Genomic DNA, 144179 nt, shown 5'->3' on the forward strand with positions numbered 1-144179 from the left:
CCCTGCCTCCTCCAACCTTACCATGGACACCTGCTCTCCAGATGTGTCAGACGGGGATAACTCCAGCCCTTACGGAGAGATGGGTACCTTCCTGCTGTTCCCAGGCTCCTACAGTGATGATGGAGAGATGGAGGAAGAGGAGAGTATGATCCCAGCCTCTCTGCTTAACTTCCCCCTCCACACCAGTCTCCTCTTTCAGGCAGACTCCATGGAGATCACTCTCTTCCCCACAGAGGAGGGGAATGAGGGAGGAGAGGGAAACGACAGGAACGATGTGGATGCGTACGCGGCCGGAGAGGAGGAGGGGGACGTGGAGGATGATGATGAAGATGATGAGGAAGAAGTGGAGGCTAAGGTAGAGATAGAGGAGGCTAAAGTAGAAATAGTGATAGAGGAAGAGGTGGATGAAGAGGAGGGTGAGGATGTTGAGGATGAGGAGGAGGAGGGTGAGGGTAAGGCTGTAAATGACCCAGCTGAAGAGGACAACTCGGCCTCCTTCCTTCATTCACTGTCAGAAACTTCCATCAACGAAGGGCTGGATGAGTCCTTCTGTTTCCATGACGACACTGACGACTCACTAGACTCCGCCTCTTATAATGGCGAAGAGGATGAGCGACTGTACAGCACAGAGAGACATGCTGAACCACCCACAGGACCACCCACAGGACCACCCACAGGATCACCCACAGAACCACACCAAGCCAAACCTCAGCCTAAAACCAGACCAGAGGCCTACAGCACTGAACTGTCCCAGTCCCAGAGCAGACTTAGCCTAATCAATCCCCCAGGTGACAAAGAGCCCCGGCCTGAGGATCCTCCAGGACCTAGACCACCACAACCTGCACTTGCACCTGCCCAACCTGCGGAATCAGCCCACCCCGAGTCCTCCAACAGCAGTAGTGGGAGTGAAATGGAGATCTCCTCAGAGTCCTCTGACCCTCCTGTCCCCGCTCCTTCTCAGGAGAGCCCTTATGTCTCTACCCTTACCCCTAAACTTTCTACAACCCCTTACCGTGCCTTCACTACCCCAAAGACTACTCCTGCTACCGTGTCAACCCCTAAAACCAAGCCTGAATCTCTCTCTAACCCCAACACTAACCGTGCTCCTGCCCCTAATGCTAAATCTGCTACTGTTTGTACCACTAACACTAACCCTGCTACAGCCTCAACCCCACAAAATAATTATGCTACTTCCTCAACCTTCAAAACTAACTCTGCTACCGTATGTACTCCTGAAATGAACCCTGCTATGGTCTCTACCCCTAACACTAACAGTGCTCCTGCCCCTAACGGTAAATCTGCTACGGCCTGTACCACTAACACTAACCCTGCTACAGCCTCAACCCCCAAAACTACCCCAGGTACATGCTCTACCCCAAACCCCGCTGCTACTCCTAAAACTAACCCTGCTGCTACTCCTAACACTAACCCTGCTGCTACTCCTAACACTAACCCTGCTGCTACTCCTAGCACTAACCCTGCTGCTACTCCTAACACTAACCCTGCTGCTACTCCTAACACTAACCCTGCTGCTCCTCCTAACACTAAGCCTGCTGCTACTCCTAACACTAAGCCTGCTGCTACTCCTAAAACGAACACTGCTGCTACTCCTAACACTAACCCTGCTGCTACAATTGAGGAGACAGCGTCCCACAGCAATCCTGTCATCCTGGCAACCCAGCCATCCCATAACAGCCCTGTGACCCTGGCAACAGGAGCAGGGCAAGCCAAAGCAGTTGCAGAGGAAGTACAGGCTGGTACGGTGAGAGAGGAGGACAAAAGGAGCAGTGCAAAGAGAGAGAAAGACAAACAGAGCGGTGGGGAGAGAGGGAAGGACAAACAGAGCGGTGGAGATAGAGAGAAGGACAAACAGAGCAGTGGAGATAGAGAGAAGGACAAACAGAGCGGTGGGGAGAGAGGGAAGGACAAACAGAGCGGTGGAGATAGAGAGAAGGACAAACAGAGCAGTGTGGAAAGAGGGAAGAACAAACAGAGCGGTTGGGAGAGAGGAAAGGACAAACAGAGCGGTGGGGAGAGAGGGAAGGACAAACAGAGCGGTGGAGATAGAGAGAAGGACAAACAGAGCAGTGTGGAAAGAGGGAAGAACAAACAGAGCGGTTGGGAGAGAGGAAAGGACAAACAGAGCGGTGGGGAGAGAGGGAAGGACAAACAGAGCGGTGGGGAGAGAGAGAATAATGAACAGAGCACAGAGACTTCAGACGAGGACCACACAGAGCAGACAGACAGAGACTCGTTCAAACTACTCATTAAGCCACGCCCCTCTAAGTCAGACACACCCCGGCCTAAACAGAAGACCTCTGAGCCCCGTAAGCCGCTCCCACGTGTGTTTGGGGTGGCAGCAGCTTCAGTCCGGTCCAAACCGCTTCTGGTGTCAGTGCTGGAACTGGACCAGAAGAACGCGAACAGCAGCGCTGAAGGTGTGGGCTCCCATCAGGTCCTTGAAGGGACCACTGCCACCAACGACCTGAACAAGGGGGTCCCTCTGCTCACATGCCCGAAAGAGCCTAACCCCAGCAACATCCCTGTCTCCTCCTGCCCTGAGAGCTCACCTGACCTGGCTGACAACCTGTCCCTGACCCCTGACATCTGCCCATGTGACCCAGCCCAGGAGAACCTGAGGGAGAACACCCTGAGCACTGAGGACGGGGGCCCTGGGGCCCTGGGCTCCCCTCACACACCCCTGGCTGTCTCTCCCAAGAGGGAGAACTCAGAGACAGATGCAGGGGGGAGGAGGGGGGATGGGGGCTTGAGGGCTGATAGGAGGGGGTTAGGAGCAGAGTCCGGGTCCTGGGGGGCAGGGGAGGCCCTATCTCTCTCTCTGGGGCAGGGCTGTGGGTTGGAGGCACAGAGCCTATTACTGTATGAGGTGGAGGGACATACGATTGGACAGACAATTGGACAGAAGATTGGACAGACACTCTCCGGGCTGCCCAATGTCGGCACAGATGAGGATGAGGTGGGTGATATAATGGGGGACGAAGAAGACAACAACAGCCTGTGTGGTCGGCCAGACAAGATGGCAGATGTCGAGCTTGTGGGAGAGGGAGTGCCAGAGTCCAACCTGTCCAGCTGGAGGTCCATCGAGGAGATATCAGAGGCAGGGGGAGGAGAGGACGGAAGCTCCCAATTCCCAGAGGATGATGTCAGCAACCTGCAGAGTCACCCGGAAAACAAGGAGGAGCAGGAAAACAACAACAATGTCTCAGTGTTCCTATCCTCTGGAATGCCAACCTGTATGACTCTGAATGCCCTGTCAGAGGACGTGAGACACCAGAGCCAGAGTGTGTGTCTGAGGGCTTCTCTCTCAAACATACCACTCACAGAGGTGAGATCACAGGCTGCTGCAGCCTCCGATAGGCCATCAACATCAACTGACAGCTCAACACACCAATCAGACATAAGACAACCTTCCTTGTCCATGGAAAGCCCTGGGCGTGTCTCACCACCAGGAGGTAAACCACAGACTGTCTCAGACCAGAGCCCTGGTTCAGTAGAGGCAGCCATTTCCAGACCCAACAGTAACACAGATATTAACCCAGCAGTCAAACAGGCAGACCCAGCTCTGTCTCTGCTGGGTGGGGCATTTGGATCCTTCAGCCATAAAATCAGACCAAGCAACCCCAAGTCAGGCAGACTGTCCCAAGAAACTTCCCGATCACTGAAGAAAGACACAGTAGAGAATGTCCAAGTCTCCCAAGAAACTTCTCTCTCAGTGGGCAAAGACACAGTAGAGAAGGTCCAAATTTCCCAAGAAATTTCCCCATCAGTGAGCAAAGACACAGTAGAGAAGGTCCAAGTCTCCAAAGAATCTTCCTTATCAGTGGGCAATGACACAGTAGAGAAGGTCCAAGTTTCCCAAGAATCTTCCATATCAGTGGGAAAAGACACAGTAAAGAAGGTCCAAGTTTCCCAAAATGTTTTCCAATCAGTGGGCAAAGACACAGTAGAGAAGGTCCAAGTTTTTCACGAAACGTCCCCATCAATGAGCAAAGACATAGTAGAGAATGTCCAAGTCTTCCAAGAAACTTCCCTATCAGTGGGCAAAGACACAGTAGAGAAGGTCCAAGTTTCCAAAGAAACTTCCCCATCAGTGGGCAAAGACACCGTGGAGAAGGTCAAAGTATTCCAAGAATCTGCCCTATCAGTGGGCAAAGACCCAGTAGAGAAGGTGCAAGTTTCCCAAGAGACTTCCCCGTCAGTGAGCAAAGACACAGTAGAGAAGGTGCAAGTTTCCCAAGAGACTTCCCCGTCAGTGAGCAAAGACACAGTAAAGAAGGTCAAATTTCCCCAAGAAACATCCCCATCAGTGGGCAAAGACACCGTGGAGAAGGTCAAAGTTTCCCAAGATACTTTCCCATCAGTGAGCAAAGACACAGTAGAGAAGGTCCAAGTCTCCCAAGAATCTTCCCTATCAGTGGGCAAAGACACAGTAGAGAAAGTCCAAGTTTCCCAAGAAACTTCCCCATCAATAGGCAAAGACACAGTAGAGAAGGTCCAAGTTTCCCAAAAAACATCCCCATCAGTGGGCAAAGACACGGTAGAGAAGGTCCAAGTTTTCAAAGAAACTTTCCCATCAGTGAGACAAGACACATTAGAGAAGGTCCAAGTCTCCAAAGAATCTTCCCTGTCAGTTGGCAAAGACACAGTAGAGAAAGTCCAAGTTTCCCAAGAAACTTCCCCATCAATGGGCAAATACACAGTAGAGAAGGTCCACCTTTCCCAAGAAACGTCCCCATCAGTGGGCAAAGACACGATAGAGAAGGTCCAAGATTTCCAAGAAACTTTCCCATCAGTGAGAAAATACACATTAGAGAAGGTCCAAGTCTCCAAAGAATCTTCCCTGTCAGTTGGCAAAGACACCGTAGAGAAAGTCCACGTTTTCCAAGAAACTTCCCCATCAATGGGCAAATACACAGTAGAGAAGGTCCAAGTTTCACAAGAAACTTCCGCATCAGTGAGAAAAGACACAGTAGAGAAGGTCCAAGTTTCCCAAGAAACTTCCCAATCAGTGAGTGATGATACAGTAGAGAAAGTCCAAGTTTCCCAAGAATTTTCCCCATCAGTGAGCAAAGACACAGTAGAGAAGGTCCAAGTTTTCCAAGAATCTTCCCTATCAGTGGGTAAAGACACGGTAGAAAGTGTGAAAAAACTCTGTTCCCAGCCTCAGCCAGAGGAGACAGAGCCACAGACGGTGAGCCAAAAAGAAGGCGGTGGCGGTCAGAAGACTGACAGGCACATTGACCAACCAAAGACGACTGGGGCCTTAGAAGAACAGGAGAGCAGTGTTTGTATCTCAGGGGAAAGAGAGGTGGAGGAGATTGCAGAGGAGAGATTCTCTCCAACAGAGAGTGTTCCAGAACCTGCACAGCGTCAGACACCCGAGGGAGAGCTGAGCACAGAGAAAGCCATCACTCCTCCTCAGCCAGGGAAGAGAGGGAAGCAGAGCAGAGACAGACCCAGTCAGCCGCGCAGACAATCTCAGTCAGGCTCTGGGTCTGCTGATCACCCACAGGAACCAGCTCTCACTGCCAAGACCCTAGAAGACACCTCCCCACCAGGGAAGCAAAAGAATAAGAACATGAGGGGACAAAAATCTGCTGCAGATACCAGACAGAGGACACCTGTGAAGGGCAAACCTGAGGCAGAGTCCGAGAGGAGAGGGGAAAACAGAAACGTCTCCAGATCCCCGACTCCCCCTAGTCCTACCAACCTCTGCCCTATCTCTCCTGCTCTCCTACTCAACCAGGAAGTGAACATGGAAGTGCACCAGGAAATGCTTGACAACAGGCCGCTGCCTGGTTGCCAGACAGAAAGCAGGAAGGACATAAACGATAACAATGTGGGGAGTGGCCATGCCTCCCCTACAGAACAGAATAGATCTTCTTCTCCTCCACCTCTTCCCTCCTCCTCTCCTCCCCATCTCTCCCCCTCTCCTCTCTCCTCCTCTCCTCCCCCCAGTACCTTCACAGTGCAGCCAGATGAGGACCTCCCCACCCCCATACAGGAGTCCCAACCTCTCCTCACCACAGTCCAGCCTGTCACCCCACTCCTAGAGATCCAGCCTCAATCAACCAATCTTCAGGCAGCCTCCGCAACCCTTTCTACTACCCCTATCGCCCTTCCTAAGCATCCCCCTATACCCACTGAAAGTGTCCGTATGTCCCCTACCCCCTACTCATTCTCATCTCCACCCACGTCAGCCCTGCCCTCGACCCCCAGGGTTACCCAGCCCACCCAGGAGTCTTTGCCACGACTGGAGGCTCCAACCACAGTGCCTGTCCTAGACATCCGCTGCCTAGCCCAGCCCCAACCAAACCTCCTCACCAAGCCCAACAGACAGATCAAGCCAGTTCAGTCACAAAGCCCACAGGACAGAGGTGAGTTGCACTCAGGACAGATAGGGGTGTGGGGTGATTTGATTTTCTCTTTTGGGTAATCAAGTATCAGTGAATCATGAATCAGTCCAACCTGTGTGAACTTGGATTTTGTTGCAGATGGGATGGACACAGACAGTGATGATGATGACACTGCTGTTCCTCTACGACGTCACATGACTCAGCCCAGGGGGATTGTTGGAAACCCTTCTCATAAAGAGTCTGGCTCCTCCAATCAGCGAGAGATACTGCTTCACTCCTCCCGCCAACCAACTGAGAGACAGATAGACTGTCCAATCAGACACAAGGATTCACAGGAGCTGGAACTGTCCTTCAAATACAACTGTACGTATTCTGCAAATCCATATCTCTCCATCTCTGTCTGTTTCCTTGAGATAGTGATTCTGAGAAGTGACTCAACCTATGACCTTCCTCACACACACAGATGTCTCTGAGTATGTCTAGTGGCCCTGCTATGGTCCTGATGAAGGTTCTAGGAAGGCTTCTCAATAATACCCCGTCGACCACAGAACACTGCTGCAGCTACTGAATAATGGAGGAGAAATACTCAGAGAGAGGATCATTTTATCCAGGAGGAATATTGTTATTGCACATCTTTCAATAGAGCTTATTTTAGGGCAACCGTCGGTCAACCTGAAACCACTGGTTCAATCTAGCTAGAACTGACCTCCCTGTAGATGATAGTACATAGAATCATGGATGGGGATTTATGTGTACTGTATGTGTGGTAGCACTGCAGCATAATGAACAATGCTACATGCATTGAATCGCAGTAGTACAGAATGTAATTATACGTCATAACCTGCATGTTCCATAGCATATAGATGAAATGCCATTATTATTTAATGAGGTGATCTATTTCTCCTCTGAGATCGGGGATTAGGTTAGCCATAGAGCTTTATGATGGACTGTCCCATTACCAGTGCTAACGAGCTACACCATATCCTCATCATCTATATCTCAGTCATTAGTTACCATAGCAATGAGGATGTGATGCAGTACTCTGAGAGTAACAGTGTGTGTGTTCCACAGTGGGCTCCTGCAATGAGTCGGAGAGTGAGGGATCAGTGCCAGAGTTGGAAGAACCAGTGCCACTGAGATCCTCAGAACCCCAGGTGAATCTACCGTGTGTGGGCAGAGAACACTCTAGAAGTCCCCTTACCTCCAAGGGTGGAAACCTTGCTTTCACTGTGTGTTATGTAACAACATATTGATGTCATTACCTTTAGGTAGAGTGGTAAGAAGGATGCGTGTTGTGGGGTCTGTATTTTCTGAATGGGTCGCAGCTTCAGAGATCTTTTCCATATTATCAGTCTGGATATGGGTAAACTACTGTAGAATGTTCTCAGGTTTGATGTGTTGAATTGATTTTGTTGTTCTCCTTCTCTCTCTCAGCCCATCTCTCCTGCTGATGATGGGATTAACAGACCTAAGCAGAGCCGCAGTGAGAAGAAGGCCCGCAAGGCGAGATGTGAACACAGCTGCTCCATGCGGCAGTCTCAGCTAATCAAACACAGAGCAAATGTGTGTGTATTCTGTGTGTTTGGCCGCGTCATGGTGTAACAAGTGTGTGTGTGTTTAGGCCATGGGTAAGCTGGGCTTGCGGCCGGTCCACGGTGTGACCAGGATCACTATAAGGAAGTCGAAGAGCATCTTGTTTGTCATCAGCAGACCTGACGTCTTCAAGAGCCCCGCGTCAGACATCTACATCGTGTTTGGAGAGGCCAAGGTGACATCCTAACCTTCTCTCACTCTCTCTCGCTCTCTCTAACCTCTCTCTCTTTATCCCCCTCTCTTTTCTCTCATCTACATTGTGTTCAGAGGCCAAGGTGACCTCTCTCTTCCTATTTCCTTCCTAGATAGAGGACCTGTCTCAACAGGTGCACAAGGCAGCGGCAGAGAAGTTTAAGGTCCCGGTGGAGCCCTCCCCACTGGTGCCCCCTGCACCACCCAGCCTCACCATCAAGGAGGAGAGCGAGGAAGAGGAGGTATGGAAATGCATGCTCACTCATTATGTCAAGGAAAAACGCCAATCTTTACGCTATTCTTACCCTTTCATGTACAGTAGTTCTTTTAGATCTTAATATGAAACCATTCTGTCTAGTGTTGTTATATTTCAGTCATTTCTACTGCAGTGGTGGAAAAAGTACCCAACTGTCATGAGAAAAATAAAGATACCTTAATAGAAAATGACTCAAGTTAAAGTGAGTCACACAGGAACATCCTGTATTTGGTTTTAAATATACTAAAGTAAATGTAAATGCTCAAATATACTTAAGTATAAATCCTTTCAATTTAGTTATATTAGGCATAACACACAGCATGCTTGCCAGGGGCACCCTTCCAACACTCAGACATAATTTACAAACAAAGTACGTGTTTAGTGAGTCCCCCAGATCAGAGGCAGTAGGGATGACCGGGACGTTATCTTGATAAGTATGTGAATTAGACAATTTTCCTGTCCTGCTAAGCATTCAAAATCTAACAAGTATTTTTGGGTCTCAAGGAAAATGTATGGAGTAAAACGTACATAATTTTCTTTAGGAATGTAGTGAAGTAAAAGTTGTCAAAAATATAAATAGTTCAAGTCACATACAGATAAAAAAACAACTTAAGTAACAATACTTGAAAATACTACTTAAGTACTTTACTGTAGTTAGCCTGATGGCTATTTAAAAACATTTTACTAGGCAAGTCAGTTAAAATAAGAACAAATTCTTATTTTCAATGACGGCCGAAGAACAGCGGGTTAACTGCCTTGTTCAGGGGCAAAACGACAGATTTGTACCTTGTCAGCTTGGGGATTCGATCTTGCTACCTTCCGGTTACTAGTCCAAAGCTCTAACCACTAGGCTACTTGCCACCCCAATGCTACAGTTTTTTTTTTTTTTTTTTTTTTTTGTTCATGTTCAGAAGTGTTCCATAGTGCAACTGACTTTGACCTCTGTCTGTCAGGTGGACGAGGGAGGTTTGGAGCAGAGGGATATAGAGCTGGTGATGGCCCAGGCTAACGTGTCCCGTTCCAAAGCTGCCCACGCCCTCAGACACAACACCAATGACATCGTTAACGCTATCATGGTGAGGGATTTATGAAGGAAGGAATCTGTTGTAACACACTATGTCCACTTTGGGCCTACATTTGCTGTTATGACCTACTGATTGCAACAGTCCTTCTTCCAACAGATCTTGAAAAAAAAAAAAAGCTTAACTATGTTCTTCACGCATCCAACCCCAAGTAATTCTCCCTCTCTTTCTTCTCTCCCACAGGAGCTGACCATGTGAGAGGACCCCCCCCCCAAAAAGCATAAATGCCAGTGTCACATCTGTATCGCTGCTATGTTGCATTCTCCTTACCTGCTAATAAACAGTCTGTTATAACCACACTAGTGGGCGATACTGTTAACCACCCTTATACTGCACGTAGTGAAAATGGGGCATTTTACAGACAGTCGCTTTTATTACATTAAAACAAACAGAATACAAAACATAGTCAAACAAGTGCTCAGTTCAGAAAACAGGTCAGTTTAAATCATGCTCACAATGAATAAAACACATACAGTACCATTGAAAAGTTTGGACACCTACTCATTCCAGTGTTTTTCTTTATTTTCTACATTGTAGAATAATAGTGAAGACATCAAAACTATGAAAATACATATGGAATCATGTAACCAAAAAAGTGTTATACAAATCAAAATATATTTTACATTTAAGATTCTCTTTGCCTTGATGACAGTTTTGCACACTCTTGGCATTCTCTCAAACAGCTTCATGAGGTAGTCACTTGGAATGCATTTCAATTAGCAGGTGTGCCTTAAAAGTTCATTTTGTGGAATTTCTTTCCTTCTTAATGCGTTTGAGCCAATCAGTTGTATTGTGACAAGGTAGGGGTGGTATACAAAAAGATAACCCTATTTGGTAAAAGACCAAGTCCATATTATGGCAAGAACAGCTCAAATAAGCAAAGAGAAACAGTCCATCATTACTTTAAGACATGAAGGTCAGTCAATCAGAAATATTTCAAGAACTTTGAAAGTTTCTTCAAGTGCAGTCGCAAAATTCATCAAGGGCTATGATGAAACTGGCTCTCATGAGGACTGCCACAGGAAAGGAAGACCCAGAGTTACCTCTGCTGCAGAGGATAAGTTCATTAGAGTTATCAGCCTCAGAAATCACAGCCCAAATAAATACTTCACAGAGCTCAAGACACATCAACATCAACTGTTTAGAGGAGACTGCGTGTGAATCAGGCCTTCATGGTCAAATTGCTGCAAAGAAACCACTACTAAAAAGAGCACCAATAAGAAGAGACTTGCTTGGGCCAAGAAACATGAGCAATGGACATGAGACTGGTGGAAATCTGTCCTTTGGTCTGATGAATCCAAATTTTAGATTTTTGGTTCCAACCGCCGTGTCTTTGTGAGACACAGAATAGGTGTAAGGATGATCTCTGCATGTGTAGTTCCCACCGTAAAGCTTGGAGGAGGTGTGATGGTGCTTTGCTGGTGACACTGTCAGTGATTTATTTAGAATGCAAAGCACACTTAACCAGCATGGCTACCACAGCATTCTGCCGCGAAACACCTTCCGATCTGGTTTGCGCTTAGTGAGACTCAATTTTTTCCCCACAGGACAATGACTCAACACACCTCGAGGCTGTGTAAGGGCTATTTGAGCAAGGAGAGTGATGGAGTGCTGCATCAGATGACCTGGCCTCCACAATCACTCGACCTCAACCCAATTGAGATGGTTTGGGATGAGTTGAACCGCAGAGTGAAGGAAAAGCAGCCAACAAGTGCTCAGCATATGTGAGAACTCCTTCAAGACAGTTGGAAAAGTATTCCTGGTGAAGCTGGTTGAGAGAATGCCAAGAGTGTAAAGGCGTCAAGGCAAAGGGTGGCTACTTTGAAGAATCTAACATATAATCAAGTTGTTTAATTATAATTTTTTTGGTTACTACGTGATTCCATATGTGTTATTTCATAGTTGGGAGGTCTTCACTATTATTACACAATGTAGAAAATAGTAAAATAAAGAAAAACCCTTGAATGAGTAGGTGTCCAAACCTGACTGGTACTATTTTTTTTTAAACCAGAAATTATTTTACTATGTGTAAAATCCCTACCCCCACTAACGATGGAATGAGTAGGTCGAAACCCAGTTGGGTGGCTGGTACACCTCCGGAAGGCACAGCTGGCATGGTTTGGTCAATGGTGTGCCTATATTTTTGTTCATTCATTTGTTAAGTCACAGTGGTTCACACACACACACACACACACACACACACACACACACACACACACACACACACACACACACACACACACACACACACACACACACACACACACACACACACACACACACACACACACACACACACACACACACACACACACACACACACACACACACACACACACACACACGTCAAGGTCACAAGTCAAAGTGCAAATGTCTTTTGGATGGGTCAGTATGTTCCTTAGTCCTTGGGCGGCAGGACGTTGTTGTCAAAGTGTCCCTGGTTGGTGATGTTCCCTGCTGGAAAGTACCTGGCTACCACGAATGACGAGCCATCTGGCGCACTGGCCTTCCCCACACCCAGCTTCTTACTGCCCTTCCACACCATTGCTGTGAAATGACCTGGTTAGAGAGAGAGAGAGAGAGAGAGAGAGACAAGCTAAACACCTTCACCGAAGGAAGCCCTCTGCAGCACTGCTCTTCTAAATATTTACAGCTACAGAGCCCTATATTCATCTCCTCCCCCCCTCTATCATCCCCTCCATATACACTCTTTCCCCTCTATTGCACACTCCCATCTCTCCCCCTCCGTCTTTCCTCCTTTATCTGTCAGCAGCACATGAGTTGATAGGAGTGATCCTGACGCTGCAGGGTCGGTCACACTGAGCAGGAGGCTTCAGGAAGAGAACAGGAAGGACAGAAAAGACTGGGAATGCTATAAAGAACTGTGATTTTCCACAGGAAGCAGTGTTCCATGCATGTTTGTGAGCAGAGTCACAGAACTACACAGTCACAGAATGAGAATGTCACATTTATAGAACAAAGACCACACAGTCCAACACTGCCTGGGTGAACACAACACTGTGGCATGCAGCATCACACAAGTCAGAGTGTGTGTCTGTGTGCATGCTTGTGTCTCACCTGTGCCAGAGGAGAAGCCGGGGCGGTTGAAGTTGTATTGTTTGACCTCGTCATACCAGCGGTCAGCCACATCCTTCCCTATACACAGAGAGGACAAAGGTTACAGGTTATCACATAACATTATACTTGTTTGTTGCCTTTGTCACCATTGTTTAACAGAAACTCGGGCCAAAACCCCCAGAGTTCCAGCAGAGATGACAGCGGCAAGGAAATATTATCCAAGATGGCAGCTGTCCAAGGCAACAGTGCTAACCGTATAAAAGCTGCCAAAGCTTTAGGTGGGTCAGAAGAACACGGAGAGGTTTGAGATCCAGAGTTTCAGAGGAGTAGTCCAGAGAGAGATGAACTGAGCTTGACCCAGTGACAGTATGTATCCATAGGAGACTGTTTATGAATCACAGCAGACTGTCAGGTCAGTGCACAGACATAGTTGTGCTCTGAGTCATGGTCTTGTTGCTGAAACACTCCGAACACAGAGCAGGGAAATGGACCCCAGCTGTTCCTGCCTGGGCCGCCACTGGACAGGATAGTCTATAGTTTAGACCTAACTAAACCCTACAGAGACTCTGGATCGCTCTCTTTAATGGATCGCTCTCTTTAATGTTACTATCTGTACCGTACACAGTGAATAATGTATCTGTCTCCATTTACATAACTAAACATATGCAGGCTATGTCAATGTTTGGTTATAGCATTAGGAGTCATCGTGTTACAGTGTGTGTACCTGGCTGGTCATAGGAGGCCCAGGCCAGGTTCTCGCCACAGCTCCCCTTACTGGACTCAACACTGTGCTTCAGGATCCGTGTGCTGGCCAGAGACTCAGCATACCTACAGGGTGGAGATAGTTGTGGTAATAGTTAGATAAAGACAGCTAAAAGATGGGTGGGGTTAGGTGAAGTGGAAGGAAGTAAGGGTGTGGTTGGCCATGTCTCTGATAAAGGTGGTAGGTGGAGGAGAAAGATAAGTGTGTGTGTGTGGGTTGGGGGGGCCCCGATGTCTGGGTGACCCACCTAGTGGCATCGCTACTCAGCTTGCTGCTCAGCTTCAGAGGGGGTGTCTGGTGCTTCCTACGATACTCATTATGACTCCGCAACACTTCCTCCGAAAACTGCTTAGAAGCTGAGAGAGAGAGAGAAACACATAAAACAAGATGCCATGAAAAAACTGAAGGTAAATGTCTATTGTTTCCCTTGTTTTCACTGTAATATACAATCAAACGTTCAAATCATTAATACAACTCAATAAAACGATAGGCTGCAGATAATCAGACAGTAACTTAGGCAGTAGTAAATCTCCAGTAAGCCCCATACATATGGCTGTTCCCAAGGCTTGAGTCTATAATACTAGACAGACAGTACCAGGGTATGTATGAATGGGGGACACATCCACCCTCTCCCCAGCCTGGTGCCAATCACAGCCATACTCACACATCTCCATTCTCTCTGGCATTCACACAATGAGGCGATTCTCTCACACACACACACACACACACACACACACACACACACACACACACACACACTTTGCAGATGTAGCGGAATACAGTCTGTTACAGCCTTGTGAATAATCAGTGGTTGCAGTCCTTAAGGCTGGATCCTTGACCCAGACTTAGCTTATTCCTAAACTAAATACCACTTTCAATGGAGGATAATGTGGTTCTGGAAACTGGCACCGAAAATGTTCTGTCAATCGATCTCTCTCACACACACACACCTTGCACATAGGGAATTCCCCTACTGGCACAGCTATTCCTGATACTCTCACCACCCCTTTCTCCCTGTTGCATGATAACAGCCCATTGTCACAAATTGAGACCTAATCCTCTTTTGTAATCACACACACACACACACACACACACACACACACACACACACACACACACACACACACACACACACACACACACACACACACACACACACACACACACACACACACACACACTTTGATAAACATTTTCCACTTTCACACAGTCATATTCCAGTACAATTAAATCTCATGTAGTCTTACCTGATTTGCCCATGACACAGAAACTCTCTCTTGTTCCCTTTGTCTCAGTCCGCTCTCTGACGGTCTGAAACAGCTGCTATAACTTTGTTTCTGTCCCTCTCTCCCTCTCCCTTTCTGTATTCCTATTTTTCTCCGTAGCCTTTGTTCCTCTCGCTCACACTTCTCCCTCTAGTAAACTAGTCTTTCTCAAAACTTCTGCTTCTGTCCTCTCTCACTCTTAAACACCCTGCCTTTTCCTTGGCCACACACACATTATCCTCCCTCTCCCCTTATCCCTCTGTAACACACAGGCTCCCTCTCTCTGTGTAACTGAAAGGGGAGACCCAGCATGGCTGTTCTGATGACATCATCTCTATGAGACACATGCCCTTTTATGGCCTGAGATTCCTGCTTTCTGCTTGAAATGTGAGCTGGACATTATACCCTAACTAAATTAAGAGCAGTTTAACTGTTTAGAAGCACTTTTACACAGTTTTACTACGGTGAGCCTATGTGGCATCAATATTAGTCAGAAAAATGTATTCTAGTGTCCAAATTGACTACAAAGTGTAAATAGTAGGATCATTCTGGTCATAAAGTCAGTCTCGTCCAAAACTGAGATTTTCGAGAACATTTAATTTAAAAAAAGGAAGGGTACCATAACAATTTTCCTTGGGTTGGGTTTATTTCAATCCTGCCCACAGCTGGCAGCACCCAAGTAATCATCAATTCGATGTGCAGCTGCATGTGACCCGATTGTAATACCCTTAGGCTAGGGTATAGTTAGAGACCATCAATAAAATTACACAATGTACATGTGACAATATTAAAATATTTAAATAGCTCCAAATTTCAATGACTTAAAAACCTCAAACCAACTATAAACTGTAAACTCATATACAAATATTGAAAGCAGTTAATGAGACAACTAAAAGGTGTGCCTTTAATGTAAATATTGTCCTAGTTACATTGTGTAATTTATAGACGGTCCCTCACTAGCCCTGGAGATAGGCTATCCAAAGTCTAACTCTGTCACTTGGGCACAACAGCCGGCTGAAGATAATTGGCAAAAGAAGTGGCCTAGGTGACTTCAAGACATGGTTAGGCTGTTTTATGTTATCTCGAAGGGTGTATGACTAACTGTTTTGTCAGAGTGAATATACAAACCCTTGTCACGTGCGAACACACACACAAGAAAAACCCACATTAAAGTCTCGTTTGATTTCCGTCATGGCTGCTGCATTTCTTAATGTTCAAGCAACAAACAAAAAACAATGCCAAATGAGTAACTTCAGCCCCTCTTTAAGTGTACATTTCCTCAGAAGATTACTTCCCTAAAGACTTGCTCCAGGACACAGTAAGCTATTCTACCTTCCAAGAGCAAATAAGGTGTCAAGATTCCAAAGCCTGAACTCTCTCAGGAGAATCAGTTTGACACAGAGGCCTGGTCATTTGTTTTGGTGGCTTGATCAGAGTAGTGGGACTGAAAAGGAATAAGAAAACAATCAAACTTTACTCTGTGTGGCGACAGTTCGGCAACGCTGTGCTGTGACTGGGTCAGAGATGGTAGGAGATCGATATGGAGAAGAAAGTGAAGCAAGTATGGAGCATAGCGGTAAAAATAAAAGGGAGAAGAAAAAAAAAGAAAGTGGGAGAGAAAGAGAGTAGGAGTTTGAAGGGGAGCGATAGGTCGATGGAGGCAGAGATGAAGAAGAAAAGGAAGTTTGAGGAGAGAAACATAGTTTCCAAAGCCAGCGGCAGTTCGGAGGTCGAGTGTGCCGAGAAGGAAGGGCAAGCTAAGTCGCGAGGGGATCATGAGTCTGATAAGGCTGACGGCTGTGATAAAAGAGTTGATTGGGGAAGTTGTCAATGCTAACGTGTTAAGAGTGGAAGCCTTTTCTGTTCACATCATTTTTAGGATGATGCTTTTGTGGCGATGTTGGTGCGGTCTCTTGCTCCATTCGTATTTGGGAACCCATTGATGACATCATGGCAAAGAAACCCCTCTTGAAAAATGACTGCAGGAAAAATGACTTTAGGCTGTATGGATTAGTATTGTAGCAAATGCACTGATGTTGTCAAATTATATGATATAGGCTGGTAGGTAGGTAAGTCCAGCCGGCCAGTTAGGTAGGTCTGGCCAGTAAGGTAGGTCTGGCCAGTAAGGTAGGTCCGGCCAGCCAGGTAGGTAGGTCGGCTGGACCTCCCTACCTTGCCAGACCTAGGTTCAGCTGACTGGCCAGGTTGCTAGGTAGGTCCGGTCATGTAGGTAGGTCTGGCCAATTAGGTAGGTCTGGCCGGCCAGGTAAGTATGTCCGGCCGGCCGGCAAGCCAGGTAGGTAGGTCGGCTGGACCTACCTACCTGGCCAGACTTATCTACCAGATTAGGTAGGTAGTTCCGGCAGGCCAGGTAGGTTCAGCCAACTGACCAGGTAGGTCCGGATGAAACAGGAATTTATTGAGCTGATCAGCAACCTAAAAGGCTCTGAAAAGCATTCAATTATCTCCTGTCCCTTGCCATCACTGGGTCGCGGCTGCGAAAGTTTTAGCAGGCTCTTAGCACTTTAAATCTGGCTTAAAGTCTACTGCCATTCTGTTGGTGTAACCTTTGCTGACAATTTCAACACTTGTTGGAAACAAAAGATGCTCTACAGGGACGATGGACCCAAACCATCTAGGCACCTGGACCCTTTTCATATTTCAAGGCTGCGTTGAAATGAGAGACAGACCAAGCCCTGCTCAGGTAATACCTCCCGTCCTCTCTAAGCGCTATCGTCATACTGTTGTCTATGTCTGCCAGGGGTGTTGTCAGTTGTAATTTTGTACCCATTGACTCCACTCTTAGATCTGCTATTGTTAGCTCAAAAGAGGAACCTGCTGTGGCCTGCTCACCCAATGCTTTTAGTTCAAGTGTGAATTCCGTAAACCTGAATACCCCCTGGTTTTCAAATCACGTAGATGGTTTGGGCTATGCACCATCATTGGTTACACTGAGAGTTCCTCATATTGACATTGGTTGCGGCCTCAGGCCCTATGGTGCTAACCTTGGCAAAGTCATTCCAATTTCTTATTGTTCCTCTGTTACTAACAGGGATAGACCAAATGGTGCAGTTCTATGAAATCTTTTAGCCATACCAACTATATCAACCATCAGACAGGGCGTGCAACCGCCTATTGAACATAGCTTGTTTGAGCTGGAGTTTCCATGTGACTTTAAAAATCGTAAAGGACTTGGGTTGATGCATCTGAACATTAGGAGCTTACTTCCTAAACTAGATTACATCAATATCTGAGCTATGCAGACAAATCCGGATATTCTGGTATGGACTGAAACTTGGAACTCTGGGGACATTCTGGACTCTGATATTAAAGCCATAGGCCACAAATAAAAGCAGGCTCAGCTACACTCATAGACTGCATAAAAAATAACTGACATGGCTCATACTGCATTAAACAAAATGTGTTACAATAGTAATAATAGTAGCACAGTAGTTAGTGTAAAAAAAAAAGTCAGATGCTTGTTTTTTATGTCTTTCCCATTAGATGGCAGTGTTGGCACAGACATGAAGAGTGGAACATGGAACCTAAACTGAAGAAGGAGGTACACGAGGATTGTGGACGCATGTTGAGTTTAATTCGAAAGAGTTAGACCACATCCCATACCAACACTTAGATGGGCTGCATCTCCTCTTCTCCAGCCTTCTTCTGCACTCATTTGAAACTGCACTGGTGACCTGTTCTGTGTAGGAAATGAGTCGGGTTAAAACAATGCATACAAAAATAATTATTGTGCAATTTATATTATTTATATTGGCTACATTTAGATTTGTCTTTCATAATTTGGCATTAGTGCATAAGCCTTAGCTTTAGGGCCTAACTTTATACGTGCCAAATAGCCTCCACGCCACATGCTTTTGTGAACTGGCAGAACAATTCCACTGAGGCAAAAAGTAAAATGTTTAATTCAATAAGAGAAAATCTGCAAAATGGAGAGTTTAAAATAAAGAGAAGGGAGGGCCAGAAAAGTAATGTTTAGGAAAGATTTGGGGAATTAGTTAAAGAGGATGATAGCAGTGCCTATGTGTGATGACTGTGAGGCTCTACACTAATTTGACAGAGACAAGATATGGACATCAAATAGACCTATGCCATGTCAAGGAAAGGGTAGCCTACTCTTTAGATGGCTTAAATGAAATTTTGACACTGACTATCGGTCTATAACCTTTCACATGTTTCCAAGCCGAACTGAAACATATTGGGTCGTTTTCACAGCTTTCTATTTCCTAACAACTGGTCAAACTGATGTCATTAGGACATTTGGCACAGAAAATCTTTCCTATTTTTCTTCCCTGTTCCTAAACGTATTTTCCCGTGAAAGCAGAGATGACACTGAAAACGTTACCGATGTCAACTAGTTTGAAGCATTCATTCTATAATTTATGACATTAGTCTGGTCAGCAAAACTTTATTTTGTCTTCTAGGGCAACATACATTACATGACCAAAGTATATGGGCACCTGTTTGTCAAACATCTCATTCCAAAATCATGGGCATTAATATGGAGTTGGTCCCTTACTTTGCTGCTATAACAGCCTCCACTCTTCTGGGAAGGCTTTCCACTAGATGTTGGAACATTGCTGTGGGGACTCACTAATTGTGGCTGAACAGAAGCGAGGTCGTACACTGATGTTGGGTGATTAGGCCTGCCTCGCAGTCTGCGTTCCAATTCATCCCAAAGGTGTTTGACGGGGTTGAGGTCAGGGCTCTGTGCAGGCCAGTCAAGTTTTTCCACACCGATCTCGACAAACCATTTCTGTATGGAACTTGTTTTGTGCACGGGGGCATTGTCATGCTGAAATAGGAAAGGGCCTTCCCTGAACTGTTGCTACAAAGTTGGAAGCACAGAATCGTCTCAAATGCCATTGTATGCTGTAGCGTTAATATTTCCCTTCACTGGAACTAAGGGGCCTAGCCCGAACCATGAAAAACAGCCCCATACCATTATTCCTCCTCTACCAAACTTTACAGTTAGCATTATGCATTGGGGCAGGTAGCGTTCTCCTGGCTTCCGCCAAACGCTGATTCGTCCGTCGGACTGCCAGATGGTGGAGCGTAATTCAATACTCGGAAGAACGCATTTCCATACCTCCAGAATCCAATGACGGCAAGCTTTACACCCCTCCAGCCTACACTTGGCATTGCGTATGGTGATCTTAGGCTTGTGTGCAATTGCTCGGCCATGGAAACACATTTCATGAAACTCCCAACGAACAGTTATGGTGCTGACATTGCATCCAGAGGCAGTTTGGATCTCGGTAGTGTTTTTACACCCTACGCGCTTCAGCACTTTTTTAATGATCAATTAGCTTTTTAAAATGATAAACTTGGATTAGCTAACACAACGTGCCATTGGAACACAGGAGTAATGGTTGCTGATAATGGGCCTCTGTACGCCTATGTAGATATTCCATTAAAAGTCAGCCGTTTCCAGCTACAATAGTCATTTACAACATTAACAATGTCTACACTATATTTCGGATCAATTTGATGTCATTTTAAAAGACAAAAAATGTGCTTTTCTTTCAAAAACAACCCCCAGAACCATCCTCACATACTTTGTGCCCCCGCTGGGTTTTGGCGTGTGTGTGTGTGTGTAAGTGATCTGATTTATAGAGAGAAGCTCTTTCAGAGGGCAGTGGAGACGTTGATCCATGCAGATATAATATCTCTGCTGTCAAAAAGGTTGGCACTGCTACCTGTGAATTGTGGCAGTCGGTCTCTCTCTGTCTCTCTGTGTCTGTTCCAACCATTTATATCCCTCATCCCTATATATATCTCTCTCCCCCCTCTCTATCGATCTATCTTTCCTCTCTTTTTCTCTGTCTCTGTCTTCACCTTCCCCCTCTCTATCGTCCACTCTCTAGCTCCCTCTATTATTCTATCTCTCCTCTTTCTATCTCTCTATCTCTCTACACTTTCTTTCTGTCTCTCCCTCAGGAGATAATATGATATCTGTGATGAGAAGCATTTCCTTGCTTTAACGATTCGATAACGACCCCCTCCCATCAATCCTTCACAACGTTGTCCTCTCCACTCTGTTCTCCTGTCATGTGTGTCTCAGGCCGTTAACATTGATGGCACATTACGGAGTTAACTACGGAGATATCAAAAGTGCTCAAAATGTGAAATAACTTGGAAAGTGCATGCAAGTGCACTTAAGTGCATATAAGTACCTATAAGTTGCTATAATTGTATTCCAGCAGTCGGAAGAGGAGGTTGAGGACTTTTTAATAACTGTTGCAGTTCAATCTCATCCTCATTCGAAAGTCTTGTGTGTGTGTGTGTGTGTGTGTGTGTGTGTGTGTGTGGGGAGACTGAGACGGTATTAAAGAGACCTTATTACCAGGAATTAAATTATCAGCAGCAGGAGGAGGAGGAGGAGGAGGGAGTTTATTTTCGCCCAATAAATTCCCAGTGTTCTGTATCAGAACCCTACAATTCAGTAAGAATTAGCTGGCATTTGTGATGTCATCAGATAGAACCACAGAGAATGTTCCACAGAGGATAGAAGTATTTAGTCAGTACATCTAGCATGTTTAATAGGAGTCTAGCACCTGTCAATCAAATTAAATAGAATTCTCACAATAAGAGATGTCGTTTCCCCAAATGCCATAAATCTGATCACCCTGTTGCAGGAGAACTTTCCTTTCCTAAAATGTGCAGTGTATTTGAGGTTTAAAAAGGCTTCTGAACTGTGTAGTTTCCACTTAGAAATGTCAGACTTGATTTTCTCTAATCCACATACAATCATTTCCATGATAATTATAATCCACATAACAATTCACATTTCCTGTTGCTGCAGGATTATTTTAGTGCTGTATCAAACTGGCACAAATTAAGATCCTACATCTGTATCTAAAGGTGAGATAGGGAGGGAGGGAAGTGATAGAAAAAGCAAGAGTGAGATTCTGAGGCAGAGAGAAAGAAACGGGGAGAGGGAGAGAGCAAGACGATGATGATGGTTTGTCTGGGGGGAGATGGCTGACTCCTGGCTGACTCTAATCAGCAGAAATGTAATGTCTTAACAGGCCAGTGCAGTTACACACACACACACACACACACACACACACACACACACACACACACACACACACACACACACACACACACACACACACACACACAGTTTTAAAAGGCCGTAGCAGTCAATAAAGTTCCTAATGTGCTTTAAGAAATTAAGCCTTTGGAGAGGAGCAGAGTGCATGTTGGATATTAACCCCAGGCAGTAACCTGCTCTATCAACACTCTAATTAAATTACCCTCTCTCTCGCTCTCTCTCTCTCACACACACACACACACACACACACACACACACACACACACACACACACACACACACACACACACACACACACACACACACACACACACACACACAAACTCTTCAAAAGGGGGATGAAATTAGTAAGGTAAGGGAGTAAGTAAGATAAGTCAGATGATGACAGTAGGCGTCTGTGCCAGTGGTCTATAGACGTCTATATTTATTGACCTTAGCTGTTTCTTATTGATTTATGTATTATGTTTTGATATCCTGTTTCAGAGCACAATCTCTCACTGGTCGCTGCATGCCTCAATATGAATCCCGAGTTGATATTTTCTTTGTAGAGATTGGCTTTTTAATGGAATATGTCACCCATCTGTGGGGCTTTCTGGCCTTCTTTATTTCTTTCTTTTTTGCCTCATTTCAATATTCAAAAGGCACTCGCACATTAGAGCTATCTTTGTTGCTGGTGATGGTAACGATTGAATAAGATGAATTCAATCAATTGCAGAAGAAGGAAACCGCTCAGAATGTTTGCGCTGTATTTTAAGGACAGGTGTTGTTTGTGTCCAACACTGTATCAGAGGTGTCAAGCTGTTTCTCTTGCAGACATTGTAATTGGATATTGACACAAAACCACTCCTGTCCCTAAAATATAGCAGACACATTTGAACCAACAGTGCCGTTTCCATTACCTGATGAAATTGGGACATCTGTCTAGACTCTCTTACTCTGAAACTCCCGAAGTCAATTCAGGCTACCATATTCAACAGAGGGTGTGTGTGTGTTTGCCATGCTGAGGTGCACTCTTATAGTGAGACAGGAGACTGTCTGGGAGAATGCTGGACTGGGGAGAGCAGTTAGCAGCACATCAGCAGCTGTCACACACGCACACACACAAAAACACACAAACAAACACACAATGCAGCCGTCAAGCGCTGACAAATGGAGAGACAGGGCCAGATAACTCCCATTCAACACACACACACACACACACACACACACGAGTCCATCCCATATCCTATTCGAGCTATCCCTCTTTCTTTGTCCTCCTGTATTAAGCTGTCAGTGTCAGTGTCCGTGTCAGATCCACTTCACAGAGATAAGGAGTTTGTTTGTGGGCACGTGCGTGCTTGTGTTTGTGTTGGTTTTGGTTCATACCACCCACTCCTCTATCTAGGAATCTCTTCCATAGACAGACAGCTATACATCTTATTGTCTTTCTTTGTGAGAAACGTTGACTGATTTGTTTTATAAAAGGCCATAGTGTATCATGAATGTAGTCACAGCCTAACACCTTGCCTTATAATCAGAGGTGTCATGCCCATAGCGGGCACAGGGTTTTTCCTGTTTAATATTTTGTTTTTAATAAATTGTTGTTAATATTGTATCTCTGTAATACTACTAGCCACCTAGCAATTTTATGAAGTTGGCTATAGCTAGTCCAGATTGGTTCCCAATCTCATAACTAGCTACCAAGAAAGTTATTTCAGACTATCAATCAAGTTAGAGTAGCTAGCTTGTCTAACTATCTTAGCTGGCATGGCTGCTGGCAAGGTTGGTAGACTTTAGAAAAGCAAACAATTACTAAACGTACTGGAAAAGACACACATTCCTTTCAATCTTTTACCCAGATTTTAACAGAGATGCAAAGAAACATATTAAATTTCTTAAAAACACCAGTCAGGAGGATACAGAGAGCTCCAGAGGTTTGCTTAGTACCCCTCCAGACCACCCCCCAGTCATCTTCACATACTTTGTACCCCCTCAGATTTTGGGGGTGCATGATGCCTCTGCTTATAATGATGTATTATCCATGATATACAGTGCTGTTATTTGCCCTCTTTCTAATTTTCTCTACTTTTGCATATTTTTTATACTGAATGTTATCAGATCAAAACCTAATGAGATGGGTCTCATTATGTCTGGCGAAAAACCAAACGCTGCATATCACAGTAAGAACCTCATACCAACAATCAAGCATGGTGGTGGTAGTGTGATGGTTTGAGGATGCTTTGCTGCCTCAGGTCCTGGATGACTTGCCTTAATAGAAGGAACCATGAATTGTGCTGTGTATCAGAGAAATCTACAGGAGAATGTCAGGCCATCTGTCTGGGAGCTGAAGCTGAAGTGCAGCTGGTTCACACAGCAAGAAAATGATCAAAAACACACAATCAAGTCTACATGGTTAAAAAGCAACACATTTGAAGTTTGGGAAAGGCCTAGTCAAAGTCCAGACCTAATCCCAATGGAGATGATGTGGAAGGACTTGAAACGAGCAGTTCATGCTTGAAAACCCACAAATGTTGCTGAGCTAAAGCAGTTCTGCATTCAAGAGTGGGCCAAAATTCCCCCACAGCGATGTGAGAGACTGATCAACAACTACAGGAGGTATTTGGTTGCAGTCATTGGAGCTAATGGAGGCACAAACCGTTATTGAGTGTAAGGGGGCAATTACTTTTTCACACAAGGGAATTGGGTGTTGCATAAATTTGTTAAATAAAATACGTTTTTTTTTGTTGTTATTTGTAAACTCTGGTTCCCTTTATCTAATATTAGGTTTTGGTTGAAGATCTGATAACATTCAGTATCAAAAATATGAAAAAATAGAGAAAATCAGAATGGGGGCACATACTTTTTCACGGCGCTGTACCACATTCTCAAACACATTATGGCTTAAACTCTGAACAGAGACAAAGTTTATAGTTTACCGTAATAATAAAAAGGTCTGGAGAGCAGATGGAACAAGAGGAGAAATGGGAGTATGTGTTTTCTTGTGTCAACTGGGCAGCTCAATGCTGAAACTTAATCATCACACACAAACAAACACACACATGCACACGCACATTGCACACACTCATACACAAGCAAATGCACACACACACACACAGCAAATGCACAGAGAACACACACATGCACACACTCACTCATTCACATACAAAAGCACATTCAAATAGACACACTCACTCATATAGGCTTATACATATACCAGAGATACACACACACACACACACACACACACACACACACACACACACACACACACACACACACACACACACACACACACACACACACACACACACACACAGAGAATGACTTAATGAAGAATAACTTTGTTCTGCATTCTCCCTCTCTTCTCCTCCAGTCATGGATCATGGGAGGTCAGGGAGACAAAACATAGTCTAATATAGAAGGAGAATGCAGGACCACAGCCTTGGGGAGTGAGAAACAGCAGGTGTGTGTGTGTGTGTGTGTGTGTGTGTGTGTGTGTGTGTGTGTGTGTGTGTGTGTGTGTGTGTGTGTGTGTGTGTGTGTGTGTGTGATGGGGAGAGAGGGACTGAGAGAAAATGAGATTGGTGAAATGAATAGTGCACTTTCTTTCCCCAAATGAAAGTGGCTCTCATATTTGGGGGAAAAGTGATGGGGTGTGAAGAAAATCCATCTGAAGGAGGGAGGGATGCCAGTATCCCTGATGAAATGACAAAGGCTCACAAACAGAAAACGAATCAGGGAGAAAAGCAGACAAACAGATTGTCTAGAAAGCCAAGGGCTCCCCATGAGACTGTTAGAAACTTCACTGAAACTTTACTGTGAGACTTTACATGGAGAAACTTTACTCATCGTTACATGCAATGTACTTAATTAAAGTGGAATGGACAGTGTTTTAACTATTTTGCAGATATGAAACAAACAATCATAATATACGTCAAAAATATCAAACTCCTAGTCAAAGAGTTTGAAACTCCCAAACTCCCATGTCACAACATGTTATGATGCTGGGTGTAAATTAAAGTGTTACCGTTGGCAGAATAGATGGATGCAGTTCAATACAGCATGATTAATATAATTAATCAATACATTTCTTGGTAGTCCAAAAAATCTTGCTATCAAGTTGTAAATCACAGCTGGCCTGGTACACTGTTTGCTTCTTCTACCCATTCAGGATGCACTGTTTCAGTTTCAATGACTCAATATTTTGAACAGAAATGGATGACTAACTAAGGCTGGGAATGTCAACAAGTCAGTCATGATCACAAGTCAGTCATAACATGACTAATAGGCTAGCACACTTGTGTCAAACACAATGTCTGTGGGCCGAATAGGACACACAAATGAGTATAAATGAGTCAACAGTTGCGTTATCTACTTTATAAAATTACAGCTTGATGCGCTCGCATCGGTGAATTCAACTTCAATTATTTTCGTGTGTCCCATTTACAGTAAGGTGACCAGATTTCTGAAATTAAAACCGGGGACATTTCCAGCTCGGCAAGTCAATATATCATTAAAATATCCAATGTTATTATCTATGAAATATAAAAGGGGGACAATTCCGGGTTCATGTATTTAGTCTAACAGGCACACTGTGATAGAGAAAACAACTATATTACAAAAACACTACAGACAAGACAGAACTGTCCGATCTGAACAACCATTCAGTGGTCCTGGTAGTCTGGGTAGAACTGATCTGAACAGCCATTCAGTGGTCCTACTAGTCTGGGTAGAACTGATCTGAACAACCATTCAGTGGTCCTGGTAGTCTGGGTAGAACTGATCTGAACAGCCATTCAGTGGTCCTACTAGTCTGGGTAGAATAAGAGCAGAAGAGAACATGAGCAAAACTGAAAAAACAGACAATAGTATATGTGAAATACTTAACAACATAATAAAGAAGTAAGATGATGATGAGGTTGGTACCTACATTGTATACTTATACCAACATAATCTGTATATTTCTCAGAAGAATGTATCTTCTTCAGGATTGCTCTGTCTTTAGCCAGCTTCTCCATGAACTCCTGGCAGGGAGGTTGAAGTTTGTCTTCACAATAAGCATGGCCTTGATGGTAGGAACAGTGAACCTATTTCTTGCTGCTGTCCATAGATCATTAATTTGGGAGAACACTCTCCCGACTGGTGCATTACTTCCAGGTAAGCACATGACAACAGATGTCATTCTCTTTGAAGTGAGTAACCACCATGCTCCATCTCTGACTAAGCGGTGTCTCAGATGTTTTCCATTCCTCAAGCGATCCCCCCTTTAGGAACTCTTGCAGGCCAGTAACCTCGTCAAACAATGCATCCTCATTGATGGTCACATTAGGGCATTTTTCCTGCAGTGTGCCTGCTGCCTTCTGGATCTCTTCATGCTGAGGTTGCCTTTTTAAAAGGAGACAATGTAAATATTTTAGATGATCTGTGTGCTTTCCCCAATGCTTGCAAGTAGTTCACAGCCGTAGTGAAGAATGATTGGGATGTTTTGAGAAAGCTCTCTTTAGACATGGCTCCATTTTCCTCCAGCTCTCTCAGAAGTCCTCTGACCAAAACTGGAACGAAGTTGTCATCACGTCTTGCAGTCAATTTTGCCTCAATGTTTCTCAGAATTGCAGCGGACTCCACAGCACAGTGGTCCTGGCCTTCAAGCATCTTGATCGTGTCACTGAATACAGTCAAGTCTCCATGGACAAAGGCCCGCCAAAGTTCAGTCAGTGGATCTTTGAACATTGTTCGCAGGACAACAGGGCATTTGTCTTCAGAAATAAAAAAGGATTTCAACGGCAGATACATTTTCAGCACTCTTTCTAGAGCAGGGAGCATGGACAGCCAGCGAACATCGCTGTGTCCTAAAATGTTATGGTACTCCTGGCCAACAAACTCACAAAAGCCCTTCATTCTTTCTACTCTGACGGTGAAAATATGAAAATATCCAAATATCTTTGTGAGCAGGTACTCAACATCAAGGGGAATCATATCCAAAGCTGTTCTGGCCGTGTTATGAATGATGTGGGCAGGACAACCTAAGCCAATCACCTCCCGCTGCAGAGCATTTTCTTTACATTGGTATGGACATTGACCCTCTCCAAAATTGGTATTTGTGTTGTCGGAAGAGAATGCCAGGACTTTGTTTTCCAGGTTACATTTTTGGATGACCACCAGGACCTCAGCTGCAATTTCCTCTGCTGTTTCTCCTTTCAATTCAACAAAATCAAGCAGTTTTGTTTCCACAGATGTGCTGCCATCATATATCTTACAATATCTGACTACTATTGGCAGCAGCTTTACATGTCCATGATTGGACGCATCAATGGACAGGGACACAAATTCAACCTGGTCTAGGTCCTGTGTTACCAAAGTAGTTGCCCATGGTGCTAACATGTTACTCACTATGGCGTCACATTTTGTCCTAGCACATGTAAACTTTGGCTCATAAAGCTCCCGTGGGAGTTGTGCTGTGCAGTCCATAGATCTGTAAATATGATTGTGTCGCATAGTGTGGTATGCAAAGACGGAAGGCTCTACCTTCTTGAAGAATGTGGTGACAGAGGGCATACCAACAAGGCCCATCAGACAGGCTTTATGCTTTTTCGTTTGTTGATGTTCTACCACTAACGCTCTTCCCCCGCTGACAATTGAAAAAGAGGAATTACAAAGGGTGCAGTTAACCATTTTATCGTCTTGACCTGAGCGTATGAATGGAAATTATCTCATCATGTTGTCATTAAAATGGCATTTCCGTTTCTTGGAAAGAGCCATTGTACCTCCTCTGTCTGCTCTTCTTCACTCTCTTTGTGTCACTCTTCTTACTCTCTTAACTTTTTCTTCTCCTCCAATCTTTCTCCTCCTCTTTTCTTCACTCGTCTTCCTGATCTGTCTTCCTTTCCTTCTCTTTACCTTTCCACCTCACTCTTCCACACTCTCCTTGCTTCACTCTTTTTACTCCCTGATTTTTTCCTTCTCCTTTCTCTCCAATCTTTAATAATAAACAGTACACTATTAGATCAAATACTTTGGTTAACAGATTCCCATTGCTTGGCTAATTTTTGTATTTTATCTCAAAAACATTGTTTGGAATAATAAATTGGCAGGCTCTGCAATCATATTTCCTCCTCTATCTCTTTCACTCTCCTAGCCAGTCTTCCTCCTCTCCACTCTAACAGAAAACATTATGCTAATGTTATCCATGAAAATGTCTAAATATATTTTCACACTACTTTGAAATAATGCCAAACCATTAAAATTGTAATCTACAAATACATATTCTCAGAATTATGCATTAATTTAATATCATATTTTCAAAATAGCCCGTCCACTGCATGTTTACATGTGAACGTTTTTTAACCTAGCTACCATGAAAGTAGCTAGTTAACCTAGCTAGATGACGTTAACTTCGTCGACATAGCTAATGTTAGCTAGCATAACCTATTTAAAACCTAATAAAGCAGATCATCTATCTATATAATACATTGTGACATTATAACATCATTAGCTAGTATCTCAAACAATTGTAACTTACCTGGCTTGAAAATACATTTGTGGTGATGTGGATTAACTTGATACTTGCTAGCTTCTGGATGAGTTTTCCACAGCAGTTTGCTCTAAAAATAGCGCGAGTAAGTAGTTAGTAGAAGAGATAATGAAGCTGCTGTAGCGAGCAGCCCCCTCTGCTGGACAAAACAAGCACAACGTGATTGAGACGTCAACTGGTAGGCTCTGCTGCCCGGTCTTTCTTGCCATGTAAAATATTATTTCACTTTGCAGTCTGTTTTTAACGCACAGTTAAAAACGGGGACATTTCCGGGGACAGCTCCAGCCGGGGACAGGCCACCAAAAACGGGGACGTCTGGTCACTCTAATTTACAGTGCAGCAGAGGGAAAGTGTATAGACACATGCCACAGTCCTAGCTAGGCTACTAAAATGTTGCAGTCTAGCTATGGTTTTTAAAGCTTGACAATGAATAACCAAAAAACTAAACCTGCAACAAAACACTATGCAAAGGAGAAACATGTAGACCTATTATAGCAACATTTGAGCAGTAGCCCATGGTGGCTATTCAACTACAATACATTTTGAGTACACCATACAGCAATGCTGCATTCAACTGTACCGGTGATCCATGCAGTACAAGGAGTATTTCTATCTGTAATAACGCCCACCTGTGGGGAAAACTCATTCTGATTGGCTGGGCCTGGCTCCCAGTGGGATGGCTCCAATGTAGGTGGACCTATGCCCTCCCAGGCCCACCCATGGCTGCGCCCTTGCCCAGTCATGTGAAATCAATAGATTGGGGATAATGCATTTATTTCAATTGACTGATTTCCTTATATGAACTTGTTGCAGGAATTTAATTCCTCTGTTTTAATTCCCAATTAAAATTAAACACTCTGTCAATTCATAAGAATTTGTATGACCTTATTCACGAGAGTACTGAACACGATACAGTTTTCCACAGGTTATAAACTGAAAATGACGTAATTAGTTTCAGCACCAACCCGTGCAATCTCTGTTCCAGTACAAAGGCTGTATGGTTCTCACATCGTCTCTCCCTATTAAGATAATATACGACTGGGTTTAAGACAGCTTGTGTAGATAAGCCCTCTAGCCAGACTGGAGATATAATTCATTCATTTCTACCAAGGAACAGACAGTCATTGTTCTAACTCTTGACCACATTTACACCCATTATATTCAGCACTGGGATCAAGAAAGAAAACTCATAAATATACAGCAACATAATAGTATTCTGATTAGTACATGTACAGTAACATAATAGTATTCGGATTAGTACATATACAGTAACATAATAGTATTCGGATTAGTCAGTCCTGATTGAAATGTATACATAATTAGTCACCAATTATAAAAATTCCCTTAACAGAACTGTAACTCAGCAACAGTATCTATTTATGGCGCTAGATATTTATTTATCACACTAAAAACACGGAGCCTAACATTAACTAGCTAGCTGCTGGGATGATGTCTTGTCTTTGGAGGAGTGGGTGAGTGATTGGCTTTTTACCCTCACATCGTTGTTCAGTGGCTACAGCTAGAGATGAAGGTGTCATTTGGTTAGCTAGCAAGAAATGTGAGTAGTTTTGCTAACTAGATACAGTATGCTGAACTTGAACGACTGTTTTGTTATCCACAGTTCGCATATCTCTTAGTTGTCAATCAAATGTATTTGGTGTCGATCAAATGGGCGGCCATGCAGACAAGTTCCCACTCAGTTGTCAAAACGTGGGTTTGGACAAGCATGGCTAGCAAAGCTGTAGAAGGACGAGCATGCTACTACTTCAATTTTGACGCCAACTAGCTGAGAGAGTTTATCTAACGTCCCTTCGTTAGATTTTAGCTCATCTCGCTCTGGCTAGCATTAGTTGTTAATCTTGTTGCTTTTGGCGAATGCCTTCTAATGATCTAAAGTTGCTCGATTGTCAGAAAAAAAGTAACATTCTTCCTGGGGGTGTATATGAACAGACCGGTGAGTCACGGTAATTTCCTCTCATGCACTCTGGACATGCGTTGGTTATACCCAAGTCGCTAACAATGATTAGGTTGCTAATGGCCTGGTGCTTAGGGCTCTATTGTCCCTCTAACCACTTTGACATCAATGAAAAAATCACATCATAAAAACAGTATCATGCTTTTAAAACTCACCTCACTGTGATTGATGAAATTGAAGAAAGAATTTCAACAACAAGGTAAAACTGAGTGGAAAATATGGTCGTTGTGGAAGTTGTTTCAAAGTCTAACAACAAAATGGACAGCGCTTTCAGAGGTGATGATTAATTCAAAACGCCCACACGCATATAAGAGCATATGCATATACATAGGCCTATATAAAGTGCATTCAGGAAGTATTCAGACCCCTGAGTTTTTCCACATTTTGATATGTTGCAGCCTTATTCTAAAATGTATTAAATTGTATTTTTTTCTCATCAATCTACACACAATAGCCCAGAATGACAAACCAAAAACAGGTTATTCTGAATTTTTGCAAATGTCTTACAAATAAAAAACAGAATTATTCAGACCCTTTGCTTTGAGACCCAAAATTGAGCTCAGGTGCATCCTGTTTCCATTGATCATCCTTGAGATGTTTCTGCAACTTGATTGGGCTCCACCAGTCGTAAATTCAATTGATTGGACATGATTTGGAAAGGCACACACCTGTCTATATAAGGTCCCACCGTTGACAGTGCGTGTCAGAGCAAAAACCAAGCCATGAGCTTGAAAGAACTGGCCATAGGGCTCCGAGACAGGATTGTGTCGAGGCACAGATCTGGGGAAGTGTACCAAAAAAATATGCAGCATTGAAGGTCCCCAAGAATACAGTGGCCTCCATCATTCTGAAATGGAAGAAGTTTGGAACCACCAAGACTCTTTCTCGAGGTGGCCGCCCAGCCAAACTGAGCAATCGAGGGAGAAGGGCCTTGGACAGGGAGGTGACCAAGAACCCGATGGTCACTCTGACAGCGCTCGAGAGTTCCTCTGTGGAGAAATTCTAGAAGTTCAACCGTCTCTGCAGTATTCCACCAATCAGGCCTTTATGGTAGAGTGGCCAGATGGAAGCCACTCCTCAGTAAAAGGCACTTGACAGCCTGCTTTGTGTTCGTCAAAAGGCACCTAAAGTACTCTCAGACCATGAGAAACAAGATTCTCTGGTCTAATGAAACCAAGATTGAACTCTTTGGCCTGAATGCCAAGTGTCACATCTGGAGGACACCGGACACCATCATGGTGGTAGCAACATCATGCTGTGGGGATATTTTTCAGTGGCAGTCAGGATCGAGGAAAAGATTAACAGAGCAAAGATAAAAAAGAGATAAAATGATAAAATCCTGCTACAGAGCACTCAGATGGGGGCGAAGGTTCACCTTCTAACAGGACATCAACCCTAAGCAGACAGCCAAGACAACACAGGAGTGGCTTTGGGACAAGTCTCTGATGTTCTGGTGTGGGCCAGCCAGAGACGGGACATTAACCTTTTTTATTTTTTTATTATACCTTTATTTTACTAGGCAAGTCAGTTAAGAACAAATTCTTATTTTCAATAACGGCCTGTTCAGGTGCAGAACGACAGATTTGTACCTTGTCAGCTCGGGGATTCGAACTTGCAACCTTTCGGTTACTAGTCCAACGCTCTAACCACTAGGCTACCCTGCCGCCCCTGATTGAACATCTCTGGAATGACCTGAAAATAACTGTGTAGTGATGCTCCCCATCCAACCTGACAGAGCTTGAGAGGATCTGTATAGAGGAATGGGAGAAACTCCCTAAATACAGGTGTGCCAAGCTTGTAGCGTCATACGCAAGAAGACTCAAAGCTGTAATCACTGCCAAAGGTGCTTCAACAAAGTACTGACTAAAGGGTCTGAATACTTATGTAACTGTGATATTTCCTGTTTTTGCTTTGTCATTATGGGATATTATGTGTAGATTGATCAGGGGAAAAAAACAATTGAATCAATTTTAGAATAAGGCTATAATGTAACAAAATGTGGAAATTGTCAACAGGTCTGAATACTTTCCGAATGCACTGTATGAGTTTGGTCAGGGTGTCATTTGGGTGGGCATTCTATGTCCTTTATTTCTATGATTTGTGTTTCTATGTGTTTGCTGGGTATGGTTCTCAATCAGGGACAGCTATCTATCATTGTCTTTGATTGGGAATCATACTTAGGTAGGCCCTTTTCCCTCTTTTCAGTGTGGGTAGTTAACTTTGTTTATGGCACTTTGCCCTGTAAGCTTCACGGTTGTTCAGTTTGTTTCTTGTTTTGTTGGCGTCATTCCGAAATAAAAAGTAATGTACGCTCACCGCGCCGCGCTTTGGTCTTCCTTCAACGACGGTCGTGACAGAGAGAACATATAGGCCTAGGCGACACTGTTGGTTCATTGATTGTGCAGGGCGGCTTAAAGTTAGCCTACGATTATATTGAATTTGTATTTGTAAAAACATGATACAGTCAATGTTCCCAAAAAGATTTTACTTGGTTTACCAAATGAATCATTGGGCAGCTGCAGGAACAGGGTTGGAGAGCCCTTGGCATAGAGAGTTTGGGTGTAATATCACCTGTTCGTGCAGCGTGAGGCTGCACGATCCTCAAACAATGGTTGATGCATTGAGTGATGATGCATTGAGTCTGTCATGACTGTCCATGAGGATCCAAATAGGTCAGACAAGGTTTGCAATAAATAACTTAAATCAGACCCCCTCTCACCCGTAGAGGAGGGAAGGAAAGAACGAGTGGGGATGAACAACTCACATCCTGTTGTAAATCAAGGGAGAAGATCTCTCTCTCCCTCTCCAAGATTCACCAAAGGAAATGCTCTTTGTTTCAACATACTTTTTTCTGCCAAAACTCTAACAAGCGAATACTGGAACAATATTTCTATCATAGAATGTGGGAAATGGTCAGAAGCGATCTATGGAACACTAACAATATTGATTGTTATGTTGTGATGTCATTAAAAATATTATAATGGAAATACTGTTTAACTTGGAAAGTATGCCCACTACATGTATGAAGTTTCCATACTATGCATTGTGCATGTAATATGACAAATTATGAAAGTGTTTTTGTTAATTAAGAGAGGGATGGGATTTGAAAAGCTATAAGAGATGATTGTTTTTTATAACTTGCTGCAGCTGTACGTTTAAATTGGTTTGAACTTTGAATCTCAACACGAGGTGAAGACGATAAACTCACCTCCCGGACAATCACTGGTACGACTGATTAGCTGTCCTAAGTAAAGTATCTTCAAAATCGAATTTAAGGAGGACTATCCGGTTACTCTGCTCAAACCATCGTATTACGCTACCCTCATCACCCCACTGGGGAACCATCGATACGGCTGGCTAGCCTATCTTCAAAGAAGAATCTTCAAGAGCGAATGGATGGAAAATAGACTCTGACTCGGTTACCGGACAACTACAAAGAAGGACAACAGTAGAAGACTTGGTGGAACCATTTTGGACAATCAGAGCCTTACAAGCGTTTCCAAGGCTGCCCTGTCCAACGAGAGATCCCTGGCGACCCAGGCATTTCACGTAAATACATTCATGATTTCTCACTCAAAGCGGGCGGCGGTTCATGTGCAAAGTATATGGTTACTGTAAGTGAGAGTAGTTTATGACTGTACCAATGTTAATCTAACTGCCCTGCACCATTTACAGTAGATATTACAGTGAAATAATACCATGCTATTGTTTGAGGAGAGTGCACAGTTTTGAACTTCTGCTTTTAACAGCTAGCTGCTTGCTAAGCTGCTAGCCATCAAACTAACAAGGTTAGTCCCAGATAAGTTTTGCAATGGAGCCTTCTTTGTCTGGAGAAGTAAATGAACAGTTCCAGTTCTGTAGGAGCTGTATCTACTACGCTTTGTTTCTGGACAAACTGGATCACTCAGAGTTCCAATGCGGCAATTGTTTGCTTGCCAAGGATTATGGGATTGAAGTGACTTCCTTGATCAAGCAGGTCGCCAGCCTACGTAAGAAACTGGGGAAAACTCAGAGTGGAATGTTCACTTTTTCTATGCCGGTGGCTGGACAGCGTTTGAATCTCTGCCTTGTCGTTTGTCATTGTCCGACCGGCCGGTGTTGCCTGAAGTTCGCCAGGGGATTTCCTCAGCCTTCTCACCAGCCTTGATTTTGGGCAGCTCCATGGTATGAAATTTTACTGTTCCTGGTGCTAAAACAATATCCTATCCCGGAGTTTGAGTAAATTACATTACTACATTACTTACACCAATTGCTAACAGTGAGCATCTGAAAAACATGTGTGAAAGGCTTGATTTTGTATGTGATATCAACAGAGGGGTATATTTTCTGGGTGATTTAAATATGAACTGTCTTTCATCAAGCTGCCCAATCAAGAAAAAGCTTCAAACTGTAACCAGTGCCTGCAGACTGGTTCAGGTTATCAGTCTACCAGGGTATTTACAAACAGCACAGGAATGATACCAGCAACATGTATTGATCACATCTTTACTAATGCGGCAGAAATTTGCTTGAAAGCAGTATCCATATCGATCAGATGTAGTGATTACAGTATAGTAGCCCTATCTAGGAAAACCAAAGTTCCAAAGGCTGAGCATAATATAATGTATAAGAGGCCATACAATACAATTTTTTTGTGATTCCTATGTTGTTGATATAAATAATATTTGTTGGTCAGTGGTGTGTACGTGAGAAGCAACCAGACGCTGCATTTGACACATTTATGAAATTGCTTATTGCAGTTACTAATAAGCATGCACCCATTAAGAAAATGTCTGTAAAAACTGTTAAATCCCCATGGATTAATGAGGAATTAAAAAATTGTATGGTTGAGAAGGAATAGGCAAAAGGAATGGCAAATAAGTTTGGCTGCACAACCGATTGGCAAACATACAGCAAATTGAGAAATCATGTGACTTTACTGAATAAAATGAAGAAGAAACTATACTATGAAACAAAGATAAATGGTATAAAGAATGATAGTAAAAAGCTCTGGAAAACCTTAAATTAACATTTGGGCAAACTCAACTCCATCATTCATTGAATCGGATCGCTCATTCATCACAAAACTCACTGATATTACCAATGAGGTTGCCCTTATCTTGATTTAGTATATGGCCTAGGAGGCTCACTGTTTCTGTGATCTTGTCCAGGAGGGGTGTTGATATATGCTAGTGGATGAGGTTTTGTTTTTGGTCCTGAGTGGTACCAAGAGCGAGATCAGAACATAGTTTAGGAGACCAAAGCTGAACGATAATTTATAGCCAATGCTGTCTGGCTATGTGTGTCTTTGCTATAAAGGATCTCAGTTGCAATGTGTAAGGACTCTCAGAGAATTAATTTATAGACACTGAATTGATCTGAGAGTCACAGGGTTGTGATGGAGCTCATATAATTAAACTCTGACTTGTGTGTGGGTTTTGCTCTCTCATGATTTGGTAATACAGGAAATTTCCACTACACTCGCCAATGTCCAGTCTCTTGACAACAAGGTAGACAAAATTCAAGCGAGGGTTGCTTTCCAGAGAGACATCAGAGATTGTAACATTTTCTGTTTCACGGAAACATGGCTCTCTCGGGATATGTTGTTGGAATCGATTCGTGCCAACAGAGATAAACACCTCTCTGGGAAAAGGAAAGGCGGGGTGTGTTATTTATGATTAACAACTCATGGTGTAATCATAACAACATACAGGAACTCAAGTCCTTCTGCTCACCCGACCTAGAATTCCTTACAATCAATTGATGGCCATTCTACCTACCAAGAGATTTCTCGTCAGTTATAGTCATTGCTGTGTACATCCCCCCTCAAGCAAACACCAAGACGGCCTTCAAGGAACTTCACTGGACTCTATGTAAACTAACTAAGACTGTGCCTCCCCCCCTCTCCTTCACAGTGGCTGACGTGAGTAAAACATTTAAACTGGTTAACACTAGCAAGGCTGCTAGCCCAGACGGCATCCCTAGCCGCGTCCTCAGAGCATGCACAGACCAGCTGGCTGGTGTGTTTATGGACATATTTAATCGCTCCCTATCCCAGTTTGTTGTCCCCACATGCTTCAAGATGGCTACCATTGTTCCTGTACCCAAGAAGGCAAAGAACTGAACTAAATGACTACTGCCCCGTAGCACTCACTTCTGTCATCATGAAGTGCTTTGAGAGGCTAGTCAAGGATCATATCCCCGCAATCTTACTGGCCACCCTAGACCCACTTCAGTTTGCATACTGCCCCAACAGGTCCACAGATGACGCAATTGCCATCACACTGCACACTGCCCTATCCCATCTGGACAAAAAACAATACCTATGTAAGAATGCTGTTCATAGACTACAGCTCAGCATTCAACACCATAGTACCCTCCAAGCTTATCATCAAGCTGGATGCCCTGGGTCTCAACCCTCCCTGTGCAACTGGGTCTGGAATTTTCTGATGGGCCGCCCCAGGTGGTGAAGGTAGGAAACAACATTTCTGATTTGCTGACCCTCAACACTGGGGCCCCACAAGGGTGTGTGCTCAGCCCTCTCCTGTACTCCCTATAGTGGGCTTGATCACCAACAGCGACGAGACAACCTACAGGGACAAAGGAGATGATCATGGACTTCAGGAAACAGCAGAGGGAGTACCCCCTATCCACATTGAAGGGACAGCAGTGGAGAAGGTGGAAAGTTTTAAGTTCCTGGGCGTACACATAACAGACAAACTTGAGAGCATCCTGTCGGGCTGTATCACAGCCTGGTAAGGCAACTGCACTGCCCTCAACCGCAAGGCTCTCCAGAGGGTAGTGTGGTCTGCACAACACTTCACCGGGGCAAACTACCTGCCCTCCAAGACACCTACAGCACCCGATGTCACAGGAAGGCCAAAAAGATCATCAAGGACAACAACCACCTGAGTCACTGCCTGTTCACACCGCTATCATTCAGAAGGTGAGGTCAGTGCAGGTGCATCAAAGCTAGGACAGAGAGATTGAAAAACAGCTTCTATCTCAAGGCCATCAGACTGTTAAATAGCCATCACTAACTCAGAAAGGCTGCTGCCTACATTGAGACCCAATCACTGGACACTTTAATAAATGGATCACTAGTCACTTTAAACAATGCCACTTTAAATAATGCCACTTTAATAATGTTTACACATCTTACATTACTCATATTACATGTACAGTGGGGCAAAAAAGTATTTAGTCAGCCACCAATTGTGCAAGTTATCCCACTTAAAAAGATGAGAGAGGCCTGTAATTTTCATCATAGGTACACTTCAACTATGACAGACAAAATTAGTGGAAAAAATCCAGAAAATCACATTGCAGGATTTTTAATGAATTTATTTGCAAATTATGGTGGAAAATAAGCATTTGGTCACCTACAAACAAGCAAGATTTCTGCCTCTCACAGACCTGTAACTTCTTCTTTAAGAGGCTCCTCTGTCCTCCAAGAAGGACATGGACTGCTGGAAAAACAAACATTTATCCTGTTTAACATATAGATCATGCTCCAACAGTCTTCTCAGCACAGACCTGACTAATGAGACATGCTGAATAAACCAAAATGTTGTCTATATAGATCACTAGGCCCCGTCCCAGCATGTCCCAAAACACTTTGTTGATGAAGGCCTGGAAGACTGAAGGAGCATTAGATAGTCCAAACGGCAGTCTCTATGGGGGAACCACAGGGTTCAATATTCGGGCCGACTCTTTTCTCTGTATATATGATGTCGCTCTTGCTGCGGGTGATTCCCTGATCCACCTCTACGCAGACGACACCATTCTGTATACATCTGGCCCTTCTTTGGTCACTGTGTTAACTAACCTCCAAACGAGCTTCAATGTCACACAACACTCCTTTCTGTGGCCTCCAACTGCTCTTAAACACTAGCAAAACCAAATACATGCTTTTCAACCTTTCGCTGCCCGCACCCGCCCGCCCGACTAGCATCACAACTCTGGACGGTTCTGACCTAGAATACGTGGACAACTACAAATACCTAGGCGTCTGGCTAGACTGTAAACTCTCTTTCCAGACTCATATCAAACATCTCCAATCCAAAATCAAATCTAGAATCGGCTTCCTATTTCGCAACAAAGCCTCCTTCACTCACGCCGTCAAACTTACCCTAGTAAAACTGACTATCCTACCGATCCTCGACTTCGGCGATGTCATCTACAAAATAGCTTCCAATACTCTACTCAGCTAATTGGATGCAGTCAATCACAGTGCTATCCGTTTTGTTACCAAAGCGCCTTATACCACCCACCACTGCGACCTGTATGCTCTAGTCGGCTGGCCCTAGCTACATATTCGTTGCCTATGCTAGGTAAAGCTCTGACTTATCTCAGCTGATCCAGTGGGTCACGATAACAACACCCACCCATAGCACGCACTCCAGCAGGTATATCTCACTGGTCATCCCCAAAGCCAACACCTCCTTTGGTCGCCTTTCCTTCCAGTTCTCTGCTGCCATCGACTGGAACGAATTGCAAAAATCGCTGAAGCTGGAGACTTACATTTCCCTTACTAACTTTAAACATCAGCTATCTGAGCAGCTAACCGATTGCTGCAGCTGTACATAGTCCATCTGTAAATAGCCCACCCAATCTACCTAACTCATCCCCATATAATTTTTATTTACTTTACTGCTCTTTTGCACACCAGTATCATTACTTACACACCATCATCTGCTCATCGATCACTCCAGTGTTAATCTGCTAAATTGTAATTACTTTGCTACTATGGCCTATTTATTGCCTTACCTCCTCATGCCATTGACACACACTGTATATAGACTTTCTTTTTTTTCTTCTATTGTGTTGACTTCGCTTGTTTATTCCATGTGTAAATCTGTGTTGTTGTTTCTGTCGCACTGCTTTGCTTTATCTTGGCCAGGTCTCAGTTGTAAATGAGAACTTGTTCTCAACTAGCTTACCTGGTTAAATAAAGGTGAAATAAAAAAATAAAATAAAAAAATAACGAGATACTCGTAATGACCCATGGTCTTGGAAAAAAACATCTACCGTTCATCGCCTGCATGAATGCGCACCAGATTGTAGGCACTCCTCAAGTCCAGCTTCGTAAGTACTGCGCCCGTGCATTTGTTCGATGATGGTTGGGATGAGGGGTGTCGTGTCTTTGACTATGCCGGATTAAGTGATATGACATGCTATTCTATCAAATAATTTCTCCGTCATTAATATTACCTGATTGAGCTAATCATGTAAATGTAATTAACTAGAGAGTCGGGCACCACAAAATAATATTTATAGAGCTGTTATCTTCCGAATAAACACTTAAAGACCTAGTAATATTTTACATCAATAGCCGTCAATATTAATCGTCATCTTAATTCAGTCTCATCTGAAAGTTGTACATTCTTGGTTTTCTGCACAAACCCTGGCTAACAAGTTGAACCAGCAATACAAAATTGGGTTTAATTATTTATTTACCAAATACCTAACTAATCACACAGAATTACACATACACATACTTAAATCATAACTTGATAACAAATTACGTCATAAAGGAAAATGTCCCTAGCGGGCGGAACAGATATGACAGCTTGTTACACAAAAGAAAAGGGGCTGGGTTTGAGTGAAAGAGCGGGAAGACTGAGGAACAAAGGGCGAAGCTGTGCATTCGTAAATACAGTATCTTATGCATTCTAAATTACCGCCCATTTGGAAAAGGAAAATGCAATAATGATTTACTCTGAGCTGTGCTTCGGTAGGTTGGTGGTAGATGGAAGGCCGTGTTGCCCAACCGAGTCCTTTGAAGAATGTCTCTGGTTGTCAATTGGGTACGTTGTAGTAACTTCGTTGTGTGATAGACGGGATACTCTGTCTGTTTCTTCCTAACCTTCGTTTGCCATAGCTGTTGCTAACTCAACGGCTAGGAGGTATCACTTCTGTAGTGAATAAGAGTTCAAAGTTCATACCATTCGCAACCAAAGCTCACGCTGATGTTGGCTTCGTTCTGTAGTTATTATCTGAACCATTCTGACATCGGACCGTCGTCCTCACGTCCTTGGAAAAGGAGGTTACATTGTCGTCAAGGGCTTATATAGGAAGGGAGAGGAGGGCGTGTTTGAAAAGTTTTATAGCCCATGTCCCTTCACAGGCTTCACATGCTTCTGATTCTGATGCTTCTGATTGAGCAGAGCCCTATCTTATGAAAACCCAAATCTCACATTTTAGAAGCTAAAATCACATTTCATCCCTTCACGAAACATTTCATATTCAAACATTTAAATTGAACAACAATTCCACGTGAATCCGATAACTCTGATGTGTAGACTTTCCACTGTAGAGTTTATGTCATCTCATCATTGATGAGAATGTCTCAGATGACAACTGAACAGACATCATATTCATTAAGTACCACCACATATGTTCCATTGGTCGGATTACCAGAATATAGTTCATTTCCCCCCACCTTCTGATGTTCCCAGAATCTCTATGTTAACCAATGGTTTTGCAAATGTAACATCAGTGGGGTAGAGAGAGGAAAACGGGGGAAAGAGGTATTTATGACTGTCATAAACCTACCCCCAGGCCAACGTCATGACAGGGGTAAAGGATAGCTGAACTTGATGGTGGTCTTGTTCAGTGTTCAATAATCAATGCAGGGGCGCAGTCCCCCATCTTTCTAAAACAATAAGCTTGAGGAGGCTGGTGACATGCGGATAAAACTCTGCTGGAGACTCTCCTGTACATAGTTCTCCATGGCCTCGGTCTCTGCATAGGAGAGGGGATAGACATGTCCTCTTGGGAGGGCTGCGTCAGACAACAGGTCAATGGCACAGTCCCAGGGGCGATGGGGAGGCAGGCGTGTAGCCTGGGTCTTAGAAAAAACCCGGTACAGATCCTGGTACTCCTCTGGTAAATCCACTTGAGGAGCACAGTCCAGAATTTCCACCGTAGTGGTGTTGACAGACACCGCGAGATACCTCCCCTGATACTCCTGCGACCAACCCAGCAGTCTCCTCTCAGATCAGGAAATAACTGGGTTATGCAAACTCAACCAGGAGATCTGTTCTGAATGAGTATACTGGATCAGCAAAGGAACAGTTATGTGATGTAGGAGCCCTGTCCATATTGGACCATTATCTAGGGCTCAAACCAGAATGGGTGACTGTAGGGGAACCAAAGGGATGTGTAATTCAGTGGCCAGTGCGCTATCTAAAAAAATCCCAGCAGCTCTGGAATCAATCAGAGCTGACTGGAGTGAAGGGCGAGAGTACTCATGGAATTTAACGGGAAAACACACTGGTTGATTTGACAGACAAGGAGAGGAGACCTTGTCTCCTACCTGGGTTAGCGCAGGAGAATTCCCTGGCTTGTCACTTCCTCTGCTCCTTGGGGATTGAGAGCAGGTCGGGGAGAAATTACCCCTTTCCCCACAATAGAAGCAGATTCCTCCTTCTCCTGTGCTCTGCCTCGGGAAAACGTGCCAAGACCACCTCCATCGGCTATGGCCACGGAGCAGGTGTAGCCATGGGCTCTGGATTCTGCGCAGGTTTACATCAGGACTGCAGGAGATTGTCCAGCCGGATCGCCATGCTGATGAGCTGGTCGAGTGACAGGTTGTCATCACGACAGGCTAACTCCAGCTGTACCTCCTCCTGCAGTCCGTTGCGGAAAACGGTGACCAGAGCCAACTCGTTCCATCTGGTGAAAGCCGCGATAGTCTGGAACTCCAGGGCAAACACCAAGGCGGTCCTAGCTCCCTGGCATAGTTGGAGTAGACAATTCCCCTCCCTCTCTGCCCTCCACACAATGATCAAACACAGAGCGGAAGAGTAGGGTGAAGCGCTCATAGGACTCGACCTTGGACCCACCCGTCTCCCAGACCATGGCACCCCAGTCCAGAGCCCGTCCGGTCAGTGCCGAGATGACGATGGAAACCCTGTCTCTTCTGGAAACAGCCTTGGCATGGCGAGCGAGGTACAGGTTGCATTGTAGAAGGAACTCCTTGCATCTTGCTGTTGCGCCATTGAAGCCCTCCGGGAGGGCCAGGGGTATTCAGAGGACTGGCTCCGATGGAGCGGAGGTAGGTTGTGGTGTTGGAGCTGGTACCGGAATGGTGCTGGAGATTAGAGGGACTGCACATTCCGCTCCAAGCGCAGGATGGTTGCCAGCACACTGTCCATGGTGACACAGAGTCTGGAGAGACAGTCCTCATGGTGATGTATTGTCCCTACAATGGTTGCAAGCTCGGCCTTCCCTGTTGTCTCCATATGTTGGGTCGATCATTCTGTCATGCTGGAATAAAGGATTTGGAGAAAAGGCGCAGGAATACATCATCTGGGGTTTTTAATACAGCTAAAATAAACACGTATATAAACACTGGGATGTGCACAAACAAAAGAGCGCGGGTAAACCTCGTAGAACGACACGGGACGAGACCCGTAGTACACAAAGCACAAAACACGCAGCACAGGCTGAGACTACGCATAGGTACTCACACGACCAACGGACATGGGAACAATAATCAACAGCCCAATGGGGAAACAAAGGGCACACTTTCACTGCAGTGCACTTTCCCTTAATCTGAATTTCCTGTTTTGGGACCTCAGTCAGTGGTCTCCCATGCTGGAACTCAGGAACTCAGGGTGTGTTGACTCCTGTTTGTGCTTTTTATGGTTATGGACTGGGGCTGGGGCTGAGACTGGAGGGTCATTGAACTGGTGGTTAGTAATAAGGGTCTGTGTGGGGTAGAGAGCAGTTCAGGTCACACGCACTGCTGACAGGCCAGCTGTAAACGACGAGATACAGAAAAAACAACAGAAAACAGTTTTATCTTGTCTTGTGACCCACCCAGTAACATCAACACGGCCTCTGTCTGGTCCTTAGCTAATACCAAACAATAATAAGCCTGATCAACCTAAGTCTGATTAACTACATTAATCCCAGTCTTTAGTTTGGACCTTGATTAGACTGAGTCTGGTGTTTTAGTGCTGGGCAAGAACAAAAACTTGCAAATTCCAATAGCGGTCAAAACCAAAACTGAAGAACCTTGTTATTATGGGAGGAAGTGGATGCACATTGTTAGTTGCCAGGTAGCAGAAACTTTGCTGGTAAGGAGACAGACCAATCAGAAGGCCAGTAACTATGTCGGCGCTGTGCCCCATTATCAGTTTGTTTGTGTGTGTGTATTTTCCCCTCCCGTCTTATGAGATAATGACTGCTGGTGAGTGGGTGTGACATGGGTTCCAGAAGAAAACCCACAAATTACAGGCTAATGTAAGACCTAGTCTCTCTCTCCCTCTAGCTATTTCTCTCTCTCTCTCTTTCTCTCTTCAAATACACAAAATATTATTATATAGGACTTATAGGTCAAGGTTTAACATCATTACTCAATTCCACCTCTGAAAGCTCCTCTTCCTGTGTTCATAGAACACCATAATTGCTGTGTTTGGGTTAAGGTGAACCACAGTTCTGCTGACCTGTGATTGCTCTCTGTGGTATACTGTGGGTGGTTGGGTAGCAGTGTGTCTTTGTGTGTCTGTCTTTGTGTGGTTCATGATGTGAATGGGAGGGTTGTTTATGTCGTTCCCACACACACACTGATCACAAACACGCACACACAGAGAGAGCTCAAATCAAATTTTCTTGGTTGCATTCACATATTTTGCAGAGGTTATCGCAGGTGCATCAAAACATTACCTTGCTTGACCATGCTGTAGGTCATGTAACTGTTTGTTACAGGCAATATATTTTGTGGACTTCACCGGACAGAGGTTGATCTTCGGTTTTGTAATGAAGAAAAGGTCTGGTTCAATTTATTCTGCCACTGTGTCTTCATATTGTCTCAGACTTATGCCTATATATCAAAGTCCCAAGGCATATGAACTAACCGGTTGTAGAGCAAAACGCAATTATCACAACACATAGGTTGTAAAATGGCAATTTTTTAGCTACCCCAGTGATTTTACGCATGCACCGCTACTGGCTTACTGTAAACTAAGCCCAGCCTAAAGCTTGGGTTCATTAATTCTACTGTGCTCTGACCCCACCTCAAGCATTTAGATTTTTCTTGCTTTCATGAAACCAGTGATTCAAGACACTGTTCATGGTGATGTGACACAGTTCTTCAGGTATTTCACATTCTGTGATTTTTGTGGTTACAAGCTTATTGCTGCACACACACGCAAAAACCCTCCTCTTCCAACTGAGTTTCCAGCTTGGCAGAGAGACTACTCCCTTCCCTCCTCACACCAGGAGCATGCCCAGACACAAATAGAGACTCAGTCAGTAGTGTCTCAGTCAAACTTTCTTCTGGATAACTCAGAGGAGCTGCTCCAACTCTGAAGACTATTGTTTTGGGACATGTAATGCAGAAACCATTTCACAGCAAGATTTGAACTACAGCAAGCTGTCCTAGCATTTATTGACAGTGCTCTGTCTGGACTGTAACTCCGTCTAGAGGAGGTGTCTGCTGAAGAACTTAGCGAAGTGAAAGGGACGTTCATCCTGCGAGCTCCATTGATCCACCTGAGTGTGAGAGGGTGTGTGTGTGTTTAAGACGGAAGATCTATGGTGCTCTCTGGGCCTGTTACAGGCGGAGTATGGGGTGGTGTTCGCCCCACAGCAGCCTCTTACCCCACGGAGCACAGGTACATAATAAAATAGATCTGATTGTGTTTTTACTATGTTGTAAATGTATTACAATGTATTTGTTTATGTTTGAAAGAGTATTTATGAATATACTGTATGTGTGTTTGTGTGTGAATCAATATGTTGATGATGTATATGCAGGTCCTGGGCCATGCTGCAGCTGCAGCTGCCCAGTCAACGCTTCTGATCTTCATCTCTGTCCAGAAACAACACTATGACTTCCTTCAGCTAAATCAGCTAAAGGGAAAAGTAGCATATACTGTATGTTTTATTACTTTTGCAATATGTATGAATGTCTGTTTTGTCAGCATGTAACTGTAAAGTTGCCGAATATAATGTATATCCAGCGTATTTAGCCAATATATTCTATGTTCCAGTGTATTTCAAATAAAAAATGTATTGGTCACACACACAAAGTAAGCAGATGTTATTGAGAGTGTAGAGAAATGCTTGTGTATTTAGCCAATAGAATGTATATTCCAGTGTATTTGGACAATATATTGTATGAATCAGTGTACTTGATGCCCTGTTGATTTGCAGGTGTTGGTGGACCTCAGTAACAACCTGAGGAAGAATTATTACCCAGTGGCCAACGTAGAGTACCCGCAAATGTGAGAGCTATATGGTTGTTTTTATGTTTTTATATGTTGATTTGTATATTGATGTAATGTAAATCTGGTTATATGTACATGAACAGTCTGGTCCCTGGAGCTGAGGTGGTTAAAATGCTTCAATACCTTGTCTGCCTGGAGCCTGCAGAATGGACCTTCAGATGCCAAGACAGGTACACGCATCAAGGTTCAAGCCATGCCCATGAAACCAATTGGCTGCTAGATTCAAGTCTATATACACTACATGACCAAAAGTTTGTGGACACCTGGTCATCTAACATCTCATTCCAAAATTATGGGCATTAATATGGAGTTAGTACCCCCTGCAATAACAGCCCCCACTCTTCTGGGCAGGCTTTCCACTATGATGGAACATTGTTGCGGGGACTTGTTTCCATTCAGCCACAAGAGCACTAGTGAGGTCCGGCACTGATGTTGGCCGATTAGGCCTGGCTCGCTGTCAGTGTTCCAACTCCACCCAAAGGTGTTCAATGGGGTTGAGGTCAGGGCTCTGTGCAGGCCAGTCAAGGTCTTCCACATATCGACAAACCATTTCTCTATGGAGCTTGGTTTGTGCAAAGGGGCATTGTCATGCTGAAACAGGAAAGGGCCACAAAGTTGGAATGTCAAGATTCCAGCGTTAAGATTTCCCTTCACTGGAACTTAGGGGCCTATCCCGAACCGTGAAAAACAGCCACAGACCATTATTCCTCCTCCACCAAACTTTACAGTTGCCACTATGCATAGGGGGAGGTAGCATTCTCCTAGCATCCGCCATACCCAGATTTGTTCGGCCCAGATGGTAAAGTGGGATTCATCATTTCCAGAGAATGCGTTTCCACTGCTCCAGAGTCCAACGGCGACGAGCTTTACGCGACTCCAGCCGATGCTTGGCATGGAGAGTGGTGATCTAAGGTTGGTATGCGGCTGCTCGGCCATGGAAACCTATTTCATAAAGCTTGCAGAAGTAGTTTGGTGCTTCCAGAGGCAGTTTGAAACTCCCGTTGTGAGTGTTGCAACTGAGGACAGATGATTTTTACTCACTACGCACTTCAGCATTCACCCGTCCCGTTCTGTAAACTTGTGTGGCCTACCACGTCGCGGCTGAGCCATTGTTACTCCTAGACGTTTCCACTTCACAATAACAGCACTTACAGGTGACCGGGGCAGCTCTAGCTGGGCAGAAATTTGATGAACTGACTTCTTGGAAAGATGGCATCCTATAACCGTCCCACTTTGAAAGTCACTGAGCTCTTCAGTAATGCTATTCTACCGTCAATGTTTGTGTAAGGAGATTGCATGGCTGTGTGGTGATTTAAATGCCTGTCAGCAATGGGTGTGGCTGAAATAGCCGAATACACTAATTTGAAGAGGTGTCCACATACTTTTGTATAAACAGTATATATACACTGCCTTCAGAAAGTATTCACACCCCTTTACTTTTTCCACATTTTGTTGCGTTACAGCCTGAAATTTAAAATGTATTACATTTATGTTTTCTCTCACTGGCCTACACAGAATACCCCATAATGTCAAAGATCTACACTGTATCGGCAGGATAGAACAGCAGCATCTGGTAAGACAAGGGGTGGCGGTCTATGTATATTTGTAAACAACAGCTGGTGCATGATATCTAAGGAAGTCTCAAGGTTTTGCTTGCCTGAGGTAGAGTATCTCATGATAAGCTGTAGACCACACTATCTACCTAGAGAGTTTTCATCTGTATTATTCGTAGCTGTCTATTTACCACCACAGACCGATGCTGGCACTAAGACAACACTCAATGAGCTGTTTACCGCCATAAGCAAACAAGAAACGCTCATCCAGAGGCGGCGCTCCTAGTGGCCGGGGACTTTAATGCAGGGAAACTTAAATCCGTTTTACCTCATTTCTATGAGCACGTCAAATGTGCAACCAGAGGGAAAAAACTCTAGACCACCTTTACTCCACACCCAGAGACGTGTACAAAGCTCTCCCTCGCCCTCCATTATGAAAATCTGACCATAATTCTATCCTCCTGATTCCTGCTTACAAGATCAAATTAAAGCAGGAAGCACCAGTGACTTGGTCAATAAAAAATCGGTCAGAAGAAGCAGATTCTAAGCTACAGGACTGTTTTGCTAGCACAGACTGGAATATGTTCCGGGATTCTTCCGATGGCATTGAGGAGTACACCACATCAATCACTGGCTTCATCAATAAGGGCATCGATGACGTCATCCCCATAGTGAGTGTACGTACATACCCCAATCAGAAGCCATGGATTACAGGCAACATACGCACTGAGCTAAAGGGTAGAGCTGCCGCTTTCTAGGAGAGGACTCTAACCTGGAAGCTTATAGAAAAATCCCACTATGCCCTCCGACGAACCATCAAACAGGCAAAGCATCAATACAGGACTTAGATCGAATCGTACTACACTGGCTTCGAAGCTCGTCGGATGTGGCAGGGCTCGCAAACTATTACAGGCTACAAAGGGAATCACAGCCGAGAGCTTCCCAGTGACACGAACCTACCAGACGAGCTAAATTACTTTTCTGCTTGCTTCACTGAAATATGAAGCAAGCATAAAAGTGTCGGAGGAAACACTGTGCACCTGACAACCTTGGTTAGCGCACACTGCGCCCGGCCCGCCACAGGAGTCGCTGGTGTGCAACGAGACAAGGATTTCCTACCGGCCAAACCCTCCCTAACCCAGACAATGCTAGGCCAATTGTGCGTCGCCCCACGGACCTCCCGGGCTCGGCCGGTTACGACAGAGCCTGGGCGCGAACCCAGAGTCTCTGGTGGCACAGCTGGTGCTGCAGTACAGCTCCCTTAACCACTGCACCACCCGGGAGGCTTCACTGACATTTTCAACCTCTCCCTGACTGAGTCTGTAATACCAACATGTTTCAAGCAGACCACCTGTGCCCAAGAACATTAAGGTAACCTGCCTAAATAACTACCGACCCGTAGCACTCACGTCTATAGCCATGAAAGGCTGGTCATGGCTCACATCAACACCATTATCCCAGAAACCCTAGACCCACTCCAATTTGCATACCGCCCAATAAAATCACTTCAGGAAGGAACAGCTGTGCAACCTGAGGCAAGGAACAGAGGGCTAGTTTTTTTTGTTTCTCAAATCATCAATTGCTTATAGATGCACCATGCAACCTATATATGTTTTGATTTCTAAGACATTCTAAGGTTTGTATCATTCACGACTAAAGTTGCCAAGTAACTCTAAATCTATCATATAGGACCTGTTTAAAAGTATAATTTGACGCTCAACATAGCCACTTCATATGGGCACTCACTCTGTAGGCTAATGGGGAAAATATCCTTTCTATTTTATTCAGCTAAATTTAATTATATACTTTCTATAAAATCTGATAAAATAAAATAATTGAACTTATAAGCATATATTGTCAGCTAAATGAACAAGCCTACAGCCTATGGCATGGAGCATAGTCAGATAACATGTGCCAAGGGTAGGCCCAAAAATATTCTGTTCTTCTGAAATACATTTTCTTCATATCATAATCAATGTTCCCTCAAACTGAGCAAATTTCAGGTCTGCTGAGCGCAAACTTAAACGTTGTGAACATTCTGTGCAACTTCCAGGGCCGGTTTACTGTGAACACTGAGGCTGTACCTGCTTTAAGTTTCAGTTTTAACAGTGCTCTGTGGCTATTTGGTCATAATGTAGGCCTACCAGAGTGGTCTATCATCAAAAACAATGTAGAAAATGCATCCCATAACATTTTAACAAGGAAATAGCTGTTCTATCTTTCAGCCTACAGTATAAGCCAATGTGTGGTGTTCAATGTAGGCCTAGATTCCATTAGACTTTTGAAACAACATGCAGGGCTTGACATTAACCTGTCTATCCAGACCTCCAGACAAGAAGGTGACTGAAAATGCTTTTGTGTTGTTTGATGCAAAAAACAGCTTTACAAAATAAAATGCATTATTATTCTCAGACTACTATTGGCTACTTAGCTTTATTCAAGCCTGTCTCAAAATGCAACACTGCCCCTTTAACTTCTTGGTGACGGGACAGTATTTTCACATCCGGATGAAATGCATGCCAAAATTCAACTGCCTGTTACTAATCCCCAGAAGATAAGATATGCATATTATTAGCATATTTGGATAGAAACACTCTGAAGTTTCTACAACTGTTTGAATCATGTCTGTGAGTATAACAAAACTTATTTAGCAGGCGAAACCCTGAGGACAAACCATTCAGATTTTCTTTTGAGGTCACTCTCTTTTAAATAAGATTTCATTGGGAATCCAGATTTCTAAGGGACCGTCTTGCAGTTCCTACCACTTTCACTGGATGTCAACAGTCTTTAGAAATTGGGTGAGATTTTTCCTTTGTGTAATGAAGAAGTACGGCCATCTTTATTTTCCTCCTGTATTGAACACAGATCATCATGTCTTCAATTTTATTGATTATTTACGTTAACAAATACCTAAAGTTGTATTACAAAAGTAGTTTGAAATGTTTTGGCAAAGATTACAGGTAACTTTTGTAGTCACGTTGCGCAGGTGTTTTTCTGGATCAAACGTGCCATATAAGTGGACATTTTGGATAAAAATCGACGGAATTAATCGGACAAAAGGACCATTTGTGATGTTTATGGGACATATTGGAGTGCCAACAGAAGAAGGTCGTCAAAGGTAAGGCATGAATTATGTTTTTATTTCCCGGTTTTGTGTCGCGCCTGCAGGGTTGAAATATGCTTCTCTCTCTTTGAGAGAGAGCATATTTACTATGGTGCTATCCTCAGATAATAGTATTGTTTGCTTTCGACGAAAAGCCTTTTTGAAATCTGACATGTTGGCTGGATTCACAACAAGTGTAGCTTTAATTTGTTATCTTGCATGTGTGATTTCATGAAAGTTTGATTTTTAGAGTAATTTATTTGAATTTGGCACTCTGCATTTTCCCTGGCTTTTGGCCAGGTGGGACGCTAGCTTCCCACATATCCCAGAGATCCCAGTTAAGACAACAAAAAAGTTATTTATCTGACTCTCTTTTCAAAGGTGTCTAGAAATGTACAAATGTTGTGCTCTTGTAGGAAGTAATCACTCCCCTATTGCTGACTACAAATGATCTATAACTGGGCTAATAACTCACTAACTAGCAAAGGAAATGAACAAAATGTGCACATGGGGCTACATGCAGCTCTTGCTTGATCACAAAAAAAGCACATATACTCATGACCGCTTATGCTGTAAACACAGTCCAGTTCAAAGTAAATGGCACATATCCATATATGGCAATGGTCTATTTACATATAGGCCTACTGCAGCTGTGATTGTTTATGCCGCACGGGTCTGTGTAGAATACAGGCTGGGGCCTTCCGAATGGCGTGCGGTCTAAGGCACTGCATCGCAGTGCTTGAGGCATCACAACAGATCCAGGTTTGATCGTGGGCTGTGTCACAACCGGCCACGACTGGGAGACCCTAGCTAAATTGCCATAAATGTTTCATGCTTTTCGACCTGTCCCCAAATAAATATATTTGGTTCAGAGTTTGTTTTGATATTTTAACCTGCGTGTCGTGGTCGCGTTTGGTGTGGGGGGACAAAATAAATGTATGCACGATGGCGTACGCGAGCAGCCAGTTTGGGTTCCGTGTTTTAAGTCACCCATATTGAAAAAATGTATAACAATTAGACACCCTATAACCCACACCTACACACTCGTGTATCAATCTGATTGATGGATTGTGTTGTGCAGTAAGCAGGTGTATAACTGTGGCTCCTTCCACCTTCAAAGAATAGGCAAGAGGACCAACCATTGAGAATAGTACACCTCATTATTTCTGTTTATATAACTAGGCTATATTGTTTGTCCTTGTGTGTCTGTGCATGTTTTTCAGTATAAATTACTCTGCAGCCACTTAGTGTGGACACCAGTTGAGACCACACACACAGATTCCTGTTGAGTACTGTCTCTTTAACTACCTTATTTTCTCAATAACAGTATCTCTCTCCTTCATTTCATCCCTCTTCTCTCTTCTCCCTAAATCCTCTAGGTTATATCAGCTATGTCGGGGAACCCCACCCGCATCTGAACTGGCTGAAACATAGAGGGCACAGCATGATCAGAGGTGAGGTCACTTGGTCGGGTCAACAGGAAGTATTATTAAAGAGATGCTTTACATTGAAATACAGATAGAGATGTAGTAGTCCCAGAGTTAATGATCCAAGGTCAGTTTTGCATTTCCCCTCATGATGATTATAATGACTGACAGTGTTAGAATTTAAAAAAAACACAAGGCTTAATCATGCTCTCTCTCTCTGTCTGTCAATATGATTGGTCATCACCCAGTGGTCGCCGTGGTGATTTCCATAAAGTTGTGAGATGCTGATTTCCACTAAGTTGTGAAAAGCAGAAATTTTTCACCACCTCCCATGCCACTTTTGCACCGCCCAATGGTCCCCTGCCCTCTCTGCTTCTCACCGCTTTCCTTCCATTGAGAATGAATGGGAAGAGGTGTTTCACAGCACAATACCACGTGCTAGTGTACACGGGCATGAGGGTCCGCCTCCAACATCCCAGCTAGAAATGAGGAATCGGCCCAGAAGCGGCCCTCTCCAAGGGGCAGGAATTGATTGAATCGGCCCGGAATCGGGTGTCGGACTCGGCCCGGAATCAAAATGAATGACTGCCCAGAATGAGCCCAAGTACATCTGGCCGTTTGCATCTACTGGAATTCCGGCAAAGTCGGCTCAACTCTCTCTAGTCATGGTTTTAAACATTTTGAAATCTCACAGTATCAATTTTGCTATAGCTATCTTTTATGCCTGCTACTTACTGCAGACAAGGTAATCTAAGCCATCCAATGAGCCAGTGGTAAACCTATTGTACACTTCATTTGCTCTCTGGGCCCACCGGGAAGGCAGTTTGTCTGAGAAATGGTTCAAAATGGCAACAGTTTGCCTAACCAGCACGTGGGGCAGCTGAATCGGGAGCATCTAAAGCCCAAATAAATAATAGGAATACAAGTCTTTATCGTTTTTTTTACAGACATTTTTGGCGAACGACTAGGAATGGCTTGGAGATCGACCAGTCGATCACGATTGACCGGTTGGTGACCACTGCTCTAGAAAGTTGAGTGAAGTTCAATCTCGTTCTCTCTGTGGCCTGATATTTCTGCTTGCAGCAGTCTGGGGGAGCTGAGCGTTAGTCTTGGGACTACTGCGCGCACGGGCACAGTTTAGAAGGAACATTGACCATAATGTTTCTTTAGACCCTACTAAAATAAATAATGGATTTATTGTGATGGTGTATATTAAATTGATTTATTAGACTTTTTAAAATGTAGATGTTCCAAAGGCGCTCATCCAGCTTTTATGTTGGAGGTCTGTAGATACAAAACCTGTTTATGTTAATTAATGATCAATTACTGTGAGACCGGCAGTCTTTTGCATGATAATAACCGTCTGACAAAATGTCATGATCACCACAGCCCTAGACACCACCGTCTTTGTTCTTGCCAGTTATGCTACAGGCTGGCTTGCGCTAGGTTTGTTTCAAACCTAGGTTTGTTTGTTTTGTTTATTCCGGTTCATGTTACCGGGGTTGTGCATTGCGCTGCCTCGGGTGTGCCTTTGGGCCAGGGTGTATATTAAAGTTCTCCTGTTATCACCCATCTCTGCTCTCCTGCGCCTGACTTCCCGGCAACCAGTCACTCACCCCTTTACACCTGGCTTCCCTTGGTGTCCATGAATACACACTACTGAGTGTATTTTAGGTTTAAAAATGCTAATTTCCACGTAGAAATTTCCGACTCGATTTACCCTTATGAAAAATGGATCAATCCCAACAAAAATTGGAATTTAATTGTAATCCACATAATTCATATTTCCTGTTGCTGCAGGATTATTTTCCTGCTGTAGCAAACTGTCTCAAATTAAGATCCTACATCTGTATCTATGTGAGAGAGGGAAGTGATGGAGAGATTCAGTCAGAGAAAGTGAGAGAGATGTGTGAAAGAGTGAGATTGTGAGGCAGTGTCATGCGTTGGTGTAATAGGTGGCAGGGAAGTCAGGCGCAGGAGAGTCAAATGGAGTGTAAAATGGAGTCTTTTAATAAAGTCCACGGAGTATGCTCCATAACACTAAATGTTCATAAACACACAAACATGGGTACGAGGACCCGACGCGCACCTACACAACAATCACACTACACTGACAATAAAACAATCTCTGACAAAGACATGAGGGGAAACAGAGGGTTAAATACACAACAGGTAATGAATGGGATTGAAAACAGGTGTGTGGGAAGACAAGACAAAACCAATGGAAAATGAAAAAAGGATCAATGATGGCTAGAAGACCGGTGACGTCGAAAGCCGAGCACCGCCCGAACAAGGAGAGGCAACGACTACGGCAGAAGTCGTGACAGGCAGAGAGCATGAGAGTCAGCGTGAGAGAGTAAGAAAGAGGGAGAGAGAGAGAGATGATGGTTTGTCTGGGGGGAGCTAAGCAGCAGAATGTAACGTCTTAATATGCCAGTGCAGTTACACACACACACAGACGTGCACAGTTTTAAAAGTCTGTTTAAAGTTCCTAATGTGCTTTAAGCAATTTAGCCTTTGGAGAGGAGCAGAGTGCATGTAGGATATTAACCCCTGGCAGTAACCTGCTCTAATTAAATTACCCTCACACACACACATCTATAAAACACACACACTCTTCAAAAAGAGGATGAGATTAGTGAGGAGGAGGATAAGGGAGATAAATCAGATGATTACAGTGGGCGTCTGTGCTGTGGTTTATAGTTTGGGGCGGCAGGTATCCTAGAGGTTAGAGAATTGGGCTAGTAACCAAAAGGTTGCTACATCAAATCCCTGGGCTGACAGGGTAAAAATCTGTTGTTCTGCCCCTGAACAAGGCTGTTAACCCACCGTTCCTTGGCCGTCATTAAAAATAAGAATGTGTTCTTAACGGACTTGCCCAGTTAAATAAAATAGATAAATAAATACTGTATTTATTGACTTTGGCTGTTTCTTATTGGTTATGTATTATGCTTTGATAGCCAGTTCAGAGCACAATGTATCACTGGTTGCTGCATGCCTCCTAACATGAATCCTGAGTTGATATTTTCTTTGTAGAGATGGGCTTTTTAATGTAATATGTCACTCATCTGTGGGACTTTCTGGCCTTCTTTGTTTCTTCTTTTGCTTCTTTTTCTTTAGCCTCAATTCAATTAATTGCAGAAAAAGGAAACAGCCCAGAATGTTTACGCAGTATTTTAAGGACAGGTGTTATTTTGTGTCCTACAGTGTATTGGAGGTGTCAAACTGTTTATCTTGCAGACATTGTAATTGGATATTGACACAAAACCACACCTGAAATATAAAGGACATATTTGAATCCACAGTGCAGTCTCCCTTTCCTGATGAAATCTGTCTAGACTCTCTCACTTTGAATCTCCCCGAAGGTCAATTCAGGCTACCGTATTCAAAGGGTGTGTGTTTTTGTGTGTGCCATGCTGAGGAGCACTGTTGTGGTGAGACAGGAGATTGGGAAAATGCTGGACTGGGGAGTGCGGTTAGCAGCACGTCAGCAGCTGTCATTCACAAACACACACATATATATATACACACACACAAACAATGCTGCTGTCAAGCACTGACAAATTGAGAGACAGTGCCAGGTAACTCCCATTCAACACACACACACACATTACTCATGAGTCCATCATATTCGAGCTATCCCTCTCTCTTTGTCCTGCTGTATTAAGCTGTCAGTGTCTGATCCACCTTACAGAGGTGTGTGTGTTGGTTTTGGTTCATACCACCCACTCCTCTATGTAGGAATATCTTCCATAGACAGACATCTATACATCTTGTCTTTCTTTGTGAAAAACGTTTACTGATCTGTTTTATAAAAGGCCATAGTGTATCATGAATGTAGTCACAGCCTAACACCTTGCCTTATAATCAGAGGGTTTTTCCTGTTTAACATTTTTTTTTAAATAAATTGATGTTCGTTTTTTACAATCACTTTGGCACTAATTTCAGAACCTTGATGTCATTTTTCAAAACTCACAACCAATGATCAAAATGAACATTTTTCAAGTTCTTCTATTTATTTTTCCAATTTCTTGGATACAATACACAAAGCTAAGATTAGTTGTTCATTGATCTAAAATCACCTGTTCAAAATGACAACTATTACCATTTCAAAAAGTAATTCACACATTACATCTGAAATGACTGTCTATTCATTTCATTACAATGATCTATCAATTGATACAACTGCTCAAAATAATAAGTAACTGTTGCATTACTCTTAATGCATAGTTTTATGTAAACTGACAAACATTCCATGTTTAGATCATGAAAGTTTCAGAATAACGAGATCCATTGACACCAATTACCGTGGAACATGAACCAATTGGACTACATTATCTATGGATGTAATATTTCTTCAGACACTTTGTATGGTCCCATGTACCACTTTTCCAGACCATGTTTTCAGATTTGACATTACTGTACACTCACCGGCCACTTTATTAGGTACACTTATCTAGTACTGGGTAGGACCCCCTTTTGCCTCCACAACAGCCTGAATTATTCAGTGTTGTACATTAAGAGATGCCCTTCTGCACACCGTTTTAAACAGCGGTTATGAGCATGTGTGGCCTTTCGGTTAGCTTGAATAAGTCTGGACATTCTCCTCTGACCTCTCATTAACAAGGTGTTTTGCCCACAGAACTGCCGCTCACTGAATGTGTTTTGTTTATCGCACCATTCTCTGTAAACTCTAGACTGTAGTGCATAAAAATCCCAGGAAGGCAGCTGTTTGAGATGCTGGAGTCACCATGTGTGGCATCAATCATACCACAGTCAAAGTTGCTTAGATTACGCATCTTGCCCGTTCTAAATGTTTGGTCGAACATCGAAAGCTCTGTACTCTATATATTGAGTAGCAGGCAGCCACATGATTCGCTGTTCGACTGTAACCTTCCTTGATGAGCTAAATCATGTGTAGAGCTGATGGCATAACCTATGTCATTGTGTGGGATAATGTCAGGTTCCACCATGCTCAAATGGTGCAAGCATGGTTTCAGGCCCATCCACAATTTCCCAACCTGTACTTACCCCCATACTCTCCTTAATTAACCTCTTGGGGCTAGGGGGCAGAATTTTCACTTTTGGATAAATAGCGTGCCCAATTTCAACTTCCTGCTACTCATGTCAAGAACATAAGATGTGCATATTATTCATAGATTTGGATAGAAAACACTGAAGCTTCTAAAACTGTTTGAATCATGTCTGAGTATAACATAACTTATGTAGCAGGCAAAACCCTGAGGACTAACCGTTCAGATTTCTTTTAGGTCTCTGTTCAGTGAGTTCTCATTGGAAAGCAATATTTCTTAGGAACTGGTTTTCAGTTCAAGGTTTCTTTAAAGATATGAATGCACAATGCAATGTTTTGAACATTGGACAGCCTGTGTTACAAGTGATGACCGTTTTGAGTTTGTGTCTAGAGTTTTGAAAAATGACCACAAGGTTCTGAAATTAGTGCCAACGTGATTAGTTTTTAACAATGTTGTTCCGCTGTAATACTACTTGCCACCTAGCAATTTTATGAAGTTGGAATTAGTTAGTCCAGATCTGTGCCCAATCTCCCAACCTCATAACTAGCTACAGAGATCAAGTTAGAGTATAGAGTAACTATCTTAGCTGGCATGCCTACTGGATATAAAAGCAATTACTAATCTTTTACCCAGATTTTTGCAGAGAAGAATATTTAGTTTCTTTAAAAAATAAGCACAGTCAGGAGGATAAAGATAGCTCAAGAGGTTTGCTTAGATATGCAGAAAAATATACATATTGTAAGGGGTGCGTAACTGGTGGGAAGTCAGACGCAGGAGAGCAGAGCTGGGTAATAACCGGAGCAGTTTAATTATCAAAACCTACAGCATCCAGAAAAACAAAATATGGGTACAAAACCCGTCGCCACCAGTCAAAATGTGCACAAGCACTTACAAACAATTTCACACACAGACATGGGGGGAACAGAGGGTTAAATACACAAGTAATGATGGAAATGTAAACCAGGTGTGTGGGAAAACAAGACAAAAGGAAATGAAAGGTGGATCGGCGATGGCTAGAAGACCGGTGACGTCGACCACCACCCAAACAAGGCGAGGAACCGACTTCGGCGGAAGTCGTGACACATTTAACATGAAATTAAGCATAATGATTGTTACGAATCCCTTTTGGCCCGACAGTCTAGGGGAGATGGTAACGAAACCCGTAACATAACTCATGCAAATTATAGTGAAAAAGTAAAAGTGAGAACGAAATAACCACAGACAACTAAATTACCATCAAACACATGGTTTATTAGAAACACACGGTAATGGGGGGGGGGGGCAGGAAAAGGGGCTGAGCTGGACCCAAGGAAAGAAATAATATGTTTTCAAAAACACCCCTAAGCTAGACTAGCCTATTTCAACAGCAGCTAACTAACTAACCAAAAATACAGTGGGTGGTCCGCCCAGTTCTAACTAGTGTATTTAACAAAGTTCACCTACGGGTAGTGTATGTCCATGGGCGACTTGTCTTGGTTCCCCCTTTTCCCACCAGCAAACAAACACCATAACAAAAAAGCAATACTCACAGGTGAGGACAAAGTGATATGGAGGTGCTCAAACAAAAGAGAGCTCAATACATAAAGAGACATAGTAGGAGAGCGTGAACCATAGCGATCTACAGACATATGGCATTTACAGAGAGATTGAGCTCCAGAGCAAACAACTAGGAAAGGAACTGTGATTGGGTAGGAAACAGGAGGAGGTGTGTCTTCTGATTGATGATTGATTGGTGACTGATTGGGGAGTGATGATTTTCACCTCTGAGGGGAGAAGGCGAGAAAACAACACAGGATACATACACACAGGATACCTGTATCCGTAACAATGATTATGACTCTAGATTGCAGGAAAAAGCTATGTTAGGTGTTTGAAAAATGCAAAGTTCTACAACTACCAGCCATCCTTACATACTTTGTACCCCCTTAGATTTTTGGGGCGCATTACACCTCTGCTTATAATAATGTATTATCCATGATATACAGTGCTGTTAAAAAAGTATTTGCCCCCCCTTCTAATTTTCTCAAGTTTTGCATACGGAATGCAAAACTAATATTGGATGAGATGGGTCCCATTATGTCTGCCGAAAACCAAACACTCCATTCCAAAGTAAGAACCTCAGACCAACGGTCAAGCGTGGTGGTGGTAGTGTTATGATTTGAGGATGCTTTGCTGCCTCAGGAACTGGATGACTTGCCTTAATAGAAGGGACGTTGAATTCTGCTCTGTATCAGGCCATCCGTCTGTGAGCTGAAACTGAAGCACAGCTGCGTAATGCAGCAAGACAATGATCCCAAATACACAATCAAGTCTACATGAAAATTGTTAAAAAGCAACACATTTGAAGTTTTGGAAGGGCCTAGTCAAAGTCCAGACCTAATCCCAATGGAGATGTTGTGGGAGCACTTAGAAGGAGCAGTTCATCCTTGAAGTTCATCCTTGAAAACCCACAAATGTTGCTGAGCTAAAGCAGTTCTGTATGCAAGAGTGGGCCAAAATTCCCCCACAGCGATGTGAGAGACTGATCAACAACTACAGGAAGCATTTGGTTGCAGTCATTGGAGCTAATGGAGGCACAAATCGTTATTGAGTGTAAGGGGGCAATTACTTTTTCACACAAGGGAATTGGGTGTTGAATAAATTTAAATAAATAAATAACCCAAAAAATGACACTTATTTTATTTGTAAACTCAGGTTCCCTTTATCTAATATTAGGTTTTGGTTGAAGATCTGATAAGATCTGATAACAAAAATAGAGAAAATCAGAATGGGGGCACATACTTTTTCACCGCACTGTACCACATTCTCAAACACATTATGGCTTAAACATTCTCAAACACATTATGGCTTAAAAGTTTATAGTTTACCGTAATAATAAAAAGGTCTGGAGAGCAGATAGAAAAAGAGGAGAAATGGGAGTATGTGTTTTCTTGTGTCCACTGGGCAGCTCAATGCTGAAACGTAATCATCATAAACGAACATACACACACGCTCACCGCGCACACTCGCACACACGTAACTAGACACACACACACACACACACACACACACACCCAATTTTTCAGTTTTTGATTTGTTAAAAAAGTTTGAAATATCCAATAAATGTCGTTCCACTTCATGATTGTGTCCCACTTGTTGTTGATTCTTCACAAAAAAAATAGAGTTTTATATCTTTATGTTTGAAGCCTGAAATGTGGCAAAAGGTCGCAAAGTTCAAGGGGGCCGAATACTTTCGCAAGGCACTGTATGTGATAGGCCTATCTGGCGTATATGATTATGATGGTCATAATGCTTCATGACAGTGTCAGTGTATTTTCTTAGTCCACGTAAAGTGACACTGGATGGTCATAATGCTTCATGACAGTGTCATAAAGTGTATTTTCTGCTAGTTATTTCAAAAATGACTTAAAAAAGTGTTATTACCATATGGTTATGACCTTGTCATAACTTATTATGTTACTGGGTGTAAAGTGTTACCGTTGGCAGAATAGAAGGAAGCAGTTCAATGAGGCATGATTAATGTAATTTACCAACACATTTCTTGGTAGTCCATAAAATCTTGCTATCAAGTTGTAAATCACAACTGGCCTGGTACACTGTTTGCTTCTTCTACCCATTCAGGATGCACTGTTTCAGTTTCAATGACTCAATATTTTGAACAGAAATGGATGACTGTAACTAAGGTGAATTCAACTTCAATTGTTTTCATGTGTCCCATTTCAAGTGCAGCAGAGGGGAAGGGTATAGACACATGCCACAGTCATAGCTAGGCTACTAAAATGTTGCAGTCTAGCTATGGTTTTTAAAGCTTGACAATGAATAACCAAAAAACTAAACCTGCAACAAAACACTATGCAAAGGAGAAACATGTAGACCTATTATAGCAACATTTGAGCAGTAGCCCATGGTGGCTATTCAACTACAATACATTTTGAGTACACCATACAGCAATGCTGCATTCAACTGTACCGGTGATCCATGCAGTGCAAGGAGTGTTTCTATCTGAGGAGTATTTCTATCTGTCATAAAGCCCATCTGTGGGGAAATTGATTGGCTGGGCCTGGCTCCCAGTGGGTGGGCTCCAATGTAGGTGGGCCTATGCCCTCCCAGGCCCACCCATGGCTGCGCTCTTGCCCAGTCATGTGAAATCCATAGATTCGGGCCTAATGCATTTATTTCAATTGACTGATTTCCTTATATGAACTGTAACTCAGCAACAGTATCTATTTATGTCACTAGATATTTATTTAGCACGCTAAAAACACGGAGCCTAACATTAACTAGCTAGCTGCTGGGATGACTTGTCATTGGAGGAGTGGGTGAGTGACTGACCTTTTTCCCTTACATCGTTTTTCGGTGGCTACAGCTAGAGATGAAGGTGTCATTTGGTTAGATAGCAACAAATATGAATAGTCTTGCTAGCTAGATATTCTGAACTTGAACGACTGTTTTGTTATCCACAGTTCGCATATCTCTTAGTTGTCAATCAAATGTATTTGGTGTCGATCAAATGGGCGGCCAGGCAGACAAGTTCCCACTCAGTTGTCAAAACGTGGGTTTGGACAAGCATGGCAGGCAAGCTGTAGAAGGACGAGCATGCTACTACTGCAATTTTGACGCCAACTAGCTGAGAGGGATTATCTATTGTTCCCTTGTTAGATTTTAGCTCATCTCGCTCTGGCTAGCATTAGGGAGAGATTTCCTACCTTTTCAAGGTTGTTTGATCAATTGGACTGTAAAGTTCCCAAATGTAAGAGGACTCCCGTGCTATTCACACATTTGCATAAATAATTTCAGGTGTATTTTGAGGCTTTTGGCGAATGCCTTCTAATGATCTAAATTCCTCGCGATTGTCAGAAAAAAAAGTGTAATATTCTTCCTGGGGGTGTATATGAACAGATTTGAATAAGATTTCATGTTGCTAAAACGCTGTCAGCTCCACTTTAAATATTGAGCTTCAGTGCTCAATAAAGGAAGAGCAATGCAGGGCTGTTGCGGTGACCATACTAACCGGCAATCATGAGTCATGACCGCATTAAAATTCCACATGGTAATTTCCTCATGCACTCTGGACATACCCAAATCGCTAACAACGATTAGGTTGCTAATGGCCTGGTACTTGGGGCTCTATTGTCCCTCTAACCACTTTGACATCAATGAAAATGCTATAAAAAAATATATTAAATAAAAAAACGCTATCAAAAATCACATCATAAAAACAGTATCATGCTTTTAAAACTCACCTCACTGTGATTGATCAAACTGAAGAAAGAAGTTCAACACCAGGGTAAAACTGAGTGGAAAATATGGTCGTTGTGGAAGTTGTTTCAAAGCCTAACAACAAAATGGACAGCGCTTTCAGAGGTGATGATTAATTCAAAACTCCCACACGCATATAAGAGCTTATGCATATACATAGGCCTATATAGAGTGCATTCAGGAAGTATTCAGACCCTTGAGTTTTTCCACATTTTGTTATGTTACAGCATTATTCAAAAATGTTCTCATCAATCTACACACAGTAGCCCAGAATGACAAACCAAAAACAGGTTTTTCAAAAGTTTTGCAAATGTCTTACAAATAAAAAACATAAATTATTCAGACCCTTTGCTTTGAGTCTCAAAATTGAGCTCAGTTGCATCCTGTTTCTATTGATCATCCTTGAGATGTTTCTACAACTTGATTGGAGTCCACAAGTGGTAAATTCAATTGATTGGACATGATTTGGATAGGCACACACCTGTATATACATTGCCTTGCCAAAGTATTCGGTTCCCTTGAACTTTGCGACCTTTTGCCACATTTCAGGCTTCAAACATAAAGATATAAAACTGTATTTTTTTTGTGAAGAATCAACAACAAGTGGGACACAATCATGAAGTGGAACGACATTTATTGGATATTTCAAACTTTTTTAACAAATCAAAACTGAAAAATTGGGCGTGCAAAATTATTCAGCCCCTTTACTTTCAGTTCAGCAAACTCTCTCCAGAAGTTCAGTGAGGATCTCTGAATGATCCAATGTTGACCTAAATGACTAATGATGATAAATACAATCCACCTGTGTGTAATCAAGTCTCCGTATAAATGCACCTGCACTGTGATAGTCTCAGAGGTCCGTCAAAAGCGCAGAGAGCATCATGAAGAACAAGGAACACACCAGGCAGGTCCGAGATACTGTTGTGAAGAAGTTTAAAGCCGGATTTGGATACAAAAAGATTTCCCAAGCTTTAAACATCCCAAGGAGCACTGTGCAAGCGATAATATTGAAATGGAAGGAGTATCAGACCACTGCAAATCTACCAAGACATGGCCGTCCCTCTAAACTTTCAGCTCATACAAGGAGAAGACTGATCAGAGATGCAGCCAAGAGGCCCATGATCACTCTGGATGAACTGCAGAGATCTACAGCTGAGGTGGGAGACTCTGTCCATAGGACAACAATCAGTCGTATATTGCACAAATCTGGCCTTTATGGAAGAGTGGCAAGAAGAAAGCCATTTCTTAAAGATATCCATAAAAAGTGTTGTTTAAAGTTTGCCACAAGCCACCTGTGTAACGGTTCTCTTCTTGTGAAGTAGAGGCGGACCAAAGCGCAGCGTGGTGGTTGTTCATTGTAATTTATTGACGACACTATACATGAACAAACTAACGAAAAAAACAAGAAACGTGAGAACTCAAAACAGCCCTGTCTGGTGCAAACACAAAAACAGGAACAAATCACCCACAAACAAACAGTGAAACCCAGGCTACCTAAGTATGATTCTCAATCAGAGACAACTAATGACACCTGCCTCTGATTGAGAACCATACTAGGCCGAAAACATAGAACTGCCCCAAAACATAGAAAAACAAACATAGACTGCCCACCCAACTCACGCCCTGACCATACTAAATAAATGCAAAACAAAGGAAATAGAGGTCAGAACGTGACAGTACCCCCCCCCAAAGGTGCGGACTCCGGCCGCAAAACCTTGACCTATAGGGGAGGGTCTGGGTGGGCGTCTGTCCGCGGTGGCGGCTCTGGCGCGGGACGCGGACCCCACTTCGCCATTGTCTCAGTCCGCCTTATTGTCCGCCTCCGTGGCTTACTCACCATGCCCACCCCTCTCAATGACCCCACTGGACAGAGGGGCTGCTTGGGACAGAGGGGCAGCTCGGGACAGAGGTGAAGCAGCTGCTCGGGACAGAGGGACAGCTGCTCGGGACAGAGGGACAGCTGCTCGGGACAGAGGGACAGCTGCTCGGGACAGAGGGGCAGCTGCTCCGGGCGGAGGGGCTCTAGCGGCCCCTGGCTGACTGGCGGCACTGGCGGCCCCTGGCTGACTGGCGGCACTGGCGGCCCCTGGTTGACTGGCGGCACTGGCGGCCCCTGGCTGACTGGCGGCACTGGCGGCCCCTGGCTGACGGGCGGCACTGGCGGCCCCTGGTTGACTGGCGGCACTGGCGGCCCCTGGCTGACTGGCGGCACTGGCGGCCCCTGGCTGACGGGCGGCACTGGCGGCCCCTGGCTGACGGGCGGCACTGGCGGCCCCTGGCTGACGGGCGGCACTGGCGGCTCCTGGCTGACGGGCGGCATTGGCGGCTCCTGGCAGACGGGCGGCACTGGCGGCGCTGGGCAGACGGGCGGCACTGGCGGCGCTGGGCAGACGGGCGGCGCTGGCGGCGCTGGGCAGACGGGCGGCGCTGGCGGCGTTGGGCAGACGGGCGGCGCTGGCGGCGCTGGGCAGACGGGCGGCGCTGGCGGCGTTGGGCAGACGGGCGGCGCTGGCGCTGGGCAGACGGGAGGCTCCGGCAGAGGCGCCGGACAGGCGGGAGGCTCCGGCAGAGGCGCCGGACAGGCGGGAGGCTCCGGCAGAGGCGCCGGACAGGCGGGAGGCTCCGGCAGAGGCGCCGGACAGGCGGGAGGCTCCGGCAGAGGCGCCGGACAGGCGGGAGGCTCCGGCAGCGGCGCCGGAAAGGCGGGAGGCTCCGGCAGCGGCGCCGGACAGGCGGGAGGCTCCGGCAGAGGCGCCGGACAGGCGGGAGGCTCCGGCAGCGGCGCCGGACAGGCGGGAGGCTCCGGCAGCGGCGCCGGACAGGCGGGACGCTCCGGCAGCGGCGCCGGACAGGCGGGAGGCTCCGGCAGAGGCGCCGGACAGACGGGAGACTCCGGCAGCGCTGGAGAGGAGGAAGGCTCTGGTAGCGCCGGAGAGGCGGGAGACTCCGGCAGCGCTGGAGAGGAAGGCTCTGGTAGCGCCGGAGAGGCGGGAGACTCCGGCAGCGCTGGAGAAGAGGAAGGCTCTGGACGGATGGGCCGGAGAGACAGCCTGGTACGGGGAGCTGCCACCGGAGGGCTGGGGTGTGGAGGTGGTGACGGATAGACCGGGCCGTGCAGGCGCACTGGAGCTCTTGAGCACCGAGCCTGCCCAACCTTACCCGGTTGAATGGTCCCGGTCGCCCTGCCAGTGCGGCGAGGTGGAATAGCCCGCACTGGGCTATGCAGGCGAACCGGGGACACCGTGCGCAAGGCTGGTGCCATGTAAGCCGGCCCAAGGAGACGCACTGGAGACCAGATGCGTAGAGCCGGCTTCATGGCACTTGGCTCGATGCCCACTCTAGCCCGGCCGATACGCGGAGCTGGAATGTAACACGGTGCCTGCCCGGTCTCTCTAGCCCCCCGGTAACCACAGGAAGTTGGCTCAGGTCTCCTACCTGGCGTAGCCATACTCCCTGTTAGCCCCCCCCCAAGAAATTTTTGGGGCTGACTCCCGGGCTTCCATCCACGACGCCGCGCTGCCTCCTCATACCAGCGCCTCTCCGCTTTCGCCGCCTCCCGTTCTTCCTTGGGGCGGCGATATTCTCCTGGCTGAGCCCAAGGTCCTTTACCGTCTAATTCGTCCTCCCATGTCCATACCTCCTCACGCTGTTCCTGCTGCTGCTTTCTCCTTTGCCCATTACCACACCGCTTGGTCCTGTTGTGGTGGGTGATTCTGTAACGGTTCTCTTCTTGTGAAGTAGAGGCGGACCAAAGCGCAGCGTGGTGGTTGTTCATTGTAATTTATTGACGACACTATACATGAACAAACTAACGAAAAAAACAAGAAACGTGAGAACTCAAAACAGCCCTGTCTGGTGCAAACACAAAAACAGGAACAAATCACCCACAAACAAACAGTGAAACCCAGGCTACCTAAGTATGATTCTCAATCAGAGACAACTAATGACACCTGCCTCTGATTGAGAACCATACTAGGCCGAAAACATAGAACTGCCCCAAAACATAGAAAAACAAACATAGACTGCCCACCCAACTCACGCCCTGACCATACTAAATAAATGCAAAACAAAGGAAATAGAGGTCAGAACGTGACAACCTGGGAGACACACCAAACATGTTGAAGAAGGTGCTCTGGTCAGATGAAACCAAAATGTAACTTTTTGGCAACAATGCAAAACGTTATGTTTGGCGTAAAAGCAACACAGCTGAACACACCATCCCCACTGTCAAACATGGTGGTGGCAGCATCATGGTTTGGGCCTGCTTTTCTTCAGCAGGGACAGGGAAGATGGTTAAAATTGATGGGAAGATGGATGGCGCCAAATACAGGACCATTCTGGAAGAAAACCTGATGGAGTCTGCAAAAGACCTGAGACTGGGACGGAGATTTGTCTTCCAACAAGACAATGATCCAAAACATAAAGCAAAATCTACAATAGAATGGTTCAAAAATAAACATATCCAGGTGTTAGAATGGCCAAGTCAAAGTCCAGACCTGAATCCAATCGAGAATCTGTGGAAAGAACTGAAAACTGCTGTTCACAAATGCTCTCCATCCAACCTCACTGAGCTCGAGCTGTTTTGCAAGGAGGAATGGGAAAAGATGTCAGTCTCTCGATGTGCAAAACTGAGACATACCCCAAGCGACTTACAGCTGTAATCGCAGCAAAAGGTGGCGCTACAAAGAATTAACTTAAGGGGGCTGAATAATTTTGCACGCCCAATTTTTCAGTTTTTGATTTGTTAAAAAAGTTTGAAATATCCAATAAATGTTGTTCCACTTCATGATTGTGTCCCACTTGTTGTTGATTCTTCACAAAAAAATAGAGTTTTATATCTTTATGTTTGAAGCCTGAAATGTGGCAAAAGGTCGTAAAGTTCAAGGGGGCCGAATACTTTCGCAAGGCACTGTACATACATGTTATTCAATCATTGCACCCCACACTTGCGCGTGTCAGGGATCGTCTGCATGGCCAGGTGCTAAAATAGAACTTGGTTCTATTTGTGACGCTCAACGCGTTGCATTGTCCTGCCTCTTCCATCTCCTCATTGTTTTTTAGGAGGGATATACCTACGTGCCATCTCCTCATTGGTTTTTAGGAGCACATACTCACGTGGGTGATTGAAATATGAACTGATGTCCACACTCCAGTGGGTTGTGGCATTTCAGGTAAAATAACAACCCAATGTTTATATCCCAGGACAAGGACAAATTGGCTAGCAACAGCAAGCTAGCTAGCTAAATTGTCATAAATGTTGAATGATTTTTAACCTGTCCCCAAATTAATATAATTGGTTGAGTTCGTTTTTATATTTCAACCTGTGCGTCCTAATCGCGTCTGGTGTGGGGGGACAAAATCAACATGCGCGTGTGCGGTCTGGTCATTATGTAACACGTTCAAAAGTGAATACTGGAACAATATTTCAAACATAGATCGCAGGGAATGGTCAGAGGCGATCTATAGAACACTAATGTCATTTTGTTGGTTATTTTGTGATGTCATTAAAAAATGTATAAAGGAAATACTGTAACTTGGAAGTTTCCATACCATATGCTGTGCATGTAATATGAAAAAGGAGGGATGTGTTTTGAGAAGCTATAAGAGATAATTGTTTTTTATAACTTTACACAGTGAGTAGTAACAGCCCCTGAGTGAGGTCAGAGAGCATGTCCTGCCAACTGTATAAATTATGTGTTAAGAAATTAACATATCAGACCAGAAAAACGTGAAGCTGCAGCTGCACGTTTAAAGTGGTTTGAACTTTGAATCTCAACACGAGGTGGAGACGATAAACTCACCTCCCGGACAATCACTGGTACAGCTGATTAGCTGTTCTAAGTAAAGTATCTTTGAAAGCGAATTTAAGGAGCATTACGCTACCCTCATCACCCCACTGGGGAACCATCAATACGGCTGGCTAGCCTATCTTCAAAGAAGCATCTTCAAGAGCGAATGGATGGAAAATAAACTACAAAGAAGGACACAGTAGAAGTCTTGGTGGAACCATTTTGGACAATCAGAGCCTTACAAGCATGCCGCAGTAAGGCTCAACCCCATTTTTACAAGGCTGCCCTGTCCACCGAGAGATCCCCAGCGACCCAAGAATTTCACGTAAATACATTCATGATTACTTACTCAAAGCGGCCGGCGGTTCGTGTGCAAAGTATGAGGTTAATGCAAGTGAGAGTAGTGTCTGAATGTACCAATGTTAAATGTCTCTGTCCCTCTCACTCTCCCTCTCCATCTCTTATTTAATAAGCAGCAATGTTGTTGTCATTCCGCTATGGACCTGTTTTCTGCGTATTCATTCTCCAGTCAGTAACCGGTGCAAATTGTGTGTTTATCCTGTGTTCCTATTTAATTGGCTAGTAAATAAATAAATAAACCAGTTTGTGTAGTACTGAATCATAAATAAGGCTCTGGTTTTTGCAGATGCAAGGTTACGACTGTTCAGAATGATGATATGATACAAGGTTATGATTAATAAGTTGACTGTTTATAGATGTGATAGGTAAAGACCGTTTAGAGTTTAATTGGGGAGATGGTAACTCTTTAAAGAACCGCTCTTGTGGTGACTCAGATCCTAATGAGTTAAATGTTGCATGATTAAGTTAATCGGGTAACAATTAAACATAGTTAGTTAATTAGATAAATAACAGTCTTCAGATTAATGTTAGAGTCAAGTAACGACACTATCCATCATGATTGAAAAATTAAGGTGGCCTCCATTCTCTATTCGAGTACATATGATTTCCCCCACCCCTGTTCCTGCCCATTTGATAATGGGCCATTATAAATCTAAACTCATTTCACATGTTAGTTGAGATGATAAAATTGAGAATAGTCTGACGGGTAAAAATATGATAACTTGATGAGAGAACAGTGTGTGCAGCCCGAGGCAATAATTAACACTAAATCTAGAATATAGGACCTGATTCAAATGATCACTTCTCCTCTCAACATGGGAAAAATATTGTTTATATTTCATTTAGCAAAGTTCAAATCTATTATTCTTACTATAAAATCATTTAAAATAATGGCACGGGACTTATAAGTATATCTTGTCTGCTAAATGAACAAGACTACAGCCTGTGGAATGGCGCATAGCCAGATAGGATAACATACAGTAGGCCAACTAATGTTCTGTTCTTCTAAAGTACATTTTTTTAAATATCATAATGTTTCTTCAGACCTGCTTGAAATAAATTATGGATTTATTGAGATGGTGAATATTAAATTGATTTAGACCTTGTCTTCCAAAAAGGCTCACATCAGTCACTTGTATGCGTGGAGGCGTGGAGATGCTAAATGGGTTCATGTTTATTAGTGGTCAATTACCGTGAGGCTGGCAGAGTTTTGCATGACATTAACAGGCTGACAAAATTCCACGACCGCCACAGCCCTATACACTGTAGGGTTTGGACAAGGCCTGCACACACACACAAAGACACACACACACACACACACACACACACACACACACACACACACACACACACACACACACACACACACACACACACACACACACACACACACACACAGGACACTGAGAGACACATATTGGGAGATGGATGGGAGAGGCAAATAGGTGTGTCATGGCAGCGTGATGAAACGAGAGAGAGGAGAATCCATCCTGTGTTCCCTCACACCGCAGTCTGAAATGTGTGTGTGTGTGTGATTCCTCTTGCTTCTGTCCATCTGCTGACAGCATCATGAAATAAGGCTGTGTGTGTGTTTGTTGCTCCCACTATGTGTGTATGAGACAGAGGAGAGATAATGGTTTATAATGCAACAGGGAGAGAGGGATGGAGAATAAGAGAGCCTTTTACATTTTTGTCAGTTAGGTGTCTCCCTGGTCACCTGCTCATGATAGGTTGATTAGAGGTCACGTGTGTCATTCCTGTAACAGTGATGTCTCAGTGACTTATCGGTAATCCTAGTTTATATCCTTATTAGATAAACTCATACATAAAACAAGCCTACAAACTAGTGATGCACCGATATGACATTTTTGGCCAATACCGATATTCAATATTTTCCTTGCCAAAAAAAACAATACCGATACCGATAACCGGTATTTGAAATTTTTGCTGTCTTTTAAGCATTCTAGTACAGTTACACATGGACGCAGCGATCTAAGGCATTTCATCTCAGTGCAAGAGGTGTCACCACAGTCCCTGGTTCGAGTCCAGGCTGTATCACATCCGGCCATGATTGGGAGTCCCATAGAGCGGAGCACAATTGGCCCAGCGTCGTCCGGGTTTGGCCGGGGTATTTTGTTCTAACTGACTTGCCTAGATAAATAAAGGTTACACACACACACCACACTGACCAAATAGTTATTTTTGTTGGCATTTACGTATGTCCCCATTACCAGTAAAACATAATCAAAACATTTCTTTGACTTACTTGCTGTGCTGTTTCATTGTTAATTTGTTCAGTCGTTTCATTCCCAACCAGGATTTCTATGGAACGCCGTTTGGGTCTTCGCATGTCAAAAAATATGCGTCAAATAACACTATTTGACATGTCAAATAAGCTTGTTGACCAATCAGGACCTGAATATGACTGCACGTCACATAGTAATTTAAAGCGTTCATATATTTTTTTACATAGTTATTGCACATTGATTACACTATCACTCGTATTTCATATGTCACAACGATTCCTCGATACATATGCTAAGATGCTGGTAAAGTTGTCTCTCACACCTGCAGTGCTGGTCATCATGGATGCAAACAATGTTCTTCCCCAAAAACATAGCAAAATGACATTTTTTAAATGTTAAAATTAATTTATTTCACCTTTATTTAACCAGGTAGGCCAGTTGAGAACAAGTTCTCATTTATAACTGCGACCTGGCCAAGATAAACCAGAGCTGTGCGACAAAAACAACAACACAGAGTTAAACATGGGATAGACAAACGTACAGTCAATAACACAATAGAAAAATCGATAAACAAATGTAGTAAGATTAGGGAGGTAAAGCAATGAATGGGCCATAGTGGTGAAATAATTCAAATTTAGCATTAACACTGGAGTGATAGGTGTGCAGATGATAATGTGCAAGTAGAGATACTGGGGTGCAAAAGAGCAAAACAATTATAACAATATGGGGATGAGGTAGTTGGGTGGGCTATTTACAGATGGGCTGTGTACAGCTGCAGTGATCGGTAAGCTGCTCTGACAGCTGATGCTTATAGTTAGTGAGGGAGATATAGAGTTATCGGATGTTTCCATACACCTTAGCCAACTACATTTAAACTCAGATTTTCACAATTCCTGATGTTTAATCCAAGTAAAAATGCCCTATCTTAGGTCAGTTAGGATCACCACTTTATTTTAAGAATGTGAAATGTCAGAATAATAGTAGAGAGCGATTCATTTCAGCTTTTATTTATTTCATCACATTTCCAGTGGGTCAGAAGTTTACATACACTCAATTAGTATTCGGTAGCATTTCCTTTAAATTATTTAACTTGGGTCAAAGGTTTTGGGTAGCCTTCCACAAGCTTCCCATAATAAATTGGGTGACTTTTGGCCCATTCCTCCTGACAGAGCTGGTGTAACTGAATCACGTTTGTAGACCTCCTTGCTCGCACATGCTTTTTCAGTTCTGCCCACAAATTTTCTATGAGATTGAGGTCAGGTCTTTGTGATGGCCACTCCAATTCCTTGACTTTGTTGTCCTTAAGCCATTTTGCCACAACATTGGAAGTATGCTTGGGGTTATTGTCCTTTCGGAAGGCCCATTTGAGACCAAGCTTTAACTTCACAACTGATGTCTTGAGATGTTGCTTCAATATATACAGTGCCTTGCGAAAGTATTATTATTATTATATTATTATTATATTATATTATTATTTGTGTCCTGGTCCTATAAGAGCTCTTTGTCACTTCCCATGAGCCAGGTTGTGACAACAACTCACGTTCATTCTTATGTTTAATAAATGTATCATATCGTGTCTGTGTGGCAGGCTTACAATGATGACAAAAAACAGCATTTGAGACTGCGCTGACCCTGGTGCTAGAGGGGGTACGCACCTGGTTGAATGTTTGAAGGGGTACCTGACCATAAAAAGTTTGGGAGCCACTGCATGACACCACTACTTTTTTAAGCCTACTTGCCAACAGTGTGTTTATGTTAAATCAACATTTCTGAAATTAACCATGTTAAATTATCATTGTAATTGCGCACACATTGATGTTAGACATGCATCTACCCCCAATGCTCTGTTGCTGATGATTGGTATGAATGCAGGAGCAGGACAAGAAACCCTCTTTTTGACTGGAGACTGACATAATGGCATGTACAGTGCCTTGCGAAAGTATTCGGCCCCCTTGAACTTTGCGACCTTTTGCCACATTTCAGGCTTCAAACAAAGTTATAAAACTGTATTTTTTTGTGAAAAATCAACAACAAGTGGGACACAATCATGAAGTGGAACGACATTTATTGGATATTTCAAACTTTTTTAACAAATCAAAAACTGAAAAATTGGGCGTGCAAAATTATTCAGCCCCCTTAAGTTAATACTTTGTAGCGCCACCTTTTGCTGCGATTACAGCTGTAAGTCACTTGGGGTATGTCTCTATCAGTTTTGCACATCGAGAGACTGACATTTTTTCCCATTCCTCCTTGCAAAACAGCTCGAGCTCAGTGAGGTTGGATGGAGAGCATTTGTGAACAGCAGTTTTCAGTTCTTTCCACAGATTCTCGATTGGATTCAGGTCTGGACTTTGACTTGGCCATTCTAACACCTGGATATGTTTATTTCTGAACCATTCCATTGTAGATTTTGCTTTATGTTTTGGATCATTGTCTTGTTGGAAGACAAATCTCCGTCCCAGTCTCAGGTCTTTTGCAGACTCCATCAGGTTTTCTTCCAGAATGGTCCTGTATTTGGCTCCATCCATCTTCCCATCAATTTTAACCATCTTCCCTGTCCCTGCTGAAGAAAAGCAGGCCCAAACCATGATGCTGCCACCACCATGTTTGACAGTGGGGATGGTGTGTTCAGCTGTGTTGCTTTTACGCCAAACATAACGTTTTGCATTGTTGCCAAAAAGTTCAATTTTGGTTTCATCTGACCAGAGCACCTTCTTCCACATGTTTGGTGTGTCTCCCAGGTGGCTTGTGGCAAACTTTAAACAACACTTTTTATGGATATCTTTAAGAAATGGCTTTCTTCTTGCCACTCTTCCATAAAGGCCAGATTTGTGCAATATACGACTGATTGTTGTCCTATGGACAGAGTCTCCCATCTCAGCTGTAGATCTCTGCAGTTCATCCAGAGTGATCATGGGCCTCTTGGCTGCATCTCTGATCAGTCTTCTCCTTGTATGAGCTGAAAGTTTAGAGGGACGGCCAGGTCTTGGTAGATTTGCAGTGGTCTGATACTCCTTCCATTTCAATATTATCGCTTGCACAGTGCTCCTTGGGATGTTTAAAACTTGGGAAATCTTTTTGTATCCAAATCCGGCTTTAAACTTCTTCACAACAGTATCTCGGACCTGCCTGGTGTGTTCCTTGTTCTTCATGATGCTCTCTGCGCTTTTGACGGACCTCTGAGACTATCACAGTGCAGGTGCATTTATACGGAGACTTGATTACACACAGGTGGATTGTATTTATCATCATTAGTCATTTAGGTCAACATTGGATCATTCAGAGATCCTCACTGAACTTCTGGAGAGAGTTTGCTGCACTGAAAGTAAAGGGGCTGAATAATTTTGCACGCCCAATTTTTCAGTTTTTGATTTGTTAAAAAAGTTTGAAATATCCAATAAATGTCGTTCCACTTCATGATTGTGTCCCACTTGTTGTTGATTCTTCACAAAAAAATAGAGTTTTATATCTTTATGTTTGATGCCTGAAATGTGGCAAAAGGTCTCAAAGTTCAAGGGGGCCGAATACTTTCGCAAGGCACTGTAGATATACATTTCCATTCCTCATGATTCCATCTGTTTTGTGAAGTGCACCAGTCCCTCCTACAGCAAAGCACGCCCACAACATGATGCTGCCATCATGCTTCATGATGCTGCCAACCGTGCTTCATGGTTGGGATGGTGTTCTTCGGCTTGCAAGCCACCCCCCTTTTCCTCCAAACATAACAATGGTCATTATGGCCGTAGTCTTGCTTTTTTTTATGGCGGTTTTGGAGCAGTGGCTTCTTCCTTGCTGAGCGGCCATTCAGTTTATGTCGATATAGGACTCGTTTTACTGTGGATACAGATACTTTTGTACCTGTTTCCTCAAGCATCTTCACAATGTCCTTTGTTGTTGTTCTGGTATTGATGTGCACGTTTCGCACCAAAGTACGTTAATCTCTAGGAGACAGAATGCGTCTCCTTTCTGAGCGGTATGACGGCTGCGTGGTCCCATGGTGTTTATACTTGTGTACTGTTGTTTGTACAGATGAACGTGGTACTTTCAGACGTTTGGAAATTGCTCTCATGGATGAACCAGACTTGTGGAGGTCTACACATTTTTTCTGAGGTATTGGCTGATTTATTTATTTTCCCATGATGTCAAGCAAAGAGGCACTGAGTTTGAAGGTAGGCCTTGAAATACATACACAGGTACACCTCCAATTGACTCAGGCTAATTGACATATTCTATCAGAAGCTTCTAAAGTCATGACATCATTTTCTGGAATTTTCCAAGCTGTTTAAAGGCACAGTCAACTTAGTGTATGTAAACTTCTGACCAACTGGAATTGTGATACAGTGAATTATAAGTGAAATAATCTGTCTGTTAACAATTGTTGGAAAAATTACTTGTGTCATGCTCAAAGTAGATGTCCTAACCGACTTGCAAAAACCTAAGTTTGTTAATTAACAAGAAATGTGTGGACTGGTTGAAAAACAAGTTTTAATGACTCCAACCTAAGTGTATGTAAACTTCCGACTTCAACTGTAAGTCTCCAGCTTCAGTGACTTTTGCAATTCGTTCCAGTCATTGGCAGCAGAGAACTGGAAGGAAAGGTGGCTTTGGGGATGACCAGTAAAGTATACCTGCTGGAGTGTGCTACGGGTGGGTGTTGCTATGGTGACCAGTGGGCAGAGATAAGGCGGGGTTTTACCTAGCAAAGACTTACAGATGACCTGGAGCCAGTGGGTTTGGCGACGGATATGTAGCGAGGGCCAGCTAACGAGAGCATACAGGTCGCAGTGGTGGGTAGTATATGGGCTTTAGTGACAAAACAGGTGGCACTGTGATAGACCACATCCAATTTTCTGAGTAGAGTGTTGGAGGCTATTTTGTAAATGACATCGCCAAAGTCAAGGATCGGTAGGATAGTCAGTTTTACGAGGGTATGTTTGGCAGCCTAAGTGAAGGAGTCTTTTGTTGATGTGAGTCTGGAAGGAGAGTTTGTAGTCTAACCAGACACCTAGGTATTTGTAGTTGTCCACATATTCTAAGTCAGAATCGTCCAGAGTAATGACAATAGTCGGGCGGGCAGGTGCAGGCAGCGATCGATTGAAGAGAATGCATTTAGTTTTACTAGCAAATAAGAGCAGTTGGAGGCCACGGAAGGAGAGTTGTATGGCATTGAAGCTCGTTTGGAGGTTTGTTAACACACTGTCCAAAAAAGGGCCAGATGTATATAGAAGGGTGTCATCTGCGTAGAGGTGGATCAGAGAATCAACAGCAGCAAGAGTGACAGAGAATTGAACCCTGTGGCACCCTCATAGAGACTGCCAGGGGTCCAAACAACAGGTCCTCCAATTTGACACACTGAACTCTATCTGAGAAGTAGTTGGTGAACCAGCTCCTGTATGCAACTGTATCTCTGGCTCGTTTAAGTACTTTAGAGGACAGTACTCCCCAGGGGTGCATTTATTTGACTTAACATTTAGCATCAGTATATACAGAATGACGTGGCCATCAACTGGACATTCAAATGTTTAGTGTTTTCCGTTGTAACAGTTTGCTATGTTTCCATCATTCTAAACACAGCTCAGATGACAGTTATAGCTCTGGTTTACAGCATTCTCCCTCTACACTCCTGGAAGGGGTGAATTGCTAATGTTTTTCACCCTTCCTCTCTAATCAGTGACTGATTTAGTCAACTGTGAAACCAGGTGTGTGGAACTTCTAGGGTAAATCAGAAACATCACTGGACACACTTGGTTTGTTGTTTTTGATTAAAACAAGCAATATTTGTTAAATATAAATGCTGAACTTGGTTTTGCATGGATTCTGCGACACGGTTAGCTTTTAACAGCTAGGACTGCTATTTCTTGTCCCGGAATCCTGCTTAACAGACAGGCTGAAGCCTGCTTGACAGAGCCGCTAATCTTAGTTAGCTAGCTAAGCTGCTAGCCTTCAAGCTAACAAAGTTAGTCCCAGATACGTTTTGCAATGGAGCCCTCTTTGGAGAAGTAAATGAACAGTTCCAGCGCTGTAGGAGCTGTATCTACTGCGCTTTGAGACAATGACTTATCAATGACCCAAGCCCAGCTCAGTTCATCCCTACCATTGTGTCACTGAGTTGTCATAATACTTCAGTAAATGTACATTATACCAGGGGCGTTGGTAGACACAATGTAAGTAACCAAATCCATGTCCCTCCAACTTCTCTGAATGCCTCTAATGATCCTACAGCTATTATATGCATTAATCCTGTGCCTATGAACCAGAGTTATACTGTTAGCACTGAGGCGGTGTGCCCTAGTAGGAAGTCCACTGTGTGCAGCTCACCCTGCACTGACATAAATAACATAAATTGTATGGTTGAGAGGGAATAGGCAAAAGGAATGGCAAATAAGTTTGGCTGCACAACCGATTGGCAAACATACAGCAAATTGAGAAATCATGTGACTAAACTGAATAGAATGAAGAAGAAACTATACTATGAAACACAGATAAATGATATAAAGAATGTATAGTAAAAAGCTCTGGAGTACATTAAATGAAAATTTGGACAAAAGGGCAAACTCAGCTCCATCATTCATTGAATCAGATGGCTAACTCATCACAAAACCCACTGATATTGCCAATTATTTTAATGATTTTTTTTCATTGACAAGATTAGCAAATGTAGACATGACATGCCAGCAACAAATGCTGACACTACACATCCAAGTATAACTGATCAAATTGTGAAAGCTAAGCATTGTCATTTTGAATTCTATCAACAATGATAAGCCTCCAGGGACTGACAAATTTGATGGAAAACTACTGAGGATAATAGTGGACGAATTTGCCATTCCTATCTGCCATGTCCTCAATTTAAGCCTACTAGAAAGTGTGTGCACTCAGGCCTGGAGGGAAGCAAAGTAATTCCGCTACCTAAGAATAATAAAGCCCCCTTTACTGGCTCTGTCACGGCCTGACCGTAGAGAGCGTTTTATGTTTCTATTTTGGTTTGATCAGGGTGTGATTTGGTGGGAAGTCTATGATCTATGTTCTATGATTTTCTATTTCTATGTGTTTGGCCGGGTGTGGTTCCCAATCAGAGGCAGCTGTCTATCGTTGTCTCTGATTGAGAACCATACTTAGGTACCCCTTTCCCCCACCTGTTTTGTGTGAAGTTAACTTTGACTTTGTTCAGGGCACATTGCCCAAAGCTTCACGGTTTGGTTTTGTTCTTTGTTTTGTCGGCGTCATTTTTAATAAAGAGAAAATGTATGCTTACCATGCTGTACCTTGGTCCAGTCCTTCAGCCAGCCAGAACTTCCCACCACCAACGGACCAAGCAGCATGGTAAGTTGGACTCCTGGACATGGGAGGACATTCTGGATGGCAAGGGAGTCTACACATGGGAGGAGATCTTGGCGGGAAGGGATCACCTTCCATGGGAACAGGTGGAGGCAACTAGGAGAGCAGAGGCAGCCGGAGAGAGGAACCAGCGGTATGTGGGAACATGGCTGGCAAGGAAGCCCGAGAGGCAGCCCCAAAAAAAATGTTTTGGGGGGGCACACGGGGAGTGTGGCAGAGTCAGGAAGCAGACCTGAGCCAAGTCCCTGTGCTTACCGTGGTGAGCATGGGACTGGTCAGGCCCCGTGCTATGGAGTGATGCACATGGTACCGAGGCGGAGTATTCACAGGCCTGTATGCTCGGTGCCAGCGTCCCGTATTTGCCGGGGGGAAGCTGGCATCCAGCCAGAATGGGTGGGGCCAGCTCTGCGCTGGAGACCGCCAGTGCACCTCCACGGCCCTGTGTTTCCGGTGCCTCCACTATGCACCAGGCCTCCGGTGGCAGCCCCACGCACCAGGCTGTCTCTCCGTCTCCTCCCTCCAGGTGCTCCCGCCTGTCCGGAGCTGCCAGAGTCTCCCGCCTGTCCGGAGCTGGCAGAGTCTCCCTCCTGCCCGGGGCCCACTACAAGGGTCCCCAGTCCGGGGTCGGCGGCGAGGGTCCCCGCTCTAGAGGTGCCACCTAAGTGAAATAAATAAATGAAAGAGGTGGCGCGGGGTCTATGTCCCTCGCTAGAGCCGCCACCGCGGAGAAATGCCCACCCAGACTCTCCCCTATAGGTTCAGGTTTTGCGGCCGGAGTCCGCACCTTTGGGGGGGTGTACTGTCACGCCCTGACCGTAGAGAGCGTTTTATGTCTCTATTTTGGTTTGGTCAGGGTGTGATTTGGGTGGCAGTCTATGTTCTATGATTTTCTATTTCTATGTGTTTGGCCGGGTGTGGTTCTCAATCAGAGGCAGCTGTCTATCGTTGTCTCTGATTGAGAACCATACTTAGGTACCCTTTCCCCCACCTGTTTTGTGGGAAGTTAACGTTGACTTTGTTCAGGGCACGTTGCCCAAAACTTCACGGTTTGGTTTTGTTCTTTGTTTTGTTTGCATCGCTTACCATGCTGCACCTTGGTCCAGTCCTTCAGCCAGCCGTGACAGACTCAAATAGCAAACCAATCAGCCTGTTACCAACCCTTAGTAAACTTTTGAAAAAATGTGTGTTTGACCAGATACAATTCTATTTTACAGTAAACAAACAGACTTTCAGCACGCTTATAGGGAAGGACATTAAACGGGCACAGCACTTACACAAATGGCAGATAATTGGCTGAGTGAAATTCATGATAAAAATTTTGTGGGAGCTGTTTTGTTAGACTTTTGACATTATCGATAATAGTCTGCTGCTGGAAAAACGTATGTGTTATGGCTTTACACCCCCTGCTATATTGTGGATAAACAGTTACCTGTCTAACAGATCATAAAGGGTGTTCTTTGATGGAAGCCTCTCCAACATAATAGAAGGTAGAATCAGGAATTCCCCAGGGCAGCTGTCTAGGCCCCTTACTGGGTCTCGACCCCGCCCTGTGCAACTGGGTCTTGGACTTTCTGATGGGCCGTCCCCAGGTGGTGAAGGTAGGAAACACCATCTCCACCCCGCTGGTCCACAACACTGGGGCCCCACAAGGGTGCGTTCTCAGCCCTCTCCAATACTCCCTGTTCATCCATGACTGCGTGGCCATGCACGCTTCTAACTCAATCATCAAGTTTGCAGACGACACTACAGTGGTAGGCCTGATTACCAACAACGACGAGACGGCCTACAGGGAGGAGGTGAGGTCCCTCGGAGAGTGGTGTCAGGAAAATAACCTCTGACTCAATGTCAACAAAACAAAGGAGATGATCGTGGACTACAGGAAACAGCAGAGGGAGCACCCCCTCATCCACATCGACAGGACAGTAGTGGAGAAGGTGGAACGTTTTAAGTTCCTCGGCGTACACATCACGGACAAACTGAAATGGTCCATCCACACAGACAGCATGGTGAAGAAGGCGCAACAGCTCCTCTTCAATCTCAGGAAGCTGAAGAAATTTGGCTTGTCATCTTAAACATTCACAAACACTCACAAACAGATGCACAATCGAGAGCATTCTGTTGGGCTGTATCACTGCCTGGTACGGCAATTGCACCACCCTCAACCGCAAGGCTCTCCAGAGGGTAGTGCAGTCTGCACAATGCATCACCGGGGGCAAACTACCTACCCTCCAGGACACCTACAGCACCTGATGTCACAGGAAAACCAAAAAGATTATCAAGGACAACAACCTGCTGAGCCACTGCCTGTTCACCCCACTATCATCCAGAAGGTGAGGTCAGTACAGGTGCATCAAAGCTGGGACCGAGAGACTGAAAAACAGCTTCTATCTCAAGGCCATCATACTGGTTTACAGCCATCAATAACATTGAGAGGCTGCTGCCAACATACAGACTCAAATCTCTGGCCACTTAAATAAATGGACTTAATAAAGGTATCACAAGTCACTTTAAATAACACCACCTTAATAATGTTTACATATCTTACATTTCTCATCTCATATGTGTGACCATATACCCGTGCATCCCGCGAAAGCGGAGGTGTTGCTAACATTTACGATAGCAAATTTCAATTTACAAAAAAAAAGACGTTTTTGTCTTTTGAGCTTCTAGTCATGAAATCTATGCAGCCTACTCAATCACTTTTTATAGCTACTGTTTACAGGCCTCCTGGGCCATATACAGCGTTCCTCACTGAGTTCCCTGAATTCCTATCGGACCTTGTAGTCATAGCAGATAATATTCTATTTTTTGGTGATTTTAATATTCACATGGAAAAGTCCACAGACCCACTCCAAAAGGCTTTCGGAGCCATCATCGACTCAGTGGGTTTTGTCCAACATGTCTCTGGACCTACTCACTGTCACAGTCATACTCTGGACCTAGTTTTGTCCCATGGAATAAATGTTGTGGATCTTAATGTTTTTCCTCATAATCCTGGACTATCGGACCACCATTTTATTACGTTTGCAATCACAACAAATAATCTGCTCAGACCCCAACCACGGAGCATCAAAAGTTGTGCTATAAATTCTCAGACAACCCAAAAATTCCTTGATGCCCTTCCAGACTCCCTCTCCCTACCCAAGGACGTCAGAGTACAAATATCAGTTGACCACCTAACTGAGGAGCTCAATTTAACCTTATGCAATATCCTAGATGCAGTTGCACCCCTACAAACTAAAAACATTTGTCATATGAAACTAGCTCCCTGGTATACAGAAAATACCCGAGCTCTGAAGCAAGCTTCCAGAAAATTGGAACGGAAATGGTGCCACACCAAACTGGATGTCTTCCGACTAGTTTGGAAAGACAGTACCGTGCAGTATCGAAGAGCCCTCACTGCTGCGCGATCATCCTATTTTTCCAACTTAATTGAGGAAAATAAGAACAATCCGACATTTCTTGTTGATACTGTCACAAAGCTAACTAAAAATCAGCATTCCCCAAGAGAGGATGGCTTTCACTTCAGCAGTAATAAATTCATGAACTTCATTGAGGGAAAGATCATGATCATTAGAAAGCAAATTACGGACTCCTCTTTAAATTTGCTTATTCCTCCAAAGCTCAGTTGTCCTGAGTCTACACAACTCTGCCAGGACCTAGGATCAAGAGAGACACTCAAGTGTTTTAGTACTATATCTCTTGACACAATGATGAAAATAATCATGGCCTCTAAACCTTTAAGCTGCATACTGGACCCTATTCCAACTAAACTACTGAAAGAGCTGCTTCCTGTGCTTGGCCCTCCTATGTTGAACTTAATAAACGGCTCTCTATCCACCGGATGTGTACCAAACTCACTAAAAGTGGCAGTAATAAAGCCTCTCTTGAAAAAAACCAAACCTTGACCCAGAAAATATAAAAAACTATCGGCCTATATATCGAATCTTCTATTCCTCTCACTGCCTTCTTGAAAACAAACAATGTATACGAAGTGCTTCAGTCTGGTTTTAGACCCCATCATAGCACTGAGACTGCACTTGTGAAGGTGGTAAATTACCTTTTAATGGCGTCAGACCAAGGCTCTGCATCTGTCCTCGTGCTCCTAGACCTTAGTGCTGCTTTTAATACCATCGATCACCACAATCTTTTGAGGAGATTGGAAACCCAAATTGTTCTACAAGAACAAGTTCTGGCCTGGTTTAGATCTTATCTGTCGGAAAGATATCAGTTTGTCTCTGTGAATGGTTTGTTCTCTGACAAATCAAGTGTAAATTTCGGTGTTCCTCAAGGTTCCGTTTTAGGACCACCATTGTTTTCACTATATATTTTACCTCTTGTGGATGTCATTCGAAAACATAATGTAAACTTTCACGGCTATGTGGATGACACACAGCTGTACATTTCAATGAAACATGGTGAAGCCCCAAAATTGCCCTCGCTAGAAGCCTGTGTTTCAGACATAACGAAGTGGATGGCTGCAAACGTTCTACTTTTAAACTCGGACAAAACAGAGATGCTTGTTCTAGGTCCCAAGAAACAAAGAGATCTTCTGTTGAATCTGACAATTAATCTTGATGGTTGTACAGTCGTCTCAAATAAAACTGTGAAGGACCTCAGCGTTACTCTGGACCCTGATCTCTCTTTTGACGAATATATCAAGACTGTTTCAAGGACAGCTTTTTTCCATCTATGTAACATATCAAAAATCAGAAACTTTCTGTCCAAAAATTATGCAGAAAAATGAATCCATGCATTTGTTACTTCTAGGTTAGACTACTGCAATGCTCTACTTTCCGGCTACCCGGATACAGCACTAAATAAACTTCAGTTAGTGCTAAATACGTCTGCTAGAATCCTGACTAGAACCCCAAAATTGTATCATATTACTCCAGTGCTAGCCTCCCTACACTGGCTTCCTGTTAAGGTAAGGGCTGATTTCAAGGTTTTACTGCTAACCTACAAAGCATTACATGGGCTTGCTCCTACCTATCTTTCCGATTTGGTCCTGCCGTACATACCTACACGTACGCTACGGTCACAAGACACAGGCCTCCTAATTGTCCCTAGAATTTCTAAGCAAACAGCTGGAGGCTGGGCTTTCTCCTATAGAGCTCCATTTTTATTGAATGGTCTGCCTACCGATGTGAGAGACGCAGACTTGGTCTCAACCTTTAAGTCTTTACTGAAGACTCATCTCTTCAGTGGGTCATATGATTGAGTGTAGTCTGGCCCAGGAGTGTGAAGGTGAACGGAAAGGCTCTGGAGCAACGAACCACCCTTGCTGTCTCTGCCTGGCCGGTTCCCCTCTCTCCACTGGGATTCTCTGCCTCTAACCCTATTACAGGGGCTGAGTCACTGGCTTACTGGTGCTTATCCATGCCGTCCCTAGGACGGGTGCATCACTTGAGTGGGTTGAGTCCCTGAGTTATCTCCGTGGCGGAGATCTTAGTGGGCTATACTCAGCCTTGTCTCAGGATGGTAAGTTGGTGGTTGAAGATATCCCTCTAGTGGTGTGGGGGCTGTGCTTTGGCAAAGTGAGTGGGGTTATATCCTGCCTGTTTGGCCCTGTCCGGGGGTATCATTGGATGGGGCCACAGTGTCTCCTGACCCCTCCTGTCTCAGCCTCCAGTATTTATGCTGCAGTAGTTTATGTATCGGGGGGCTAGGGTCAGTCTGTTATATCTGGAGTACTTCTCCTGTCTTATACGGTGTCCCGTGTGAATTTAAGTATGCTCTCTCTAATTCTCTCTTTCTCTCTTTCTTTCTCTCTCTCGGAGGACCTGAGCCCTAGGACCATGCCTCAGGACTACCTGGCAAGATGACTCCTTGCTGTCCCCAGTCCACCTGGCCGTGCTGCTGCTCCAGTTTCAACTGTTCTGCCTGCGGCTATGGAACCCTGACCTGTTCACCGGACGTGCTACCTGTCCCAGACCTGCTGTTTTCAACTCACTAGAGACAGCAGGAGCGGTAGAGATACTCATAATGATCGGCTATGAAAAGCCAACTGACATTTAATCCTGAGGTGCTGACTTGCTGCACCCTCGACAACTACTGTGATTATTATTATTTGACCATGCTGGTCATTTTTGAACATTTGAACATCTTGGCCATGTTCTGTTATAATCTCCACCCGGCACAGCCAGAAGATGACTGGCCACCCCTCATAGCCTGGTTCCTCTCTAGGTTTCTTCCTAGGTTTTGGCCTTTCTAGGGAGTTTGCCCTAGCCACCGTACTTCTACAAATGCATTGCTTGCTGTTTGGGGTTTAGGCTGGGTTTCTGTACAGCACTTTGTGATATCAGCTGATGTAAGGGCTAAATAAATAATTTTGATTTGATTTGATTTTTTTATGTATATACTGTATTCTATAACATCTACTGCATCTTGCCTATGCCGCACGCCATCGCTCATCCATATACTGACATGTACATATTCTATTCATCCTTTTACATGTGTGTGTTATTGTGTGTACAAGGTAGTTGTTGTGAATTTGTTCGATTACTGTTAGATATTACTGCATAGTCGGATCTAGAAACACAAGCATTTCACTACATTCGCATTAACATCTGCTAACCATGTGTATGTGACTAAAAATGATTTGATTTGATTTGAGAAGGAAGTACAGAGAGTGAACATTTAATGAGGCACCCCCGGTCCCTACGGCAGCGGGACCTGGACCCGACGTCACCAACAAAACAATAAACCTCCCTGATGCTTCAAATGTTGATGTCAGTATTCTACGAGAAGCAAGTACAGGGAATGAACATTTAATGAAACACGGACAGGAACAGAATACGGCCAGCGTCTGGACAGGGGAAAACAAAATGACAATAATGCTGACACATGGATCTAACCGAGGAACTGACAAATATAGGAGGGGCAATCAACAAACGTGAAGGAATCCAGGTGTCCAATGAGTGCAGATGCGCATAATGATGGTGACAGGTGTGCGTAATGAAGGGCAGCCTGGCACCCTCGAGCGCCAGAGAGGAGGAGCGAAGCAGGTATGACATTATGGAACAGCGGGGACTGTGAAGAGACACACACACAGGTGCAGACACACGTATACACACGCAGGGGCTAGCATGCTCACTCTACACACATTGTAATATTGTTGTTTGGTGGTATGATACATTTTGTGTTGTAGATACATTATGTAGCGGTGTAACAGTGTTGTATGATGTCCTGTTTTATCTTTTGTTTTATGTGTATTGTAAGTGCCTTAATGTGTTTGGACCCCAGGAAGAGTAGCTACAGCTAATGGGGATCCCCAATAAATACAAATATTTACAGGAAAATACAAAAATGACAGGAAAAGTCCAAGTTTTCAAGATACAGGACTTTCAAGACGCTAAGTGTCACTTGCCACACAATCAGGATGATGTCAAATGCATTGCATCGTCATGATGATGTGGCAAGTGAAACTTTGCTTCTTGAAAGTCCAATATCTGCTGACATGCAAAATATTTATTTTGGGACTCTATTAACAGTGGACTAATGAAAAAGTACAAAAACATTGTTTTTAAGTGGATTTTTCCTTTAAGTGCCAGGGAGAGAAGAAACGAAGCAGAGCGTGTAGGCCTGCAGGCCTGGAGCGTTACAACGGTTTGAGAGGCAGCCTGACACACAGTTAACTGTTATTATACATGACTGTCAGAGTTAAATATTCAACAGAGTGTGGTCAGAGGGATAAATTATAGATAGACTACAGTCAGGAATTTGTTCAAGAGTGGGATTTGATGTCAAAGGGAATGATAGTAAGGAAGAAAATGTGTAGAAAGGGGGGATCGTGAGGAGGGAGTGGAGTTGAATGGAGAGATGGGAATAAAGGTAAGAGTGTATTGTCAGTTTCCAGGCAGATGAGCTACTGGGAGATGAGCTGGTGGAGACAAGGACAGAGTCTCCATGGTCACTGGTCATCCAGGGTGCTGAAAGCTCATCTCTCATTGGAGAATAACTCATTGATGTTTTATGACTGCCGTGATTGAAATGCTATATAGCTTCTGAGATCATGTGAGCGTGTGTGTGTGTAACAAGGAGATGTTAGATCTGACACTTTTAACTTTACAGGCCTCACACGGAGCACCACTGGAGCAGGGGTCAAAAGGGAGATTCCACCGTACAGTATATCACCCAAACTATCACACACATACACCGTTGCTTTCACCAGCCTGTCCATATCACAGGGAAAAGCTCAGCTTGCAACATCTCCCTGTCTCTTTCCAAAGCTTAGATGTTGCAATATGGGAAACTGGACTTTACTACCCTTCTGTTGCAAGGGAGGAGGATAGGAGAAGTAGAGGAGGAGCACCATTTCATCATCATCTCTCCATTCAACTCATTTTCATTACCATCTCTCCATTCAACTCATTTTCATTACCATCTGTCCATTCAACTCATTTTCATTACCATCTGTCCATTCAACTCATTTTCATTAAGATCTCTCCATTCAACTCACTTTCATTACCATCTCTCCATTCAACTCATTTTCATTACCATCTCTCCATTCAACTCATTTTCATTACCATCTCTCCATTCGACTCACTTTCATCATCATCTCCCCATTCGACTCATTTTCATCCCACCCTAGTTCTTCTATGTAAGGTTCAGCCCTTTTCCCCCATCCTCCAACCTCAAATCTCACTCTGATTCAAGTAGTTGCATTTTCCCTTAATCTGTGAATTTCCTGTTTTGGGACCTCAGTCAGTGGTCTCCCATGCTGGTCCTGGGAACTCAGGGTGTGTTGACTCCTGTTTGTGCTTTTTATGGTTATTGACTGGGGCTGGGGCTGAGACTGGAGGGTCATTGAACTGGTGGTTAGTAATAAGGGTCTGTGTGGGGTAGAGAGCAGTTCAGGTCACACACACTGCTGACAGGCCAGCTGTAAATGACAAGATACAGAAGAAACAACTGAAAACTGTTTTTTCTTGTCTTGTGCCCCACCCAGTAACATCAACACGGCCTCTGTCTGGTCCTTAGCTAATACCAAACAATAATAAGCCTGATCAACCGAAGTCTGATTAACTACATTAATCACAGTCTTTAGTTTGGACCTTGATTAGACTGAGTCTGGTGTTTCAGTGCTGGGCAAGAACAAAAACCTGCAAATTCCAAAAGTGGTCAAAGACATTACTGAAGAACCTTGTTATTATGGCCTGCATATTGCATATTGTTAGTTGCCAGGTAGCAGAAACTTTGCTGGTAAGGAGACAGACCAATCAGAAGGCCAGTAACTATGTCGGCGCTGTGCCCCATTATCAGTTTGTTTGTGTGTGTGTGTATCAGTATTTTCCCCTCCCGTCTTATGAGATAATGACTGCTGGTGAGTGGGTGTGACATGGGTTCCTGAAGAAAACCCACAAATTACAGGCTAATGTAAGACCTAGTCTCTCTCTCCCTCTAGCTATTTCTCTCTCTCTTTTTCTTTCTCCAAATGCAAATACACAAAATATTATTATATAGGACTTATTATATAGGACAAGGTTTAACATCATTACTCAATTCCACCTCTGAAAGCTCCTCTTCCTGTGTTCATAGAACACCATAATTGCTGTGTTTGGGTTAAGGTGAATCACAGTTCTGCTGACCTGTGATTGCTCTCTGTGGTATACTGTGGGTGGTTGGGTAGCAGTGTGTCTTTGTGTGTCTGTCTTTGTGTGGTTCATGATGTGTATGGGAGGGTTGTTTATGTCGTTCCCACACACAGAATGATCACAAACAAGCACACACAGAGAGAGCTCAAATCAAATGTTCTTGGTTGCGTTCACATATTTTGGAGAGGTTATCGCAAGTGCATCGAAATGCTTATGCTTAGCTTCAACAATACAGTACCTAACAATACAAAACAATACACACAAATCCCAAAATAGTAAATAAATAAATGAAGAAATATCAGAATGAATGTCAGAGTACGGAATATAAATGAATGTATTACTGAACAATATAAAGGCAACAAGCAACCAAGGATTTTACTGAGTTACAGTTCATATAAGGAAATCAGTCAATTTAAATAAATAAATGAGTCCATAATCAATGGATTTCATGACTGGGCAGGGGTGCAGCCACCGGTGGACCTGGTAGGGCATAGGTCCACCAACTTAGGAGCCAGGCCCACCCACTGGGGAGCCAGGCCCAGCCAATAATAATTTGTTTTCCCACACAGACAGAAATACTCCTCAGTTTAATCAGCTGCCCATGTGGCTGGTCTTAGACGATCCCACAGGTGAAGAAGCTGGATGTGGAGATCCTGGGCGGGCATTGTTACACGTTGTCTGAGGTTGTAAGGCCGTTTGGATGTACTGCCAAATTCTCAAAAATGACGTTGGAGGTGCTTATGGTGGAGAAATGAACATTCAATTACATTCTCTAGCAACAGCTATTGCGGCCATTCCTGCAATCAGCATGCCAATTACACGCTCCCTCAAAACCTGAGACATTTTAAAGTGGCCTTTTATTGCCCTCAGCACAAGGTGCACCTCTGTAAGGATCATTCTGCTAAATCAGCTTCTTGATATGCCACACCTCTCAAGGTGGATGGATTCTATTGACAAAGGGGAAATGTTCACTAACAGTGATGCAAACAAATTTGTGCACATAATTTGAGAGAAATATGCTTTTTGTGCATATAGAACATTTCAGGGATCTTTTATTTCATCTCATGAAACATGGGACCAACACTTTACTTTACATACTTTGCTTTCATACTTTTGATCAGTGTGTATATATATAGTGGCAGATGGCAGGGAGAGATGAGGGGAGTGGTGATTGAAGGAAGATATCTTGCAGCCTGCTGGCTCCACCCCGGGCCTCATATGGACTTCCTGCCCTAACGAGGCAAGCCTGGGGATCGTTAAGCCATGAAGTGATTGGGAATAAAAGAGGAAGCGGGCTGCACAAACAGGGAGAGGACTGTGTGATTACACCCCACTGTGTACTGAACTGGTTTGGCTGAGGACCTGGGTTTCGTGATTACCCCTGGAGAACGGAATGAACAACAAGGACGAACTGGTTGCTTAATCCCCCCCCCCCCCCCATTAGGCCTGGCTTGCAATCGGCATTCCAAATTATCGCAAAGGTTTTCCATGGGGTTGAGGTTAGGGCTCTGTGCAGGCCATTCAAGGTCTTCCACACCGATCTCGACAAACCATTTCTGTATGGACCTCAATTTGTGTACAGGGGCATTGTCATGCTGAAACAGGAAAGGGCCTTCCCCAAACTGCTGCCATAATGTTAGAAGCACAGAATCGTCTAGAATGTCATTATATGATGTAGCATGAGCCCAAACCATGAAAAACATCCCCAGACCATTATTCCTCCTCCACCAAACTTTTCAGTTGGTCACTATACATGGTGGCAGGTAGCGTTCTCCTGGCATCCGCCAAAGCCACATTTGTCCTTCGGACTGCCAGATGGTAAAGCGTGATTCATCACTCCAGAGAATGTTTTCACTGCTCTAGAGTCGAATGGCTGTGATCTTTACACCACTCCAGCTGACGCTTTGGCATTGCTTATGGTGATATTAGGCTTGTGTGCGGCTGTTTGGCCATGGAAACCCATTTCATGAAGCTCCTGATGAACAGCTTTGTTCTGACGTTCCATTTCGTATACATTATAAAGAAATAAAAACATAATTCCACTTTGACCTTTTGCGGTATTGTGTGTAGGCCAGTGACATATAATCTCAATTTAATCCATAACAAATGCAGGTTGTAACACATCAGAATGGGGAGAAAGTCAAGGGGTGGAATACTTTTTCAAGGCACTGTACATTTTGACTGTCAGCATGTCGATTTTTACTTTCTCTCCTCTGTGTTAAGAACATGGAGCTAGAAACCTGTATTATGCATCCTCTGTAAAGAGAAGCATACAGAAAGAAGCATGCGCACACACACTTACATGGGGACACACTCCTACCAGACCTGGGCAATTTTTATTTATTTTGTATTTGATTTGAAAATGCCAACTTTTCAAATACTTTGGGTAGTTGAATATAGTTTTAAAAGGCAATACTTTTCTATGATATACAACTTCACCTCCCTTAAAACCCCAAAATGTTTGAAGGTATTTTGAACACCTCAGAAAACCAAATAATATTAGAGTTATTTGAAAAGAAACAAAACATATTTATTTGTTGACTACCAAATATAAACTACAAAGGTTAGTTGAATTCGTCAAAATACCATCAGGTCAATATTTATTGGGACCCTTGAGCAATTTAAAAAAAAAAAATTAAAGACTGTCAAATATGTATTTCAATTACTGAGCTATTTTCAATGCAAATTTTCTGGGGAAATTTTATTTTATACTAATACAATTGTTCAGAGAAAGTAATAATAAAACAACAATTTTATTGGCACCCCTGTTTTCGACACACTAGAACCTTCCCCTTGTGAGGATAATGACACTGGCCTTTTTCTGACTTGTTTGATGAGTTGGAGAACACATTTGGAGCAATTATTTTTGTCCAATTAACCATTTCTTTGTGGATTTTTATTAGTGTTTGGGGTTATTGTCTTGCTGGAAGATCCACTTGATGGCAAGTTCCGACATCCTGGCAGAGGCAACCAGTTTTTTTGTTAAAATGTCAAGGCACTGGGTAAAGTTAATTATGCAGTTGACCTTAGGATGAAGGGCCCCAGGACGAATAGAAGCAAAATAGCCCCATAACATCAAAGATCCACCATATTTAACAGTAGATATGGGGTGGCAGGTAGTCTAGTGGTTTAGTGCATTAGGCCAGTAACAGAGAGGTTGCTGGTTTGAATCCCTGAGCTGACTAGGTGATGTGCCCTTGAGCAAGGCACTTAACCCCAATTGCTCCTGTAAGTCGCTGTGGATAAGTGTTTGCTGAATTACTCAAATGTAAATGCAGCTACTTTTCTGCATATACTTCTGTATTTCAACGCTAAATCCACAACTGGCATGCTTGTCCAAGGAGCTCTATTGTCATGCCATCTGACAAAAGCACCTGTCTCAATCCAAGTGCCAATGCCGTTTAGCAAACTCCAGGCATTTGCATTTTTCTATCATTTTAGAATAGGCTCAGTGTTGTTATCCTCACAAAGTGAGCTATGACCCCTACCTTTGAGATTTTCTTTATGACTTGTTAAACAAAATATCTTTCTCTCAGCAATTGTATTAGTACAAAGTATTATAATTTCCCAAATGTTTTAATGTATTTGAATGATTTATTTTGTACAGGCATTTTTGCTCATCTTTATCAAGGGCGTAAATGATTTCGGACCCCACTGTATGTGCATAAATATGTCAGGTGTATGTCTGCGTGGAAAGTGCAAAGGCCAAGCAGGCGGTGATGGCGGTAGCCACCAAGCTGTGTCTCAGTGCCCTGGACCCGGGCTTTCTCTCAGTGGCCCGGGAGCTGGAGGACTTCCCCCTGCAGCTGTTCCCCCAGTGGAGGCTCCCCCTGTACATCGCCATCGGCCTCAGCGCTGCCTTCTATCTGCTGATCAGAGACATAATCTATGCATACGTCACCCAGGGCAAAGACATCTCCTTCAGAATCATGGTCTCACTGGCCAACAAGGTACTGGCCCACAGGCCCTCTGAGTGTTTGTTTTCTCTTTGTTTCTGTGTGTGTTACCAGCTGTTCAAGATGTGTGTGTGTTCTCTCCAGGTGTATCCCATCGTGTCTCTGGTCATGCTGTCTCTGTTACCTGCCTGATGTCCTGGCTTCCTTCCTGCAGCTCTACAGAGGCACCAAGTACAGGTCAGACCTCTGTGCATGCATGTATGTTCACACGATGTTGCATATGTATTTATGTTGATTATAAGTGTTTATGTATGTTTAACATCAGGTGCTTTCCTGATTGGCTGGATCGCTGGATGCTGTGCAGGAAACAGCCTCAAATCTTCTGGCACTGGGGTTCGCCTTTCTGCATGTGCTCTATACACTTATTATACCCATACGGTCAGTGGAGCACACACTCAAATCCACACGCATGCACGTGCACACACACACAGTGGCATGTATCTTTCTTTAGTTTTTAGTAAAGAAAGTATTGATTTTGTTCTCAAGTACTTTCTGATGTTTTGGGTTACTGAACACACTGTCTCTCTGGCAAGAACACCTACCTAGCTGTAAGGTCTAAATTAAACACTTTTAAAACAGTGAACATTGAATAGACAAAATTGTGTACAGATGTAGGACCTTAATTTGACCACTCTGTTGTTGCTGAGAATTTTCCTGCGCTGCAGGATTTACATAAATTCACACCAATACATGGTTACATTAAAGAGATTCTCCTGAACTTGTATACTTCTTAGCCAGTAGTTCTGAAAGTAGCAGTCATTAGCCAAAAGTGGTCCCCAAAAATGCGTAGTACGTTTATATATGTGCACCATGTCATTGGTTTCTCTTTTTCTCTCTGCTGTGGGCACTGAGCCGTTGGGCCCGCCCTGGAACCTCATTCGATAACGCTGGGCAGGCCTCTTGTTAGCTGTGACTCAAATGTGAGGAGCTGAAGCTCTTTGGCTAGAACTCAAATTGTTAGGAGGCTGGCCCATATGGGGGAAATGTAGGGAAAATGTTATGGCACAGCTTCAAGAAAAGTCACTTTCATACTAAGTATTTTGTGGCTCATTGATTATGAATGTATGAACTACACATTGAGACATCAGCCCAAAGCAGGAGGTTTAAAAAATACTTTCTTAGTCACCAAAGTTCTGGAGTATGTCTTAACAGCGTTGCACTTTCATGTAGCCTAATTTTGGTCAATTAATTGCCTAACCACCAATCAAGTAACATTACATTAGTGGAAAAGTGTGAACAGACAAAACATTCAAATCCTGTTGCTGCAGGATTATTTTGCTGTGACACAATACTGGTCATATTAAGATCATACATCTGTACATTGGACACACACCTACAGTATATAGCAGGTTTCAAGCACTCGTTTTGATTATTCGTCTCTCCCTGTCTCTGCCTGTCTCTGGTCTCTCTCTCACCTCTGTCTCTCGCTCAGATCAGAGAGAACAGGACCACAGTGTTTGATACCACAATGGCCTGGCGTGCGACTCCTACTTGTCCCTGGGAATTCTAGGAATTGGCCTGTACGTCCTGTTAGGAATAACATCTCTTCCCTCCGTCAGTAACGTTCTCAGCTGGAGGGAGTTCAGCTTCATACAGGTGGGATCAGCAGGACCGGTCACACTGAATGCTTAGGCCAGACTCACCTGCTAGGCACATTTTCTGCCCATTTTTTCCTAGCGGTGGAGGGGAAAATCGATAGTTACGTAACGCAATATTATTTTGGACGATGTTATATTGATACTTTGACTCCAAGTATCAATTTGTTGCTAGATAGTTAGCTAGGTCTAGTCGGCTGTGCCCCTGGTATTTTTCATCCATTAGCTTGTTCTCATATTATTTTTAAACAGTATGCCAATGTTTTCAGCACTTATTTCCATGACTGATAAGAACATTTTCTCATGCTCTGTCTCTCTGCAGCAGACACATAGTGAACAACATCAAATTGCAATAAAATCTAAGTATTGAATCATGATACACATAGAATTGTGAGAATTGCATTACGTATCGCATTGCACCTAAGTATCGTGATAATATTGTATCATGAGATCCCTGGCAATTACTGTTCTGCCTGCGGCTATGGAATCCTGACCTGTTCACCGGACGTGCTACCTGTCCCAGACCTATTATTTGACCATGCTGGTCATTTATGAACATCTTGGCCATGTTCTGTTATAATCTCCACCCGGCACAGCCAGAAGTGGACTAGCCATCCCTCATAGCCTGGTTCCTCTCTAGGTTTCTTCCTAGGTTTTGGCCTTTCTAGGGAGTTTTTCCTAGCCAACGTGCTTCAACACCTGCATTGCTTGCTGTTTGGGGTTTTAGGCTGGGTTTCTGTACAGCACTTTGAGATATCAGCTGATGTACGAAGGGCTTTATAAATAAATTTGATTTGAATTACCTGCCCTAATTTGTACACTTATGTAACGGTTTTCTTGGTGAGAAGGAGAGTTGGACCAAAATGCAGCGTGTAGATTGCGATCCATGTTTATTCAACAAACGAAACACAAATCTAAATACAAACACTACAAAACAATAAACGTAACGAAAACCGAAACAGCCTATACTAGTGAAAACTAACGCATAGACAGGAATAACGACACATAGGACAATCACCCACGACAAACTCAAAGAATATGGCTGCCTAAATATGGTTCCCAATCAGAGACAACGATAAACACCTGCCTCTGATTGAGAACCACTTCAGACAGCCATAGACTTAGCTAGAACACCCCACTAGCTACAATCCCCATACATACACACCACATACAAAAACCCATGCCACACCCTGGCCTGACCCAATACATGAAGAAAAACACAAAATACTTAGACCAGGGCGTGACAACTTATCTCCTCCTCCTCTCCAGTGTTTCCCCTATTGATGTATTCATGCGGGGTGCAGAGCCAACATCCAGGCCAGAATGCAATAGTACTCCAGGAAAGTAATCTGATTTTCAGCAGACAAGCCAGAGGTTATGCGCTGGGGATAATAAGCTGTGTTTCCATCGCTACAGGGAACACACACACTCATTCATAAATGCAACTGGGTCAGGAGAAACTCCGGCTCATTCTCTAATTCATTCATTCCCCACAAATTGGTGCAGTGATTTAAATGTTAAGTTATTCATCAGATATAATATAGGAAGAATGTATTAGAACAGGCCAGGATAATTCACCTAGAGATGCATGTGCAGGGGTGTCATCTGCCCCCAAAATTTGAGGGGGCAAAATTACAGTGTCTGAGGATGGCTTGGTGATGGTCCGGACTGGTGGCCTGAATGGTGGCATTTTTCAAACATCTGAAACAGATGTTTCCTGTAATCTAGAACCATAATCATTATACTTAATTCCTTGTCAAATATATGTTTATTTCCCAGTGTCGTGTCTTTGGCTATGCCGGATTAATTGCTATGACATGCTATTCTATAAAATAATTTATCCGTAAGTAATATCACCTGATTGAGCTAATCATGTAAATGTAATTAACTAGAGTCGGGCACCACAAAATAATATTTATAGAGCTGTTATCTTCTGAATAAACTCTTAAAGATTTAGTAATATTTTACATCAATAGCAGTCAACATTAATCGTCGTCTTACTTCAGTCTCATAACCAAGAATTTACAACTTTCAGATTATCTTCAAGAACCCTAGCTAACAATTTGAATCAGCAATACAAAATTGGGTTTAATTATTTATTTACGGGATGCCTAACTAATCACACAGAATTACATATACAAAGAATGAATTATACCTAGATAATTATGACAGCTTGTTACACAGATATGACAGCTTGTTACACAAAGGAAAAGGGGCGGGGTTTGAGTGAAAGAGCGGGAGACTGGGGAACAAAGGGAAGAAGCTATGCTATCGTAAATACAGTATCTTATGCATTCTAAATTACCGCCCATTTGGAAAAGGAAAATGCAATAAATATTTACTCTGAGCTGCGCTTCAGTAGGTTGGTGGTAGATGGAAGACCGTTTTGCCAAACCAAGTCCTCTGTCCTTTGAAGAATGTCTCTGGTAGTCACTTGGATAAGTTGTAGTAACGTCGTTGTGTGGTAGATAGGATACTCTCTCTGTTCCTTCCTAACCTGCGTTTGCAGCTGCGGTCGCTAACTCAACGGCTAGGAGGTATCACTTCTGTCGTGAGTTCAAAGTTCATACCATTCGCAACCAAAGCTCATGCTGATGTTGGCTTCATTCTGTAGTTTTTTCTGAACCATTCTGACATAGGATCGTCATCCTACCTCATTGGAACAAATAGTTATGTTGTCGTCGAGCTTATATAGGAAGGAAGAGGAGGGTATGTTTGAAAGGTTTTACAACCTCTGTCTCTTCATGTGGGCGGGCCACTGAGTGAGCAGCCCTAACTTATGAAAACCCACATCTCACATTTTAGAAGCTAAAATCACATTCCATCCATCACAAATAATTTCACATTCAAACATTTAAATTGAACAACAATTCCATGTGAATCTGATAACTCTGATGTATAGACTTTCCACTGTAGAGTTTGTCATCTTATCATTGAGAATGTCTCAGATGACAACTGAACTGACATCATATTCATTAAGTACCACTGCACATGTTCAATTGTTCGGATTACCAGAATATAGTTTATTTCCCCCCCACATACTGATGTTCCCAGAATCTCTGTTAACTAAGGGTTTTTAAAATGTAACCTCAGTAGGTTAGAGAAGGAAAAAGGGGGGGAAGAGGTAATTATGACTGCCATAAACCTATACCCCACGCCAATGTCATGACACCAGCGTATCTAATCATACAGTGGGGCAAAAAAGTATTTAGTCAGCCACCAATTGTGCAAGTTCTCCCACTTAAAAAGATGAGAAAGGCCTGTAATTTTCATCATAGGTACACTTCAACTATGACAGACAAAATGAGAAAAATCCAGAAAGTCACATTAAAGGATTTAATGAATTTATTTGCAAATTATGGTGGAAAACTTTTTTTATTGACCAAATACTTATTTATCTCAATACTTTGTTATATACCGTTTCTTGGCAATGACAGAGGTCAGATTTTCTATGGGGTTGAGATCTGGAGACTGGCTAGGCCACTCCAGGACCTTGAAATGCTTCTTACGAAGCCACACCTTCGTTGCCCGTGCGGTGTGTTTGGGATCATTGTCATGCTGAAAGACCCAGCCACGCTGATAGGCAGATCAAAGGAACCCTAAAGACAGCCAACCACTGATACTGTACAGGGCTGACTGACTGACTGCACCCTCAGTGTGATGACAGCTTTGTCTTCAAGGCATGAACTCTTGTTCCTTTGCTATTATACCCTCAAACGTTGGCTAATATTCAATCATCGTTTGTTTCTAGGATCAAAAACCAACAATTTATGTTATTCTTTTTTTTCACCTTTATTTAACCAGGTAGGCAAGTTGAGAACAAGTTCTCATTTACAATTACGACCTGGCCATGATAAAGCAAAGCAGTTCGACACATACAACAACACAGTTACACATGGAGTAAAACAAACATACAGTCAATAATACAGTAGAAAAATAAGTCTATATACGATGTGAGCAAATGAGGTGAGATAAGGGAGGTAAAGGCAAAAGAAAGGCCATGGTGGCGAAGTAAATACAATATAGCAAGTAAAACACTGGAATGGTAGATTTGCAGTGGAAGAATGTGCGAAATAGAAATAATGGGGTGCAAAAGAGCTAAATAAATACAGTAGGGGAAGAGGTCGTTTTTGGGCTAAATTATAGATGGGAGATGTATTGGTGCCATAATCTGTGAGCTGCTCTGACAGCTGGTGCTTAACTCTTGAGGGAGGTAAGTGTTTCAGAGATTTTTGTAGTTTGTTCCAGTCATTGGCAGCAGAAAACTGGAAGGAGAGGCGGCCAAAGGAAGAATTGGTTTTGGGGGTGACCAGAGAGCTTTACCTGCTGGAGCGCATCCTACAGGTGGGTGCTGCTATGGTGACCGGGAGCTAGAGCCAGTGGGTTCGGCGACGAGTATAAAGCGAGGGCCAGCCAACGAGAGCGTACAGGTCGCAGTGGTGGGTAGTATATGGGGCTTTGGTGACAAAACGGATGGCGGATCGGTAGGATGGTCAGTTTTACGAGGATATGTTTGGCAGCATGAGTGAAGGATGCTTTGTTGCGAAGTAGGAAGCCAATTCTAGATTTAACTTTGGATTGGAGATGTGTGATGTGCGTCTGTAAGGAGAGTTTACAGTATAACCAGACACCTAGGTATTTGTAGTTGTCCACATACTCTAAGTCAGAACCGTCCAGAGTAGTGATTCTGGACGGGCGGGCAGGTGCAGGCAGCGATCGGTTGAAGAGTATGCATTTGGTTTTACTTGTATTTAAGAGCAGTTGGAGGCCACGGAAGAAGATTTGTATGGCATTGAAGCTCATCTGGAGTGTTGTTAACACAGTGTCCAGATGGATCAGAGACTCACCAGCAGCAAGAGCGACATCATTGATGTATACAGAGAAGAGTCGGCCCAAGAATTGAACCCTGTGGCACCCCCATAGCCCCGGACAACAGGCCCTCCGATTTGACATACAGAACTCTATCAGAGAAGTAGTTGGTGAACCAGGCGAGGCAATCATTTGAGAAACCAAGGCTATCGAGTCTGCCGATAAGGATGTGGTGATTGACAGTCAAAAGCCTTGGCTAGGTCAATGAATACGGCTGCACAGTATTGTTTCTTATCGATGGCGGTTAAGATATCGTTTAGGACCTTGAGCGTGGCTGAGGTGCACCCATGACCAGCTCTGAAACCAGATTGCATAGCGGAGAAGGTGCGGTGGGATTCGAAATGGTCGGTAATCTGTTTGACTTGGCTTTCGAAGACCTTAGAAAGGCAGGGTAGGATAGATGTAGGTCTGTAGCAGTTTGGGTCAAGAGTGTGTCTCCCCCCCCCCCCCCCTTTGAAGAGGGGGATGGCCGCAACTGCTTTCCAATCTTTGGGAATCTCAGATGACACGAAAGAGAGGTTGAACAGGCTAGTAATAGGGGTTGCAACAATTTCAGCAGATCATTTTAGAAAGAAATGGTCCAGATTGTCTAGCCCCGCTGATTTGTAGGGGTCCAGATTTTGCAGCTCTTTCAGAACATCAGCTGACTGGATTTGGGAGAAGGAGAAAATTGGAAGGCTTGGGCGAGTTCCTGTGGGGGGTACAGCGCTGTTGATCGGGGTAAGGGTAGCCAGGTGGAAAGCATGGCCAGCCGTAGAAAAATGCTTATTGAAATTCTCAATTATAGTGGATTTATCGGTGGTGACAGAGTTTCCTATTCTCAGTGCAGTGGGCAGCTGGTAGGAGGTGTTCTTATTCTCCATGGACTTTACGGTGTCCCAGAACATTTTTGAGTTTGTGTTGCAGGAAGCAAATTTTTGCTTGAAAAACCTAGCCTTGGCTTTTCTAACTGCCTGTGTATATTGGTTCCTAACTTCCCTGAAAAGTTGCATATCACGGGGACTGTTCGATGCTAATGCAGAACGCCATAGGATGTTTTTGTGTTGGTCAAGGGCAGTCAGGTCTGGAGAGAACCAAAGGCTATATCTGTTCCTGGTTCTAAATTTCTTGAATGGGGCATGCTTATTTAAGATGGTGAGGAAGGCATTTACATTTTTTTTTTTAAAGGCATCCTCTACTGACGGGATGAGGTCAATATCCTTCTAGGACACCCGGGCCAGGTCGATTAGAAAGGCCTGCTCGCTGAAGTGTTTCAGGGAGCTGACCCATTAAGGATGCAGGCAATGAGACAGTGATCGCTGAGATCTTGGTTGAAAACAGCAGAGGTGTATTTAGAGAGGAAGTTGGTTAGGATGATATCTATGAGGGTGCCCATGTTTACGGCTTTGGGGTGGTACCTGGTAGGTACATTGATAATTTGTGTGAGATTGAGGGTATCAAGCTTAGATTGTAGGATGGCTGGGGTGTTAAGCATGTTCCAGTTTAGGTCACCTAGCAGCACGAGCTCTGAAGATAGATGGGGGCAATCAGTTCACATATGGCGTCCAGAGCACAGCTGGGGGCAGAGGGTGGTCTATAGCAGGCGGCAACAGTGAGAGACTTGTTTTTAGAGAGGTAAAAAAAGTAGAAGTTCAAATTGTTTGGGTACAGACCTGGATAGTAGGGCATAACTCTGCAGGCTATCTCTGCAGTAGATTGCAACACCGCCCCCTTTGGTCATTCTATCTTGTCTGAAAATGTTGTAGTTAGGGATGGAGATTTCAGAGTTTTTGGGGGTCTTCCTAAGCCAGGATTCAGACACGCCTAGGACATCCGTGTTGGCAGAGTGTGCTAAAGCAGTGAATAAAACACACGTAGGGAGGAGGCTTCTAATGTTAACATGCATGAAACCAAGGCTATTACGGTTACAGAAGTCATCAAAAGAGAGCGCCTGGGGAATAGGAGTGGAGCTAGGCACTGCAGGGCCTGGATTCACCTCTACATCAACAGAGGAGGAGTATGATAAGGGCACTGCTAAAAGCTATGCGAATTGGTTGTCTAGGATGTCCGGAACAGAGAGTAAAAGGAGGTTTCTGGGGGCGATAAAATAGCTTCAAGGTACAATGTACAGACAAAGGTATGGTAGGATGTGAATACAGTGGAGGTAAACCTAGGCATTGAGTGATGAGAGAGATATTGTCTCTAGAAACATAATTGAAACCAGGTGATGTCATTCCATGTGTGAGTGGTGGAACTTAAAGGTTGGATAAGGTATAATGAGCAGGGCTAGAGGCTCTACAGTGAAATAAGCCAATAAACACTAACCAGAACAGCAATGGACAAGGCATATTGACATTAAGGAGAGGCATGTTTAGCCGAGTGATCATAAGGGTCCAGTGAGTAGTGAGGTTGGTTGGGGTCACGGCGATTCAGACAGCTAGCCGGGCCATGGGTAGCAAGCTGGCAGAGGATGGATGTCTGTTTTTAGCCACCTCATGCGTTTTCCGTCAGTAGATTTAGTGGGGTTCCGTGTGGTAGAGGGGACCAATCCAATTGGCAAAATAGATAGTTATAGCATCCCAAGAAAATTGTCCGATAGACCTATTCAGATACCAGCCGATATGACAGCTAACGATTAGCGGGCCGCAGATGGGCGTTCAGGTCACGATGGAGGGGCCAGTTGGATAACTCCCTCGGGCAGATAACGTCAGTAGTCCAGTCGTGAAGGGTCCGGATAGGTGATTGCAGCCCAGGAGCGTCTGCTGGAACTCTTCAGCTGACTAGCTCCGGAATAATTGATGTTTGCTCCGGAACCGACGTAAGCCAATAGTCACTCGGATAGCAGCTAGCTAGCTGCAAGATCCAGGTGTAAATGTCCAGAGCTTGGGGTAGAAATCCGGGGATATGGAGAGAAAATAGGTCCGGTATGCTCTGGTCTGAGTCGCGTTGTACAAAACTGGTGATAGCTTTTCGAGCTAAAGGATAGCTGATGACCACCAACCGTGGTTAGCTGAATACTAACGTAAGCTGTTAACAATAACATTTAATTGATATGCAGTTGTATTTATTTTTGTAATACATTGTTGCATTTTAATGCATATATTTTCAACCGTATGTCAACCAGACACTAGTTTTCTCTCTTATGTAAAGAGAATGGTGAAAGCTCTTTCTCTCTCATATCCTCTTACAGTATATCCTCTCTCTTCTTTGACTGATTGTACAGTTATCCCCAGATGAAACACAGGTTTCAAAGACGTGTAAAAGTTTTTCAATTTATGTTTTGTGTCTGTCTGATACATCTCCGGGGGCAGGTCAGACACATAAAAACACATCTATCAGTGTGATCCTCTCTGGAGCAGAGTGCTGTTATTTCCTCCAGAAAACAGACTCTGAAACCCAGCAACAGGCTTCCCTTTAATCACTAGATAGACAAAGTGGCCCGCAATGTCTTCTGTTATAGGGAGCACTTCCTTTTGTGGTGGATATAGCTGGATGTTTGTGTAGATGCCAAATATCTAAATACATAGATGAACTTTTAGGTGCATGCAGAATGTAGAGACAAAGCACAAAGACATACTCCCAGAAAGCGCTTGTACCAACACTAAAAACACAGGAACAATGTGGAAACAGTGTTGATTCAACCAAAGTCTGACAAGTGGGATCTTTTGGACTAATTATATTTATTGCTTCAATAAAATAAATGGGTACCGTAATTTCCGGACTATAAGCCGCTACTTTTTTCCCACGCTTTGAACCTCGCGGTTTATACAATGACACGGCTAATTTATGGATTTTTCCCGCTTTCACAAGATTCATGCCACCATCACATAATGTGACGTAAATCGAGCGCGCTCAAACTTCCCATCATTCTGATTACAGTAGTCATTTTGTCACCCTCATCATGGCAAAGACACGGAGAAATGCATATGATGCAGCTTTCAAGTTGAAGGCGATCGATCTGGCTGTTGGAAAAGGAAATAGAGCTGCTGACAGCGTGGAGCATTGTCAAAAAATCCACTATCATCAACGGGTTTCGAAATGCTGGACTGCTGCGTGTTGAAGAGGGCAGCGATCCAACATCGGATGAAGCAATTCTATTCAACTCCGACACCGAAGGAGAAAGATAGTGACCAATTACTTTCTTGGTAGGCTACTGTTTACTGCTATTTATTTTTATTACAAGCCGTGTTTTGTTTAAAGGCTGTGTAAAGTTAATTTGTTTCAATGTACCGGTAGGCACCTGCGGCTTATAGACATGTGCGGCTTATTTATGTACAAAATGCATATTTTTTTATTTATTTAGTGGGTGCGGTTTATATTCAGGTGCGCTTAATAGTCCAGAAATTACGGTATATATTTTCCTTCACTTACTTACTTAACCTCTCTAGGGTATGTGGGACGGTAGTGTCTCACCTCGTCAACAGCCAGTGAAACTGCAGGGCGCCAAATTCAAAACAACAGAAATCCCATAATTAAAGTCCCTCAAACATACATGTATTTTACACCATTTTAAAGATAACGCTTGTTGTAAATCCAGGTTTCATGAGAATATTCAAAAATTCACAAAAACAAAATGTGCATTTTCCCACCAGAGATGTTTCCATCAAATTGACATGTGGGTAAAATGTTGTGCGTGATGTAGTCAACATAAAAATACATTCTGTGGTTAAATTCCCATGTACCAAATAAAAAAATAGAAGCTAAATGTGTTTGCATTCCATTTTCAACTCTGCCAATAGAACAGCTCGCAGATACAGTGTGGGTATAGCCTACATGATGAGATTATTATGGACAGAAGAGTATTTGTATTTCTCAAACAGCAGCCAAGCACATCAATCATGATATTACCAGAAAAAGACCCTTAATACTTCTTGGAAAGGAGCACCAATCTCATACCTGTGCACTTTCACCACTCTGAAGTTTGTCATAATTTCATCTGTAGATTATTAAACTGCATGCTTTCCTGAGTCGTAATGGAAGGACCGCACACTATATCATCGTGTGACTCTGTTTACTTCAATATAATGTTTATTATATCAATATTTGGCATTTCTCACAATTTATTTTAGACTCAAAAAAGGATCCCGCCTTGTCGAGCATGTTTTGTCACATTTGGAAGGTTTACCGACAAATGTGCTGTTTCTATCAGGCCTGTCATGACCTTTTTATCTGACAGTTTACTCGCATAAAACTGTTGGATGGAAACTAAAAATGCACAGGTGAATAATGCAGGATATTTAAAATGCACCATACTGTTTAAATGTACCTTTTCATTTGTTTATGCTCAAAGTTTCCAAATTCGAAATGTTCTGTTGATTTGTTTGTTTCCCTTTCTGTTGTTTTAGCCTCATCTCCTTTTCTTTCATTGTATGTACTTGGTATAATGCTATTTTTATGAATGTGTTTGTAAAGTACTACATTATCAATGTTATATCAAAACTTGTGACTGCTATTGTTCACCTGGATCAAATAAATATTTATGTTGTTGTGTTCTTCAATACATATCAACAGTTAATGAAAACCCTGATGTAAAATTCCCGGTTTAGGAATCATTTCTTGACAAACTCAAAAAAAGATCTAAAATCTATTAAAGTTCAAGTTGTCTATTATGCTGATGTTTCCTCTTGTGTGACTGAGTCAATATTTCTATAAGTAAGGGAACTGGTGAATAATAATACCTGTTTAGGTCAATAATGCCTGTCAACTTTGCATGACATACCTGTTTCCTTTTTGTGTCATAACTGCTGATGATAGAAATGAAACAAGTAGATAAGTATTCAGCTCTCTCCCTCACACACACCAACAAGGCACTTTGACAACCCACAAGGTAAGTTCATGTATTTTACAAATTGATGTTAAACCTGTTGCAATGCTAATAACATCACCTTGTGTCACGCCCTGACATTATAGAGCCGTTTTATTTCTCTATTTGGTGAGATCAGGGTGTGATGTGGGGTGTTAGGCGGAGTGTGTTTCCCAATCAGAGGCAGCTGTCTATCGCTGTCTCTGATTGGGAATCATACTTAGGTAGCCTTTTTCCCCACCTATGTTGTGGGATCTTGTTTTTGTACATCTCTTGTAGCCTACGGAACGGTACAGTCGTTTTGGTTTCACTTTGTTATTTTGTTGCTGGTTCTCATTTAAATAAATATGGTGACCACAAATATCGCTGCGCATTGGTCTCCTTAAAACAACGCACATTGCAACTTGAATCTAAATAAAATGGTCCGCTTTTTCGCATACAGGGCAAATGTTTTTCATCACAGCTATGATAAATGGTATATTACTGTTCTGCTCAGTAACATACAGGGCAGATGTTTATAATATGCATTAAAAAAGTTAAGACAAAATAACCGTTTGTTTATTCTTACGAGATGGAGAAATTCCTACTAGTAATTGTGGTGATTACAACATGCTGTGCTGTACCTCAATGTAAGATAGTCACTGTGATAACTGCAATGAAATGTGACAGTAAATAGTAGATAGTAAAACTTATTCTGTTTATGTTTAACGGTTTGTCTTTGCTCACTACTACTTAAACTTTTGGTAGAGTACACAATTTGCGCCTGTTTATTTTTTCAAGTCGAATGAAATGTAAGATGAAAAATGCACATAGTCTTTTCTGCTTGAAAATAAAGCATCCAACATTGAAAAGAACAAGAAAGCATTCCATTACAGAACACAACATGTTGTTGTTTCCTGTTTCAGGATCCGTTCAGCGGGCGTTTCAACCGGCATTAGTCATTTGTTGGCCTGCTGACAGATGTCCACATTTGGGACTACTGTCTCCATGTGAGATCCAGAGGTACAGAAACCAGATGAAATTGACCACCAGCGACATGCTCAACAGGCCTTGCCTTCCAGACTAAAGGCAGAACAGACAATCAGACTAACCATTATCCCTCAAACAAATTACAACCAAGTATCTTTTATGCTATCTGGTAACTTTCCATAATTGTGTAAATTGAAAAGGCCATGACACTAGATGTTGTTCAGCTGACAGTATACCATAAGAAACTGACAATGTAAATAAACGTTGAGCTTACTGAGTATGTTGCGTGATTTAGCTGTCAGTGGTTCTATCATGCTAGGATAAATATAACCTTGTTACGAATGTCAGAGCTGCTCGAAGGCGTGAAATTAAACATTAATGCAAAGGCAGGATGTAAGCCCGTGTGTTTCACAATGTTGCTGGTGTCGTTACAACTTAATACTGTCTTGAAGATATGCACTGATATCTAATTTTGTAGATCAGCGTTCACCCATGCGCTACACACACGAACACGCACGGACACACACACAAATCAGAACCATTGACAGCCACATCTTATTTAGCTTACCTTGACTGGACTAAATTATGTTTGGTGTCTTTTCATTTTCACTGTTTTAGACTAATCAGAGGTGATTTGATGATGTTGAAGTTGAAATGGTGCTGGAATAGTGGAGGCAGCTCCTGTTTTCTTTGCGACTTGTGGTAGAACCACTCTCCATGGTTGTAAATCAATGATTGTTTATTAGTCCGAAAACATTAAATTACTTCACCATGCTGTAGGTCATGTTACTGTTTGTTACATTTAATATGTTTTGTGGACTTCACTGGACAGAGGTTGCTCTCTGGTGTTGTGATGAAAAAAAGGTGTGGTTGTATATTATTCTGCCACTGTGTCTTCATATTGTCTCGGACTTGTATATCACGGTCCCAAGGCAAATTAACTAACAGTTTATATAGCAAACAATGGAATTATCACAACACATAGGTTGTAATTTGGCTATTTTTTTACTGGCTTAGCTTCCCCAGTGATTTTACCCACACGCCGGTTTACTGTAACTAAGAAAACGTTTAAAAAATATATTGCATCTGAGCTCCTAGAGCGTGCGGCTCTCCTTTATTTTGTTAAGTGTTCCACTCCGCTAGCCAGCACCTCGCCTAAATAGGTATGTATTTCTTTCACCTCTAGATTACTGTAAACTAAGCCCAGTCTAAATCTTGGGTTCACTAATTCGACTATGCTCTGACCCCACCTCAAGCATTTTTATTGTTCTTTCTATCATGAAACTAGTGTTTCAAGACACTGTTCATGGTGATGTGACAGTTCTTCTGGTATTTCATATTCTGTGCTTTTTGAAGATACAAGCTTATTGTTGCACACAATGGAATGTTGGCATCTTTGAACAAAAGCCATCAGAGGTAAGGTAGTATTACAACAAACCAAAGTGCATCTGCTGTTGTGTTATTGTCATGAACTGTAGACCTGTGCTTGTGTCAACCCAGAAAGACCACAGTGATCTGGCATCTCTCCAGGTCTGGTATTCCACTATTATCTAACCTCCCTGCTTCCCAGAAACCACTGGCCTCCTCAGAGACACTGAAGAGTGAGTGCCATGGGTTTCCTTCACACACACACACACACACACACACACACACACACACACATGCAAAAACACACCGCTCCTCTTCCAAAATAGTTTCCGGCATGGCAGAGAGACTACTCCCTTCCCTCCTCCCTCCAGGAGCATGCCCAGACACAAAGACTCAGACTGTAGTGTCAGTCAGACTTTCATCTAGAAAACTCAGAGGAGCTGCTCCAACTCTGAAGATTATTGTTTGGGACATGTAATGCCGAAAACATTTAATGTCCTAGCATTTATTGGCACGCCCCGATTCTCATCGATGGGGCGGTAATGGAGCAGGTTGAGAGCTTCAAGTTCCTTGGCGTCCAGATCACCACCAAACTAACATGGTCCAACCACACCAAGACAGTCTGGAAGAGGGCACGACAAAACCTATTCCCCCTCAGGACACTGAAAAGATTTGGCATGGTTCCTCAGATCCTCAAAAGGTTCTACAGCTGCACCATCGAGAGCACCCTGACATGTTGCGCCACTGCCTGGTATGGAAACTGCTTGGCCTCCAACCGCAAGGCACTGCAGAGGGTAGTACGTAAGGTCCATTACATCAGCAGGGCCAAGCTTCCTGTCATCCAGGACCTCTATACCAGTGTCAGAGGTGTCAGAGGAAGGCCCTAAAAATTGTCAAAGACTCCAGCCACCCTAGTCATAGACTGTTCTTTTACCTTACGGCAAGCAGTAACAGAGCGCCTAGTCTAGGTCCAAGAGGCTTCTAAACAGCTTCTAATCCCAAGCCACAAGACACCTGAACATATAATCAAAGTGTCAGAGGAAGGCCCTAAAAATTGTCAAAGACTCCAGCCACCCTAGTCATAGACTGTTCTTTTACCTTACGGCAAGCAGTAACAGAGCGCCAAGTCTAGGTCCAAGAGGCTTCTAAACAGCTTCTAATCCCAAGCCACAAGACAGCTGAACATATAATCAAATGGCTAACCAGACTATTTGCATTGCGCTGCTGCTACTCCCTGTTATTATCTATGCATAGTTACTTTAATAACTCTACCTTCAAGTACATATTACCTCAATTACCTTCACTAACCGGTGCCCCCTTTACATTGACTCTGTTCCGGTACCCCCTGTATAGAACCTCACTATTGTTATTTTACTGCTGTTCTTTAATTATTTGTTACTTTTATTTTTCACTTTTTGGGGGGTATGTTTCATAAACCTGCATTGTTGGTTAAGTGCTTGTATACGGCGTGACAAATAAAATGTTATTTGATTTCCAATATCTCGCAAAGGGCACCTATTGACAGATGGGTAAAAAAAAAGCAGACATTGAATATTCCTTTGATCATGGCCAAGTTGTTCATTACACTTTGTATGGTGTGTCAATATACCCAGTCAATACAAAGATACAGTCTGTCTGTACAGGGTTTACGAGAAAACTGAGGATGGATCAACAACATTGTAGTTGAGTGAAAAGAAGAAAGCCTGTACAGAATAAAAATATTCCAAAACATGCATCCTGTTTGCAACAAGACACTAAAGTAATCCTGCAAAAAATGTGGAAAAGCGATTCACTTTTTGTCCTGAATACCAAGTGTTATATTTTTTGGGCAAATCCAATGCAACACATTGCTGAGTACCACTCCATCTATTTTCAAGCATAGTGGGGGCTTCATCGTGTTATGAATATGCTTGTAATCGTTAAGGACTGGGACATGTTTCAGGATAAACAATTAATGGAATAGAGCTAAGCATCACAACCTACTTCACTCAAACATACCCTCGTAAAACTGACTATCATACCGATCCTTGACTTTTGTAATTTAAAAATAGCCGCCAACACTTTACTCAGCAAATTGGATGTCGTCTATCACAGTGTCATCCGTTTTGTCACCAAAGCCCCATATACTACCCATCACTGCGATCTGTATGCTCTCGATGGCTGGCCCTCGCTACATATTTGCATATTCGTCGCCAAGCCCACTGGGTCCAGGTCATCTATAAGTCTGTGCTAGGTAAAGCCCAGCCTTATCTCAGCCCACTGATCACCATAGCAACACCCACCTGTAGCATGCGCTCCAGCAGGTATATTTCACTAGTCATCCCCAAAGCCAACACATCCTTTTGGCCGCCTTTCCTTCCAGTTCTCTGCTGCCAATGACTGGAATGAATTGCAAAAATCACTGAAGCTGGAGTCTTATATCTCCCTCTCTAACTTTAAGCATCAGCTGTCAGTGCAGCTTACCGATCACTGTACCTGTACACAGCCAATCTGTAAATAGCACACCCAACTACTTCATCGCCATATTGTTATTTATCTTCTTGCTCTTTTGCACCCCAATACCTCTACTTGCACATCATCATCTGCACATCTATCACTCCAGTGTTAATGCTAAATCTTGCTTTTTTTACAATTTACAAAGTAGAGGCTCAGAGCTAGAAAATAGTGTATCATACACTACAGTTGAGAAACAATGGGAAAGTAATTCTGCTTTGAAACCTCAGTTTTAAGAAAGAACACCCATTCAACATCCTTCACACCCTCTTAAGCCTTACCCCCACCCATCTCTTTTAGGATTCACGCGAGACCAAATATTTCAAGACTAAAGGTTAGTTTAAACTAAGTCTATCGACAGTTGTTGCATTGACATCAGGAACATTCTATTGTCGTCCGGCATCAAACTTGTCGTTGTCGTTAGGAAAAAGTATAAACACAAAAAAGGAAAGGCTGCATTAGCAGCTTGGTGGTCCAAAATAGCATAACTAATGTATTTAAATAACTTCTTAGGGCTAGGCCTCTTTTTTCTCAATTTCCGCCTGAATGACATGCCCAAAGAAAACTGCCAGTTGCTCAGGCCTTGAAGCCAGGATATGCATATAATTGGTACCATTGGAAAGAAAACACTTTGAAGTTCGTAGAAATGTTATAGTAATGTAGGAGAATAACACAAAAGATATGGTAGGAGAAAATCCTAGCCTAGCCCTTAACACCAATAAACCCACCCATTTAAAAATGTATTTAGTATACGTCAATCTAGCAAACCAGGCAACTAAAATCAACTTTCCAAACAATGTTTTGACTTGTTTCTAGCTTGTTAGCTAGCTAGCTAATGTTAAGTTAGCTGGCTAGCCAGTTCAAATAATGACCATATCATGAAGCTGACAACACCTTAGCTTATTTGTCTCATTATTACAGGAAAATAAACTCACAAGATCGTTATTTACAAGTTGATGGCGAGCCAATTACAGAAAATAGCTTACGGTTGTGAGTGTGACGAAATAAAAGCAGGTCATTCTACCGTAGCATTTTAGTACTTGGACAATGTCTCGTTGGCCTAACATTATACCCTAATTTGACTTTGGTGCAGGTCATGTTCTTCACGTTACCATCTCTGTTAAAAACATACAATATCAATTAAAATCAAAGCTACTTGCATAGTGGAGTCTTCTGTTTAGACATGTAGTGAGCCAGCCAGCTAACGTTAGCTAAACAATGAACCATAATCCGAACTCATAATGTCACTACCCTTCATGAATCTGCAGGTAGCTAACCAACCAGGTTCAATATTATCTAGCTAGCTAATGTTAGACTATAACTAGCAATGCAAATGGCTCAGAGATACAAATAATATTACTACACAGATCATAAGCTAGCCATCCATCCAGCTAAAGTTAGCTAGCTAGCTAAATATACGCTTTCATTTGAAATGAAAACAACTTTCTGACAAAATAGAAACATATAATATCTGAAAATGTAGCTCGCTAGACTATCTTACCTGGATAGATGGATAGACACTTCCCCCTCTCTGTCACGGATACCATGGTTGTCCTTCGTTTTAAGATGCATTTTATATGTGTTCTCTTTTCGAATCCCTCTGCATATTTGCAATCAAATGCCAGAATTTCCTCCATCTCCTTAGCTATCATAATCTAATTCCACTGGCATTCCACTGATTTCAAAACTCGGTCCTCCAGAAAGTGGTGAACAACACTTTTGCAGTTCTACATGTACTACGTGATATCTTTTAAAAAAGCCACATTCGAAAGGATTACCTACACAAACTGACCAGATCATGTTATAGACAGAAGCGTGCTACATGGCAACCAATCCGAATAATGGATGGGCATGTCCAGCCCATCCATTATCTCAGCCAATCATGGCTGGCGGGAAGGTTCCTGACTTTTCCATAAAGAAATCAACTAGGCAATTGTATTTGTATTTACTGATGGCATACACGTTTGTTATTAAGGCACATGAAAGTTCACATGTTCCAGAAGGCATTTCTGACTAAAAAAGCATTTGGAATTTTTTTCATTAAAATTATATTAAAATGTCTCTCCTGTGAAGTAGTGACGCGCAACATACGCCTAGTGTCCTGAAATTAGTCAAATATTTAACAGTGGGTTTGAAGTACATTTCTGCATATGCTTGTTTTTTTCAATGCCAAATCCACAACTGGTGTGCTCAGCCTTGATTTGGTCTTATGTAGCAACATTTGAAATTGTGTTTTGTTACATTGGATAAAAGCAGAGACACAGAGCTACACAATGGTATATCATATACTGCATTTGAGGAACAATGGGAAAGTACTTCTGCTTTGAAAGTTGATTAACTTGTAACCTCACTTTTGAGGAATTGTTTTGGTACATACTGGAGAGCTCTAGTTGAGGTTTGCCCAGTTAAATAAAGGTAAAACAAATACTGGAGGACTCTTCTTTGTCTACGCCCATTCAGAACCTTTCACACCCTCTTAAGCTTTAGCTCCACCAATCTCTTTAAGGGTTGATCTGAGCATTCTGTCCAAACAACAGCAGTCAAGCACCCAAGCTAACTGGCTAACAGTTGTCACAGTGACATTCTATTAAAATGGACACTTGTATAGCGGAGCCTTTTGTTAAGGCATGTAGCTAGCTAGCTAACCAACCAGGTTCAATGTTAGCTAGCTAACATTAGGCTATAACAAGCAAAGCAAATTGCACACTGAATACTTAGGCCAGACATTTTTACTAGCATTGGGTGAATAAATCGACACATTTACATATCGCAATAATATTTTGTACAATATTATATTGATACGTTGACTCCAAGTATCGATTTGCCTAGCGCTAGTCAGCTGTGCCCCTGGTATTAAAAAAAACAAACATTTTTCTCACCCTCTCTCGTCTTTCTGCAGCAGACATACCGTATCGCACCTAAGTATCGTGATAATGTCGCATTGAGGTCCCTGGCAATTCCCAACCCTAATTTGTACACTTATCTCCTTCAGTATTTCCCTTATTAACGTATTAATGTGGGGTGCAGAGCCAACATCCAGGCCAGAATGCAATAAAACTCCAGGAAAGTAATCTGATTTTCAGCAGACAAGCCAGAGGTTATGCGCTGGGGATATGGAGCTGTATTCCCATCACTACAGGGAACACACACACTCATTCATAAATGCAACTGGGTCAGGAGAAACTCCGGCTCATTCTCTAATTCATTCATTTCCCTCAAATTGATGCAGTGATTTAAATGTTAAATTATTCATCAGATGTAATTTAGGAGGAATATATTACAACAGGCCAGAAGAATTCACCTAGAGATCGTGTGTGTGTGTGTGTGTGCGTGCGCGTGTGTGCGCCTGTGCGCGCAGGGGCGGAATGCACCCCAAAAAATCTGAGGGGCATAAGGTACGTGAGGATAGCTGGGTGATGGCTAGGCCCCCCATCTGGAAGTTGTAGCATTTTGCGTTTGTCAAACACCTGAAGCAGCTTTTTCCTGTAATCTAGAGCCATAATCATTATGCTTAATTCCATGTATCCTCCTGACTGGTGGTTCTTTTTTTAAAGAAACTAAATATTCTTCTCTGCATCTCTGCTAAAATCTGGGTAAAAGCTTGAAAGGAATGTGAGTCTTATTCAGTACATTTAGTAACTGCTTGCTTTTTTCAAGTCTACCAAACTTGCCAGCAGGCATGCCAGCTAAGATGGTTATACAAGCTAGCTACTCTAACTTGATTGATAGCCAAGAATGGCTTCTTGGCAGCTAGGGTGGGATAAGATAAAAACAATTATAAATTAACTAGTTAGATGGGCAATTCACTTAGATAACATTCAAGAAAATAGACAAATTTACACAAAAAAGTTGGTGCTCAAGCTCCCTTAGACCTCTATCTGTGCACGTGCCTGGCATGTGTGTGTATGTGTGTGTGGTTCATGTGTTTATGTGTTCTTTTCTCCCCCACCAGTCCAAGCTGGGTCACCTGACTCTGCTGTTATGTACGGCTCACACCTACCTGTATGGCTGGAACACGTTTCTGAGTTCCTCCACCTACAAGTGGTACACCCCACCGGGCTACATGCTGTGTCTGGTGCTTCCCACTGTGGTGCTGCTGCTCAAGCTGCTGCTCATCACCCCCTGTGTGGACCGAACCATCACCCGCATACGCCAGGGATGGGAGAGGGGGGCAGATCAGAGGAACCCTAAAGACAGCCAACCACTGATACCTTAGACGACACACACACACACACACACACACACACACACACACACACACACACACACACACACACACACACACACACACAATAACACCCTCAGTGTGATGACAGCTTTGTCTTCAAGGCATGAACTCTTGTTTCTTTGCTATTATACCCTCTGATGTTGTTTACCATTCCATCATCGTTTGCCATGTTTCTGGGATTTAAAAAAACAGCAATAACATTTAATTGATATGCAGTCAGATTTATTTTTGTATTACACTGTAGACATTGTTGCATTTTAATGCATATATTTTTAACCATACGTAAACCAGACACTAGCTTTCACTGGTGAAAGCTCTCTCTCGCTCTCTCTCGCTCTCTGTGTATATCCTCTCTCTTCTTTGACTGATTGTACAGTTATCCCCAGATGAAACACAGGTTTCAGAGACATATAAAAGTGTTTCAATTTATATTTTGTGTCTGTTTGATACATCTCCAGTTGCAGGTCAGACACATAAAAACACATCTATCAGTGTGATCCTCTCTGGGGCTGAGTGTTTTTATTTCCTCCAGAAAACAGACTCTCTGAAACCCAGCAACAGGCTTCCCTTTCATCACTAGATAGACAAAGTGGCCCACAGTGTCTTCTGTTATAGGGAGCACTTCCTTTGTGGTGAATATAACTGGCTGTTTGTGTAGATGCCAAAGATCTAAATACATAGATGAAGAGGCAAAGCACAAAGACACACTCCCATAAACAGCTTGAACCAACACTAAAAACACAGGAACAATGTGAAAACAATGTTGATTCAACCAGTGTGTGCCCAGTGAGATCTTTTAGACATGATTGAAGTGACAAGGTTAATTATTTGTATTGCATCAATAAAATAAATGGGTATATATTTTTCCTCACTTACTTACTTAATAAAATACTACACACACAAAATATTGAGTGAAGTTCCATTAGCCTATTAGACTTTTGGAGAAATTTGTGATTTCTTCATGAAAGAACAGTTAGTGGCAAAAGTGACACACAATCAGTGGCAACCCATCATTCAGCCCCACCTGTTTATCTAAATAAATGTAATGTTTTTGTTGACTGTTTTGCATGTTATTTTAATAATAATAATGTAAAAAAATATATATAATGGAGTTAATAAAGCTGCATACAAAAATCTTAGCTAGCAAGTTAGACAAGCAGTCATCGTCATGATTCCAGTCGATAATCTACTGGCTAATCCTTTTCAATCCTTGTCGTATGAAGAGAATTTCTAGATAAAATGTATCGGTGCTCATCGGCCATTGAACATACAGTTGAAGTCATTAAAACTAGTTTTTCAACCATTCCACAAATTTGTTGATAATAAACTATAGTTTTGGCAAGTCATGTTAAGACATCTAATTTGTGCATGGCACAAGTAATTTTTCAACAATTGTTTACAGACAGATTATTTCACTTATAATTCACTGTATCACAATTCCAGTGGGTCAGACGTTTACATACATTAAGTTAAATGTGCCTTTAAACAGCTTGGAAAATTCCAGAAAATTATGGCTTTGGAAGCTTCTGATAAGATAATTTCCATAATTTGAGTCAATTGGAGGTGTATCTGTGGGTGTATTTCAAGGTCTACCTTCAAACTCAGTGCCTCTTTGCTTGACATCATGGGAAAATCAAAAGAAATCAGCCAAGACCTCAGAAAAACAATTGTAGACCTCCCCAAGTCTGGTTCATACTTGGGAGCAATTTCCAAACACCTGAAGGTACCACGTTCATCTGCACAAACAATAGTACACAAGTATAAACACCCTGGGACCACGCAGCCGTCATACCGCTCAGGAAGGAGACGCGTGCAGTCTCCTAAAGATAAATGTACTTTGGTGCGAAAAGTGCAAATCAATCCCAGAACAACAGCAAAGGACGTTGTGAAGATGCTGGAGGAAACAGGAACAAACGTATCTATATCCACAGTAAAACGAGTCCTATATCAACATAACCTGAAAGGCCGATCAGCAAGGAGGAAGCCATTGCTCCAAAACCGCCATAAAAAAAAGCCAGACTGTGGTTTGCAACTGCACATGGGGACAAAGATTGTACTTTTTGGAGAAATGTCCTCTGGTCTGATGAAACAAAAATAGAACTGTTTAGCCGTAATGGCCATCGTTATGTTTGGAGGAAAAAGGGGGAGTTTGCAAGCCGAAGAACACCATCCCAACCGTGAAGCACAGGGGTGGCAGCACGAGGAATGTAATATTATGTGGACATATTGAAGCAACATCAAGACATCAGTCAGGAAGTTAAAGCTTGGTCGCAAATGGGTCTTCCAAATGGACACTTGTTAAGCTATTTTATCAAGGTTTAAGATAAATGATTAAATAATTCTACCCAGAAACTTAACTATTAGGGATTAGAGTGTGTGTAGCATGAACAAAGAGTAATTAAAAATAATAAACACAGCTCCAACTACAGTGGGGAGAACAAGTATTTGATACACTGACGATTTTGCAGGTTTTCCTACTTTAAAAGCATGTAGAGGTCTGTAATTTTTATCATAGGTACACTTCAACTGTGAGAGACGGAATCTAAAACAAAAATCCAACCAGTAAGAATTCCAGCTCTCACAGACCTGTTCGTTTTTCTTTAAGAAGCCCTCTTGTTCTCCACTCATTACCTGTATTAACTGCACCTGTTTGAACTCATTACCTGTATAAAAGACACCTGTCCACACACTCAATCAAACAGACTACAACCTCTCCACAATGGCTAAGACCAGAGAGCTGTGTAAGAACATCAGTGATAAAATTGTACAAGGCTGGGATGGGCTACAGGACAATAGGCAAGCAGCTTGGTGAGAAGGAAACAACTGTTGGCGCAATTATTACAAAATGGAAGAAGGTCAAGTCAAGTCCTGCTCAAGCCAGAGCATGTCCAGGCCCGTCTGAAGTTTGCCAATGACCATCTGGATGATCCAGAGGAGGAATGGGAGAAGGTCATGTGGTCTGATGAGACAAAAATAGAGCTTTTTGGTCTAAACTCCACTCGCCGTGTTTGGAGGAAGAAAAAGGATGAGTACAACCCCAAGAACACCATCCCAACTGTGAAGCATGGAGGTGGAAACATCATTCTTTGGGGATGCTTTTCTGCAAAGGGGACAGGACGACTGCACCGTATTGAGGGGAGGATGGATGGGGCCATGTATCGCGAGATCTTGGCCAACAACCTCCTTCCCTCAGTAAGAGCATTAAAGATGGGTAGTGGCTGGGTCTTCCAGCATGACAACGACCCCAAAACACACAGCCAGGGCAACTAAGGAGTGGCTCCGTAAGAAGCATCTCAAGGTCCTGGAGTGGCCTAGCCAGTCTCCAGACCTGAACCCAATAGAAAATCTTTGGAGGGAGATGAAAGTCCGTATTGCCCAGCGACAGCCACGAAACCTGAAGGATCTGGAGAAGGTCTGTATGGAGGAGTGGGCCAAAATCCTTGCTGCAGTGTGTGCAAACCTGGTCAAGAACGACAGGAAACGTATGATCTCTGTAATTGCAAACAAAGGTTTTTGTACCAAATATTAAGTTTAGATTTTCTGATGCATCAAATACTTATGTCATGCAATAAAATACAAATGAATTACTTTGAAATCATACAATGTGATTTTCGGGATTTTTGTTTTTGTAATAATTGCGCCAACAGTTGTTTCCTTCTCACCAAGCTGCTTGCCTATTGTCCTGTAGCCCATCCCAGCCTTATACAATTTTATCACTGATGTCCTTACACAGCTCTCTGGTTTTAGCCATTGTGGAGAGGTTGTAGTCTGTTTGATTGAGTGTGTGGACAGGTGTCTTTTATACAGGTAATGAATGAGTGGAGAACAAGAGGGCTTCTTAAAGAAAAACTAACAGGTCTGTGAGAGCTGGAATTCTTACTGGTTGGATTTTTGTTTTAGATTCCGTCTCTCACAGTTGAACTGTACCTATGATAAAAATTACAGACCTCTACATGCTTTGTAAGTAGGAAAACCTGCAAAATCGTCAGTGTATCAAATACTTGTTCTCTCCACTGTAGGCTGGAGGGGGGAAGAGAGGAATGCATGTGTGTGCCTAACGAAAACAAAGAAGATCCTTAAGCAGTCCTCCAGGACTGTTTCCAGGTATGGTCGTTTCAATTCGTGTTCAGTGGACATATTCCCCACAAAGTGGAGTGGTCGTTCGCAACGACGTGATGTGTCAATTCTGATCAAGGTGGAAGCAGATCGACTTTTCAAAGCGTTTGTTGATGGTTGAAACACAAAGCCTGTGTTTGATGGTTGATTTTGGAGAGCGTTCACAATTTCGGCTGTTTTTTTGCTAATGGCATAATTAGGGTTGGTATCGCTGCTGAGGTCAGAGATCAATCCTTTTATGGGTGGAGGTTCACTAATTAGCGGAGGAGTGGTGACCACCTCCTTTGATAGATTGCACATTATTAGAAAAATGTTGAGGAAAAATGTTGGGAACATTCACAACTATGGTACACTCCTCCCTAAGGCCGAAGCCACATGGGATTCCCGCTGGGGCGGGACTTCTGTCAGTACTGGATTACTGAATGGGTTTTACAAAAACCTAATTTTACTGATTGATCAATTTAATGATAAATCAAACCTGTATAGGCTATTTGGGAATTAAACTTTAATTAACCTGAGAAGTTGCTTCATCTAGGTTAGTTTGTAAAAAGTTTACAATGTCTTATTTAGAAAACTCATCAATTTGGATATTATTTAAAAGATCTATTGGAGAATGTAAATCTGGCAATTTCACTTATTAGTTCAATTGAATAAGACATTGATATCCGTCTGGAACGAACCACGAACTACACCGTGGTCTACTCGCGTGGAAACACAAGAGAGACAGAGATAATTATCGCCTGTCAAGCTAATATCTCCTGAATTTCAATCGGCTGGCTCTTTGTCCTCGCTCGAGAAATTAATAAAGACCAAGCCTACACACGTCTGAAACACGAGAGGCAGAAATAGCCCTGCGTTTGGCCAAACGCTCTATTTCTCAGATTTCTATAATTAGCTTTATCAGCCCAAATATAGAAATGTATTCGCTTACGTTACCCACTGACTACGTCAGAACACAACACGGGGAATCTTTCCAAAACACACACACACCCAATAATGCTGCTTGTCTACCACTCCAACAATGTGTATAATAAACTTAGTATATTATGTAATCTGCTTTTCAATTTTATACAGGCTGAATCAAAATGAAAGCGTCATCCTATTTTAGATTCCTCGCACGGGGGCACCAATATGTTTATGTTCAGACCGTTTTCGGATCATCAAACAATGTTAAATTCTTGGTTATCTTCACAAACCCTGGCTAACAAGTTGAATCAGCAATACTTAATTGGGTTTAATTATTTATTTACTAAATACCTAACCAATCACACAGAATTACATATACACAGAATGAATCATACCTTGATTACAAATTACATCATAAAGGAAAATGTCCCTAGCGGACGGAACAGATATGACAGCTGGTTACGCAAAAGAAAAGGGGGCTGGGTTTGAGTGAAAGAGCGGGATTGTCACGAGTCCCACCGAAGGTGGCTCTTCTTCCTGTTCGGGCGGCGCTCAGCGGTCGTCGTCACCGGTCTACTAGCTGCCACCGATCCTTTTCTGTTAGTTTTGTCTTATTGGTTACACCTGTTTCTTGTTTAGGTTTTGGTTAGGGCTATTTAAGCCGGTTATGCCCGCCTGCTTTTGTGCGGGCTTGTTCCTCTGTTCATTTTGGTGCTATTTTCTTGTTTTCTCCGGACTGTTTGGGTCCTGTTTTTGGGCCGGGTCATTTGTATGCGCCTGGTGTTTTGGCGTGACTGTTTTCTGTGCCGGAATAAACACGATTGTCCTTTACCCTCTGCTCTCTGCGCCTGACTCCGCACCCACTACTCCTAGAAGTGCGTAACAGGGATGACTTGAGGAACAAAGGGAGAAGCCATGCTATCGTAAATACAGTATCTTATGCATTGTAAATTACCGCCCATTTGGAAAAGGAAAATGCCATAAATATTTACTCTGAGATGCGCTTCGGTAGGTTGGTGGTAGATGGAAGGCCGTGTTGCCCAACAGAGTCCTTTGTCCTTTGAAGAATGTCTCTGGTGGTAATTTGGATACGTTGTAGTGTCGTCGTTGGGTGGTAGACGGAATACTCTGTCTGTTCTTTCCTAGCCCACATTTGCAGCTGCTGTTGCTAACTCAACGGCGAGGAGGTATCACTTCTTTAATGAATATGAGTTCAAAGTTTATACCATTCACAACCAAAGCTCACGCTGAGGTTGGCTTAGTTCTGTAGTTGACATGTTAGTCCTTTTTAACTTCTTGACGCACCCATCCCGTTAGCGGGATCATTTTCATCAACATCCACTGAATTACAGAGCGCCAAATTCAAATTAAATTACAAAAAATATTTAATTTTCATGAAATCACAAGTGCAATATAGCAAAACACAGTGTAGCTTGTTGTTAATCCACCTGGCATATCAGATTTCAATAAAGCTTTTCGGCGAAAGCTATCCAAGTGTTTATGTAAGCACATCTCTCTCAGTAGACAAAATATTACAAACAGCTAGCAGCCAAGTAGATTGGTCACGAAAGCCATAAATTCAATCGCTTACCTTTGATGATCTTCGGATGTTTGCACTCACGAGACTCCCAGTTACACAATAAATGTTCCATAAAGATTATATTTTTATATCCAAAATACCTCCATTTGTTTGGCGCGTTATGTTCAGAAATCCACAGGCTCGAGCGGTCATGACATTGCAGACGACAATTCCAAATAGTATCCGTAAAGTGCGTAGAAAGATGTCAAATGTTTTTTATAATCTATCCTCAGGTTATTTTTACAATATATAATCGATAATATGTCAACCGGAATGTAGCTTCTTCCATAGGAGAGAGAGAGAAAATGGCTGTTGCGCATGAAAAACTCTGCTGGCACACAGCCATCCACTGATGCGATGGGTTCTTTCTCGCTCATTTTTCAAAATTAAAGCCTGAAACTATTTCTAAAAGACTGTTCACAGCTTGAGGAAGCCATAGGAAAAGGAATCTTGTTGATATCCCTTTAAATGGAGGCAAGGCATCCAATGGAACAGAGATCTTGCAGGAAAACAGCACTTCCTTGTTGGATTTTCCTCAGGTTTTCGCCTGCAATATCAGTTCTGTTATACTCACAGACAATATTTTGACTGTTTTGGAAACTTTACAGTGTTTTCGATCCTATTCTGACAATTATATGCATATTCTAGTTTCTGGGTCTGAGAAATAGGCAGTTTCAAATGGGTACTTTTTTTTTGCCAAAAACTAATACTGCCCCCTTCACTCAAGAAGTTAACGTATGGACCGTCGTCCTCACGTCCTCGGAACAGAAGATTACATTTTCGTCAAGGCTTTATATAGTGGAGGGAGAAGGGTGTGTTTTCATAGTGTTATAGCCCATGTCTCTTCACAGGGGCGGGCCACTGATTGAGCAGAGCCCAATCCTTATGAAAACCCAAATCTCTCATTTGGAAGCTAAAATCTTTTCACCAATAATTTTATATTCAAACATTTAAATTGCCCAACAATTTCATGTGAATCTGATAACTCTAATGTGTAGACTTTCGACTGTAGGGTTTATGTCATCCTATCATTGATGAGAATGTCTCAGATGGCCACCGAACTGACATCATATTCATTAAGTACCAACCCATATGTTCAACTGGTTGGATTGGATTACCAAAATATGGTTAATTTCCCCCACTTTCTGATGTTCCCAGAATCTCTATGTTAACCAAGGGATTTTCAAATCTCACATCAGTAGGGTAGAGAGAGGAAAAGGGGGAGGGGGGGTATTTATGACTGTCATAAACCTACCCCCAGGCCAACGTCATGACATTGGTATAATGCTATTTTTATGAATGTGTTTTGTGACTTGTGACTGCTATTGTTCATCTGGATCAAATAAATATTTATATTGTTATGTTCTTCAATACATATCTACAGTATTAATGAAAACCCTGATGTAAAATTCCCAGTTTAGGAATCATTTCTTGACGAACTCCAAAAAATGAAGATCTATTCAAGTTGTCTATTATGCTGATGCTTCCTCTTGTGTGACTGAGTCAATATTTCTATAAGTAAGGGAACTGGTGAATAATAATACCTGTTTAGGTCAATAATGCCTGTCAAGTTTGCATGATATACCTGTTTCCTTTTTGTGTCATAACTGCTGATGATAGAAACAAGTAGAAGAGGAAACAAGTAGAAGAAGTATTCAGCTCTCTCACACACACCAACAAGGCACTCTGACAACCCATAAGGTAAGATCATGTATTTTACAAATTCATGTTAACCATTGCCCTGTGTAATGTGCCGTCTTTTGGGTGGGACGTCAAACGGGTGTCCTGACTCTGTGGTCACTAAAGAACCCATGGCACTGATGGTAAAAGTAGGGGTGTTAACCCCGGTGTTCTGGCTAAATACCCAATCTGTCCCTCATACCATCATGGCCACCTAATCATCCCCAGCTTCCAATTGGCTCATTCATCCACTTCACCCCTGTACCTATTCCCCAGGTCGTTGCTGTGCATGAGAACCTGTTCTCAGTCAACTTAAAAAAGCTTATTTAAAAATAATAATAAACAGCACCATGAATCTAACTTAAATTGTCTGCTTATTAGCATACAGGGCAAATGTTTTTCACACAGCTATGATAAATGGTATATTACTGTTCTGCTCAGTAACATACAGGGCAGATGTTTATAATATGCATTAGAAAAAGTTAATTGATTAAGACAAAATAACCGTTTGTTTATTCTTACGAGATGGAGAACTTCCTACTAGTAATTGTGGTGATTACAACATGCTGTGCTGCACCTCAATGTAAGATAGTCACTGTGATAACTGCAATGAAATGTGACAGTAAATAGTAGATAGTAAAACTTATTCTGTTTATGTTTAACGGTTTGTCTTTGCTCACTACTACTTAAACTTTTGTTAGAGTACACAATTTGCACCTGCTAATTTTTCCAAGTCGAATAAAATGTAAGATGAAAAATGCACATAGTCTTTTCTGCTTGAAAATAAAGCATCCAACATTGAAAAGAACAAGAAAGCATTCCATTACAGAACACAACATGTTGTTGTTTCCTGTTTCAGGATCCGTTCAGCGGGCGTTTCAACCAGCATTAGTCATTTGTTGGCCTGATGACAGATGTCCACATTTGGGACTACGTGCTGTCTCCATGTGAGATCCAGAGGTACAGAAACCAGATGAAATTGACCACCGGCGACATGCTCAACAGGCCTTGCCTTCCAGACTAAAGGCAGAACAGACAATCAGACTGTAACCATTATCCCTCAAACAAATTACAACCAAGTATCTTTTATGCTATCTGGTAACTTTCCATAATTGTGTAAATTGAAAAGGCCATGACACTAGATGTCGTTCAGCTGACAGTATACCATAAGAAACTGACAATGTAAATAAACATTGAGCTTACTGAGTATGTTGCGTGATTTAGCTGTCAGTGGTTCTATCATGCTAGGATAAATATAACCTTGTTACGAATGTCAGAGCTGCTCGAAGGCGTGAAATTAAACATTAATGCAAAGGCAGGATGTAAGCCCGTGTGTTTCACAATGTTGCTGGTGTCGTTACAACTTAATACTGTCCTGAAGATATGCACTGATATCTAATTTTGTAGATCAGCGTTCACCCATGCACTACACACACGCACGCACACACACACACACACGCACACGCACACACACACGCACACGCACACACACACACGCACACGCACGCACACACAACCTGCTGCAAAAATTAACAATCTAATATAAACATCAGCAACCTGATAATATGAGAATAACACACACACACACACACACACAACACACGCGATAGGAGGCATCCTATTATCCAGCATCTAACATGTGCATGTGTGTGTATGTGGATAGGATTGGTTTTCAACATCTGAGACCATACTAAGATAATGTTTGTTGCCATAGCTATAACCATAGTTATAACTTATCCTCTGTAGACCTCTGGAAGGTTTAACAGTATAAAAACAACAACCACAGGTCATATATCCCAATACTCACATTTTATTCCCAGATGTTGATACAGAAACACCACTGAGGATTCTAATACTACACACAAAGTTTAGAGAACATTCATCCCTCGTAATTTTCTTATCAAACCCTAAACTGTGTTTTCTGCCTATTTAATTTATTAAACTGCAGTTATTCATGTTCTGTGGCAGTACTTGCCTTGGTGTGAATTCATTCCACAGTCATTTTGTGTTTAAAATATTTCCTTGTGGCAGGAAATTCTACATCAGCAGAGGAATGCTGATGTTTTACAGTAGTCTGTCTGGCTGGAGTGAAGATGGTGGGTGTAGGGACTGCGCACCCATACCCTCCCCTTCATCTACTCCCTGCGCAGGCTTTTTGCTCCATCCCCTCCCCCATCCGCACAGAAGGCCAGCCCTCATGGCCCAACGACCTTAGGAGCACCATCAAGAGCATAATGTCGGGCTGCATCACAGCCTGGCACAGCAACTCCACCGCCACGGACCGCAAGGCTCTCCAGTGGGTGATACATGCAGTCGTACGCACCATTGAACACACACTGCCTGCCCTACAGGACACCTACAACACCAGGTGTCGCAGGAATTCCAAGATAATCATCAGGGACCCGAGCCACCCAAGCCATGCCCTGTTCTCCCAGCTTCAAACACTCAGACGTGGGCAGTACAGGAGCATCATGGCAAAAACTGAAAGACTGGCCAATAGTTTCTACCCTCAGACCATCAGGCTGCTGAATAGCCACCACTAGTCAGCTACATGCTCCCCCCTCCCCCTGCTACTCCCCTTATGGACATCCCCCCCCTCCCCTCAAATCTCACTTACCTTACCTGCTGCTTCCCATATGAACATTCCACTCCTGTTGCAACCATGGAGGTGTTTTTGCTGTGAAAAACCTCATTCCTCCAGCGCATCACTGGCATATCCTAGATTACATTGCAGACAATGAAACAAAAAAAGCTCTCAACACTTCCATTCCAAACACACCACACCGGGGTGGGTTCGGAACACCAGATCTGGGAATGTGTACTAAGTCAATTAAAGTTTATTGGTCACATACACAGTTTAGAAGATGTTAGCGGGTGCAGCGAAATGGGCCTCCCGGGTGGCGCAGGGGTTAAGGGCGCTGTACTGCAGCGCCAGCTGTGCCATCAGAGACTCTGGGTTCGCGCCCAGGCTCTGTCGTAACCGGCCGGGACCGGGAGGTCCGTGGGGCAACACACAATTGGCCTAGCGTCGTCCGGGTTAGGGAGGGGTTGGCCGGTAGGGATATCCTTGTCTCATCGCGCACCAGCGAATCCTGTGGCGGGCCGGGTGCAGTGCGCGCTAACCATTGTGTATCGGAGGACGCATGACTTTCAACCTTCGTCTCTCCCGAGCTCGTACGGGAGTTGTAGCGATGAGACAAGATAGTAACTGAACAATTGGATTCCACGAAATTGGGGAGAAAACGGGGTAAAATTATTCCAAAATAAATAAAAAATAAAATAAATAAGTACACAAATAATAATCAAAGACAAAAGCTGAACAACAACGGGCTGAGGCTACTCTCCCTATGCTCCGAACACCACCAACACCATGTCAAATACAAGACCTCTTGGCAACACCCTTGCTCCATACACTGGCATATCCTAGATTACATCATCGTCCGTTAGTGCGCCAAAAGGAGTTGCTAGTGACCCGAGGCATATGTGGGGCGGAATGCTGGATCACCGTATTATCAAAATCAAGCTCCGCAATAAGATCCGTCCACGCCATCCAAGGAAAGCCCCAAATAAGAGACTCAACTGTAATGCCCTCAAAAACCCTGCAATCATAACATCTTTCGGCGTCTTTTCTCAAACAAACTCCCCCGAACCACTCCCCCAAGACAATATAGACTGAGCTGCGCACAGCCATCCTCGAAGCAGCTTCTGAGAGATGGCGGAGAACTTCGAAAACTTCCTCAACCACTCCAACCCCACAGACCTGCTCAACCTCGACAAACTCCCAGACATCCAGCACATTCAGGGACTACACATCCCACCAAAGTTCCCTGAGGTCCACCAGGTGGTCAAAGGTCTGAAAAACAACAAGTTCTGGACCCGATGACATCACAGCTGCGATCCTGAAGCACGGGAGATACCTCTTCCTTTGCCACTTGCATCATCTCATCAAGTCTATCTGGCTATCCAAAACCATACCACAGGACTGGAAGGATGCAAATGTTATGGTTATCTACAAGAGGGTCACTAAGGGTGACTAAGGGTGATAAGGGTGATAAAGCGGCTTACGGCAATAGCATTCTACACCATCAACTGTGAGATACTCAGGCAGCAGCTCACCGAGCTTTGGGTGCCACCCAAGTTTCTGAGCATCCTAAAACTGTTTCACCTGTCTGTTTCACCTGTCCTTGTACTTGTCTCCACCCCCCTCTGGGTGTCGCCCATCTTCCCCATTATCCCCTGTGTATTTATACCTGTGTTTTCTGTCTGTCTGTTGCCAGTTCTCTTGTTTGTTCAAGCCTAGTTTTATCTCAGCTCCTGTTTTTCCCAAGTCTCTCTTTTTTTCGTCCTCCTGGTTTTTGAACTTTGCTTGTCCTGACTCTGTACCTGCCTGTCTCTGACCCTGAGCCGGCTTGCCGTCCTGTATGTTTGCTCCACCTCTGGATTACCAACCTCTGCCTGACCTGAGCCTGCCTGCCGTCCTGTATCTTGGCCTCTGTTCTGGATTATAAACCCCTGCCTGCCTTGACCTGTCATTTGCCTGCCCCTGTGTTACAATAAACATTGCTACTTCACACAGTCTGCACTTGGGTCTTACCTTGATGCCTGATAAAAACAGTTCCATGAAGGAATGCATGCCAGAGTGGTGCTCAGTGGGCTTCAATCAGAACCCTTCAACGTGGGGGTATGGGTCAAGCTAGGATGTGTTCTGGCTCCAGTCATATTCAACATGCTCCTTGTTGCCGTCAAACACCTGTCACACAACTCCCTCAGCTCAATCGACAGAATACAGCTACAGTACCATCTGGCTTGAAACTTTTCAACCTACAGGACTCCTGCTTAGTGCCATGTAACTATTGTTAATGTTCATTCAGGATGCCAAATTGCATGTCACAGGTACAAGGCCAACATTGATGGTCATCAGAAGACTGGGCAGGGGAGAAGAAAGTGGGAGTTCTACTCCATCATAGAGGAGGTCCTCTCTGGTGAACCCCGCAGTCATTTTTCATATTTTCCCACACACAACACTCACATCCCACACCAACCCCAACATCACTACACACACAACATACAGCAAACAATACTAATTACACTGTCACTCAACCCAGCACCTCCGCGGACACCCCACACACAGCACACTACAGTAACACTGATGCACTCTCATCCTCTCCCTCTGCTACAGCACCTTATAACTCTCATGCCAACACCACTCCCCATTCTCAACCCAAAAAGAAGACCAAAGGAGATGCTCGAGGCAAAACGGGACAATATCATCACACTTCAGAAACAGACAGTTCAAGCACAGAGTGAGAGGAACAATATTCTTAAACAGTTTACCGCTGCACTCCAGAATTTCAAAGAACAGTAGCCTAAATCTATGTATTTATTTATTGTTTAATTGTACACTAATAATGAATTATCCCGACAATTTTCCTTGTTTGTATGTTTAACTGAAATCGTTAATAACTAATTGTTTTGGAACATGTTTTATTCAAATGGAAACTTAATTAACACAAATAACACAAACACATAAATACGTGTGTGTTTGGGTATTCATGTGTGTGTGTGTGATTGTAGAACAGCTGCCCTTTGGGGGTCTGGGGCAAGGGCAGGGACAAGGGCAATGGGGGCCTCCACTGGTATTTCCTCCGTTATCCCTTCATGGATCAGGGCCAAGTTCTGGAGAACACATGCACTGGTATTTCCTCCGTTATCCCTTCATGGATCAGGGCCAAGTTCTGGAGAACACATGCACTGGTATTTCCTCCGTTATCCCTTCATGGATCAGGGCCAAGTTCTGGAGAACACATGCACTGGTATTTCCTCCGTTATCCCTTCATGGATCAGGGCCAAGTTCTGGAGAACACATGCACTGGTATTTCCTCCGTTATCCCTTCATGGATCAGGGCCAAGTTCTGGAGAACACATGCACTGGTATTTCCTCCGTTATCCCTTCATGGATCAGGGCCAAGTTCTGGAGAACACATGCACTGGCAATCCCATGGTACATTGTTAAGAAGGCACATGTCCAAGTATAGCAGTCTCCTCCACTTGGATATCCCAAACGCCCTCTAAATGTGTCCATGTGTTGAACTGTGGACCTGGTTGAAATGCTTTTGTTCATCTTCTGAATGGGACAATTAAGTCCACGCTCAGGGAGTATGTAGAATCCCAGAGCAGATGGAATTGGGTTGGTCTCCAGGTGGGCCTTGAGGTCGCTGGTCCTTTACACTCTGACATCGTGCACAGAACCAGCATTCCCTGTGTAGATGTTTGTAAAAAAAATGAGCTCGCTGTCGCACACTACCTAGAGTTCCTGTGGCCATCAGCCACAGGAAGGCCAACACCCTATTTCCAATGGGTCCACCTCTATGAGACAGGTCTTCACACAGTATCAGGAACAAAGCAAAATAAGAATCTGTTAGCTCTGTCCTTCAGCTGAGAACATTTAACAATCTTGAGTAATCTGCTATTCATTGGTGTTGTTTATTTACTGCACAATTGCTATGCAAAATCTGCCAGTAGATGGCAGCAGTAGCCTATTGATAGTCAGTTTACAAAGGTTTACAGTGCAGAGTATCTTAAATAGTAGGTTGTAATTTATGAGGTTAGTGTTACTAAATTAATTAATGATTGGTAAATTGGTAAATCACTACTTTTTAAATCTGGACACTGAAACATCATGTATTTGCCTATGTTTTGATATATATAGAAATATATGTTTTTTTATAATTATTTTAATTCAGTTGCATAAGAGGCAATTCTACTGACCAAACAAACCGCAAATGGAGACTGCAAAGCTGTGGTTGGCTAGCTAGATCATTTTTATTTTTTATTTTGTTTCACCTTTATTTAACCAGGTAGGCCAGTTGAGAACAAGTTCTCATTTACAACTGCGACCTTGCAATGAGGCTGGGCTTGTTTTTATTATGATTGAAATCAGACAGCGTTCAGAATTGTTTAAAGAGGAGTATGCACATATCATAAATAGTACATCTATTATAATACATGCAAAACATAATATGCAAATGTGGTGCAAAATACCTGGAAGGTCTTCTGACCCATCTGAAAGTGATCCCGAAAGGAGTGGTCACTGTATGTTGGGATTCCCTCCTCCACATAATTCAGTATTCTACCGGACTCATCTTCAATCCCATATATAAGCAACTGCTAGTAGGGGAAACGGTGCTTCAATAGGATCGGGAACAAAATCTAAAAAAATCTTCCACAATTGCTCCAGCTGCAGCAAGAACAGCTGCTCTTCTTGCTACATCCATTTCGTTTTGCCAAGAACTAACAGAAATGGAACATTGAAAACGTTCAACAAACTCTGTTCAAAACAATCTCATAGTTCGCCACGAGCATTCACAAACCAAATCCTTGTGGAACACACTTCTGGTCTCCTCCTTCTACCTCTGTCGGCCTCCAAGTCAATACCCAGAAAACAGAAATACTTGCTTGACTCATCTACAGTACCCCAGTGTGCCCTTCAAAGTGGTACCCCATTTCATCTACCTTGGTGCTGCCCTCTCCCCTACATGCTCCCTTGGCAACAAAATCCACACTCTATTTAGAATCCAGCACATCCTAGGGCTAACCTGGGAGGACAGATTACCCAACATCGAGATCCTCGACAACCCCAAGTCTTCCTGCATTGAGGCAAGCATGGTTAAACAAATCCTTCACTGGCTCGTCCCCACGTGATGCGCATGCCTGATCACCGCCTCCCCCGCTGAGTTCTCTACCGCCAACTCGATGCTGCCAAATGCTCCGCTGGAGGTCAGAAAAAAAAACGTTTAAAACTTTTTCCAGCCTGGAAACCTTAGCACTGGTCAAGTGCACCTAGCAGTATACCTGTGCAAGAGGGATTCAGCACCTGGAAGACGCTATCTTACAAATGAGATACAAGAGACTCACCCCAATACGCAGCTGGGATAATGCAATCCGACTCCCAACACAGCTGCACCAGTGTGATACTTTCGCATCGGCCTCCACAACCAGATGAAGTGACACAAGCACCAAAAGATATAACCCACTCCTACCCCAGCATCCCAAAGGGGAGCACCGTCATCATCGTCTTCGATGGACAAGCAAGATGGTGTGTGTGTGTGTGTGTGTGTGTAGGCATGTGTTTGTTTATGTGCGTGTGTGTCATACTAATTTAAAAATCAACGAATAGTGGGAAACTACGCAATCACGCATGACATATTCTCAGTATGCAAAAATATGTTTTATAGTATGTGGATTTTTGAAAATCAATTGTGGTTTAAATGCCAGGATGTTATACTCATTTCGGCTCTTCATCTAGTAGAGTTCGATGCACACTTTTCCACATTGCATTGGAAGAAGTGGGCTGCAAATGATAGGCCCTAGTTCTCTTCAAGAAGCCAAACAACTAAGCTAGGCTACATAATTGGGAAGATGACGAATAGCAAAGCTTCTGCGGTGGTGTTTAAAAGTAGGTGTCACGCCCTGACCTTAGTTTTCTATTTTTTATGTATTATTTTGGTCAGGGCAGGGTGTGACGAGGGTGGGTATGCTTGTTTGTCCTGTCTAGGTTTTTGTTGTATACCTAGAGGTGTTTGTTAGTCTAGGTTTATTATAGGTCTATGGTGGCCTGAATTGCTTCCCAATCAGACAGCTGTTTATCGTTGTCTCTGATTGGGGATCCTATTTAGGTTGCCATTTTCCATTTTGGTTTGGTGGGTTATTGTCTATGTGTAGTTGCAGGTCAGCACTCGTGTTTATAGCGTCACGTTCTTTTTGTTATTTTGTTAGTGTTCTTCATTTAATAAAGAAGAATGTATTCATCTCACGCTGCGCCTTGGTCTCCTCACTACGACGAACGTGACAGAATAACCCACCAAATAAGGACCAAGCAGCGTGTGAATGAGGAGGGGACATCCTGGACCTGGGAGGAGGTAATGGCAGGGGACAAGACCCTGCCATGGAAGCAGGTGGAGATAGCACAGGAGGAAAGGCGATGATACGAAGAGTCAAGGCAACCACAGAAACCCCAAGATAATTTTTTTGGAGCAGTCGGCGGAGCCTAGGAGTAAACCAGAGCCAGTCTGGGAGAAGCAGAATTCGGAGGAGAGAGAAATGGGGGAGTTGTTGAGTTGGTGGACGGCGCACGGATTTGGAATAAAATAATGTGTTGTCAGTTTGGTGCCACCTGAGTCAGCTCTCCGTACTCGTCCTGAAACGTGTGTTAAAGTTCCGGAACAATTGATGCCGGCTATACACACCAGGTCTCCAGTGTACCTTCAAAGCCCAGTGCGTCCTGTGCCAACTCCTCGCACTCTCCCTCAAGTGCGCTTTCTCAGTTAGGTGTCCTGTTCCTGCTCCTCGCACTCGCCCTGAGGTGCGTGTCCCCAGCCCGGTACCACCAGTGCCAGCACCACGCACCAGGCTTCCAGGGTCCAGTACCCAGTCCAGAGCGTCCGGCGACAGTACCCAGTCCAGAACGTCCGGCGACAGTACCCAGTCCAGAACGTCCGGCGACAGTTTACAGACCAGAACCTCCGGCGACGGGCCACAGTCCGGAACCTCCAACGACGGGCCACAGTCCGGGGTCTCCAGCGACAGTCCGGGGTCTCCAGTGATGGTCCCCAGTCCGGGGTCTCTAGTGACGGTCCCCAGTCCAGGTTCTCCAGCGATGGTCCCCAGTCCAGAACATCCGGCGATGATCCACACAGTGAGGGTCCCCAGCCCGGGGCCTACGACAAGGATCTGCAGTCCAGAGCCTCTGACGATGATCCACGGGTCTGTGCTACAAGAGCGGACTCAGTGTAAAGAAGGGGGGGCGGCGTCCAGAACCAGAGCCGCCACCGAGGTTAGATGCCCACCCAGACCCTCCCATATAGGTTTAGGTTTGCGGCCGGGAGTCCGCACCTTTGGGGGTGGGGGGGTACTGTCACGCCCTGACCTTAGTTACCTTTGTTTTCTTTATTATTTTGGTTAGGTCAGGGTGTGACGAGGGTGGTATGTGTGTTTTTGTCTTGTCTAGGGTTTTTTGTATCTATGGGGTTTTGGTATTGTCGAGGTAAATGTAGGTCTATGGTGCCCTGAATTGGTTCCCAATCAGAGACAGCTGTTTATCGTTATCTCTGATTGGGGATCCTATTTAGGTTGCCATTTGCCATTTTGGTTTTGTGGGTTATTGTCTGTGTAGTTGCCTGTCAGCACTCGTGTGATATAGTGTCACATTCAATTTGTTTCTTTGTTAGTTTGTTTAGTGTTTTTCCTTCATTAAAAGAAGAATGTATGCTTATCCCGCTGCGCCTTCGTCTCATCAATATGACGAACGTGACAGTAGGTTAAGTCATTTTTTTTCTCTTTAAAATGATCACGAGTAGCCTTTTGCGACAGACTACAGCTTTGAAAACAGAAGTGGGGGTTTTTCTCATTGAAAAGTGTGTCTTGTTCTCTTGGCTTTCATCAGAGATTTTAAACTAAACACCAAACCCTCTTTTGATTGAATGTGTCTGCACCTGGGACTCGGGATGTGGCTGCCTTACTGATATCATGTTAATCAGGCCTTTTGATTTGAACATATGGATTGTTTTACTTTTGTAGGCCAGGGTTTCCGAAACTCGGTCCTTGTGCTGTAACAAGATAGGGGTGGTATACAGAAGATAGCCCTATTTGGTAAATGACCAAGTCCATATTATGGCAAGAACAGCTCAAATAAGAAAAGAGAAACGACAGTCCATCATTACTTTAAGACAGAAAGGTCAGTCAATCCGGAAAATTTCAAGAACTTTGAAAGTTTCTTAAAGTGCAGTCACAAAAATCATCAAGCACTATGATGAAACTGGCTCTCATGAGGACCGCCACAGGAAAGGAAGACCCAGAGTTACCTTTGCTGCAGAGGATAAGTTCTTTAGAGTTACCACCCTCAGAATTTGCAGTCCAAATAAATGCATAAAAGTTCAACTAACAGACACATCTCAACATAAACTGTTCAGAGCAGACTGCATGAATCAGGCCTTCATGGTAGAATTGCTGCAAATAAACCACTACTTAAGGACATCAATAAGAAGAGACTTGCTTGGGCCAAGAAACACGAGCAATGGACATTAGACCGGTGGAAATCTGTCCTTTGGTCTGATGAGTATTTCTGAGACACCAAGTAGGTGAACGGATGATCTCTGCATGTGTGGTTCCCACCTTGAAGCATGGAGGAGAAGGTGTGGGGGTGCTCTGCCGGTGACACTGTCTGTGATTATTTATTTATTTATTTTACTTCAAGGCACACTTAACCATCATGGCTACCACAGCATTCTGCAGCAATATGCCATCCCATCTGGTTTGTGCTTGGTGGGACTATAATTTGTTTTTCAACAGGACAATGACCCCAAACACACCTCCAGGTTGTGTAAGGGCTATTTGACCAAGAAGGAGAGTGATGGAGTGCTGCATCAGATGACCTGTCCTCCTCAATCACCCGACCTCAACCCAATTGAGATGGGTTGGGATGAGTTGGACCGGAGAGTGAAGGTACAGCAGCCAACAAGTTTTCAGCATATGTGGGAACTCCTTCAAGACTGTTGGAAAAGCATTCCAGGTGAAGCTGGTTGAGATAATTCCAAGAGTGTGCAACGCTGTCAAGGCAATGGTTCCCTACATTGAATAATCTCAAATATAAAATATATTTTGATTTGCTTAACACTTTTGTTTTGGTTACCATATGTGTTATTTCATAGTTTTGATGTCTTCACTATTATTCTACAGTGTAGAAAATAGTCAATTAAAGAAAAACCTTTGAATGACTAGGTGTGTCCAAACTTTTGACTGGTACTGTATGTTGAAATTGGACATAATTATCGGTTTCTTTCTTCGGTCTTTTTAAATAGGATAAATGGGCTACATATATACAGTATGGACTACAGTATATGCTTAAACCAGCCTGAGTTGGCCTAGAGTTTAGATAAATTAATCCAATTGGAAATTAGCAATGGATGTCTGTTGAATTTTGAACCACCCTCACTCAACCCCACCCCACCTTCTCAGCCAGTCAGGAGCCGCTACTGCATTGCATGAGTACATAGTACATAGTACGTAGTATGTAGTACACTAGCTTGGGTATTCGGACACAGCAACCCTCAGGAAACAGAAAAGCTCTGTCCATGTTTGTCAAAACTATCTTTATCTCACTCGAAGATAGCTGTCCATTTCTTCTGCAGTCAGTGAAACAGGATGAGAGAGAGATGGCAACCTATTCCCTATATAGTGCACTACTTTCCCTGGACAAAATACCCTAGTTTCACTTCTAGTAATTATTATCCTTACACCTCTGAAGACTAGACACTTCCATGGCAGTTGGAATTATCTACAGCCTTTTATCTCTGAACACTACCCCCCACATACACCCAATGGGACCTGGTCAAAAGTAGTGCACTAAAAAGGGAATAGTGTCCGATTTGGGATGGACACACAGTATGCCTTCAGAAAAAAATGAATGTTTGAAACCATTCACTTCATCCAGGGAGAACCTATGTCTGTTATCCATCTACAGAGAAACAATATATCCCCAAGTGCAGGATGAAGTGTATCCTTGGCACTGAAGTCAGTTTAGCATCTATTGCCCTAGTGTTTCAAAAGTTAGGATTTGGGAAGGGTAAACACATCCTAGATATGCACCGGTTCTACAGCAAGTAGAAGATTAATAGCATACAGGGCAGGCTATGCAACAGAAAAAGTCAATAGATGGTGCTAATAATGAACTTAGAGGACTCATCATGGATATAACCCCTTTTGTATGGACATTGCCATTGGGGGCTTCCACCACCAATATTAGCTTTATACTTTATTCAAATACAAAATAAGAAAATTACTACTTTAAAAACGAGATGGCCTCAATGGCACTGTCCTTGTTCACAGATGCCATACTGAAACATACAAAGATGGGTCCCCTAACTGACTCTATGGACCAGGCTTAAACATAACTCTCAACTAGCTGCCTTGAACACCGCTCCTCCATTACCTCAACATGAGCTGCTACTCATTGCCAATCAGCCTCCACATCAGTCCTCACTCTCCTTAATCACCATGACTTATACCCGACCAAACTAACATTCCTCCTCTCTGTTCTGCAGTGCATGACACTGTAATATAAACAGTTCATTTAAATGAATTACAATTATCCTTAACCAATATGGAGAACTTATTACTAGTGCTTGTGGTAATATAGTCACTGATAACGGTAATGAAATGTGACAGTAAATAATAAACTTATTTTGTAATGTTGGGGCTTTTGTTTGCTCATTTTACAAGCTCTCGCTAGAGTGCACACTTTGTAGCAGATTTTCTAAGTTGGGTGAAATGTAAACCCTGTTGAGGACATGGCAGATTTACGCCCCCTTTGGAGAAATTGGGTACCCCTAGTAAACTGAAAAAAAAATTGTCAAAAATTGCTAATATATGCATATAATAATTATTATTGGATAGAAAACACTCTAAAGCTTCTAAAACCGTTGGAATTATGTCTGTAAGTATAGCAGAACTCACAGGGCATGCATTCTTCCAAACTAGTTTTGTGGTCATGAAAGTTGGAGCAACTTTGACGTCATCGCCCCCACCCTTCCCAACCACTTATGGATCTGGGGACACTTTCTATCTCTTCCACTAGATGTCCTCATTCTGTAGAGCGTCTAATCGTTCAAATCGCGCGAGAATTGGCCCTATGGGAGTGATTTGAGTAAGTGCCGCGAGAAAAAACCTGTGCGTTAGTGCGCAAATTGGTCACAGCCATTCCTTTGTTCCAGCACTCCTGGGAAGAGCAAACGATGCCCAGTTGAATTGAAATTTGTTTTGTGTGTTAAAAACATCATAAAGCTTGCTTCTGCACTTAGTTTGACCTGTTTAGTGGACATATAATATGTAATTTTGAAGTTTTGATGCGCAACTTTTCCGGACCAGAGGACATTTTGGGTGCATTTCAGCTGATGTTATTAGCAGTAGCTAATACAAAGACGCAAGACTTGAAACCAAACGATGTATTGGGTAAGTATGAACCCTTCCAGAACATTCTGAACGAAGACCATCGAAGGTAAGGGAATATTTATGCTTAAATCTGTGTTTCTGTTGACTCCAACATTACGGAGAAATGTAGCTTGTATCTGAGCGCCGTCTCAGCATATTGAATAGTGTGCGATTTCTGTAACGTTAAAAAGAAATGTAACAAAGCGGTTGCATAAAGAAGCAGTGTATCTTTCTAACTATATGTAGAACATGTATATTTAGTCAAAGTTTATGATGTCTATTTACGTTATCTTGCCGCGCTACCTAGATTTCCTACGGACATTTTTGAGTAATTTCTGAACATGAACTCGATGTAAATGGACATTTATGGATATAAATGGCATATTATTGAAGAAAAAAAAAATGTACTGTGTAACATGTCCTATTACTGTCATCTGATGAAGATTTTCAAAAGGTTAGTGAATGATTTATTTTTTAATCCTGCTTTTATAATTTTATATTTTCTGGGACAAAATGGCTGCCTCTTGTCTTGGTTTCGGTGGTGGTCTAATATAAATATGTGGTGTGTTTTCGCCGTAAAACATTTAAAAAATCTGACATGCTGGGTAGATGAACAAGGTGTTTATCTTTCATTTGAGCTATTGGACTTGTTAATGTGTGGAGGTTAAATATTTCTAAGAATATTTTTGCGTTCCATGCGCCACGGGTTGAGCTGAACGGGGGGTGGGGGGGGGGGGTGGCATCAACAGACTACATAGACCAAAGGTGAAATTGAAGATTTTTTGATCAGGAAAAAGTTGTTCACTACAATCTGTCTGCAGACCCCTCAGGTAAAAATGTTGATCTTTCCACAAGAGACCGACACAGCTCATGTGAGACTAATGACTTAGAGAGAAATCTCACACACTGAAAACAAACTGAAGTTTTTCTTATTGACTAATGTTCAACTTATTAAAACAAATGTAACTTTTTGCAAGTTGTATGATACATGAACCATAACCATTTCTCACCGTGTTTCTTTCTGTCCCTCTACATGTGTCTCCAGGTTTTTCACGGATCTCAGAAGGAACCACATCCTGTTCTCCCTCGCCACACTTATAGTTGACGCTTTTGTCATCTTCAAGAGGACGGTGGCAGGTGAGATCGAACAATGTTCCAAGAATGGCGCTGGACTACACCCTCAACACCTGGCACTCTCTGCGCCTCTGCGACAGACCTTGGACAGCTGTGGCTAGATGGCAAACCCAGCACCAGGAAATTCCTCCAATCTGAAGCCATCAAAGGAAAAAACATCATCCTTGGACAGATAGAATGAGTACAAAACCATGGCTGTTTTAAATGAAACCCTATTCCCCATACAGTGCTACTTTTGTCCACATACGGTAATGCTCTTGTGAAATAAAGCATTAAACACTGAAAATAACACTATTTTAACCTTTAACTAGGTAAGTCAGTTAAGAACCCAAAAACAAGAAGGCATTCTATTATTGAACGCATTTTCCTGTTTCAGGATCAGGTTAAGTTTGGCTGGCTTTTCGACCGGCAGCAGTCGTTCATTGGCCTGCTGACGGATGTCCACATGTGGGACAACATGCAGTCTTCCTGTGAGATCCAAAGGTACACTAACCATACAATCCTCACCCCTGGAAACGTTCTCAACTGGGGGGCTCTGGACTTCCAGACCACAGACCGAGTACTGCTGGAGAGCAAGCAGTCCGACTAACCGTTCAAACATGTAATCAATCAAATAAATTGTCAAATGACGTTATGCTGTTGGGTAATGTTCTGTAATTGACAATTGCAATGCCATACCGGTCTTTCAGTTGTGGGGACAATATACCATACACTGTCATGCACCCAACAGCAGACAAAAATTAACACCAGCAATCTGAGAATAACACATCCTCCAGCAATATGTCAATGGGTAATATACAAACTCTTGCCCAAGCAGAAAATGTAACCAGAGGCATCCTATTATCCATCATCTACAGCAATATTTATCTGCAATTTTAGGCAGGTCGGATTGGTATTCAACATCTAAGACCATATTAAGATAATGGCTGTGTTCGAGCAGCTAAATTTTGTCCCCATAATGCAAAATGCTTTGAAAGGTGGTGACAAAGATGAAGAGTTCATGCAGGGTGTTTACCATTAGGGGGGGAAAATAGTCAGTTCCTGTCTACTTAATGGAATGGCTCTCCCACAAACCCTAATGTGATAGCAGCTGGGTCTGGTCTATTTAGTTAATTGACTTCAATTAAACCAGCAAGTGTGGTGTTTTGCTTCCTCTTCAGTCTCTGGCGGTGACCAACGATGGATGTCACTGCCTTTCAAAGTGTTACATTATCGGAATAAAAATCAACTGACTTGCACCTATATTTCGACTTGCATAAACTTTAGAAAATCCTTGTGATGAAAGGTCATGCAGTTTTTTATATTCTCCTTCAAGTCACTGCAGTTGCTTCCCAGCAATATGCAGTCATCACTTGTATTGTGGGTAGCACTATTTGTCAACCAATCAATTAGGGGGGTTTTGGTTGAGCAATGCAAATGTGACAAACGGGAACCAACTTTGCTGCAACTCTAAAGCTACAGGAATACAAATGAGTGATATTTGAGACTTCTTTAACTGATTTAATTGTACACGTTTCAATAGAAAAGTTTATTTCCTTTATATTGAAACATATAAACGCAAAACATGTAAAGTGTTGGTCCCATGTTTCGTGCTGAAATAAAGGATCCCAGAAATGTTTCGTAAGCACAGAAATCGTATTTCTCTCAAATACTGGGCACATTTGTTTACATCCCTGTTAGTAAGCATTTCTCCTTTGCCAAAATAATCTATCCACCTGACAGGTGTGGCATATCAATGAGCTGATTAAACAGCATGATCATTACACAGGTGCACCTTATGCTGGGGACAAAAGGTCACTCAGCTGTTGCCAGATATTGAAAGTTAATTTCTCTACCATACATACATAAATTTGAGAAAATTTGGCAGTACGTCCAACCGTCACAACAGCAGACCACGTATAACCATGCCAGCTCAGGACCTCCACATCCAGATTCTTTACCTGCTGGATTGTCTGAAGCCAGCCACCCAGACATCCTTGATATGTTTCTACAACTTGATTGGAGTCCACCTGTGGTAAATTCAGTTGCTTAGACATGATTTGGAAAGGCACACACCTGTCTACATAAGGTCCCACTGTTGACAGTGCATGTCAGACCAAAAACCAAGCCATGAGGTCGAAGGAATTGTCCGTAGAGCCTTGAGACAGCATTGTGTCGAGGCACAGATCTGGGGAAGGGTACCAAACAATTTCTGCAACATTGAAGGTCCCCAAGAAAAGTGGCCTCTGTGAGGGGAAAATGATGTATTCACCATATTTCTTGGCTATGGAACAATTATTTACTTAACGAACAGTAAGATATTTCTGTCCTGTAAATGCTGTGTTTTATGGTCTCCACACTAACACCCTACAGCTAGTCTGGGTGTTGAGGACATGGGTTTGTACTAGAGATAGCTTGAAGCTGACAATTGATTTGTGTTGGTGATAAAAACCTAAAAGCTAGCATTATATAGACAGGATGTGGTGTGTGTGACTCGAGAAAGAGAGAGCATGGAAGAGTTAAGAACAATGCCTCATTGTCTCATCTTCCTGGCATCTGGGAAACTAAATAAAATACCGTCCTGTGTAGATAACCAAGGTGGCTTATGGGAAGGTTAGAAGTGACTGACTAAGCAATCTTGGTATCAGCTAAAATAAAACTGTGCATCGTCTGTAACGGCTGGACACTCAGCCTAACAGTCAGTCAAGACTGGTGGGATGACGGTCTCATTATTGCAATAATTCATCAATATTAAATAAAGATGATTGTTTGAAGTACTGAATTTCCACGACACCTCCATCATTCTTAAATGGAAGAAGTTTGGGACCACCAAGACGATTCCCAGAGCTAGCCGCCCGGCCAAACAGCAATTGGGGGAGAAGGGGCTTGTTCAGGTAGGTGACCAAGAACCCGATGATCACTCTGACAGAGCTCCAGAATTCCTCTGTGGAGATGGGAAAACCTTCCAGAAGGACAATCATCTCTGCAGCACTCCTCTGTAAAAGGCACATGACAGCCCACTAAAAGACTCAGACCATGAGAAACAAGATTGAACTCTTTGGCCTGAATGCCAAGTGCCACGTCTGGAGGAAACCTGGCACCATCCCTATGGTGGAGCATGGTGGCAGCATCATGCTATGGCAATGTTTTTCAACGGCAAGGACTGGGAGACTAGTAGGATCGAGGGAAAGATGAACGGAGCAAACGAACCCCTATTACCAGCCTGTTCAACCTCTCTTTCATATCGTCTGAGATCCTCAAGGATTGGAAAGCTGCCGCAGTCATCCCCCTCTTCAAAGGGGGAGACACCCTGGACCAAAACTGCTACAGACCTATATCCATCCTGCCCTGCCTATCTAAGGTCTTCGAAAGCCAAGTCAACAAACAGGTCACTGACCATCTCGAATCCCACTGTACCTTCTCCGCTGTGCAATCTGGTTTCCGAGCCGGTCACGGGTGCACCTCAGCCACGCTCAAGGTACTAAACGATATCATAACCGCCATCGATAAAAGACAGTACTGTGCAGCCGTCTTCATCGACCTTGCCAAGGCTTTCGACTCTGTCAATCACCATATTCTCATCGGCAGACTCAGTAGCCTCGGTTTTTCAGATGACTGCCTCGCCTGGTTCACCAACTACTTTGCAGATAGAGTTCAGTGTGTCAAATCGGAGGGCATGCTGTCCGGTCCTCTGGCAGTCTCTATGGGGGTGCCACAGGGTTCAATTCTCGGGCCGACTCTTTTCTCTGTATACATCAATGATGTTGCTCTTGCTGCGGGCGATTCCCTAAACCACCTCTACGCAGACGATACCATTCTGTATACTTCCGGCCCATACTTGGACACTGTGCTATCTAACCTCCAAACGAGCTTCAATGCCATACAACACTCCTTCCGTGGCCTCCAACTGCTCTTAAATGCTAGTAAAACCAAATGCATGCTTTTCAACCGTTCGCTGCCTGCACCCGCACCAGCACGCCCGACATCTATAAGTACCTAGGTGTCTGGCTAGACTGTAAACTTCACTCACGCCGCCAAACTTACCCTAGTAAAACTGACTATCCTACCGATCCTCGACTTCGGCGATGTCATCTACAAAATAGCTTCCAATACTCTACTCAGCAAACTGGATGCAGTTTATCACAGTGCCATCCGTTTTGTTACTAAAGCACCTTATACCACCCACCACTGCGACTTGTATGCTCTAGTCGGCTGGCCCTCGCTACATATTCGTCGCCAGACCCACTGGCTCCAGGTCATCTACAAGTCCATGCTAGGTAAAGCTCCGCCTTATCTCAGTTCACTGGTCACGATGGCAACACCCACCCGTAGCACGTGCTCCAGCAGGTGTATCTCACTGATCATCCCTAAAGCCAACACCTCATTTGGCCGCCTTTCGTTCCAGTTCTCTGCTGCCTGTGACTGGAACAAATTGCAAAAATCGCTGAAGTTGGAGACATTTATCTCCCTCACCAACTTCAAACATCTGCTATCTGAGCAGCTAACCGATCGCTGCAGCTGTACATAGTCTATCGGTAAATAGCCCACCCAATTTGACCTACCTCATCCCCATACTGTTTACATTTATTTACTTTTCTGCTCTTTTGCACACCAATATGCAACCTGTACATGACCATCTGATCATTTATCACTCCAGTGTTAATCTGCAAAATTGTAATTATTCGCCTACCTCCTCATGCCTTTTGCACACAATGTATATAGACTCTCTTTTTCTGTGTTACTGATTTGTTAATTGTTTACTCCATGTGTAACTCTGTGTTGTCTGTTCACACTGCTATGCTTTATCTTGGCCAGGTCGCAGTTGCAAATGAGAACATGTTCTCAACTAGCCTACCCGGTTAACCAGTTGGATTTAGGGGGCGCTATTTTAATTTTTGGATGAAAAACGTTCCTGTTTTAAACAAGCTATTTTGTCACGAAAAGATGCTTGACTATGCATATAATTGACAGCTTTGGAAAGAAGACACTCTGACGTTTCCAAAACTGCAAGTATATTGTCTGTGAGTGCCACAGAACTGATGTTACAGGCGAAACCCAGATAAAAATCCAACCAGGAAGTGCCGCATTATTTTAAACCGCCTCATGCCAATGACTCCTTATATGGCTGTGAATGGGCTACGAATGAGCTTACGTTTTCCACGTTTTCCCCAAGGTGTCTACAGCATTGTGACGTCTTTTTAGGCATTTCCCTTGAAGAATGGCTGTAAGGGACCATATATGGCATACGGACATATTCAATCAATCCCTATCCCAGTCTGTTGTTCCCACATGCTTCAAGAGGGCCACCATTGTTCCTGTTCCCAAGAAAGCTAAGGTAACTGAGCTAAACGACTACCGCCCCGTAGCACTCACTTCCGTCATCATGAAGTGCTTTGAGAGACTAGTCAAGGACCATATCACCTCCACCCTACCTGACACCCTAGACCCACTCCAATTTGCTTACCGCCCAAATAGGTCCACAGACGATGCAATCTCAACCACACTGCACACTGCCCTAACCCATCTGGACAAGAGGAATACCTATGTGAGAATGCTGTTCATCGACTACAGCTCGGAATTTAACACCATAGTGCCCTCCAAGCTCGTCATCAAGCTCGAGACCCTGGGTCTCGACCCCGCCCTGTGCAACTGGGTACTGGACTTCCTGACGGGCCGCCCCCAGGTGGTGAGGGTAGGCAACAACATCTCCACCCCGCTGATCCTCAACACTGGGGCCCCACAAGGGTGCGTTCTGAGCCCTCTCCTGTACTCCCTGTTCACCCACGACTGCGTGGCCACGCACGCCTCCAACTCAATCATCAAGTTTGCGGACGACACAACAGTGGTAGGCTTGATTACCAACAACGACGAGACGGCCTACAGGGAGGAGGTGAGAACTCTCGGAGTGTGGTGTCAGGAAAATAACCTCACACTCAACGTCAACAAAACTAAGGAGATGATTGTGGACTTCAGGAAACAGCAGAGGGAACACCCCCCCTATCCACATCGATGGAACAGTAGTGGAGAGGGTAGTAAGTTTTAAGTTCCTTGGCGTACACATCACAGACAAACTGAATTGGTCCACCCACACAGACAGCATCGTGAAGAAGGCGCAGCAGCGCCTCTTCAACCTCAGGAGGCTGAAGAAATTCGACTTGTCACCAAAAGTACTCACAAACTTCTACAGATGCACAATCGAGAGCATCCTGTCGGGCTGTATCACCGCCTGGTACGGCAACTGCTCCGCCCACAACCGTAAGGCTCTCCAGAGGGTAGTGAGGTCTGCACAACGCATCACCGGGGGCAAACTACCTGCCCTCCAGGACACCTACACCACCCGATGTCACAGGAAGGCCATAAAGATCATCAAGGACAACAACCACCCGAGCCACTGCCTGTTCACCCCGCTATCATCCAGAAGGTGAGGTCAGTACAGGTGCATCAAAGCTGGGACCGAGAGACTGAAAAACAGCTTCTATCTCAAGGCCATCAGACTGTTAAACAGCCACCACTAACACTGAGTGGCTGCTGCCAACACACTGACTCAACTCCAGCCACTTTAATAATGGGAATTGATGGGAAATGATGTCAAATATATCACTAGCCACTTTAAACAATGCTACCTAATATAATGTTTACATACCCTACATTATTCATCTCATATGTATACGTATGTACTGTACTCTATATCATCTACTGCATCTTTATGTAATACATGTATCACTAGCCACTTTAACTATGCCACTTTGTTTACATACTCATCTCATATGTATATACTGCACTCAATACCATCTACTGTATCTTGCCTATGCCGCTCTGTACCATCACTCATTCATATATCTTTATGTACATATTCTTTATCCCCTTACACTTGTAAGGTAGTAGTTTTGGAATTGTTAGCTAGATTACTTGTTGGTTATTACTGCATTGTCGGAACTAGAAGCACAAGCATTTCGCTACACTCGCATTAACATCTGCTAACCATGTGTATGTGTGACAAATACAATTTTATTTGATTTTATTTGGTCACATGATGTCTCCCGCAGAAAACCTTGCGTAAAATACTGAGGTAGCCATTTTTCTAATCGCTTATTATGAGAAACCAACTGCCTCAACGGATATGTTATCGAATATATTTGTAAAAAAACACCTTGAGGATGGATCCTAAACAACGTACAACGTTTGCCGTGTTTCTGTCGATATTATGGAGCAAATTTTGAAAAAAGTTTGGCGTTATAGTTGTAGCATTTTAGGGTCGATTTCTCAGCCAAGCATGATGAACAAATGGGAGCTATTTCGCCTACAAAAATTGTGTTTTTGGAAAAAAGGAACATTTGCTATCTAACTGGGAGTCTCCTGAGTGAAAGCATCTGAAGTTCTTCAAAGGTAAATGATTTAATTTGGTTGCTTTTCTTATTTTCGTGAAAATGTTGCCTGCTGCCAGCAGA

The 144179-nt window shown here is 43.4% G+C and overlaps 2 protein-coding genes and 2 pseudogenes across 2 annotated transcripts in view; 3 read left to right on the top strand and 1 right to left on the bottom strand.

Moving 5' to 3' along the window:
- The window catches only part of LOC139385229 (nascent polypeptide-associated complex subunit alpha, muscle-specific form-like), an 18067-nt gene extending 8297 nt beyond the window's left edge, over positions 1–9770 (top strand). Inside the window, exons 3-10 of the mRNA XM_071130361.1 lie at positions 1–6398; positions 6516–6740; positions 7449–7531; positions 7812–7880; positions 7999–8145; positions 8276–8404; positions 9372–9494; positions 9684–9770. The exon at positions 1–6398 is cut by the window's left edge and continues 1382 nt beyond it. Coding sequence (XP_070986462.1) covers positions 1–6398; positions 6516–6740; positions 7449–7531; positions 7812–7880; positions 7999–8145; positions 8276–8404; positions 9372–9494; positions 9684–9698 — 7189 coding nt within the window. The 3' untranslated portion in view covers positions 9699–9770. The remainder of the gene's footprint in view (positions 6399–6515; positions 6741–7448; positions 7532–7811; positions 7881–7998; positions 8146–8275; positions 8405–9371; positions 9495–9683) is intronic.
- An 83-nt stretch (positions 9771–9853) lies between these two features.
- On the bottom strand, positions 9854–14891 carry LOC139391691 (Golgi-associated plant pathogenesis-related protein 1-like). The gene is made up of 5 exons (XM_071139154.1): positions 14589–14891; positions 13589–13697; positions 13303–13406; positions 12579–12656; positions 9854–12059 (listed from the first exon to the last, which is right to left on the bottom strand). Exons 1-5 carry the CDS (start codon positions 14599–14601, stop codon positions 11899–11901), a joined length of 465 nt encoding a protein of 154 aa, XP_070995255.1. The 5' UTR covers positions 14602–14891; the 3' UTR covers positions 9854–11898.
- Positions 14892–43286: 28395 nt separating this feature from the next.
- On the top strand, positions 43287–113467 carry LOC139385233 (metalloreductase STEAP4-like; annotated as a pseudogene).
- An 11880-nt stretch (positions 113468–125347) lies between these two features.
- Positions 125348–144179, top strand: part of LOC139385239 (serum amyloid P-component-like) — a 19051-nt pseudogene continuing 219 nt past the window's right edge.

The sequence above is a fragment of the Oncorhynchus clarkii genome, chromosome 3 (assembly GCF_045791955.1).
Source record: "Oncorhynchus clarkii lewisi isolate Uvic-CL-2024 chromosome 3, UVic_Ocla_1.0, whole genome shotgun sequence".
Classification (NCBI taxonomy): domain Eukaryota; kingdom Metazoa; phylum Chordata; class Actinopteri; order Salmoniformes; family Salmonidae; genus Oncorhynchus; species Oncorhynchus clarkii.

What these genes read in the sequence shown, in the direction of transcription:
- LOC139391691 (XM_071139154.1), bottom strand. An exon ending in GGCCTCCTATGACCAGCCAG is followed by an intron (nt 12,657 to 13,302) that starts GTACACACACTG and finishes CTCTGTGTATAG; the next exon opens with GGAAGGATGTGGCTGACCGC. An exon ending in CGGCTTCTCCTCTGGCACAG is followed by an intron (nt 12,060 to 12,578) that starts GTGAGACACAAG and finishes CTCTCTAACCAG; the next exon opens with GTCATTTCACAGCAATGGTG.